The sequence below is a fragment of the Strix aluco genome, chromosome 15 (assembly GCF_031877795.1).
Source record: "Strix aluco isolate bStrAlu1 chromosome 15, bStrAlu1.hap1, whole genome shotgun sequence".
Taxonomy (NCBI): Eukaryota; Metazoa; Chordata; class Aves; order Strigiformes; family Strigidae; genus Strix; species Strix aluco.
Window position 1 is genome coordinate 4380362 of NC_133945.1, and position 127136 is coordinate 4507497.

Below are 127136 nucleotides of genomic sequence, written 5' to 3' on the forward strand. Positions count from 1 at the left end.
ACTACTGCCATTTTTAACAGCAAGGTAATAATTTGTTTCTTGTGTTTGTTCTCCTGTTTGCTCAAATTCTAAAGCGCAATCCCTGCTACAGCGGAGAGAAAAGGAGCCGGTCACAGAATAAGCTCAACTTGGAAGCAATTCTAGGTAGCCTGAAATGCTACTGCAGGTAGCCTAGTGCTGAGCCCACAGCTGGGTTCATGCTGCTGAGAATCTCCTGTGCTTTGCTCACTGCACTGAAGATGACAAGGTGTTTCAAAGGTAGGGCTCCCTGGTCCCAAGCTAAATGTTCCTCTAAAGACCACCATACTCTAAAATATTAAATTAATTTTACTCTGTTTAGTACCTGCTGTGACATGAACTGTACACCTGCCTGACCTCCTCTAATGTGAGCCATTCTCCTCTTTATGCTAAGACTATAACTAGCACTAAATAGAACCACAGCACATAATTTTTTCACCAAGCTTTCCAACCTCAACCTTCCTTCCTGAAGGGAAAATGGTGTGAAAGGACCCTTTTAAAAATGCTCCTTTCTCCACCTATAGCACCCTCTACCACTTCAAACTCTGTACCTTTCTTTTAGTTGATGCCTTTTAATCTCACTAGGTGCTTTTTATCTGCTTTATTCCCACCCAAAAAATCCCTAAGGAAAGCGTGAAGGTAAAAAGAAGTGACTTACTTAGAGGAAATTTTTACACAACTTCCCAAAGACAGTTTCTCCTGACTGATTTGTATTGGCTTAGACATATTTTCAGACAGGTACAGGTGTACGTTATAGAAATACTTTTTTTACTTCCACCCAGTTCTACAGATCTGGGCATAGAAGAGGGAGAAGGAAGGTGCTAAGTTAATCAGAAAGAGAAAAGCCAGTGTATATGGCTTACAAGATTCCCAGTAAGTTCCCATAGGCAAATTCAAATTACTAATTATTAGATATGTTTTTCTACAACTAAAAAGTTTCAAATTACAGGAAAAGGATCAAATACTTGTTAATTGTGTTCATGCTCTAATTTTCACAGCTGGGCTGAACTTCAGGATCAAGACAGAGGTGGAGCTAGTATTAGATCTAGACATCAGCATGCACGTTCCTTCCATGATATTCACTGTCATAACAGAAAAAAAAAAAAGAAAAAGCCAAGCTCAGCTGACCTCCACTGAGTGGAGAAGCCAGAGATATTCTGATTTAGAACCTGACTTAGACTAAAGCCTAAGTTAGGTTTGGAGCTGTGTCTTCGTACCAAAGCCCAGGACAGCTTAGCTTCTGAGACTCATTCAGTCATAAGTGGTGCTTTATGTCAGTGACACTTATCAGTGTGGTCATAAGGTGTTTTGCCAGCACCTGTACATACATATACTTTACAACCCGTATTTTGGGGAGGTGTGTTTGTGAGATGCTTGAAATTGAGACTGGTTATTTTTAACAACGGGAAGTTCTCTCCATTAATAGGGAAATCTCGTGTTGCTGGAAACACGGAAATTTTGACAATGTCCACCCTTCCCTCTTTGAAAAGCTATAGAAAAACAAGTTACCTACACTCCATGCATTACGTCATATTAGTGCAATAGGAGGGGCTGCTTTAGAGAGGAAAGTAAATTACAAAGTAAATGCCCTGTATTGAGAGAAAAGACTATTCAGTTTTCAAATACTGTTTTGTTTTGTTTTTCATTCCAGTTTGCATGAGGTTTCTGTTCCCTATGGATTTCCAAAGGCAGATTTTGACCTGTGGATTCTACACCCCATGCTGTGATCCTGGCCTTTCCTGTAAGCTACAGAACAGACAGGATGAGTTTGGGAATTGGGTGGGAGCCTTCTGATGAAGCCCTTAGGATGTCCCCTGTGAAAAGTTTAAGGTGTTTGAGCAAAAGACAAAGCACAATCCAACTCCCAGAGTACTCTACTCACTGCTTTATGTAGAGCTGAGTTTAGGCCATTAAAACCACGTCCTTAGTCCACCCTGAAGTTTCAGCTGGACAGACTTCTTTCCAGCCCAAAACACAAGTAGGACACATGCTGCTCTCCACTGCTGAATGAAAGTGGAGCCATAATAACCCCTTTGCTAAGATCTTTTAACACGCTGCTTTGTGCTAAGGGAGTTTTCCATTGCATTTCTGAAATAAAAGTATATTTTTTCACCTGCAAGGTGCCAAGCAGCACACTTACCTATACCAGGTACACTTATCCTGGGAGAGCTGAGGCACTACCTGCGTGCGCTTTAGCACTGGCCGTGGAAACACCAGCTTCTGCCACCTGCAACACAGCCTTGGGCATGCGGCTCTGCAGCCCCACTCCCCCCATTCACAGGGGTGATATCTTGTGTCATACCATTTACAGAAACAAATGTTTGAAAATAAGGAGACAACTGAGCTCATCGGCCTCACGCAGGCTGAACAGACATAAATGCACATCAGGCAAATACAATGAACCATTCTACAGTGACAACTTTCTCAATGCATCCTTGAATTCCTCTCTCCCTCACTCACCAAGTAGTTCAAGGAAATTGTGTGCAATGCAGCTCAGTAGGCTTGATTTTTTTGCAATAAAAATATGAAACTTCTCTATCAAGCTACATTTGCGCACAGTGAAAGAAAGGAAAAGTTTAATTGTACCCCCCATCCCAAGATGACAGGGGCATCTGCTGTCAGACAGCAGCAGCAGGCTGCCCTCTGCATTCACAGGTATCAAAGTCTGCCAGAGCCATGCCTCTGGGGGGAACAGAGGCTTGGATTTCAAGATTAGCCCCACCAGCCTGGGAGCAGACTGCACGCCTAAAAGTTGTATTTTGTTCCCAGTATAAATATTTTGAAATGTCATTTCCAATACAATAACATACTGGTAGTATTATCCTCAGTGATGGGTATGGCTCAGACCAGAGCAATGAAACACTGAAACAATGTCCTGACGTTAGCATTTATATCCCCCAAACAGCTAGCCCCCAAACACTGGCAAAAACCCCTCCAATTAATTTCTTCTGCTATTCAAACTGTTAGAATTTAGTAGGACGCTGAAGGGTGCCTGCTTTCAGTGTTGCTCTTTGCGTGGTTATGGCTTTCCAAACAGCCTCTTTTCTTTGGTCAGTGCTAGAGCTGAGACTTGGCTGGAGGTGCCAAAAGCAAGTTACCAAGGTCAAGAGAAAGAAATATGAAACTTAACAAGTGTTTGGAGCAGTCCGTACAGCTTGAGGAGGTGACAGGACTAAGCACTTGATATATAGATGAAACACAGTGAATAAAGTAGGTGCCCTTACCACTGTTAAGAAAATAGTTGTTTGATTCAAAACAGAACTATGGAGATTAGAAACATTTTTACTGAAAATGAGGGGTCTGGCATATACAGAATCACAGAATCACAGAATCGTTTAGGTTGGAAAAGACCTTGAAGATCATCCAGTCCAACCATGAACCTCACACTGACCATTCCCAACTCCACCAGATCCCTCAGCGCTGGGTCAACCCGACTCTTCAACCCCTCCAAGGATGGGGACTCCACCACCTCCCTGGGCAGCCCATTCCAACGCCCAACAGCCCCTTCTGCAAAGAAATACCTCGTAATATCTAGTCTAAACCTTCCCTGGTGCAACTTGAGGCCATTCCCTCTTGTCCTGGCGCTTGTTTCTTAGCTCAAGAGACTCATCCCCCCTCTCTGCACCCTCCTTTCAGGGAGTTGTAGAGGGCCATGAGGTCTCCCCTCAGCCTCCTCTTCTCCAGACTAAACCCCCCCAGTTCCCTCAGCCGCTCCCCATCAGACCTGTGCTCCAGACCCTGCACCAGCTCCGTTGCCCTTCTCTGGACACGCTCGAGTCATTCAATGGCCTTTTTTGGAGTGAGGGGCCCAAAACTGAACCCACTCATCGAGGGGCGGCCTCACCAGTGCCGAGTCCAGGGGTAAGATCCCTTCCCTGTCCCTGCTGGCCACACTATGGCTGATACAAGCCAGGATGCCATTGGCCTTCTTGGCCAATATAGTTCCTGGTTAGAAAAAAAAATTACGTTATAGGCATATACAGGAATGAAGGATTTGCTTTTTTAAACCATGTATTTGACCTGAATATTTTTTAAAAGAGAGAATTCCCAGATTTGTAAACTAAGGCTCTCTGAAGGTTTTTGTGCTAACTCTGTTAGCCAAGGTGTATCACAGAATCCAAGACGCTGAAGTTACAGTTGAGAAAACGTAGAGCTGACTGACTACATCGTCATCCCCCCCAGTTTAGTTATATTTCCTTTCTGGAAAATGGACAAAACCCTAATCCTCCAAATGAGGATGATGAAGTTGTAGCGGCTGTAAAGTTTTACTTTGTTGTCTGTGAGAATGTGTCAGAGGTGGTGATGAGAAAATGCCAGACCCTGAGGAACGGAGAGCGTGTCCTCCCCGGGTTAAAGCTAATTCAGACAACATCTACATCGACCGTACAGAGGCAGCCCACAGCTTCTTATGGAAACAACAGACTTTAAAATTATTTCTTTCCCTCTTTCTAGTCGTAAAAGTCCTCTCTGGTCAGGGTTCGGAGCACAGCCCCCATCAGGGCCCGCCCCGGCTGAGGGGAAGGGCGGGAAGCGGGCCCCGCGCGGGACGGCCGGCAGAGGGCGCGCGGCCAGCGCCCGCCTGAGCGCCCGCCAAGATGGCGGCCTCCGGGGCGGCGGGGGCCGCGGGCGGGGGCCGCGGGCGGCGGCGGCCGGTGCCGGCGGTGGTGGCCGCCGCGCTGGCGGTGCTGGGCTGGCTGCAGGCGGCGCGCGGCGCCGGGTGAGTGTGCGCGCGGGTGGCCGGGGCGGTGCCAGCCCTGCCGTCCCGGTACGGGCGGGCCCCGGGGGTCCCTTCCCGGCCGGTAGCGCCGCTTCTCGCCTTGGGGCTCTGCCCGGGCGCCGCCGAGCCGGTGCCCCGAGGTCGGCCTGGTGGTGCGGGTACTAAGCGGGACGGCCCGCCTTGAGCCGGGGTGGGTTACAGCGGTACCGGGGAGTGCCCGGGGGCAGGGGAGAAGCGGGGCCCGGGCTGTCGGTGGAGCCGTCCCGAGCCGAGCGGCTCCCGTCCCGCCGCGCAGGGCTGGCTGCTCTGCCGGGGCAGCCTTGGGGCAACCGGATCTTCTCATTGCAGGCCCCCCCCCAGCGACCCCCTGCTGCAGCCCTATTTCCCCTCCCGGCACGGCCCTCGCCACCACCACAGGCACGTCAGAGACTGTCAGCCCCTCAAGTACGGCAACGTAACGCATGAAGCTTGGCCCAGCGACAACAGGACAGGTGGCCCAGTGGCTACCACCAGAACGTTTGTTTCTTACATCCCCCCGGGGGGGAAGGACCACAAGGTGGTCTATGGCCACTTCACTTTTGTGAGGAACCCCCTGAGGACCTTCTCTGTGCTGGAGCCGGGCGGTGCGGGAGGCTGCCAGGCTCACCGCAGAGCCCCTGTGGAAGAGACCGCCAAGCTCGGGAAGTGTCTGGTGGCCCAGAATGGCGGGTACTTTGACATGGGAACTGGAGAGTGCCTTGGGAACGTTGTGAGCGATGGAAAGCTGGTGCGAAACTCTGGAGGCTTGCAAAACGCTCAGTTTGGCATCCGGAAGGATGGCACCATGGTGTTCGGGTAAGAACTTGCGGCTTGTTTGGAGAATGCTCTCTCCTCCCCAAAGACCAGTAGGCATGACTGAGGCGGGAAGCACTGCCCAGGCACTGCCTCCTTGGCCTCTCCCAGTTAGAGCAGGAGCAGGCTTTGAATGCTGAAATCAGGGATGTCCTACCTGTAGGCCATTGAGCTGTCCCTCTGGCCACTGCCTTTTTTTCCAGAGAAACTTATCCAGAGAAGCTGGATAAGTTACTCTGATCTCTAGCTGCTTAGATTCCTGTGTCTCTGCTCCTGACATGCAACAGGTACCCTTGATTATGGTAGAAGGAGGAGAGGTCTCTGTCCCCCCCACAGAGGAGAGGCAGAGCGGACTATGTAACTGTCCGGCTGCAGTACAGAAACACTGGGGTTGGAAGCGACCTCTGGAGCTGCCTCATTCAACCACATGCTCAGCACAGGGTTAGCTGGAGCAGGTTGCTCAAGGCCACGTCCAGTCAGGTTTTTAACATCTCCGAGGATGGAGACTCCACAACCTCTCCGGGCAAACCTGTTCCTGTGCTTGACAACCCTTTCAGTGAAGAACTTTTCCTAATCTAAACCTCCTGTGTTACTTGTTACTTGGGAAAAGAGTCTGACCCCCACCTCGCTACAACCTCCTCTCAGGTAGCTGTAGAGAGCCATAAGGTCTCCCCTCAGCCTCCTTTTCTCCAGACTAAACACCCCCAGTTCCCCCAGCAGCTCCTCACAAGACTTGTGCTCTAGACCCTTCATCAGCTTCGTTGCCCTTCTCTGGACACACCCCAGCACCTCAATGTCTTCTTGTAGTGAGGGGCCCAAAACTGAACACAGTAATCGAGGTGCAGCCTCACCAGTGCCGAGTACAGGGGTAAGACCCCTTCCCTGTCCCTGCTGGCCACACTACTCCTGATACAGGCCAGGATGCTGTTGGCCTTCTTGCCCACCCGGGCATGCTGCCACTGGCTGTCGACCAACGTCCCCAGATCCTTTTCCACTTTCCAGCCACTCATCCCCAAGCCTGTAGCGTTGCAGGGGGTTGTTGTGACCCAGGTGCAGGACCCGGCACTGAGCCTTGTTAAACCTCATACAACTGGCCTGGGCCCATCGCTCCAGCCTGCCCAGATCCCTCTGCAGAGCCTCCCTACCCTCCAGCAGATCAACACTCCCACCCAACTGGGTGTCATCTGCAAAGTTACTGAGGGTGCACTCGATCCCCTCATCCAGATCGTTGATAGAGATATTGAACAGAACTGGCCCCAGTACTGAGCCCTGGGGAACACCACTTGTGACCAGCTGCCAACTGGAGTTACCTCCATTCACCACCACTCTTTGGGCCCGGCCACCCAGCCAGTTTTTTACCCAGCGAAGCGTATGCCTGTGTAAGCCGTGAGCAGCCAGTTTCTCCAGGAGAATGCTGTGGGAAACGGTGTCAAAGTCTTTACTAAAGCCTAGGTAGACAACATGCACAGCCTTCCCCACATCCGCTAATGGGGTCACCTTGTCATAGGAGGAGATCGGGTTAGTCAGGCAGGACCTGCCTTTCATAAACCCATGGCTGACCGGGCCTGATCACCTGGTTGTCCTGTACGTGCCGTGTGGTGGCACTCGAGATGATCTGCTCCATAACCTTCCCCGGCACCGAGGTCAGACTGACAGGCCTGTAGTTCCCTGGATCCTCCTTCCAGCCCTTCTTGTAGATGTGCGTCACATTTTCTAACCTCCAGTCACCTGGGACCTCCCCAGTTAGCCAGGACTGCTGGTAAATGATGGAAAGTGCCGTGGTGAGCACTTCTGCCAGCTCCTGCAGTACCCGTGGGTGGATCCCAACTGACCCCATAGACTTGCGTGTGTCTCAGTGGTCATTAACCATTTCCCCTTGGATCATGGGGACTTCGTTCTGCTCCCCATCCCTGTCTTCCAGCTCAGGGGGCTGGGTACCCAGAGAACAACTGGTCTTACTATTAAAGACTGAGGCAAAGAAGGCATTAAGTACCTCAGCCTTTTCCTTGTCCTTTGTCACTATGTTTCCCCCCAGCATCCAATAAAGGATGGAGATCATCCTTAGCCCTCCTTTTGTTGCTAATGTATTTACAGAAACATTTTTATTGCCTTTTACAGCAGTAGCCAGATTAAGTTCTAGTTGGGCTTTGACTCTTCTAATTTTCTCCCTGCATACACTCATGACATCCTTGTAGTCCTCCTGAGTTGCCTGCCCCTTTTTCCAAAGGCCATAAACTCCTTTTTGTCCTGAGTTCCAGCCAAAGTTCTCTGTTCAGTCAGGTCGGTCTCCTTCCCCGCCGGCTCATCTTTTGGCACATGGGGATGACCTGCTCCTGCACCTTTAAAATTTCCTTCTTGAAGAATGTCCAGCCTTCCTGGACTCTTCTGCCCTTCAGGACTGCCTCCCAAGGGACTCTGGCAACCAGGGTCCTAAAAAGGCCAAAGTCTACCCTCCAGAAGTCCAAGGTAGCGGTTCTGCTGACCTCACTCCTTCTCCAAGAATTGAAAATTCTTATTCTGTGATCGCTGTGCCCAAGATGGCCTCCAGCCATCGCATCACCCGCAAGTCCTTCTCTGTTCACAAACAACAGGTCCAGCGGGCCGCCTTCCCTAGTTGGCTCCCTCACCAGCTGTGTCAGGAAATTCTCTTCCACACACTCCAGGAACCTCCTAGACTGTCTCCTCTCTGCTGTATTGTATTTCCAGCAGACATCGGGTAAGTTGAAGTCCCCCATGAGAACAATGGCTAGTGATTGTGAGACTTCTCCCAGCTGCTTATAGAATACTTTGTCTGTCTCTTCATCCTGGTTGGATGGTCTGTAACAGCTTCCCACCATGATACCTGCCTTGTTGGCCTTCCCCCTGATTCTTACCCATAAACACACAACCCTGTCATCACTATCATTAAGCTCTAGACAATCAAAACACTCCCTAACATACAGGGCTACCCCACTGCCTCTTCTCCAGGCATTCCTGCTGCTCTCATGTAAAGGGCAACTTCTCCCACCACCCTCCCTGGGTACAGGCTCTTCCTAAGAGCCCGTATCCATCCATTGCAGCATTCCAGTCACAGGCGCTGTCACACCACGTCTGCATGATCCCGGTGAGATTGTAGCCCTGCAGCTGCACAGACCTCTGATTCCTCCTGTCTGCTTGTGTTACTGTACAACTTCACATAGGCACCCACTCTGATTTTCCAGGAAGAGGATGAGAGCTTCCCCATAAGTCCTCTCACCATTTCCTTATTTGCATGCATATGGTTGAGATCCCCTTTTGTTTATACTTTGTTGTTTCAAGTTCTTATGCCCGTGTCACCCTGCAGCCTTCGCTTGTCAGCCTGCTCCACCACTTCCTCACTTGTCTGGGGCTGATCATCTCCCTTGTGTGCCATTCCTGGTCTAAAACATTCCTCAACAGATCACCTATTTACAGAGTTACTTTTGCCTCACTTGGTCAGGTCCTCGTTTCACAGAGAAGGTTCTGTCCTTGTAAAAGCCAAATCCCTGTTGTCAACACCAGCTGTACTACTGCACATTGACCCACAGAATCCATCCCCTGCTTCTCAAGCCCTTCCTCCTCCCCGGCAGGACTGAGGAGAGGAGCACCTGGGCCACCCTTGGCTGTCACCCCCAGAGCTGTGCAGTCGCTCTTGGTACGCTCCTGGTTTCCCCTGGCAGCACTGCTGTGCCCGTGTGGAAGAGCAGCAGGGGATGGCAGGCCAGGGGCTGGAGAAGCCTCAGTGGTCTCCCCACACCATCCCAGATCTGAGCCCCCAGCTTGACAGGTTGGCAGATGGGGCCTCTGCCCCCCACAGCAGGGAGCTTCCCCCTACACTCACCCACTGCCTGAGATGCTGCTGCAGGCTTCAGGTTCGGCTGGCACAGATGCTTTTGTTTCACAGAGCCCTCTGCCCCTTGCCTGCACCCGAGTGGAAGGAAGGACCCTCCTGGTGCCAGAGCTCAGAGTCTTCCAGCCTTCATCATCACAGGATTTACCACCCCACTGAGCAGATCCTGGCTGCTCCTTTTGGGCAGTGGGGGGTTCAGGGTTTTGTTTCTGCATGCTGTTAGGGAAGATCTGTCCACCTCTTTCTCATCATCCCTGCTACTGTGCAGACCTCCTCCCGTAGCCCCTTGTCCCAGCAGCGTCGCTCCCCAGCCAGCATGCACTAGGACACCATTTCCCCTGGCCCCAGCGAGAGGCACAGGTATCCCTGCAGCCTGAGAGCTGGAGCGCTGCCCTCTGCCTCCACAGCTTGAGCTGAATCAAGGTGTCTGCTGTGCTGGAGGCTGTGTCCTCTGCAGAAGCTCCAGCTCCTCACCACATGAGCTGCAGCATCTTTTGACTACTGTGGTCTCAGCGGTGGTTATACGGGCCTCTTCCTGGCACCAGCTGAAAGGGTGTGTGACACCCTGTCATCAGCTGGAGACAAAAGCTCAAAGCACCCTTTGATGAGCTGACAGAGGGACTGTTAGTGCTTGCTGGAAGTGAAGGCCCCCAGTAGCTCCCTTTCCCCAGCAGCAGCAGGCACCCTAAAGGTCCAAGAAGGGCTCCCTGAGGTTCTTCTGATGGTCTCAGAAGATTGAGAAGCAGTCTGGAAGCTGCTGCATTCTCCACCCTTCTGTTAGCCCACTCCCATGTGCCCTCAGGCCTCAGCAAGAGTCTCTGCAAAGCCAAACCAAGTGTACCAAGCTGGGGCTTTAGTGTGCAGCCATTCTCTGACAGCCTGGAGAACCACGGCCTTAATTTACATGTCAGAGCTGGTGACAGGTCCCCTCTAGTGAGGGGGCTTCTGCCGAGGGGACCAGCAGCAACTGCAAAGTCACCGTTGAGTGTTTAATCTCAGCTCTGCCCTGCTTCTCTCCTGCTCTGACAAGATTTCCCATGTTAATGGAGTTGTGGCACTGTGTGAGTTGTCTGCTTGGTGTCCTTGTGACTTCCAAAACATGACACTAGAAATAGTTTAGGTGTAAATAATTTAATCTGTGGGGAAAGTAATTTGCACTTGATTCTTTCACACTGTATCATGAGCAGCGGGACAGTGCACCGGGGCACATTGTTACCCCCCACCTAGCAAAGATGCTGCCTCTACCACCTGGACTGAGGATGGATAATTGCAGCTTTAAAAGCTGGCGGTTGATTAGTCCACGCTCAAGCTGTTTTGTAGTTTGGTCCATTTTCAGCTGTGTTCATTTTGTCTTTGTTTTTCCCTTCCCACGAGTAAAGGGGTTTCTTTTTGCATGTTTTCCATTCAGGTAATTTCAATTACACTTTTCTACAAAGCATGAAGCTTTGTTCAGCTGCAGTCATGGATACTAAAAAACTAAAAGTTGAGCATCCGGCTCTCACAAGACATGCCTGGAGCACGCAGAGCAATCAGTTGTAAACCAAACTGGCAGAGCTTCCAGCGAGAGCGCAGCTGTTCAGCCCGGCCTTTGCTGCTGTCCTCTCCCGGCAGTTGCAAACATCACCTAGGGTCAGGTTCCGATGAGGCAGATGGTACTCAGCACCCTAATTCTTGAGAGAAGAATATCCCTTGGGAAGCACCCCACAGTGACGCACAACGCCCCATCACGGAAATGGTCGCTGAACAGTCCTTTGTGCTGTCTGACTGTTCAGTGAAAGGTTTTGCTGTCTGGAAGAGTAGAGGAAGCTCTTTCCCAGCCAGAGGGGAGCAGGTAGGGTCCAGCAGTGTCTTCCCCTTAGTGCAGCTGTAGGCAGACTGGATGCTGTTGCTGAAAACCCTCTCAAAAGCTGTTTGGTGTCACTGTTTTGCAGAATAGAAGCTGACAGACAGCACGGTGTTACAGCTGCTTCCACAGATCACTGAGTATTTGGCAATGGCTTTGCCCTCATGTTCTGCCAGATGCTTTCTGCTCCTAATATCCTGGCTCAGGTCCGCTGGCCACGTTGTTGGCAGGAGTCGTTTCATGCACAGTGTCCTGGGACCGTCATTAACAGTGATTTTGTGCAGAAGAGTGGAGAACAGGGTCCACTCGGGCTGCTAAAGTGATGTTTTGCACTGCTTGGCCTCTAGTTTTGGATGTAGCTAGCCTTCATTCGGCCACTGCCTTCCCTTCTCCCTGCTCCTGGAGCCTGCTGGCAGCAGAAGAAGCTTTTACATGACACTGCTGTGACTGTGGGTAACCGCTCCTGCTCTCTCTTTCCTAGTTACCTGTCTGAGGAAGATGTCTTGGATCAAGCAAACCCTTTTGTGCAGCTTGTGAGTGGGGTAGTTTGGCTCCTAAGAGATGGAGAAGTGTACATCAGTCAGAGCCAAATGGCTGAGTGTGATGAAATTCAAACCACAGGTAAATATTGTAAAGCCTGGCTTCAGCCGGGGCATAGATTGTCCTTCTGATGGGGCTGTTGGAAGGAGGGGGTAGCAGTGGGAACTGTGTTGTCTAGTTGCAGTTTGCTACTCACTTAAGAGCTCTAAATTTCTTCTGTGCTACTTTATGCCGAGTCTGTGGCAAGTGCAGTACAAGGAATAGGCTGCCTGTAAGGTGAGGCTGCGCTCGCCTGTTCAGGGTTGTTGAACAGAATTTGCTGAGGACTGTAAATAATGGTGGCAGGATTAGTATTAGTATTTGTCTAGAGGAACTCAAACCAGATCCCTCTTACAGGGGTTTAAAACATCTGAATCCCCTTCTTTGTCCTTGCGCCAGACAAAAACTTAACAAGAGCGCTTCTGGAAATGTTATTCCTGGAGGGGCTTGGACAAACAAGAGGAACCTGGGCTCTGTTCTCACTGTGTTTCAGTTTAGATGAGCTCCTTGCTGGGAGCTGTTTTTCAAACAGATGCCAATGTCACCCAGCTGGTGCGTGAATTATTCCCTCTCCTGCACAGGAACCTTTGACAAGTTCATCAATGTGATATCAGCCAGGACTGCAGTTGGACACGACAGGCAGGGGCAGCTGGTCCTGGTTCATGTGGATGGACAGACAGAATCCAGAGGGTAAGGCCAGGGTTGTGGTAAGGTCTTGGGGCGGGTGCAAGATCGGTCTTTAAATTCTGTCACTGGAACTGGAGGGACACTGCAGCTGCCAGGGGTAATATTTTAAGGCAGAGGCTTGCAGAGCTCAAGAGGTGGGTTGAAGACACTGCTGTTTGGTGTCTTTCGGGCAGAGCCAGAAAAGGCCAAGGCAGCCTGCAAGGCAGTCAGCAGACCTGGGATGGGAGAGCTTCCCCCTTCCACTGAGGAGAGGGACCAAGCTTCCCATGTAGCAGTTCTGTTGAAGTCAAATAGCGTGAATGAACAAGGAACAACTGTTTGCTTTTGCAGGGTCAACCTCTGGGAAATGGCTGAATTTCTGAAGGAGCAGGGAGTCATCAATGCTATCAACCTGGATGGTGGAGGCTCTGCAACGCTGGTCTTAAATGGGACCCTGGCCAGCTACCCATCTGAGCACTGGTAGGTGCTGGTGGCACGTGCTCAGGGCTGTGCAGGTACCGTCCGGCTCCCGTCAGCGCGCAGAGCTCGGTCCTACCCCTCTGCTCTGTCAGGGAGTCCGTCTGCCTTGCTGGGAGATCGCAATGTGAAGTCAAGTGACAAGTTTTGGGAGAGAGAGGGACTCCAAAATTTAAAGCTGACTGATGTGGGAATCAGATAAGGAGACAGCTCCTGGACTGGGAGATTCAGAGCTGCACCTCCACAGGAATTAGCAGAGATCTGTCAACAGCTTTTTATTGAAGAGAAACACTGACTTAGAGACCGTGCCCTGCCTTATGTGAGGGAACCTAAAGAATATTTTACTAAAGTATTTAGTAATTTAGCTTTTTAGTCATTTCTGACTGTAGACATGAAGGGATTTAAAATTCAGTTTGCAGTCTGACAGGTGAAAGCCAAGCATTGCTATAACTGCAGTTATGTCACTTATATCAAAGCAAATAATATTCAAGACAAGGCACGTTGAACACCAGTTAGGAGAGCTGAGACTGCTTCAAGGGAAACTGCACATTGCTTCCTGTCATTCCGTGTTTGAAATGACAGCTATCCAAGAGGAGTTAACGCTTCGTTAAAACATTGACTCAAATCTAGTTTTATGTTTATATTTTCCTATTATTAATGTTCTTGTTTGCCAGTGTGAATCAGGATGAAAATCTGTGGGTTATATCAACTGGTTTCACATAGGGCTGGGAGCAGCACAGTGCTTGCATGCCTTATGGGACCCGTCTTCTCTCCCCAGCTCCTTTGACAACATGTGGCGTTGCCCTCGGAGCATCTCAACCATCATGTGTATCCACGAGCCCGCCTGCGAGCCGGCCGACTGCAGCGGCCATGGCGACTGCGTGGAAGGGGAGTGCCACTGCACTGGTGGCTTCTGGACAGGTCCAGCCTGTGACATCTTGGACTGCGGCCCTTCCAACTGCAGCCTGCACGGCCTCTGCACCGGCTGTGAGTCACTGTGGAGGCTTCTAATGGAGATGCCAGTGGGTGCCCCTGGGCAGCTCTAGGGGAAACACGGCCCCGAGCAGTACGTCCATGGGCAGTATCACTTGCCGGCCTTCGAGGCACCACCGTGGGCCCTCAGCGCCTCGCTGGGCTCAGGCCTGGCTGGTTCACAGCGTCCTTGCCCACTCTGGTGTGAAGGAGCATAGCTGCCATGAACCGGCACCAGCAGTAGCCGTTTCCTTCGCGGCAGAGAGCAGCACTCTTTGGAGAGGCTTCCCAGCCTCGTAGGGCTGCGGGTGCTGATTGTCTGGCCAGCCCATGCCCTGACTCCGGCAGCCAGCTGGTGCTGTGTGCCTCAGCCCTTGTCTTGTCTTCTGGGCACACAGAGCTGCTCTCCCCTTCCCTCCCCATAGAGGCGGTCAGAACACGTTGTCTTTAGGAGACGGCAGCAGGGCTAGGCTGGGGCTCAGAGCTGGAAGCCAGACCTGTAATAGGACTTGACTTTAAACTCTGTGTCCGTTTCCCTCGGCCCCCTGGGGTTGTTCTGGTTCGGTTGTAAAGCTGCTGATGGGAAGGGCAGTGTGTTGGGCTGTATAACAGAGCAGCTGAGTTCTGTCCCCTCCCCTTATTTTTCCTTCCTTACTTGACTCTCCCATTTTATGAGCTTTACAAGTGTGCAGGTGCTACTCTTCCATAAACTCATTTCAAATCTAGGAACTGCTGCAATGTGCACCCCGCAGCTTCTGCTCTTCCATGCCTGCTCCATCCTGTTCCTGTTCCTGTGCTACCACCCTAATTCAACTGACAGTCAAGTTTGCAGCAGTGAAGTGACTGGGCAGAGCTCAGTGGCTGCAGGAGTTGCTAATAGTTGACCCGGAGTTAATCTCTCGAAATGCCTCAGCAGGAGGTTCTGCTGTGTTTGCAGCTGTAGTGGGTTCAGAATTTGTAGTCTGTGGGTTCCCTGGCAGGGAGAGTTAAGAGAACCCCAAGAAGCAGAAGCTCCTAATTTTGAGTTCCTGCTGTTTCTGAGTCTTTCGCTATTGTTGTTAATGCCTGTTTGTGTGTGTTTGCGCAGCTGGATGCCTGTGTGACACTGGCTGGACTGGCAGGGACTGCAGTGAAGGTAATGCTGACTTCCACTCCGCTCCACTTCTTCACAGCAAGAGGAGAGTGTGAACCACTTCCTCAGGGCTGGCTGCTGGCAGCGGTGGGTGCCTCCCCAAGAGGGAGCAGTAAAGGGAAAGTCTGCATCGTATGCTTTTCTTTTTGTCAGTGTGAATTTAATTGCAGCCCGAGCATCTTAAGATGGGGCTTGGTGCAAAGCACTTTAAGCCCTTGCTCCTTGTTCAAGGCACAGACTCAGCCTCTGTTCTCTGAGCAGCCGTCAGCACCACGTGCTGTGAACGCTCTGGGGGTGCAAGCGTGGGGTGGGAGCGCTCGCCGTTGTCGTGAGGGCCCTGACGAGAGCTCTGCTTGTCTCCTGTAGCTTGTGCCAGCGGTTTCTACGGGGACGCTTGCACCCAGAAATGCCAGTGCCAGAACGGTGGCTCCTGTGAGCCGGTGCAGGGAGCCTGTTCCTGCCCGGCTGGGTACTACGGCACCAGCTGTGAGCACGGTAAGGGCTGCTCTGAGTAACAGCTGGGCTGGGGGGGAGGCTTCGGTGTCACATATGAGCCACCTCCTGTAGGCACAGCAAGCGTGAGGTCTGCCAGGCAGGCTCAGGCTGGAGCATAACCTGCCAGCTCCCAGCAGCTTGCCTGTCCTACCCAAACTGGCTAAAAAGAAAAGGAGGGAGCAGAGAGGAAATAGTTTTCTTCAGCATTAGAAAACTGTGGATGCCCATGTCGCCTCTGCCCACAGAACTGTGTTGCTTTCCCAAGCTTGTGAGTGTAGAATGTGAATACTCGACATGTCTTGTGAGGAGCAGCTGAGGGAACTGGGGTTGTTTAGTCTGGAGGAGGCTGAGGGGAGACCTCATTGCCCTCTGCAACTGCCTGAAAGGAGGGTGCAGAGAGGGGGGATGAGTCTCTTGAGCCAAGGAACCAGCACCAGGACAAGAGGGAATGGCCTCAAGCTGCGCCAGGGCAGGGTCAGACTGGCTCTTAGGAAGTATTTCTTTGCAGAAGGGGTTGTTGGGCGTTGGAATGGGCTGCCCAGGGCAGGGGGGGAGTCCCCATCCCTGGAGGGGTTGAAGAGTCGGGTTGACCCAGCGCTGAGGGATCTGGTGGAGTTGGGAACGGTCAGTGTGAGGTTCATGGTTGGACTGGAGCATCTTCAAGGGCTTTTCCAGCCGAGATGATTCTGTGATTCTGTGATCCTTCGCTTGAGGGTGTTGCAGCAGGCCCTGCCTGCACCCCCACCTCCAGGTGCCTCAAGTCAGTGAGTGTGAAATGCTCCAAAGGGCCGTTCTGGCGTACGACCTTCAGACTCCTGCTGTACCTGTGCTGGTAACTCGATTGTGTAACCACGCCAGCTTTTCTGAAGTGCTCGAGGCCCTGTGTATCTGAATGAACAGCCTGCTCTGATGACAGGACAAGTTAATTACAGCGTGGGTGTAAACTTCTACTCTGCATGGTTAGTGATGCTTTGTTCTCAGCCTAGGAACACTCAGCCAGCCCGATCCCTGTTTCACAAAATCTTCTCTGTGAAGAAAACAAAATAACAGCGGTTAACTCTCAGTTTGCTGCTTCCAGGCTGGAGGAAGCCAGGTGGGCAGGCAGAACAGCTTTGCCAGGCTGCAGGAAACCTGGGGACTTGACTGCTTCCCTTTAGGAATTGGCCACTGCTGCCCCCACCCCTGCCTTTGCTTAGGAGCCAAACAGCAGGTCTGTAAAACACGTGGAAAGCAGCGAGGCCAGAGACTGCTGTGGTAAAGCAACACAAACACCTCGGTGAGATGTAGGCGAGGTCTGAGCCTCTCCTAAAGCTCTGAGCATGCCCACCCTCCCTGGCCCTGAGCTGGGGCCCGCGGGGAAGCAGGTGGAGCTGAGCTGGGGGCAGGGGCGGCTGCAGTGACAGACTGGATGGTTTCAAAGCAGGTGGAGCTTTGATAATGAGCAATTTCTTTGTAATCAATTCCCTAGAGTGTCCCATGGGCTGGTATGGGCCAAACTGCCAGAACCAGTGTGCATGTGAACACACGTGTCCCTGCGACCGGGAGACAGGCAGCTGCAACGTCACCTATGACTGGGCAGTACAGAACCAGTTAAACAAAGGTACCTCTGATTACTGTGGTTGTGTTTAAAAAAAAAAAAAAAAAGTTGGAAGAGCAGCTTTAGTGCATAATGTTCTATTTGCTTAGTTATCAGCTCTCGCTGGCTGTCATCTTACCTAAGGTTGCTCTTTTTTAGTGGAACTTTACACCCTCCCCCTGACACTGCCTTTCTTCCCTGTTCTTTGTTTGCAGCCAGGCGCTGTTTGGCTTCCCAGAATAAGGGAAGAAGCAAGGAAAAATTCTCTCTGTCAGAGTAAGTGTGTAATACTCATCATACACGTGTATACATCCACACCGGGATGGAGTCGTTCACACCTCCCGCGTGCCAGGGCCGTGTGTCGGTGAAGGTTGGAGACCTGCTGCTGCCGCATGGCCCCAGCCCTCCCTGTTGTGATTTCACTGTGTCACCTGCAGCTCTCGTGGTGGGAAGGACGAGGGTAGGGAAGGCAAGGGGCTAAAATCATAATGGTAAGACAAGGGCTGAGCTGAAGCCGCCATCAGTGACAGTTCATGCTCTGAGCCTGGTGTGGTTAAACAAGAGCCACCTTCCCTCTCCCTGATGCAACAGCCAGACAAGGACAGTTCTGACCCCAGAGCCTGGCCTCTGCAGCACTGGTGAAGCTACAGTCGTGCTGCAGACAGAGCCGGTCACTTGTTAACTGTGGGGAAAACTAAAACCATCCCCCCTGCTCTGGCTGCCGGAGCAGCCTTTCACAGAGCGTGTTCTCACCTGCCTGAGAGCACAACCATCACTCTGATGACAGAGAGGGGAGTCCAAACCTTCAGAAAGCATCTGCACGCTGGGACCACGTGAAAGCAGGTCAAGAGATGTTGCTTATGTGGATTTTTCTTCCATCTGACAGGAAAACCTGCATCTCCCTGACCTCTGTCTTGGCTCTGCTTCTGGCGATCAGCGCCGTGGGAAACGTGGGCCTTTTTCTCAAGGCCAGGTCGGAGAGGCTCCATGAGAGCGGTGATTATCTCTACCACCCGCTGAGGGAGATGAACGGGGAAGCCACTCACACCTCCACATCGGCTGCCTGCGAGACAGAGGATACTCAGGACCAAAGCCAAGCGCTCCTTTAGCATCCCGGATGAGAAGAGATGAGGTATTTTCCTCTGCACCTTGTGCTGCCACACAGCACTGGCTGTTGCAGAGGCTGTGCAGGCCTGGTGTGACACTGCTGACCGACCCCAGAGCAGCAGCAAGATACCCCAGTCCCAGGACTCCCTTGCTCCTGGCCCTGCCCTGCTGAGAACACGGCCAGCATCCCTGCCTCCCTCTGCAGCCCCAGACTGTAATTAGTTGCCATGAGAGGAGGCCAGGCACAAGCCATGGGCCAGCTTCCACCCGTGGGTGGATGAGGGAACCCCACTGCTGCAGCAGGAAAGGAAATAGGCTGGTTCCCTCCAATACTTGAGGGAAGTGGGTAAGGAACGTAAGCCTGAGGCACTCCAAAGGTCCCATCTCCCCTGAGCAGTGGTGGGTATGTTTAAGATGCAAGATAAATTGCCTGTGACATAAAGCTAGGCTTAAGGAAACTGGCTTAAGGATGGGGTAGTGTCTGCCCTTCCTGGGTAAGCTCAGACTTTTATCACAGAACTGAAAAAAGTTGTCTTAAAATGTTGAAAGAGGTGGAGCACACACTGAACCCCAGCGTTCCTCCTCCTGGCCGCAGCGGTAGGCTCCAAGGCTGACACAGGCTCGGGGCTTTCTTGCACCTGACTTTCTTCACCTGGCTCTTGACTGCAGGGCCAGTGTTTTCTTACTGAATCCGTAGTCCTAGAAGCAGGCTAACAGGTGCTCCATGAGCACTGTGCTTCTGGTGGGTTCTTGCAGTACAGCAATAGGAAAAAGCCTTTTCAGCTCAAGAATTCCTGTGTTCTCTTGCAGCTGCCAGAAGCCAGCGTGCTCTGCCCAGGCTCTCGTGCCTGGGGAAGGGAAGAGGCAGCAGCAGCCTGGCAGGGCCGGGTGGCACTGACCGAGCCAGGGGTTGGGCTGGGCTGGCCCAGCCACAGGCTGCCCTCAGCCAGCGGGACAGGCCCACGGCCACGGCTGCTGGAACTGCCCTTCCCTCATCCGAGGGAACCGCTGCCCTGGAGCGACCCAAGATCCTGAACATCATGGCTGGAAGTCAGACATTTTACTAGAATTACTTGCACAATGCATTTTAAAAAAGATAATATTGGAGTTTGCTTCCATGGGAGGGAAAACTAGCCTTTAACGTGCTACTTTAATGCTGCAAAGGGGGTTTTAACGCCTGTCTGAGCCTGAATATTAACCTTTTTATGCACTCTATCTCTCCCTGTAAAGAATATAGAATTTTTATGCCGCTGTTGGTGTCAAATCAACCTGTAAACAGAAGATTCTATTTTTCTATTATTTACAGAAGACTCTCTGAAACTTGAATAAAGTCTATTAGTGATAACTGCCTGAAACTCCAATTCTTAATAGTCTGTTGCAGGAGGAAGACACAATCCTTTCCCAGTTAATCTCAGTTGGCCATTCAACCCTGTGAACCCTTTTTATTTTAAATAACTACCTACATTGCAGGATGAGGTGTTAAAAGGAGGGAGCTGGAGAGATCCAGGTGCCGTGGAGCTGTCCTGCAGTGTGCCAGTGGGGCTCACGTGGCTACCAGGATTTCCAGAGACCTTTCATCCTGAGGTCCAGCCACGGTCACTGACACGGCACGGTGGGACAGGGCACAGCAGCAGGCAACAGGAGGGCAACCCCATGGGCAGCTGCCCCTTCATCCTGGAGGCAGGAGTTGGGAGTTCCTCCCCCCCCAAAAATGCACAGAGTGTTGTATCAGCCTGCTCTGTGGTATGAAAATAATAAATGCTGATTCCACAGGAAAAAAAAAAGAACATTTTAGTTAAAAAGTAGGAATAACTGAATACAAGCAAGATTTACCTCCATTTCTGTGGGTAGAGAGCAGCACACACGCTTAAATTTTCAGAGTTTACTACCATTTGAACAGTTGCATCAAACAAACAATTAGACATGTTCTTTAGAGATGCTTTTTATTTCCAACATACAGAAATGTACAGCTCCTACCAGAACCTACAAATACTGTAACTAAGTACATTTGTTGTCATGTAACACGTTACAAAGCACTCTGCACCTTGCTAGTGTGCCCTTAAAGAAAGTTTGGGGTTTTTTGGCTGAGAAAAATCAGGATTTCAATATATAAAATGAAGATGGCTGCAAGGAAGAGAAAGTGCATGCTTGCTAAAAAAAGTAATGCCCGTTTAACTTGTTTATGTAACTAATAGCTTGGAAGGGGATGTTGATGTCATTAAAAGCCAATGCATGTCACATGATTCCAATTTAGCCTTCCAAGATATAAATAATCAGGTATAAGAATCATCACAAAGTCGGAAGAATATTAAAGCTCATAGCATGCAGGAATCTTTGACAAATGCTTGTCAGTTTTAGTCCTTAAGCATCTAAGACCAAGGTTTCTTGCATTATTTGGCTCACAGGATAAACATTTCTGATATTAAAGAAGCGTGAGCTAGTAAAATGCATTTTGAAATCAGGGGTTCCTCTGACTCCAGCACAGCTGGCCTTGGCTGCTGCACCAACCCGCAGCGGCTTCGCGCCCCAGCTGAGCGGACAGGGAGGCTCGTCGCTTCCCACCAGGAATTCTGAGCTGCAGTAAGTGTTCCAGATTTAAAATGACTGGATTATGGCATTTTCAAAATCTTTTGATGAAGAAACCAAATTGGGACTATAAATTCTTATTGAAAGTTGGTTTGTTTTTTTTTTTTTTTTCCTGTTAGTGAAAGGGAACTGATACAACCAAACTGACCAGCCGTAAGATGGAAGTGAACGAGGCTGCGTCACACTGCGGCGAACACGACTGCAGTCGCTCAGAATTCCCTCACCTCACTCAGGATTGCTCTGCCCCCAGCAGGGCTGGGAAGCCCAGAAACAACCCCCAGGACGAGCTCACGGAGCACCCAGAGCCGCTTAACCCTTGGAGCAGCCGGCACTGCTGCGCCTTCCCCGGCTAGAGCCTCCACAAGGCTGAGCTGCTCTGTCCACAGCAGTAGGAAAAAAAAAAAAAAAAAGCCCTTTTCAAACCCAAAAGGCAACAAAGTGTTTAGCCAAAATGACTCAGTTACTGCATTCCAGCTCTGTCCCCAGTCTAGTCTGACATCCATGCCCACTGCTGACGTGCTCCGCGTTTGCCCTTCCCAGCCCTGCTGGGACAGAAGCCAGTAGATGGTGGGATGGGGCAAACCTTTAGAAATTGCTAATAAAGGTTTCACATATGGCCATATTTAATTGTAAACAATGGCACAACACTTTGTACCTACAACACCACGTCCTTTCTCTTGAGGCCTCCTATCACACATTAAACATGGCAACAGCTCTTTGAGGTAGGTATTGTGTGTTTTGCATATCGAATATTTGAAACGGGGGAAGCCCCAATTTACCAAGGAGCTATTTTTTACGTACCCAGCTAGTTACCTGAACACAGCCTGAGCTCACCAACTTCACGGGACAGCAGCTACCGGGATGCTGTGAGGGAGCAGCGAGAGCCCTGCTGCATCACCACCTCAGCACCCAAAACTGGAATTTGTTTTTCAAGGTTCTGGCTTACGAGATTTTTGAGAGATGAGTAGCTCCCAGGGAGCCAGAATCCAGAACTTCTCCCAGTCTCAGCTCACAAGAGGTTGCTGTGAAGAAAACAGCGTGTTTGATTTTTCTAAAGCATGCTGATGTCGTCTTAGGGGGGAAAAGGTGTGTTAGAAAAATTCTGCTTCTCTTGTATCTGCAGTTCACAAAGTCACACACAAAAGCACAGCACAGTATCAGCTGCAACGTCCAGGCTGTTGCTCCCTTTCTCCTGTTATGTTAACATTCAGGAAAAAAGGGGGAAAAAAAAAAATCTATATTGGATTATTTAAATTGGTAGCAGTTTTGCTTAAAACTGGCAAGGGAGAGATCACAAGCTGCTTCCCAAAGAGCTGTGTGCAGCAACCTCTCGTGGGGCAGAGGAGCGGTGCCGCCGAGGAATGAACGAGAGGAAACGCTGCGACATCCCCAGGGCCAAGTTCCAGGTGTCTCGCTGACAAGAGCTAAACACCCAAAATTTACTGGTGAGAGGAGAACAACGGCACATGCCACATTTTAAAATTAAAGCAACAAAATCCAGTGCAATGGAAGAGAGTCTTAACCAGAGCAAACCAAGGGAAACACAGGAAACAGGAACGTTACCACTGTGGGACGTGACCAACCACGTAAGAATCGAGCCCCAAGAAGCTGAAATCCTGAAACAGCACGAGCAGGACAAGGCTGGGTTTGCTCCTGATGCTTTGGGAGTCAGGTTGAAACTCTATTTCTGTCTGTGGACCCTCTGTTGTGCCAACTGGAGGAGGAAGTGGGGACCAACACTACTCAACACATGTAACAGCTATGGCCTTTGCAGACGACCTGGTACTGTCAAGGTCCTGGGAAGGGCTGCGGAAGAACATCAAAGTTGTGGGGGTCTTTTGTGATCTAACAGGAGAAGTGCCATGGCTTTTACATCGAGCCTACGAAGGACTCATACAATCAATGACTGTCCCCCACAGACTATTAAAGGCACCCCCTCAATGTGGTTGAACCCGGTAGTTCTGAGAAATACCCGGGCCTACAGGTAGACCCATGGATTGGAATATTAAAATCAGAATTACGGGACAAAGTGAAAGGGTGGTGACATCAGATCAGGGGATCTTTGAAGCTGTTTCAGAAAGTCGATATCTTGAAGAGATATACTATGCCATGTCTGAACTACTTGGCAGACCAGGCTGATGTAAGAGCTCCATACCTGGAAACATTCGACTTGACAATAAGAGCAGCTGTCAAGGAATGGTTACACCTACCAGCAAGTACTTGTGATGTCTCCCTATATTCCAGCACTAAGGATGGAGGCTTAGGCCTTACCAGACTTTTGGGATTGATTCCCAGTGTGCAGGCCCAAAGACTGCACAGAATTGTGCAGTCTTCAGATGAAACAATAAAGACGGGAAGGTATTGAGAAGGAGTTTGAACAGTTGTGGATTGTAGCAAGAGGAGATAAAAGAAAATTCCATCTATTTGGGACCTGAAAGTGGTTCTGGTGATATCAGAACTAGGCAGAGGGGAACAAGTCTTGGAATGGGAAAATCCCACTCCAGAAGTCATATTTCCAAGAGCCTGTAACTGGTGAAAACAGGAATTTGTGAACCGGACCAAGCTGCTGTCCCAGGGCTGTGGACTTTCCAACGTTGAGAAGGATAAAATCAGTAACAACTGGATTAAATATTAGAGGCATTCCCCAACGAAAGCTCATCACTGTGTTACACCTAAGAGCTAATGTTTACCCCACGAGAGAATTCCTGGCTAGGAGAAGGCAGGAGACAAATTAAATCATGTCGACACTGTCAAGCGGAGAATGAGACCTGCTCACACATCACTGGATACTGCCCTACAGTACGAGATGCTGGAATCAAGAGACATAACCAACTATGTGAACTGTTGGTGGAAAAGGCCAAAAAGAAAGAATGGGAAGTATTTCAAGACAAACAAAAGACAAACAAAATTAATTATATAAGCTGGACTTGGACTTGGTGTTTGTCAAAGAGGAAAAAGCTCTGGTGGTAGATGTCCCAAGCAGGTATGAAAGTAAACCAACGTCATCGGTGGAAGCAGCAGCAGAGAAAGTAAATACCAACACCTCAAAGATCAAGTACACGACCTGACTAATGCTATTGTTATCAAATTTATGGGATTTCCTTTGGGTGCAGATGGCAAATGGTATCTGGGCAATTACAAATTGTTGGTGGAATTGGGACTCTCCAGCTCCCGACAGGACAAGGGTGAGCGTTGTCCATCATCCGCAGATATTGTACATATCTTTGTTAGTCAATTGATGCAGTTGTAAATCCTTAACTTGTATCTGTAGTTGTACTTCGTAATGAATTATTTCAATAAATTATTCTTCTGTCTATCCCTTATCAGTAGGGTGAAACTAACCAGTCTCAGGGTGAACCAGAGTGAGTTAGGCCCCAGGAAAAAGAGTAGGAGCATTGAAAAGAAACCATTGACAGTATGTAGGGATATAGGACTCAAAAATCATGATGTGTCACTTATTCTGGTAAAAGGATATAAATTGCTAATCTGGACAATCAATTACTGATTTGGACACAGGTGGATGGGCCACCTTTACTTAACTCAGAAACGAAACACGTATAGGTTATATACGTTTGATAAATAGCATCAGAATTATGGGTAAAGGATTTTACATGAGGGATACACATGTGCCCTTTTAATTCCAGAACTCTTGATTTTCATTCATCTGGGAGAAATGGTAAAGTCCACAGAACAACTGATTTCTCTGAAATCAGAACTTTCCTGGGGCCTGCATAACAAAGTTTCCTGTTCCACTCTTACAGTGAGAGATGCAAGGTGGGAGAGTAATTGCCTTGGCTCCAATCCTTTAAAGAAACAAGCAACTTAAACACATCAAGTTCTTAATCTCCCATTGTTCCAAATATTTGAGTTCTTCTCTCCTTTGTCAGTGCCTGGTGATTCAAAACCAGCAATTAAAAAAGCAGGGTTAGAAGGAACTACTTTACATGTATGTTGCTCTTAGCTGCACTGACTCCATCAACCTTAAAAACCTGGTGAGAGGGAAAGAAGCCCCAAATCTTTACTGAGAAATGTGGCCATAGATACATGGATTACTGTGATGGGGGAAGAAACCAACTTCCACCACCACCTGTGCTTCCCTGCACCCCCAGCCCAGAACTGTTTGTGCTGTTCCCCAGCTGGGGAACTGTAAACTCATTCATTTTAGACCACATTTGCCATATTACGTGACATGAGCCACTCGGCTGGGATAACCTGAGCAATTGCAGGGGCAGTACCCTCACGATCCTCCTGTAGGCAGCAGATCTGCGCAGAGGTAACCTCCAGCTGGTGGGGGTGAGGTCTTCATGCAGCACAGCTGGATCTGAACCCAGACATCTGTCCACATCACAAATCCTGCACATCTGCCAGCTGCAAATGCTGCCTAAGGGCAATTGAGTATTTGACACCTGTTCTCATTTTGTTGCCACCTAGACAAGAACACCTAAAACTTTGCTACCCAACCTGATAAATGGACCACTAGCACCTTCACTACACGTCTACTCCCTGGAATAATCTGTGGAGATTACGGACAAACATGGTGGTTTTGGTGTGTCATGAAGATGCACTGTCTTCTTACAACGCCTGAACTCAACCCTTGCCTCTAAAAAACATCCCTCTAAGGTCCAGAAGGCAGTGGACTCTAACCTTACCTTGCAGGAAAAGATGACGCACAGCCCTTACCCCAAATGCGATGTGTGATACAGCCCTTTATGCAAGAACATCCAGAGACCACAAAGATTAGAATTTAAGGAGAAAGATTTCTGGGGATTGAAGACAATCAGTTATTCCTTTCTAAAACAAAGTCTGTGCCATTAAAAAAGGTGACTGAATTTAATAAATAGTCGTTTCTGAAATTATAAATAAGTTAAAAATTAATTTAAAATAAGCTAGTATTTGAATAAATACATTTCAGTAAGTGCTTAAATACATACATGCTTTTTTTTTTTTTAAAGTTTTCTCTTCAAGTTAGCTCATGTTTTAAAGAAGCAAGTTCTATAATACTGCCATAAAATTTTGTGCCTTCAGGAAATAAAATATTGCTTTTCTTAGCCCTTTATAATTTGATTCAGTTCCCATCCACTTTGATGAGATGGGTCAGATCTACTCATTATTGCTTGTAAACCTGAGGAAAAAAGGAACAATATCTTTAAGAAAGATGCTGCTTACTGGAGGCAGGTTCTCCACCTGTACTTCCTAGAAAACCATTTTGACTTTTGTGTCTCAGAGGGTTAAAAAAATCCAACACATTTCCTAATAGCGTTCTGTCAGATCGGAAGAGGTTTTAGGTTTGACCTGGAATTGATTTCTGAAACATCCTATCTGTATAAAGGTATTTACAGTTTGCTTCAAGTCCCTGCACCTGAAATGCCCACTTTACTTTCCGATGTGTAATTGGTACCCTGGGCACTCAGAAAACTAGATTAGTTTTGCTACACATCAATAATCTAGTCCTACAGATCAAACAGATAAGGCAACATCAGTCGTCTCTACCACGTGTAGGAAAAGGACTGATTGGAAAGAGCCCTTTTAAGTTGAGTAATACACGGATTCATGCAAACTGGCATTCATCCAAACCCCACAATTTGTGAAAAACACTACTGAGAAGTAGGCATCTGATATAAAACTCCTAAATCTGCCATTTGAATTCTAAGTTTTCATGTCTAAAGTAGCTCCCAGAAGCCTCTCTGTGTCCAAATGGCTGCTACCTGTGGTCACACGAACAACTGCCTCAAGGCTCAGCCCCTGTAGGCTCTTTGGTTTGGTGCACAGAGCAGCTCCGGGAGGGCCAGGAAGCCCCGAGCGATTTTTCCTTGCCGCTGTAGCCTTGGCCCTGCTATCTAGAAATATGGGAGCTGCTCTGGGACTGGCTGGAAGATGTCGTGGCTCCACTCAGCTGGGAAAAGCCGCTGTTGCAAGATTCCAGACTCGACATAGATCCCCTGGGATGGGACAAAACAGACATATTTGTTAGGAAGGCAGCTATTAATGGATAACTTGATACATCTGACAGATCAACTTATACTCTAGGACACTTGCAAAAGTATTTTACTTTTTGTCCCATCATTTTCAACTTGGTCTCTAAGAATCTTTGTGTCATGATGAAAAATTCATTTGTTAGAGACATCTTTTTTCCAAGCAACAGAAATTACACCTTGTCTCTTGCAGTCAGGGAGTGGAACACAGCTGGAGCCTCTGTGGGGCTGCAAACACTGCTCCTGAGCGGAAAGGAAAACTCAAGAGCACTCTGAAGGCAGCACAGCTCAGTGAATGCAGCTGCCTCTGCTAACCCGAGAACTCCAGCCTGCTAAGCACGAGAGTCCCAATTCCAGCATGTCCAGCCATGGTCTTCAGCTCCTTCTGCCAAAAGCAGACTGGGTTCACCGTAGCCGCAACAGCCTACTGTTCCTGACACGTTTTACACAGGTAGAACAACAAGGAACAGGTCTGAATGACTGAAGTGAGGAATTACTGCTGCTCCGACTCCACAGGATCTGGCCAGGTCACATTCTCAAGGTCACCACCTGCCCATCTGCAAGTCTGTTCTACCTAACACTTCCTCCAGCTCCTAGTGAAAGGTCAAATACTTGCAAAGAATTCAAATTACTGGGTGATTTGAAGAGTACTTTTAACATTAAAGGAGGTTAGGCAAATCCTGCCAAGGTTGATGCACTCACCTATACAGAAAGCACTCACCAAGTCACAACTGACATCCTTCAAGTGCCAAACGAAATATGTATGAAACAGCCCAGCTGATATTTGTTAAGTTACTCCAAAAATAACTTCTCGGAATGTTCCTGACTAAGATCAAAAAACTCCTCAGTCAAAAACCTCCCCCTTTCCAGGTAGCTGTAAGCAAGAACTGAAGCAAAATTCCACTGCTGGACATACAGCCAAGGGGTCCTTTATTACCTACAGCACTAAACGAGATTCTTTGTGCAAAATGCCACCAGGTTTGTGTCCATCTAACTTATCAATGAAACACACGCCCTGTGGAGGTCACTGGTATCTGGATGTTTACCTCGCACCCAGTCCTCTCACTTGGTTTCTCTCTTGCAAATCGTACAGTAAATCTCCCCCAGTAAATCTCCTACCTGAAGTCCTTGGATGCAAGCACCTCATAGTAGTATATAAGCTTGCACTTATGACTGGAAACTTGCAGAGAGGCAAGAACATCATCCACCCGAGGGAGGCTAGTGCCAGAACAGGGCAGAGGGCCGTGCATTTTCCACTGGAGAATGTAAAAGCCAGGCCAACGAGTCACATGAGATCCCTGGGAGAGAAAGAGAGTGCCATCAAGTGACTACCAGGCATCTTAAATAAATGAATGACTTGGCAAAAGTCAAAAGAAAATACTGAGCTGGCTACTTTGGGGAGCATACACCATTCACTTATTTTACACACCTAAGCCACAGCGCTGTAATGTTATTTAAAAAAAAAAAAGGTTATTTTCAATTAGCTTTTTACAATGGATTAGTGAATCTCCTTCCAATGGCCCAGTCCAAATTAGGACTGCAAGAGCAGCCGCTTTCACAGGGAATCCAGAAAATGGTGAACACAGCAACTATTTCCAAACAATACATGGTTTCCCATGCCATCAATTCCTTCTCCTTGCCACCACCAGCCATTTTGGAGTTTGCTAGGACCGCAGGATTCATGCCAAGACTCAAACACATCTGACCTGGATGCTCTCCCCTTCCCGGCAAACCAGTGGAGATTCCATCCGGCTGTAATCCACCCCTAGGACCCACGTCTTGTCAATTAGCTGCACATTGTCCCCAGCAGCAGAGGTACTTGGTAATGTGGCTTCTTTATGATTTGCTTCAGGAGCTCGTTTGGAGTGAAAGAGGCTGAACACCACATCTCCCTTCAGGATGTCAAAGTCCCAGGTGATGACAGATTCCCCTTCCAGAATCTCCACAACTATCTAAGGAGGGAACAGAACAAGAGCACTGTAGAGTCAGGTCTTCAGGTGGCAGTCAGCATATTCCTCCCCACTCTGCAAACATGCTTTTCTCTACAATCCTTCAGTTAAGCTCTCTGTCTTGATTCCCAAGGAGGATATGGACTGATTCCCATTGCCAGTCTTCTGCCACAGTACATCTGCTCAGGTGTTTTTACCCCATCACTCCCCTGTATCAGAGCTGCTTGTAAATCATTTACTAGTTCTAGGAAAACCTCAATGGAACTGAAGCAAAGCATTCAGGACACAGCACCTTCCGAGTGGCTGTGCACACCAAAAGGCATTGCTACTTTTTAAGGAACGTAAGCAGGCCAATTCAGAGTTTCTAATCATCACTGAAGCTAGTTGACTGTTTTGACACTCAAGTGCTCCTTTTTTGGACATTCTGTTTTCTGATGACCTGTTCCCAGTACATACCTTCTTACATCACCACTACTGTCCTAGCTACGCCACTGAGTATAGAAGCTGTGCTGTCAGAAGGGAAACTGAGGGAAGCTTTATTCCCCCAAGAAGGAGGAAGAAGAGACTATCTTACAGAAGATCAGGCCATAGTAGAGATAAGAGATACTGCTTCTCAAATTGCTGTTCTGAACTTCCACACTTCTAGCTGTTAGCTAGCATTAGCCTTCCCAAGAAAGGCACACTGCTGCTGAACCATCTGTGCTCACACTTTGGGAGCCCTTCGTTGTTCTAGTCAGCCCTAACAAAAGGAACACATCACTGATACCAGCTCATCACCTCCTTCAGCCTTATGAAGTTCTGGTTTATACCTCATGTGGAGCTCCTCTGAGTACACTTGCAGAATGATAGATAGTTTCTGTCCATAATCGGATGTGATCCGAGTTCTCTGGCTCCTCTTCTGTTTGATAAAGTGACTTGGGAACAAGCCCACCTTCTGGGACAGTACACTGGAAGAGTCAGACAAACAAATACGAGAGTTCATACTAATCTAGTGGTAAAGTATCAAGTTATCTGTACCATGAACACTCGTCGGCTGTCAGACACAGAGGATGACACCCTCAGCTGGTATAAGATTTCATAGTGGGACTAAGTTTACTTGAACTATAATGGTTTATCTAAGCTCCATTTAGAGAGCTGACCTCTAAATCCATTCTCCAGGGCAGCATCAACACTTCAGGGTGAAGTCTCCTGTGCACAAATTAACTGCACGGTGCTCAGAGTAGGGGCATCCCAGCCAGAACAGAGGTTAACCACCTCTCAGAAGGGAGTGGAAGGCCGGGGTGTTGAGGAGGAGGGCATCGAGGGAACTTGCACACTGCAGACTCCACTTGCACAACAGGAAGGAAAACTCACCATGCAGTCTCCTCCCAGGAAGTCTGGGATCACATCTTTGTCCACGTAGTCTACCAGCCCTCCTGGACCCTGGTAGTTATTCCCACTGTAAATGAGGAACTTCTGCCTTGTGTTCTCATTGATAAAGGGACTGACCTGAAATGAAGAGACAGAAGACATCACTGTCACCGAGTGAAGTTAGAGACAGTGTTTATACCATCTTACATGGCTGCTTTAGGCTCTAGACTGGAAGGCCTCCTCAGCAGGACTGCAGACCAGCAGTAGTACAGAGCTTCACAACTCTGAACCGGTTACCCAAAGAAAGGGGTAGCAAATGAAAAGTGCACTATACCATCTCACAACATTTTCTACTTTGTGTAAAATAAGTTTGCAGTCACCACACCACATATAAACCTCACAAGAAATTTAACTTACATTGTCAGAACAGTCAACAGGCATCAGGCAGAACAATATTTATTACTCTTCTCTTCAGTGTCCCTCAGCATGAGATTAAAAAATACTTGTCTTTTCCCATCAACATGAAAACCCACCAAGTTGGGCTACCACTGCTACATGAGGATTTGCAGTTTCGGTCCAACATCCTGTCCTGCCCTGGTGGACAACAGCCACTCGAATCAAATGAGCTACAGGCCTCCTATGGCTTGTTCTGCAGCAATGCTGCAGCCTTTTCAGGAGTTCAGCACAAGATACCTGGAAGCTTCTCCCTCCCTAACTCTTTCAATAAGCAGAACTTACACTGACTGGATGATTTAGTTATTTTTACATGCACAAGTGCTTATGATACTGCAATCCAGAGTTCACCCACCAGAGTCCAGAGCACAGGAAAAACCCTGGGTGCTCGCACTATCAACAGTCTCCCCAGAGTTTCAGGGTAGTTGTCTTCTACAACCTCAATTATCCGAAGCAGGGCCTTAACTCCAGGCCGCCAGAGATGCCGCATATTTAGCCCTTCCAAGTCCACCAGACATGTCCAGGATCTAAAATAAGTCCACAGAAAAAGACCTGTCAATCTTCATTGCACAGTGGCTGCTCAGTTTATGATCCACAAAATATATCAGTAACACCATAGCCTGTACAGGATTGAGTGAAACCAGCAAGGGAGACCAGCAGTTCCAATAAAAAGTAGATCTCCACTCGGGCAGCAGACAGCCTGAATCCAGTGAGCTTTCAAGTAAACCAGACACCCAGCCACAAAGGCAAGAACATATGCTGTCAGTGTGGAAGAGGGTGAAGGTACGCAGGCCTATCGCTACAAATACTTCAAAAATACATTTTACATGAAAGTGGAATCTGGCAGATAGTTTCCTGTAAAAAAAAAAAAAAAGAATTTCATGGGTCTGGATTAAAATCAGCAAGATTAAGTTTATCGGGAAAGTGGAAAGGAAGGATCAATACTTGCTCTCATATGAAGCTGTAGAATTTATCTGCATTCAAGTCCACTATATATGGGTACCCCAAGCCCAGGAACAGCCCATAAGAGAGACACTGCTGTCTGCAGTTTAACCCTAAAGGACATCACCTAAATCCTTCACAGAAGCATTCTTCTCACCACGTCAGTTTAAACTCTGTAGGGACACAAGAAAACTAGCTATACTAACGTGATGGGACGGCCAAAGGTGTTGGTATTTTCCTCACATCTCTTTTGTCCTTCCTCATTAATTGACAGAACCTGAAATCAAAGACAGTACAGACTAAGATTAGCCTGAGCATGACTGAGAAACCAGGATAGCTCAGAGATCTTATTAAAAAAATTACAGAACGCAGAAGTATACCAGTCTGGGAACTTGCAGTGTGCAAAACAGAGTACACAAAAAAAACCCCGTCCTCTACTGAAAAGTTACACTGACCATACAAGGTACAGACACTGAAAATCTAAGATGAAATATAAGACTCTCGAGATCAAGTGTCATTAGCAGAGCTGCATGAAAGGGCCACAGAAGGCTTGCAGATAAACTGCAAATTATTGGAAAACACCCTTCTGGCCCATGGGTACCATTACAGAAGTTTCACTTCTGTCTCTGCAGGGAGACTGAGAAGCTATGCCATGCTAAAGTCACCAAGCCGACTGAGTTACCAGCCATGAAACACAGGAATTATTTGTGCCAGGCAGGTAGATCCCAGCTGCATTATACCGAGGCTTCTAAACACCCCAAGGGAAGTAATGTTCCTCAGGTGAGAAATGAAAGTACAACTTACATGTCGCAGCAGTGATTCCTCTCCCAGAGCTTTCACCAAACCTTTTGTGTCCATCTGGCCAAGACGAAGGATGTAGAGTGGTCGTCCATCTTCAAAACAAACATAAGGGTTAAAGAGGGAAGTACTCTAGTCTCCCAGGCTATCACTCTAGAACCTTTTATAAAATCCACATTAAATATTTGAAAAGGATAAAAATCATATCCAAAGACAACCTTATCAAAGAGATGCTGCTTTGCACTAGCTCTAGTCTGCCTGATCTGTGCAGAGAAATAACAAAACCACCAGCAGAACAGAATGGCTATTTACAGGTGTTGAACTACTTTGTTCACTTTTAAAGTGTCAATACAACTTTCTCCAGAGATCCCAGGTTACTTATGAGGTCCTTTAATGCAAACTGCACTGTAGTGTCAATGTAAGGGGCAGCTTCTAACCTTTGTCTTGATAATGCCATCCTCCGGTGTAGTATTCGTCTAAGAGGGCTGGGGGTCTCCATGACTGTAGGATGTAATCGACCTGGTACTGCTTTCGCCAAGACAGTGACTGACAGAGCATTTCTCGAGCTTTGTCAATGTTGAAGTCACGAGCCCGCAGAAATCTAAGGATATGTTCATCCTTGGGTATCTGTGAGAAGAGAAAGCCTGAGGATCAAGACTGGTATGTTACCTGTACCATGGTTCCATAAAGCCTGCAGAGCACGCACCATTTTTTAAATTCTTAAAACTAAGATAACAAATATTAAAGCTACATCCCTCTCCCTCTCTCCTTAACTAATCCAGCTGGATGCAGCAGATGGTGCTAGGAGCACAAAAGACGTGACCAATTCACAGCCCGTGAGAAGCCTTTCACTGATCCAGTTGCCAGAAGCCCCAGCAACTCTGGGCTGGCTAAAGTCTCCCTCAGCTTGCTATCCACAAGGACAAGCAACATAGTGTATGGAAGTAAGCAAGCTGCAAGCTTACCTCCCCACAGGGCAAATTAGCAAAGGATGGAAAGCATCCATATGTAACACATTAACCAAGTTAAGCACGCGCTGTCTGGAAGGGGATCACAACTGTCCAGTCATCAAATGATTACCCACCAGCACCAATTCCAGCTCTTGTGCAGGCCCCTCTTCTGCTTTGCTGCTGACCATGCTCCCCTGGTGTTATTTGAACAGGAAAGCTTTTGAGTTCTTCCAAAGGCCCATCACATCACACTGACACTTACCAAAACAAACAAATCAACCAAAACTATAATATGCCCTCTCTCTAACGCTCATCCCAACACTTTCTATCAGCAATTCTAGCATCACGGGCACAAAAGCTTTCCCAAACGAAGGCTGTAGAATGACTTATTCCAACCTCCTTCCAAATCCCCCATGTTGCCATAGCTGAAAAATCAAAGAAAATTTGCCAGGAATACTAAGTAGCAGGAATTAACCATAAACCAGACAGACTCCATAGAAGGGCCAAATTTGACTAAAAGCCTGTCAAGTCACCAAAACAACTGGATTACAGCTGCATATGCTGCTGATTTCTCTTCTCAGTCCCTTCACCCCAACTCCCCCCAAAGTCAAGTTTCCATCAAAAATTCAAGTTCTGTCAAGCAGGGATAGTCTCCTCTGGAGTATCTGTACTGCGCTTAGCACAGCACAAGCTATCTGAGCCCTGCTGTAATACAAAAAAGCGTGTGTTCAGGAGTCAAAGCTCTTTTGTTTGTTCCCTGACAAGCTCACGAAAACAGAAAGCAGGGAAGAAAGCAAAGCCGCCAGCGGTGTCAGGCTGGGAACAATCTCAGTTTCACAAGCTGGTATGAAGCTACAAGAGATATGAAGAATTGATTCTACCTAAAGAAAGGGGTAGAGTTCAGGCTGCTTAAAGCCAAGCCTAGAAGCACCTGAAGAGGCGATGGGAGATTAAAGCTGCTCAGCGTATTCTAACACTGCAAACACTGCATTTGTGTGTCACAGAAGGGAAAAGGGCAGCCTTCCCAAGTAGGATCTCAGATGTATTTAGAAGAATGCCATCAAAATTTTCTGCATTGTAGCAAGATTAAAGACAGCAGAATTTTCATCAGATGATTTACGTTTGCATTTCTGTTGCTCAGAGGAAGCTGTTATTCACAAGACAGCAGACAAAACCCACAAACATTTACAACAGTCCCTGGATCTCCTGTGAGACCCAGCAGAGGGGATGGCCGTTAGAAGGTTTTGTTGCTTTTCATGTTTCAAACCTAAGCTGTACATAGCTTCAGGTAAGAGGCAAAGTCAGTGCTTCTGTTTGGACCAAAGGCAGGAAGCTCTGAGGGGACTTAGTCCATAGTGGAATTAGTCTCTTACCTTTGTTCAACCAAAGCAGTAACTCCCATCACCAAGAAATGAAGTTTTAATTTCAGCCTCGCTTTCTATTTACTAGTGAAACTACGTGTACTCTTCTACATGGTGCAAAGCTGTTGATTACTAGCTTTAAGTATCTGCAATTTTAACACCATTTGAAGTTTGTTTCTTCAACTACTCAGATTTTTAAAGCAATAATAGATCTGATTCTAAAGGAAAATGTCTGCTTTGGAAGGAACAGAGAATGGATAGTGAAATAGGACAAAGAGGACAAAAATAAGAAGGGACATTTTCCAAGAAATGGAAGATCTACAAATGTTTTTTGACAGAGGAATAAGGACATCCCTGCTCTGAATTAAAAGAACAGATTGTCATCACAAGGTAACAGCCTCTCCTGAGAAAACTCAAGTCACATAGAATAAGTTCCTGACTTTGTGTTATTGTGACAGGCAATCAAGAGAAGCAAGCAGGTGAGTAGTTAAGGTGGTTTAGGATGAAGTTTCAATGGCCAGCACCATCCTTCTTACTTGTTCAAGGCTGCGTTGGGAACAGAGCTCACAAAGCCTACACAAAGGGTACAAGGCTGTCACTAAGAGCGCTCAGCAGTCAGCTTGTACCTTGCCAAGGTACTTAACACAGCAAGCAGCTGTCAGGAAGAACAAGGGCTTGCACACACTCACAGAGCTCCAAGCACCCCAAGAGGCCGTTGTTTCACTTTTTGCTCATGTGCTGTCACTCCTACCTTCTGCAGCTTCCACTCCCCAGCCTCTGACTAGGAGGGGGGAGAAAACTCACAACCTACAGAACAAAACAGGCAAATGTTTAGATTGTGCTTCTTCCACCTGAAACCAAGATCCTTGCAGATCACACGCATGGATAACGTCTCACTGTCTTACTCTCATCTAGGGCTCGTTTTCAGCTGGATACCCAATAGCTGAGATATCTCCTACCACACAGAAGCCCACATCATTTTACTGGACGGGTCACTGTAGACCTGAAAAGGCTCCATGTCCTATATTTCAGAGCATAACTATACCTGGGGATTGATCCCTGTCCTTTGTTTTGTGTCTGCTTGTTGTCAAGCACCTTTTATCTCATGGAAGGTTGAATCAGGGGAGACACAGATCACAACCAATATTTAATACAGCCCATTTCATTAGTTAAGATGTTGTTATTATTAGCAGGTAACTATTCAAAGTTCACTCACAATTACCTGGTTAGTTGGGAGGCCAGCCCCAGCTGTTTACTCAGAGGCAGAGCATCATAGCAACATGACAGCAGTTTGCAGGTGTTCAGACAGTCCTTCAAGGGTACCTTTGTTCCACTGGGTCTATATATATTCCTGTAGTCTCTACCTGCATCTAGCAGCCACTATGCTCTTGAACATGGTCAAAGTTATACAACCTGTTGTTGATGCTACTGTATACAGTGGCCTTGGACAGATTTGGAAGATGTTTGATGTTCTGAATTTATCAGCTCTTACAGATTCAACAGCGTTGTTTAGTCTCTGGAGCTTATCAGCTGTGGGAGACTTTCACACACTACCTCAACACATACTGTTCTTCTCTTCAGCCTGTGGTTTTCTGCTAACTGTTTCTCCATCTACATTCACTGGTACCAGCAAAACCCACACGCACACTCACACATAAGGGGACTTCTTCACAAGTTCAATAACAGAACTATAGCACTAAATCTTTATTACATTTTCTTTCTACATGGGTGATACACATTAGTTTTTCCAAGAAAAAAACAGGGCTTTATAAATCAAGCTTAAACTCCTTTTACTCAGATGAGACATGCGCTCTCTCAGCTCTGAAAAAGATACACCAAGGCATGTAGAAATTACTGGCAAAGCTCCTTGCAAACAGTAGCCTCTTTCAGAAAGGCCAGTTAAAAGCAGAAAAAAAAATTTAAATCTTCCAAAGCCCATGAGTGCAGAGTACCTCCTAACTCATTCTGTATGACCTTCTAAGTCAAAGCTATGACTACTGAAACCTTACCTAGCTGTACTCTGTTTTCAAGGGGGATCACTTGCTCCAACCATCTTTCTCCTGTTTTCCCCTCTTCCTAAGCACTCTATCTACTCAGCCCACCCAATTACTTTGCCCATTGCTATCCTTAGTCTGTCCTTCCTTCCCACCCAATCTCTCTCCACCAGGAAATCCTGAGTTAGATCCCTCTTGAGGCATTCAAGCTGCCCTAGATCTTTTCTTTTCTCAGCCACATACCACTTACCCTCTTGTCCTGATATAGAGACTCCCCTTCAGCCAGGAGGAGCCCAAGCAGCTGCTGAACATTACAGCAGAGCAGAAATTATATCTATCCCACAGTACCTGTGTTGCTTTTCAGGGAAAAATATTTCTATCTATACTAGCTGGCCAACTCCATCTGTACTCGCCCCAGTCTAGTGCCCTCAGCAACTCTATTTTAGAGGCTTACACAATGTACCTCACACCATAAGGCGAGACTGTCTCCACTTCCTGAATCCTGTGTGGTTCTGAAATAGTACATTTTGATAAAGGAGATTAAAACAAGAACAGAATGAATTCTCCTCAGAAGAATTCAGCCCTTGGCTGTACAAGCTTACACAACCTGCCTGATATAACACACAGAGCACACAGCTGACGTGCAGGAGCTGAGAGCTCAGTGCCACCAACTGCTTCTCTGCTGAGCAGCATTGCCCAGAGACAGGGGAAGCACCGCCAGCACTAACCCTTTCTCCCACCCCACCCTGCAGCTCTTGGGAAACACAACCCATCCAGACAGGCCAGTCTGGGCCACCGAGCCCCAGTCAATGCCTCCTCTAAACACACAGCAAAAGCTCTATCCCTGGGGACCACAGAGTGGTCTTTTCAATACTGCCAGCACTGAACTGCAGTGCCAGTGCAGTCTGATACTGCTGGATCCTGCTGCGAGGTCACACAGGCCGTTCTCCACACCTGGCCTTTTACCTAACCTTGCCAAAACAGTTCACAGAATCACAGAATCATTCAGGTTGGAAAAGACCCTTGGGATCAGCAAGTCCAACCCTCAGCCCTACTCTACGATGTTCTCCCCTACACCACATCCCCCAACAGCTCATCTAAACGACCCTTAAACACACCCAGGGATGGGGACTCCACCCCCTCCCTGGGCAGCCTATTCCACTCTCTGACCACTCTTTCTGGGAAAGATTTTTCCCTCCTGTCCAGTCTGAACCTCCCCTGTTGCAGTTTAAAGCCGTTCCCTCTTGTTCCGTCACTAATCACCTGTGAGAAGAGACCAGCACCAACCTCTCCACAACGTCCTTTCAGGGAGCTGTAGAGAGTGATGAGGTCTCCCCTCAGCCTCCTCTTCCTCACACTGAACAGTCCCAGCTCCTTCAATCTCTCCTCACAGGATTTATTCTCCAGGCCCTTCCCCAGCTCGTTGCCCTCCTCTGCCCTCGCTCCAGCACCTCGAGATCTCTCTCGTATTGAGGTGCCCAAAACTGGACACAACACTCCAGGTGTGGCCTCACCAGTGCAGAACACAGGGGGACTGTCACCTCCCTGCTTCTGCTGGTCACACTATTTCTAATACAAGCCAGGATGCCGTTGGCTTTCTTGGCCACCTGGGCACACTGCTGGCTCATGTTCAGCTGTTTGTCAATTAGAACCCCCAGATCCTTCTCTTCCAGACAGCTCCAGCCACACCTCCCCACAGTCTCAACACACAAATTGTCCGCGACCCTGAGCTCAACACACAAATTGTCCGTGACCCTGAGTTTTTTGGGAGGGTTGAAGGCACACAAGCTATGAGAACAACTGCATTCAGGCTTGCAAAGAGGGGCTCTCTGCCTCACCTACCCACCTTGCCTTTGTGTGTTTCTTGAAGCCACTGGCGAAGGCGGATCAAGCAACTCTCTTGCATTGGAGTCAGCTGGCCCAGATATCGCTCAATGTAATCAGCATCCAATTTGTCAGCTGGAGAAAAAAAAAAGAGCAATTCAGAGGAGACTTGGCAAAACCAGAAAGGAGATGGCAGTTATTTCTATAGGTAAAGTTACTTATGATTTATACTGGAAGGGTGGAGAAGCCCTCCTTTTAGCTGCCTGAGGAAGTGAGTGATATTCTTATGGTGATTAGGGCATGAAGACACAGACAGCACCTAAGGTATCAAAGCTAGATCACTCTGCCTGTCTCTTAGAACACTAGTATTTCATTCAACCCTAAACTGCTCCAGCAGGAGCTTTAAAAGAAATATGATGAGCTCTGGCACTCATCTCATTAACCACTCCAAGACCTGGGCACTTAAATCCCCTGGTGTCCTAAAGATCTCACACACAGCTCTGATGACAAGAAGCTAAAAAGCTGAAAATTGAAATGTTGTTCTGCTTACAGACACCAGAAAGGAAGGGAGAATAACACTACCATTTCTGACAGCAAGGGAGATTTTTGGCATGAGGAGAAGTCCTGTGCATACCAGCAGCTCAAGGCCCCTCCAGATCAGAGACAAAGGACAAGGGGTTTGAGACTGCCAACATTCACAGATAGAAGCAGATGCACCATCTGAGGCTTGTATGTGCAGATGCCAGCAAGGAGAATGTGGTACCCAAAGGGGAGCAGCACAGGCCAGTAGCTGTGCTGGAGGCATGCAGGCACACAGGAAGGAGGGCTGGGAGGACCACCTCTGAGCTAGCTCTTCATCAGGTAAGATTTTTTTTTCCAGCAGATACTATTAACTACAGAATAAAGCCTAGACACTCACAGGATACACTGTTGCTGACTGATAATATAGAAATTATATTTGCTAAGTGCTACACCCCCACTGCATCCACAGAGCTAGCAAGCTGGGGAGCAGTCCCAGGGAAGCTAATCACTTCCTAAACATGAATATAAGCAGAAAAACAAGAGCTACTCTCCTCTTCTACTAGATGGGGTCCGCCACTCTTCAATTAACTTCAAAGCACATGAACATTTCTTATAGTCAGCTCCTCTATGGATTTTAATCGTTTTTTCAGATGGATTCCAATACAGACAAGCTACTAGAGGAGGTCTGGTGATACCAGAACCACTGATAGTTCCAAATTCCAAGCTTTTTCCCTAGATACACTCAGCAAAACAAGTGCTGTCTGAGGAATGACAACTCCTGTTTCTAATACCACAGCTCTAAATTAAAAGGCCCCTCCTATTTCTTTTTGTCAGAGAAGAATTTTATTTAGTCTAGAAGTTATCATCAGATCAGCACACAGAAAGATAAGTCCAATTTGGGCATTTTGTGTGAAAAATGCATTAGGCAGCATTCTGCAAGTTTGTCTTGGCCTGATATAGGGGAAAAAAACATCCAACCAATCCCCAAGAACATTAATTTTGAAACAGCCAAAAAATTTCATTATAATTCAATTAGAGTGTACTCAAGATACCTTTAAGTTTCTCCAGTTTAAGGTATAAAATACCTTAAAGGTCTGATCAAAACCAAGTTTTTTTTCTGAGCTCAAACAAAAACATACTGCCTGCACAGTTTTTCTTGGCTTTTCAGTTTTGGGGAAAAAAGTTCCATTGTTTGTGTTTTTCTTGAAGAAAGAAAATAACTTTCCCTCCTCCCCACCCACAATCCAGAAGAAAAACCTCATGCCAAAAAAATAAAAATAAACTCATTAGTCAGTGCTACTCAAGGCATTTAGATTGCCAGCAGCTGCTACTGCCTGGACATCGCATACCATCAGGGCTGACAGCTTCTGCTGGAGGGCAGGAGCTGCCAGTTTGCTCTTTGGTAGTTCCAGGAGCCCCCGACTCCAGTGGTACGTCATCAGCATCGTGTCCACCAGCCGGGGTTCGCTCATCCTTCTGTCCACACACTGGGGGAGGTGTCCAACGGGGGATGAATGTGATCCCTTGGGAGATCAACTCCTTCAGATAGTGTTCAATCACTTCCTTGCCCTGAAGGGGAAGACTCTCATTAGGAAAAAAAAATAATCCTATATTCCCAGAACCAGCAAGGTACAGAAGAGTTTTCCTCAGGAGAGATGACTAATGCTGTCAGAGATAAACAGAAGAGAAATAGTTATCTCCTTCCATGTGCATGACCCTGTTGGAAAAATTTCAGTATGAATGCACCATACAAATGGTGAATTACAACACTGGCCAAGCAAATTTCAATGCTAAGGATGCTGCTACCCTTATAATACTTTTATCCCATTCTCCTGCTCCCAAACCATCAGTTAGCTGCCCTGTTCCTCTGTAGCCCAGGGGAAAAGGCCACCAAAAGAAAGTGCCTCTGCTCAAGCTACTAGAGAGGCAGGGTGCTCATTTTTACCCAGAACTTTCTCTTCCTGCATGAGAACAGTGTTCTCAGTGTCTGAGGAGCCTGGCACCCACAGCATCCACTGCTATCCTCCTCTGGCACAGCCTGCTCCCTCCCCTGCGCAGACACATTCCAGTGAGCAGACTGTTCTTCTGCTCATTGCACACTGGCTTTTTCTTCATTTGCCCTACTGAGTGATTTCAGAGACATAAGCAAGGGTATAAAACCATACTGGGTGTACTTTATAGAAAAATAGAGGCACACTGAGAGCAGGCATTTGATTTTGTTTTTTACGGCACAAAAGGAAGCCCATCTTACCCGCTTGATGTTTGATGTGTACTGCTTCATGGCAATTTTTTCCACTGTGCTTTCAAAGCCAAAAAATGACTTGATGTCGAGAGATGCAGACTGTTCAAAGCAAGTCCATTCTTCGTTCTCAGGGTGAACCTAAGCCCAAAGATACACACAGGTAGGGCTGGATGGTAGCAAACAGCTCACAATATGGCAGGGCCCTTGCCCCTGGTACCAAAGTGACTATTTAATCTCCAGAGCTACAGAATGAGGGAGCAGAAGAGCCTTCCCATGAGGCACTGACAGACCCATATTTAACAGTCAGATTAATGCTCCTAGAGTAGTAGAAACACATCATGAACTGGACATATGGACGTCTGTGGTTTATCCAGCATTCTTCACATGCACAAGGAAATCAAGATTAAAACCCATCTCTACCCAAGCAGACCTGAACGATAATATTCATAGCAAAAATTGCACTAAAATAGTAGTGAGGCTGCCCACTTGAAACCATCATGTCAAGATCTCCTTAAGGAAAGATAGGGATGGCCTCTAGGAACAGGAAATTAAAACCCTCTACATCTTCAAAGGAAGATAAATGCAAAGTGTTTCTAGTTTTGGATAGGAAACTCAGCCACTAATGTCAGTCTTCCCTCCAAAACACAGGAGACATGGCAGAGCGGGGAGTCTTCCCACTGTCAACTCAGCATACATCTTTCCTTTCCAGCCATTTCCCCTCCAGTTACTCTCTATATGGTAAAAACCTATATAATCTTTTAAATCTAACCCTCTGCCTTTTCTCTGTAGGTGCTGCTGTTCACAAACTGACATGAAAGAAAAAATTCCAGCCCACACACAAAGATACGAGCTCTATAAAGGACACAAATTGCCCCAGGGAGATATTGAGTTACTGCAAGAGCAGGATCATATTTCTCCAAGCTGCTTCAGAGAACACAGCAGAAAAGGAAAGATGAAAATAAACCCGTTTCCGGTGCACTCTGGCAGGGAAAAGGAAACTGGTAAAAATAGAGCAGGGAACCATCTTGAGGATGCAGACAGCTAGCTCCTGCCCTGTTCCAGGAAGAGTGCTCCCCGCAAAGCCCAGCTGCTGATGTTTCCTTCCGGAGGACAGCAGCCGAAGGCAACACAGCCAAAAGCAGCAAGTGCAACAATGTCTGAGCGATTCCCGAGTTGACCTGAGAATGTTTCAGAACTGTCAGCGCCTTTCCAATGATGGAAGTTTGATTTACTGTAGTTTTTAGGAAGCCCTATGTAGTCACCTAGTGATCTCTGGCACAGGAAACCCCCTCACCATCCAAAATGTTAATAGCTTTTCGACTGTCTTGCTTGAAACAGAAGCTACTTACAGTTTGCTTACTCCCAAGAAGCTGAGCTGTTGTCCAATTGCCAAAAGGGCAGGTAAGTAACAGGATCTGGACTTTTGTTTAGGGAACAAAAAGCACTATCTGATTGCTTCCAGAAACAGATGAAGCTATTTAATGGTGACTGAGCCCTAATAGCACAATTACAACAAAATAGCACACTGTTGCTGAAGATACTACCACAAAGACACCCCAGGCCACAAATAAGGCTTAAGACCTTTCTCCAAATATTTAGAGCATGAAGATTATGACAAGGTGCTAACACTTTCACTTATTTGTGGGCCAAATTAATCGCCAGACTTTCCTCTGGCCCTCATCATAAGAAATATTAAGCATTTCCTTTTAAATATCCAGATCTAAATATACACCCTAGCTCCAGATGCTTTTACCTTGAATTTTAACCAAAAAGAAACTCAGGTAACATCAGCAGCTGATGGAGCACCATCCATGTTTTCTATTCTCATCCTAGGGCCTAACACTCCAATCAGAGATCATAATCAACGTAAAAAAACTTTCTCAAACCCTACAAAAGCACTGGAAAAAGCCCGTACCCTAAGACCCAAGAGCATTTCCAGTCCAACAGTATCTAAGTACGCTACCATCCAGTGTTCAAATTCAATCAACTTCACCCCATACATTAGTGCATGACTTTCAACAATTTCTTCACAGACAAATAGAAACAAAGCACTTACTGAGTAGCTACACGTCTCAAGGACAACAACACGGTTGGCAAAAGTCTCATTGTGGGCTTCAATGCGGAGAGTTCGCTCTTTCCAGTTCACTGTGTTTTTCTGGATGAAGAAAACATACTCTACCCCTGCAATCTGAGAAGGATGAAGAACCAGGAGGGGGGGGAAAAAAAAAAGATAGTGAGAAAGAGTAACTTTAGGAGCCTTTATCTATCTGAACCAGCCAACAACACCCAGGACTCTTTGTCCCCTAGGTTCCACTTGCCTTCTTCAGCAGCCTAGGAGCATCCACATTCAGTTTGCAGCTCCGTTCAATGATATGTATAGCTCCATCATCACTCCTGGATTCATGCAGGATTTCACTCCCCAGGAAGACTGGAATCTCTGGACATGTAGGAAAGCGCTTCTCATATGCCTGGAAGTGAAAACAAAGCAAGTTTCAGCTTCTGGCTAGATCAACTTTAATTCATTCTGAGTTAATTAATTCCCTTACAGGAAGAGTCCAACAAAACAGAGGCCCTTCACCTCTGAGAGAAGGGGAGCCAATGCAGGGGTTGAAGCTAAAGCAAAATAGTTATGAACAAAGCCAGCATCCACTCATTTCAGTCATCAAGCTAAGCATGTCTTAAGATAACTTTTCTTTCACACGTGAATTAGAAGCAAAAGCCTGTTAAAGACTACTAGAAGAGTACTAGGATAACAACTTGAACGTCAGGAACCTAATCTTCAGCTAGCAAAAGCAAGCACAGCTCTGCTGAATTCTGTTAAAGACTTGATCTAGAGATAATAAAATTCAAGTCAGGCATATTGCCTGTATGAAGAAGCTATTTAAAAATATTTAATATTCCTGTGCCTTAAAATTTGATGTGTTAAACAGTTCTAGTTGCCCTAGTCTATCAAGGGTAAGACCACCAATTACTGGCTACTCACTTTGCCTTGATTTATCCATTTCTAAAACAATTCTGTGCTGGTTCTGAAATCTTCCTTGTTTTAATTAACCCACATCCCTCTGAAAAGCCTTTTATCCGAAGCTTCTTTATCAGCTCTAGCAAAAATCCAGCTTTCCATGGCACCTGCAGCAAACAAAGTTAACTTGCACAAAGGGTACCTTCTGTTGCTCCTCTTTCCCTAACTTCTTCATCTTTCATTAAATTGCAAGATCTTTGCAGAATGGAATGTTTTCCTTTGATTTCAGAAAAATACCTTGCATGTTGTGATGCTACTGTAAATATGTAATTGAAGCAACACGAGCACAAGCTGCACAAGCAGCCCAGGATTCAAACTACAGCTGTGAAAGGAAGAGAACCTGTGCTCTCATTCCACTGCACTCAGAGCTATATCATTGTGGTCGTAAGATTTTTTTGCTATCATTCCACAGCTGAGCCTAACCTCTATGAACTGCTGCCATCTTCCCGTTTTCTATAAGACACAACTAACAAAACCAGCACATAATTCTCTCATCAGTATTTCTATTTTTATCTACCACAAAAGAAAATATTAATGTGATAATGATCGAGATCAACTCAGTTGTCAGCATACACACAGCACCACGGGCACGCTCAGGGTGGCTGCATTCTGTTACCACAGCAGTTTGAAGGCTGGTTGCCCCGCACATGTTCATGTACCCTGGTGCTGTGAATAATACCTGATCTTAAAATAGCTCAGGCACTTAAGGACAAGTTCCATATCTCCTGCTCCTAGACCTCTGAACAGAATAGAAGTTACTTCAGAGTATCATATTGCTCTAGTATCAGGAGGAAAGTGCAAGCAGACTACCAGTTGGGAGTTCTGGCCATAAACAAAGTGCACAGGTCTTTAAATCATCCTCTCCAAGTCGCTGAGTAATGTTCTGCTTGCTTTGCCACATTTCTTTGAGAACTTTTCCCATATCTGTGACACCTCTACCTGTGCTTTTCGCTCCTGATCACAAGAAAAACTAAAACGGTTGAGATAAATATAAAACTTCCCATGGCAAGGCACTGTTTCCAACACCAATCCACCTGGCTCCATACAACAAAAGCACTCTCATGGTTTTAAGAAGCTTATTTTGTCATGATGGGAATTCATGGATGTATGTCAGGCACTGCTGCAGGATGCTTCCAGCTACCCACTCCTGGCATACTGCACTTTCCTCAAGGGTCACACAGAGCATAAGGGGTACATCACTTATTGCCTGCTCTCTGATATCTGCAGCTGCCAGCACATTAATCTTCTCAGGTAAAGTTAATACTTCCTACTTGTGTCTCCACCTGCCCTCTCCCAATCCTCCAGACTCCAAATCACCATCTAGTGCTATCTTGAGGTCAAAGCCTTATACCTTACTAATCTTTTCTATTCTAGCACATAGAAGAGTCTCTCCAGGCCACCTACACCACCCATTCCTAGTTACCAGAGTCCCAGCATTCAGACAGTGAAAGCTGTGAACACCTTTGTAGGCCAGCAAACTACCAGAATATTTAGCAACTATTTTTCAACTGTTTGTCCCGTGCCACTCCTTAGATGTGCCCTTAACACACTTGCAAAAAGTGTAACTGAAAACCCTACCCTGAAGAAGGTTGCCCCAGTTAATCCCATTTGGAAAACAGCAGCTAGTGCAGAGGCTAGACAACACCTTGAGTGCCAGAAGAATGGTCCTAGGATTGTCAGCAAATTACAAGTCCACCTAAGCACCCATAAAATCCTGCACCTCTGTTCCTGCAAGGAGTGTTGGGCCCTCCTCGCCCTCAGCTACGCAGCACCGTAGCCCTTGCTGCCTGAACTCAGGCACGCTCTCCACCGCCTCAGCTCACAGCTCCAGGCAAGCAGGTAACAGTCTGTGTTCCAGGGCTCCGTGTTCAATGAGCAAGGACTAACCGTAGGAAGCAAAGGCTGAGCCAACACCATCTATTTCTCTGGGTCAGGACTAGGGATGGCCAAGGATTGCATGACCCAAGTTACTCATGATTTCCCACAAATTTAAGAGGTGCAAAGCAGTTGGACTGGAAGGATGTTCCAAGTAGGTGATCTCAGCTTCTCCTCTACTCTTTCAGGAGTGCAGCTTGCCAGGAAGATTTGAGGGAGTTTGCAGAGAAAAGAGCTGTTCTACTAGGACAGTGAATGATCAAAGCACCAGATACCCTCCAAAGCCCTCACTTCAACAGCTTCACCAGGAGTACTGAGCTGTAAGTGCCTCCTCACCACTGAAAGAGCACAACAGCCAATGTGAAGCCCCACACACCACCACTGAATTCAGGTACCTCTGGCTCTAATTTGAAGATAAAGCAAAGCCACTGATCCCAACACAGCTGTTTCTCCCCACTAAGTATGCACTTGACTCAGCTCAAGACAAGCTTCTTAATAAACTATCATTAAAACTAACAAAACCAAGACCAGGACAACTACTAACAGAGTGCAGTCACTATTTTGGACAGTCAAACAACATCTGGAGAATGAAGAAAGGTCCGGGCAGAGAGGCACGTGTCTATGCAGAGCACTGGTGATATAACTAAGACAACAGCCTGAACCCATCATCTAAATAGGTGGAACATTTCCATATTTGAGAAAGAATCCCTTTTGCACAACAATATTAAGTCCTTTGCTAATCTTCTTTGCACAACAACTCTAAAAATACAGCAGCCGAAGATGCCTGAGATCGTATGAAGGACAGCTGAAGCACCACACTGCAGTCACAACAACGTTGTACTGCTAACATGCTTGATCTTTCATCACTGAAGAGTCTGAGCTATCAGGAGAGAAACTCATCTTCTGCACTCAGCATCCTCTTATCAAAATCAGTATCTATATGCAGCAGTACATTTCTGCTTCAACAGAGAAATTGAGGGAAGTTATGAAGACAGGAAAACATTCTAACTTTTTTTCAAGCCATTGCCAGAACTAGCTGTTATTTTCTTCTTCTCTATGTTTCTGCAGAGTGCAAGATGAACAGCAGAGTATCCCAACCCAATGAAAGGCACAGAGGTCTTAATATTAGCTTGTTTTAATACTTCAGCTGCATTTGCTTTCATCTCCTTGCTGCAGTAACTCTGCACTGACTAGTATATAGGAACTGTGATTTGTCTCTGCCTTCTGTGCCACTCACTCCCCAGCAGGAATAACAGCATTGTCCCACTACCTTAAGTGCATACCCACAATATTGCTTTAAGACAACCACCTTGTCTTGAACAGGATCAAATATACATATAAAATGAATAGCTCAATGAAGCTACTACTTCCCTTCTTCTAAACCCTTCCAACATTAACATCACCAGGCAGAACCAGCTAACACACCGCACACCTCCTGCAAATCCGCCAGCCCAAGCACGCCAGCAGGCCACGCTGAATCCCAGCATGGGCTCCTCTTCTAGCATAGTCAGTCTCTAGTATTGACTTCACACCAGATCCGACTGAAGAAAATCCCCAAGCTGCAGGAGGGCAAGCCAGAGCACTGCACACACCTGATTTACCAAGGAAACTCTCTCAACAACACAGTTTACAATAATTATTTTCTTAAAGGTTCAGATTAAGGTGCTCTCTTCATACCCAAAACAACTGTTTCACAAGAGATGGTGGTTCAGGCCCACCAGTGTCCTTCCTTAAATCAAGCTTTTTTCCCCCCTAGACTTCTTGCAAAAGAATTGTTGCAAAAAACAGTGCAATGTTGGGTGTTTTTGTATACATAGTGTGACCAACATACAAATGTCATTTAAATCTTTGCAGTCATCTCCCTCAGACAAATTACACGTTAGATTTCACAAGAGAGCTGGGTGAAGACAGAGGGATTTGGGATCTGTTTGAACACCAAGATATTTTACTTGGAAAGATAACCAATTGTTCTTGGGTGCATCTGAAGTGTTAAGAAAAAAATCATTTAGATACAGCTGACAGCCTGTTAGAATTAAATTTTAAAAAGTGTAAATTTTTTCATTTATTTTCTAAGTGAAACATAATTTTTAGCCAAGAAAACTCAAAACATGCAGGAAAGTTGTAACAGATACTCAAGTTTTCAGTAGTGTCAGATCCTCCTTTCACACTGAAAGGAAGATGAGGAAAATTTGTGCCAGGCTGCAGCACATGTGTTTGTATGAACATGCCACTGGCACTCTCTATCCCAAAGCATCTCAGCAAATGTGCTGCAGGAACACGCATGGCCAAGCAGCCACGGGGTCTGCCATGGCACAGGGTGCTGGGGAGAGGGGCTCTCCAGCCTCACCACATAACCCAGATTAGCAGTAGCGCAGACAAGACTATTTCAAACTGCTCACACAGTGACCTCTGCATCCCAGCCCAAGACCCCTTAGTGCCACAGAAGCTGACAAAAGATGACGCTCACCGAGTGATGATTAATCAGCAGTGATATGGCTGACTATGAAATCAGTGAAGAGTGCTTCGACCAAGGTTTTGCCCTGCAATCTCCTGGGCGATGCGGCTGAGTGATTTTACCTGTGTTGGCCAAACAGATTATGGGACCAACGCTGTGACAGATGAAAATCAGCTTGTGAAAAGGGTTGAGAACAACAAAAGGAAGCCATGCTTAAGTGTTCTTAACTGCTGGTCACATACACAATAACCAGTACAAAAAAACGTGTCTGTGAGAAGAGATCGGCCTGAAGGTCTGCCAGATGCCAAACAAGAATAAGTTAGACAAGAATACAAGTGTCAAAACAAAAAAGTTACATTCTAAAGCCTCACCACCACAGAGAAAAGGGGAAATTACCCTCCTCTACAATCCTGCTACTTCACCTGCTACTTCACCTGCTTAATCCCTTCCCCTCCAGAGCACAGAGGTCCTCTCCGAGTCCTTCACCTTGATAGTACCAAGGTGTTATATTGACAGGGCAAGCCTGTTCCTGCTCCCCACTTCAGTTTAATCTCCTGCAGACTGACAATAGCTGTATCACTGCTGTTTCCTGTAGGATCCAGCGAACATGGCCAGAGGGCAGGATCTTTTGTAACAGCTACTCTCCTTTCTCCTCTGTAGGTTTCAACACCCTTTTCCAGTAAGTGACCTTGAAATCAATTACATACCAGAGGCCTTAGGAATCCAAACCAACAGGGACATCCAAGCACTGAATTACTGCATGAAACAAAACACCTCAAAACCTAAACTCTCCTGCTCACATTGACGCTCCTGGCAGTTTCTTCCAGCTCAGTGTCTGCTGGGTCCTGAGCGGTTCCAGCATGCTCCAACAAGAGGCAGCTTTTGTTAAATGATCTTGTTTCATACCTTAATATCCTAGAGGGAATGTTATCATCTCAGTCTTAGGGCTGCAAACCAACTCCCAGGGCAGCAGTTCTGGCCTTCTCCCCACACCAGTCACCTAAGAGAGGTGATTCTTCAAGCTTCTCACTAATACACAGCAAACAGGCAAACTGGTTGGGATTCTCCCTATCAGCATGTAGATCCTTTAGCAAAGTAAATATACAGAGCTTGCGTGCTAAATGCCACTGTCCATGAAATCATGCAGAAACATACTGAGCTATTTTGGAACAGCAGTTGGCAGGAAAACATTAATCTTCTACTTGATAAGCAATGCTCTGAAGTGACTGCACGGCCATCATGTCTTTAGGGTTTGGTTGGCTGGTTGTTTTTTGCTTTGTTTTGGTTTTTATTTATACTGGTAGGGCTTCCTCAGTGATGGCATCATGGAGATCTGCTGTTTCAGATTCAAGCAAGAGCACAGGAATGGAAAAAAAACAACTATGGAATGACTCCTGTATGATGGCAAGATGAACTTGAGAGGGATCTACAAGAGTGTAAAAGCTCAGCTACTGGGGAAAAATTACACTGTGTAGAACACATGAAGGAGCTAAACTGTTATTCACCCAATGTAGACTGAAACTTTTATAGTCAATATTATACGAATATGTTTCAAGGACACTGAAAACTTTCATGATCAAACAGAGTTTAAATTTGTATCAATTAATGAGATTCCTCGAGGTCATGTTGCAGCCACATGCAGTTTGTCAGGATAAAGGAAGAAAATAGATATCTATGTTCAGGTGAATGGGAAATGAGGAGGAGATATGATATCAAGTTTTGAGCTAAAGATGTCCAGATCATCACCCCTTCAAAAAGATGATGAGAAGCAAGATAAGACCCCTCATCACTTATGTAGGAAGTGGATGCATTTGGACTAGCCTTTGAGCAGCTCTAACAGTACGTAAGTATCTCTCCAGATTCAGGTGTTTTCAGATTATGGCCTTCTAGGAAAAAGTAATCATTTCATCTTGCAGTCCCTCCTGCTACTTAGTCTAACTGCTGAGGGGAACCACAGAGTCTACATACATATTCACCAGACGCAATCCACTTGCTCTGTAATCACTAGAACCTGCTTCTTGCTAACCATAGCAGCGCAGAATAAAATATATGTGGAACAACTGGGAGCAGGGAGGGATCATATGGATATTTGGGGTGTGGAAATGCCCTGAAGTCAGGGAAAAGGGACCTTTGTTTTAAGGAGGTGCAGAGCATCTGCAGAATAGCAGAAAAAGTCTTTGGGGCCTGACAAAAAAAAAATTTTGCTGGAAAGAAAAAAAAAACAATTTGCCATTGAGAAGTCCACTGGACCACAGTATCCAGGCTGCAAAAATTGACCCAGTGTTATCTCTCCCTGGACTACGGCCATTAATTTGCCTCATTTCTTCAGATTTTGGTGAAAGAAACAATTCAGGGAGCAGCAGCTGTCTGTTACAATACCGGCACAACTGAGTGACACAGCAAACCTACTAAAAGCAGGACATGCACTGCAGCTGCACAAAGCTAACTCAGGAAACCACCAACATGCCTGACCATGTCTGAGAAGAAACAATATCCCATTCAAGTTATTCTGCTATAGCATTCTCCTCTGCTTACCAGAGAGAAGAAACTTGGTGGTGGAGCAGCTCAAGTCACAAACAGCACAACACACTGGCCTTTACAAATAGGTATGGAAGCAACACCTTATCCAGGAACCATTGCTAGCTGGTTGGACACAGTTGCCATAGCTCATTGTGGAAAGAGACGGATACACTGAAATAGGAAGGCAAGGAAGCAGACATCTCAGGTGACTAACACCTTAAAGAGCAAAACACAGCAATCGAGTGTTACATCACACACTCACTGCTCAGTGAGTCACCCCAAAATCAAAAAGGCTGGCTTACAAACTAATGCCTAGTTGGAAGGACAATCTGTCCTTGCCAGAAGCTTCTGTGAGAATTTATACAAATCGGCCATAATTCAAGGGTCAAACTTGGGCAGGTCACCCTGCTTAGCAGTTTAAAAAAAGCCATGCTGATTGAGATGTACAATTGATGATGGTTGTACATTTTCTCACCTCTTTTAGTCCCTGCTCAAGAGCTTATTGTCTTCTGCACCTACACATTCAGTAGAAGAGAGAAGGGTCTTTTAGTCACTACCAGAATATAAGATAAAGGCAATACCTCCAGGTATGTTGTGCCTCCTTGTGCTATGCTGCAGTGCCATTGAACTATAGCTTACTTTAGAGCTCATCCATTCCAGCACTAGACTGTATAAAGCTTGAGACACAACTCATCCTTCAAGGAAATAAGCCTCCATGTTGCAGCTGGAGATGGTGATTAAAGAAAACAAGGTCTATCCTGTACAGACTCTTTGAATTACTGTAAATTTCCTCTCCAATCCACACATGGTGCCAGCACCATCCGCTCCTAAACCATTCTTGCACACTAAATGGAGTCTTATGCAAAGGCAATGCAAAGCTAAAGAGACTTGTATGATCCCCGCAAGACACACTAAGCAGGCCAGATGTGCAGATGTTGCCAGCAGTTCTCCAGAACTCTGAGTAAGCAGTTCTTCCATCCACTTCCAACAGCTGTGGCAAACAGCACTCAAACATTTTCTTGTCGCTTGAGGGGAAATGTCCCACACCATAATCTCAAGAGAAATGTCAGCTCTTTGCTCGGCCTGACTATTGCTCACTCTCAACCTGCTTAATACCAGGAGGTGGGGGTGGCAGGGCACAGGGACTGAGCACATGAATACAGCTGTGAAGAATCATCCCAGCTGACACAGAGATCATTACTTTTAGACTTTTGTTGCCAAATTCTTCTCAGCAGTAAGATGATGGGATATTTATAGTGTATCTTGACAGCATGATTTCAAACCATCAAGTCGCACTGAAGCATGTCTTGAGTCAACACTAAATACTCTGTAAGTGCATAAAATGTTAACCCAGTAGCTTCTGACAGTCACAACAAGCTGGCAACAAGGGAAGCTGCCTTCTTTAAAATACCTGGCACAGGCCATGGCTGCAGACAGACCATCCACATCCAAAGATGATTTGTCTGCACTCAAGAGGCAAGTTCTATAGACCTAACAATCCTGCCAGAGAGAGCAGATTCTGTTTTGTAGGGGAGTATCTGTTTCTTAACTACTGCTCAGATTACTATCAGGACATTTCATGTCATACGTGACATGGATTGAACACCAAAGAATAGCTATTTTAAAACATTTTCCCCCTTGCACATAGATTCTCTCTCAATCTCAGGGTACTGCCAACCAGAAATACCATTTCAGACAGTATCTGAAAACTGTGTCATTATCTATGTCACAGCAGCTCTGAAGGAGCTTTTGAGCACTGGGCATACAGGCTACATGCTGCAAAGCTCTACCCAGTGTCATCTGCAGCTATCCAAGGACACAGTGGGTAGCAGGCCACTGCAGGAACCTCTTCTCCGGCACTCCTGCAGATGTTGCACTTAGAGCTCCACTCCAATCTCTTTGGCTCCTCTGCACAGCCCTCTGATCAGCTGCACCATCACCACTGCTTCAGAGGGATTCCAGCTGACAGAAACCGCTCCGCTCTCCCTGCAGCAAGGGCTCCTCTGGTTCCAGAGTTCACACCTGAAAGCCAAAGGCTATGTACCAGCATCCAATATTTTAGTTAAGATTCTGCTTTACTTTATTTAAAGCCAGCCTGTGATGATACTAGAATAATGACAACAACTTGGGAGCTCCAGATGGGGATATTCCAGTCTGTAATTACAATTTAGTATATAGGAACCCCCAAAAATGTATTCTGTGGTGCATCTGTGCTGTAGTCACTGTAAGATATTTCACTGCAGTTGACCTAGACAGCCAGTCTGCACATCTTACATAGCAAGACAGCAGCAGCCTTTCTGAGACCTGGATGGGCTGTGAACACACATATTGAACTTGTCACTCTAAACAAACCCACATAACTAAAGTGATCCTTGCTAGACATCAGTTTGCTTGTACATTACACTGCTTTCACGCTCCATTTTATCTGTTGCCAACGTGTACTACAAACTGTTTGGGTCACACTGTGGTGCCTACCCGGCTCAGAGGTTCTGTTGTAAAAGCATCAGTCAGTGAAATACTGAATCCTTTAAGACACCACAGAGGAGAGCATGCATGATATATCAGGATTTAAACAGTCTCTTTATACACTCAATATGCTAAACGCAACAGGAAGAAGTCATTAAATAAAGCCACTTAAAGATCTAACATCTCTAACACAATGCTTGTTGATGCTAAAAAGGCAGAAATAAAAATAATTTTGAAAAGGTGTATGGAAAGCAATACTGGCTGTCAGGACCTGAACCTCAGTGTTCAGAGTTTCTTCTCCTGCAGCTAAACTAGCAAGGAGCTGCTTTCAGTTAGACTGCATATACAAGCCTCCCAACACTGTTGGCACAAAAGCAAGATAGGAAGATTGTGAAATAAATGATGCATTTTGATTTCAGTCATACTAGATGTTTGACTCTTGCATGTAACTCTGGGCAAGATCCTCAAATGCTGTAAATGAGCAAAACTCAGTGGCTGCAAAGCAACTTTGCCAGTGTGCAGATAGCCAGTGTAATCAAGGCTGAACTGCTGGTGGATTATTTAGGGGCAAGAGTGAGGACCCCTGCCAAATCCAGTGACTACCATCAAGACTGCTTCAGCAGGGTCAGGCATGAGAGACAGACATCTCACCTCACACAGTGACCACAGATGTTTGCTTTTGATGAGCTATGACCCTGTGCTACAGGATGAGAGTAAAGACAATGGAGAAGTAATTTCTGACTCTAAATAAACCTGCAACATTTGTAGCCTGAACTAAATTTGCCACCCAGCTTGTTAGCACCCCCCAACACTCAAACCATACCAAGACGACACAGAGGTATACACCATTAGTTTCCTGCTTTACCTTACCTGAAAAATAAAGAACTCCAGACTAACTAAATGCAAAAAACCACTGAATTGCTGCTAATGCTACAAGAGAGTCAGAGCTGCTTAGAAGTATGGATTGCAGGCCAGGACTTCAGATGACCAAGTTTTCACTTGCAGACACAGGCAAGGGAATCATGAGCTGCCACCTAACAGATCTATTAGAGTCTGAGTGATGCTCAAGATAAGAAATGCCTGTATACCACACATGCACCCACAGAACAACCACCCCCCATCCCAAATCCATCTTGCACATAGCAGAAGCACCCTAGACAGAAGAGTACTACTCAACCAGTGCAGTGAGAAACACACACCACTGCTCTCCATGCGTGCATTTTCAAGAGATTGGGCTCTCAGCTGCTCATATATGTGTCAACACATGCCGTGGGCAGCACCAAGAAACGAGGTCAAGCAGAAAGAAGCACTGACTCACATTGTACACGTGTGGGGCTCAAGAGCAGTTTGGACTTGAGCATGGAGTACAACTGGTACACACAATGAGAGCTGATGCTACTGCAAACTTCCAAATGCCTGGTCTTTGTTCTGTCTTTTCAAAACCATGACATTTTTAGATAACAGTAGTAAACCTCTCAAATGCTGCAACTATAAAGCTGATATCCTGTATGCAGTAAGCTTAAACGTCAAGTTACATATATATATTTTCATATATACATACAGCTTTTTAGCTTTTAACGAAAACCAGACTTTAACCGACTAGTGTTGTGTTTTACAGAGCTTTCATTTCATATAAAAGATAGAATCTCACATAGTAGAGTGATAAAGGTTTCATTTGGTTCAAGATGTAAAATCTGCAAGCAGAACATTCCCCTTTTCAGGATCTGCATCCTTCACTATTCCCTTGGCACCAGGCTATGCAGAAAGACCCCTGGCTTGCAGCAGAAACCATAAATTGCTATTATTACCAATGAGAGCTGAACGTGAAGCACATTGTAAACGTGGCGAGAGGACCAAACAATTGTCAGAAGTGCTGTCAGTAAGTTTCTCGTTTACACCACTACTGCAGCAACTCAAACTATACATCAAGGATGGAAGACCAGGTAAGAGTCCCTGGGGGGTTATTTCAGCCCTGTAGCTTTAGGAACCTTCCTAAGCAAACTTAGTGTATACTATAAAGTATGTTAAAATGGCAGATGTCAGCTACAAGCGTGAAGGGCTTGAGTACACTACTAAAATTAATGGGAACAAAACTCCCTACTACTTTCAAAGCTAGAACTATCTCATCTAGCCTACATTAGCAACAAATAATATTAAATATGCAGTCCCTCTCTTAGCTCCGTTTCCTGTACAGCTATGCATTTTGGACTTGCTCACCCAAATCAAATTCTCATCTCCATACATCAGAGAAGGCTCACAACAATTTACAGAGTAAGTCAACATTCATGAGCTATGGGGCAGAATTAGCTCTCCTTCTGGATTCTTTCCTCATTATAACATTTCAGTAAAAAAGCAACTTTTAGCTTTAAAACCACAACCACCACACAAAGAAAACAAGAAGTATGTTTATACTTGGGGATTTTCTTGGCTGTAAAATAAAATCAAGAGACATCTGCAATCTCAAACCTGCTGATCTACTGAAGAGAAAACAGGATCAGGCCCAGAGAGGCAGGGACAACCCATTTGAGGGAACAGCTCCATTTAAAAGGAGACAAAAAAAAAAAAGAGATAGAATGGGAAGGAAGAACATGACAAGATCACAAAGCGTAACAAACATCAAGGTTCTTTTCAAGTGTAGGGGATAAAGATGTCAGGCACTGGTTATAATTTGAAGAGCATAACATTTCTGATCCTTTAATGTGAGTGCAGATTAGTAACAAAGCAGGTGAAAATGACTACTGTGAATATGGACAGGTGTGGAAAGATAGTCCTTTGTTTAAATCTTTATAGAAGAGAGGACTCCTCTAACAAGAAAAAGAAAAAATTCAGAACTCCTGAATGACCAGGAGAGACTTGGTAAACTGATTTCTTTTTACTTCCTCAGATGCACAGGACTGGCAAAGAGAGCAAGGAGAATGTGGATTTCCTTCCAAGGACTTGGAAGATGTGTCAAATCTACTGCCTGCAAATGCCAGAATGCAAGCTGCAAAAGAATTAGTAAGCAGCAGAGTGTAAATCCATAGACAATTATCCAGACACACACAATAACAAAGGTATTAACAGTAAAAGCACTGGCCCATCTGTCAAGCACACCCATGTGCTGTCTAGAGGATGAGCTGCACACACATGCACTCTGTACAAGTCCAAGAAAGATAAATTGTGTTCCTGATGGCAGGGCTCAACATAAGGCATGGGAAACACTGCGTGCTTGAACAAGGCCAGGAAGCAATGAATCGTTTGCCTCATTTGGCTATGACAACCCTATTTCTCAGATCCTCATATCTGAATGAAGCACACACACTGTTTTCTATAGTGGGGTCCAAACATCCGAGGTTCTGGGGGAAAGATGCTTTTCCTAACAAACATTACTTACCTCATGACATAGCCTGAACAGACCACAAAAGCATGACCCTCCCCACAGATGAGGAACGAAGCACAGGCTGAAGGGTGCATAGAGACCCGTAAAATAAGGAAGTGTCTTGAGGTCACCCATATGACCTCTGCTTTCCTACCATTTACCACAGTATGAGACCTTGGCACTCCAAAGGTTCACACAAAGCGTTTGAGGGGAAAAGATGAAAGCAGCTGAATATCAGGTTCCCAGTGCTGAGGAAGCTGCTGTCAGATTTATGTTGAAGCAGATTAACAGCAATGCCACGTGCTGAGGAGCAAAACAGCTTCACTGTACGCCCACTCTCCCTGCAAAACTTCCAGCAACTGACAGCTAGCACCTGACAGCTCTGTGAAATCTGCACTGCCTCCACATAAATTGAAGACTCCATCTGAACATATCAAATGCGATAACAAAGCCTGCATCCAACTCTGCCTGCACGGACTGCCACTAGATTGAAACACTACTTTATAATGCCAGTCTTCATAATAAAGCAGATCCTGCTGTGAACACATGATTTTCACAGGACAGAGTGGGACTAAGAGGTCTATATTCAGCTCCCTACTCCACTACACAGTCCTTTGAGTGACCCTGGGCAAGTAACTTGATCTTCATAAGAAAGAGGACTAATAACTTTGCTAAGGTAATGGGAACTGGAGTTTGCTGAACAACTAAAGGATGACATTTACAATCTCAGCACTGAAATCCCAGGGAATTTTAAGCTCTGTTGTGCTGAAAAACTGAAAGCAAATAAGACTAAACCACTTGAAAAATAAACCCATCAAACCCTGGCCTTTAGGCATTCTGCTAACAAGCTTACAAAGGATTTGTCTAGAGGCAGCCCTCCTATATTAGCAGCTGATCTACTGACAGGCATCTGGTGTTAGGTTTATCCTGCTAATATAGACAACAGGAATGTGGAGAGGTATGCATAGAGCAAAAACCACCAGTATCTTTATAACAAGTACTAGAATACTTGAACTACATAACAAGTATTAGAATAACTCATACAGAATGCACTGAGAGAACAAAGAACATGGCCAGAAAAGTTTCACTACCACAAACATCAGCACCAAACTGGTTGGGGCACTTCTACAGCATGTTACTGGCTTAGCTGTTAACAGACATGGCAGATCTGGATAAGACTAGAAAAAAACAAAAGCGAGGAGGGGGCAAATCTGGGAGGAAGCCCAACTGTCCGAAACCAATTGTTCATTTTGATGATCGGAGAGCGTCAAAGTGAACAGCAACCACTTTCAGCTGAGGAACTGCTGCTACCTTTGGGGTTCATTATTCACACTTAGGACCAAACAAAGAATCTCTCCCCGCAGTTTTAACTATTGAAATAGAAGACTGGAAGCAGTTTTGGATAAAACAAATCTTATGACACTTATTTCCCAGGAATCTAGAAGAGGCAACATTGTCAAGAGGAATGTAATGTATTACGTCAGGCTCTCCCTTCCACTCATGGGAACGATGTCAGCTACCTGAAATGGCTATAGCTTTCCATCTTCATTCTTGATCTTGAATAGACTAAAGAAAACTGGTGTCCTTGTTCAGCAGGAAAGAGAGACAACAGAGAAAGCAGCAGACTAAAAGTGGCAAATACTAGGTTTTGGGGATCCCTACAGTAGACTGAAATGCCCAACAGATTACAAAACAAAGCCTTGCAAGGGTCGATAAGCAAGCATCTCGGATAAACGCCCAAATGTTCGGTGCTGCCCTTGAAATGCAAACAGCAAACCTTTCAGGAAGATATTTGACTCACACCTTGAAGAGCCGTGACAAAGTCCAGAATGTCACAAATGTCTTTAAACTCTACTTAAAGAAACTGCCATGGTCCCATTAGCTTTCTGCATCACCAGCAAAACAACTTCAGTTACAGCCCTCAAGCCCCTTGTGAAAAATCACAAAGTTTGGAGAGAGATCTCCCAACATTTCAACCACAGAGTGAACAGGGAAGAATATGGAAGAATTTTTCCAAAGATTTTTAGCTTTTAACCAAATCAAAAAGCTCAGTATGATTTAGAATCAAGTTCTAGATACAGACATCCTACAATACTGATTGGGATCATATCTGGAGAGATTCTAAACTGAATGACATTTGGTGATAAGTCAAAGATGGTGTCTGGCCACAAACTGACCCTGCCTACCTGAATGTCACAATTTTTTTCCTTCCTTGTGAAGGAGTAATTACAAACGGTTGGGTTTTTCCCCCTCTAATGACTAATTAACTCTCTTAAAAATACTGAGATGTTGATTCTAATTTTTCACAGAAAATTGAAGAAAGGACAAAAAGATAATGAGCGCTAAACCTCTGTTCCTGCAACGTACTCATAAGGTTGCCACAAAGACATGCTAACCAAAACCGCAGTCCCCCACCTCCCACTGGCCTAAGGTTGCAGCCCTTAGCAGCTGGAGAAGTAAAAGTGCTGAGTATTACTCACTGCCATGACGAGCTCAAAAGGATATTTGTAGACTCGAACTGGGGACTGGTATTTCTGCACCATTTTTCCTACACACCTGTAATAGAAAGAAATTGGAACATTTTAGATCCCTTACACCAAACACCGCAATACATTCTAGCAATTTTCACAAACAGACCTTACTAAAGCCTTGACTCTTCTCACAAATAGAGAGCAGGAGACATATTAGGTAGAATATCTTGCCCAGCATCGCTTAGCAAGTCAGTGGCAGAGACAGAACAAAAGGCAGGTCTCTGCAGTCCAAGTCCAGTGCTGCATCCCACACACAGTAGTGTCCTTTGCTGCCTCCCAACACTACTGCAGTAAATTCAACTTATTGCTCCCACAAAACTCATGATAATTAAAGCACAAGACAGATGTAGAGCCAGAATCAATTGTACACTGGAGAAGTAGCCTTGCAAAACTTAAAAGGGTGATTCTGCCCTCTATCCCCCTTTTCTGCATTACATTTGTAATCATTATGCAAAATCCCCCTTGTTGAAAGCTTCCACAGCTTCCCATAGCTTGGTGTTTTAAATGCTTTTGTGCATGAAGTAGCACTCGGTCGTTTCAACCCACTAAAATAAAGGAAAAGGAAACAGCATGCTTAAAGAACATGCCTGACACTAAGCTAGCAATCACATCCCACTGACTGGATGCCCACTGCTTCCAGCTGAACTAAGGAAATAACTGCATGCAATGGGAACAATTCAGTTCTCAGCATTTCATTTCTCCTAGCCACCTCTCACTGTTCTCATCAGGATTCCTCCCTCAGACTCTTGCTGGGGTTTTAACCCTCAAATATGCATCAATAACCAGCATCTCAAGGAAGTACATAAACCATTAAAAAGCTTATTAGGCTGCTTTCTGCAATTCCTTTAGGTTCCTTTATATCGCTCCTATTAATACCATCGACGAACATCAGAAACACAAAAGACTGGACGGCTGGATTGAGACACTATGCTGATTCCACCCCACTCAAATTCCACTGCTAAGCAGACACAGCCCTCGGCAACATGACGCAGTGTAGCACTGAACTCAACAGTCAGAGCATTAAGACAACTTATCCCTGACATTTTAAGCCCAAAAATGGAAGTGAAACATGAATTAGAAGGCAAACGGCAATAGATTCTCCCTCAGAAAAACTGCTGCAAAATGTCATTACACAGTAAAATCTAAGCAAGGTAGAGAGGAAAAAGGCTTTTTAAAAGTTTGAGTACCTGAGAACAGGGAATGTTTGTAGAGGAAGGGTCTCGCAATTGCACAGTTACTCTGCAGAGGATCACGTTACCCAAGCAGCAATGTTCAAGACTTGCTGGACCTCTAGGAGTCTTACTGGTACTAAAAGCCAGTCCACGCAGAAAGAATGCATCAGCAGAGCATCCAACTCAAACTGAAGTGAGCAGAGTGGGGACAAGCAAACACCCAGGAAGCCCAGGCAGCTATCACATATCAGATACCCGAGCCAAGAGGCATGGGGCACCTTGTAACGCAACGCTGTAATATGATTATGCAAGTGTGATACCTAGGCTGTACAGGAACCTTCTGAGTAAGTGCAAATATAGCAAGAGAAGCCTCGTCAGATGTATTTAGCTGTGATCCTGCTCCCCGTCCTGACCCCGCCTGCTAAACCAGGAATTCCTGCACCTCTGGAGGAAGGGGTCAGGTACCTCCACAGGAGGACATCTCAGGACAGATCACTTGGTCTAGAATCACCCACAGCCCAGAAATGAAGTCACCAGCACCAGAACAACAGGATGGCACAAGCTGTAGTTCAACAGCCTTAACCATGCTGCTCGGACAGATCTGTTGCTCCCTAGCAGCTGCAATACGTGATTACCACAGGTGTACTGCCCTGTACTTGTCTAGTTGAGGGAAGTTCGAGAAAAAGAGCCAGTGACTATTATACCCATGGGAAGCTGTGGAAGACAGACAGCTGATAACTCATACCTGCCCTAGAAACCTTTCATACCTTGGGGAAAGTGCAGTGGCAGACCTTCTAGGCCCTCTCCTCAAAACAGAGCTGTGAGACAGACATTCTGCTTCTCAGAGCAAGAGGGACTCCAGCTATAATTCCTGAAAAGAAAACCAGAAAAGGCAGTGAAAGGTAGTTACTTATTGCACACAGATACAGATGGACAATTAGCACTGATAATGGCATAAGATTTCCAGGTGTTACCACTGGGCAGCTGGGCCATATTAGCTCAAGAGATGCATCCTCACAGGGCTTTAGAACCAAAAAATCAGACATGTTTTTAAAGTCATCTCATGTATTCCACTCAAATTATGAACAGATATGTTCAACCACCTCATAAAGAAAACCGGAAAGAAACCACACAACTACAGAATATGCCTGCTCCTTAAACATCCATCATACCACTCCAGCCTCTACAGTGGCCCAGGCTACCTGCTCTACTTTGTATTTGCATCTGGCTAAAAGCACATATTAGGAAACAGAGCTCAGCTGAAGACCAGTGACTCACTAAACCGCAGCTTGATCACTTCAAAACCCCAATCCACAGCAAGAGGCAGACCTGTAGCCATTCACTGGTTAATACCAGGGAAGAACATGATTTTCGCTGGCCAAGCCTAGTGCAGTTCCTAAAAATTGAGAGGCTGGAGCTGCCAATGCAATTAAGCAATATATCTAGCTAATAATCACTTTAGCCATCCCAATTACATATTAAAAGTGTTTCAATTATCGCACACCTGAATACAGGCTACCGCATTTCGCAAAACATCCCGTGACACACTGACAGCAGTGCCAACAGCACGGAGGCTCAACAGCCTGCAGCTCCCTGCAGAGTCCAGCTGGCCTGCGTACCCCCTTTTGCTGCAGCCCATACAGCAATTCACAGATGAACCCAAACCCTAGAAGGCAGAGAGTTAATTATAAACTTGAGATAGACCAGCTGGCACTGTACCAGCGGAAGGAGGGCATGGAAGGGAACATAAAATGGAAGGATATGAACCAGTGATGGCACGTGCATTTCCCTGCTGCAACTCTGGTAGCATTTCAGAGAAATGGTGACTTCCTAACAAGAAGTAGTGTACACAGAGCATGCAAAGCTACCACTACATATTAGCTGAGCTTGAATACTGTGAGGGCTCCCATGAGGAATACACATCACCACACACAGCGCGAAGGGAAGAGAGACAGTGATATTAACTATATGTTTCCATTTTATTTAGAATCATCCACTATATACCTGAGGGATTTTCCATATGCTTAACTTTTATTCTACTATTTGTAGCAGAGGCTTACTTGACAGAATACAGCCAGATGGTTGGAAATCAGAAATTGAGTTGATATATTAAATATACATAAAGCCCTGAACCAAAGCCTCCAACCCCTGCTTCTCATCCAGGCTAGTACAAACTCATCCAGCACTTTCCACATTAGAGCTGCCTGTTGGATGGTGAAACACGGCAGCAAGTGACTTTATTATCTTCTTCCACCCGTGGTGGCTTCTTTTCAGCCGGAAGAGAACAACTGAGCAATTTTTTTGTTTTGTTTTTGACAAAGAACTGATGAAAATAGCAGAATTCCAGACTTCCTCAAATACTATTACAAATGTGAAAGCCAGCTGCGGCACCCAGCTAAGTTGGTATTTCCAGTTAGAAAAAAGGGGACTCAGCGTGGCTATAGTCTTTCCTCCCCCCTTCTAGAGTAAGGTGCATGACATCTCCTCTGCCTGAAATGTCTTTCACTTAGGTAGACGTTGACACAGTAGCTGATGTTTTATACACATAATAAGATGGTACCAAGCTGTAGGATATTTAGTAGAGCTCCTTCACATAAGAACTTGAGAACAATTCTTTCGTAGCTTGGTAGAAGGAAGCCTCAAAGTGGAACGGTGCCAGCATAAGCCTTTACTATCTTTTAGAAGCAGACATCTTCTCAGGCAGGACTTCATCTTATCCCCTGAGAAACACCCATGGTGCAGGGGTGAAGCAGCACGGAGGGCTGCAAGCCAGCACACTGCTGTGGAGCCTGGCCACCCCTCTGTACACCTTGCAGAGGTGCCTGGCGTCCTGTTGCGGATTATAATCAAAGACAAACAACACAAACATTCAAACCACAACATTCACACATTCTTTACACCACAATAAGGAGCAGTATCTTTGGTTGAGAGGGGAAAAAGAAGGAACAGTGTACAGCATTCTGCTCTCAAAGCTTATAAAGCTAGCAGTTTCTTCTGTGTATGTATCAAAACATGCCTAATACTTCCACACCTTTGTCTCATAAATTCATTTGCTCACCAAAGAACCACCAGTGACCTTTAACACACAGCCACATACTAAATCCCTGGTATTTGCCAACCTGCAGCAGTAGCTAAGCTGTCTTGAAGGAAAGCACCTCATTCCTCGCCTTGCTACTCCGTAGGAAGTCATACTACACCATTTTATCCGTAGTTGGGATCTGTCAGTGCTAGGTTAACGGTTGGACTAGATGATCTTCAAGGTCCTTTCCAACCGAGATGATTCTGTGATCATAGTCCAATACTCAAGTTCAGCTTAAGAATGGAGACATGCTTCAGCTTAACACACAAGAGTAGGTCCAGTCAGCACATCACTTGACAGCGCAACAAAGCACCAGCACAAAATTGCTTCAGCTTGCCCCAAGTAAAGCTCGCAGTCATGTTTCCTCTGAACACAAACAGGTATGCTGTACGCAGGCACACCACCAGCACAATCAGACAGGCAGTGCTATCCACACAACCCCCTTCTCACTACCCGCTAGCCGATTTTACTACTTGGAGGAGTTAAACCAAGTGACCCAGAGAACAGCACATGCTTGGTTTAACCCTGCCCTAAAGCCAGTGGGGTTTTATATAGAAGCTGACCCAAATACACTGATACATTTAGTAGCAACTTACCAGAGTCAGCCTTTGAGTTTACAAATACTTCCGGGCCAGTTTTGGGGGGTTTTTGGTTTTTAAAACTTTAAGAGCAGGAGCTCGGCAGAGGCAGAGCCGCTCCCGGGAGCGCTGCCAGCCGCGGGGCTGGCGCTCGCACACAAAAGGAGCCGGGAACCCCTCGCTGCTCCCGCCACGCCGCGGGGGCGCCCGCTCCGAACCGAGCCCCCGCCAGCCAGAGGAGAGCCGGCGCTTACCCAACTTCCTCCCAGCCGGACAGAAACCAGCCAACTTTAAAACCGCTTATCTTAAGTAAGCCTGAAGCGGTCCTCGGCCAGCCGGAGCCCGCCGCTCACCGCCACTCGGGCTCTCACCCGCTCCCTCCCTAATCTCCGCAGGATTATGACCAAAATTGCCCCTCAGCTTCCCCTTCGCTGCACGGATAACGGCTCCCGGCACCCCCACGCACCGGTCCCCCCGCACCCCGCCACCGCCCGAAGGGCCCGGGCGCCCAGCGAGCCACGGCGGCCGCCCCTCAGCCCCCCGCGCCGCGGCCAGCCTCGCGCCCCCTCCCTCACACGGCCGCCCCTGAGGTACCCCCGGAGAACGGCGCCCAGGGCGGCCTCCTCCCTCCTTCCCGCTCTCGCGTCTCCTCACCGGAGCCCGGCCGGGCCCATCGCCGATCGCGGCGGACCCCGGCTACGCTGCGCTACGCCGCCGCCGCCGGCTCCACGCGCCGCTTCAACTGCCGCGCGCGCCGGCCCCGCCCCGCCCCGCCCCGGCCCGGCCCGGCCCGGCCCGCGCGGCGCCGCCGAGCGCTGTCCATTGTGCTGCGGAGGGGGCGGCGGGGGCAGGGGGCGGTGGGCGGCTGTGGCCCCGCCCCCGCGCACGTGCGCCGCCCGCCGCCATGTCGCGACGCTGAGGGCGCGGCCGGGCCCCCCGGTGGCCTCGGCGAAGCGGGGCGGGTCCCCGCGGGGCTGGGCCCGGCGGAGCGCGGCGAGGCCGCCGCAGGGGTTTTACCACAGGATTTACCACAGGGTTTCCCGCTCCGTGTCCGTTAGGCGGCTGCTGTGGGCCTGGCACTGCAGGCCAGACCCGGGTAACTCATAATGAGGAGAAAGCTTTAATTTCAGACTTACCTGCCGTAAAAGAGGGCGTGTGCGTGGAGATGAGCTCATGGCTGAGCTTCCCAGACCGGCACCAGCCCTTGAGGAGGAGGAACTGGCTCCGGGTCTGGGCTGGAGGAGGCAGAGCCACAGCTCCCAAACGACACGACCCCGCTCGTCATGGGCTGGACCAGGCCTTCACGAGCTGCCCCGCTGCGACGCCTGCTCACCTCAGTCCTTAAACTCCTATTGTCACATTGTGTGGAGGTTTGATTTATTATGTGACTTACTACACAGCTACAAACTCACACTTAAAGCAAATGTTCCTGTAATCACAGAATCACAGAATTGTCTAGGTTGGAAAAGACCTTGAAGATCATCCAGTCCAACCATCAACCCAACACTGACAGTTCCCAACTACACCATAGCCCTCAGCGCTAATTCAATTCTCCTGACAAGGTAAGAGGTGATCATCCAGCTAAGCTATGTTGAGGAGGACGCTGGGGTGCATTAACTCACCTCTCGGCCTTTTTCGCTCCTAGCATCTTTGAAAATTTGTATGCTGTTTCACAAACCTTGGGGGAGGTTCACCTGCCCAGAGCACATGGTGAGAATGGGCTCTGTTCATCAAACCATCAGGCTGTAGCAGATAGTTGTCACCATCCGGTGAGGGGCCTTGAGGACATGGCTCTCCTGGAGGAAAAGACGCCCATGCTGCAACCACTTTGGGGTGGAAGAGACAGCTGCTGAGCAGGCGCATGGTCCTGTGGCAGGAGGAGCATGTGGCACCAAGAAGTGGTGGAGGAGAGGGATGTGGGAGACCAGCCTGGGAATGTTTTGCACCTTCAAAGCTTCCTTTCAGGATCTCCCTAGGGACCAGCTGCCACTTTGCATGATGTTATTGAAAAACATCTCACTCGCGTTTACTGCTGCTTTTTCTTTTCCTGTCTCCTTATCACTTCTAGCATCCTTTTATCTGGGCAGGCATTTCAGGAAGCTGTGGTCCTATTTCTGATCAGCAATATTTCCTGAAATGTTTTGCTATCTCAAACCGAGGAGACCAGCCTGACACTGCTCTGTAAGCAACGAACCCAGAGAGCCATCAAATGTCAAAGCACTCAAGGCTGCAGCCTGCAGAGTCAGAGCAGGCAGCTTTTCCTAGAGACCTTCGCAGAACAGTCAGGCAGCGAAAGCCACAAAGTTATTCAAGACCTGCAACATCTATGTTCACTTTATAAATAAATGCTGTCTTTCCCATTCAGAAAGCAACTTGATTTTCAGAGAAATGGTATTTCTCTCCCATTCCTTGATCACTGTTAAATTTGCTCAGAGAAAACAGAAGAAAAAAGAAAGTACTGTTTCCATCCTCTTGCTGCAAAACTTACACTAGTCCATTACTACATTGTGGCCTAATAGCAGCAGTTCTAGTCATAAAAGCTGGTCAAGATTTGGGCAAGTAACATCCTATCCTTTCTCTGCCGGGCAGCCCTGACTAATTCCCATTTTCCAACATATATTTTCTCCTGCCACCAAAAGGTCACCTTGGCATTTTCCAGCGTTGGTAGGCTACCTTTTCCCCTGACACAGAGCCAGCTCTTCCCAGGCACTCCCAAGGGCCGTGAAGTCTCTTGCTATCCTTCCACCTACAAGGCCTGGGTGCTTGCCTCAAGGGCTGGCATTCAGCCCTCAGTATTTCTCGTGGGAGCTGCTCAGGAAGAAGTTCTCACCCCATAGCAGCCCAGCCCAGGAACTCCTGCCAGTCTCTGCAGTTAGAAAGGAGAACGTCTGCCAGGAAGGATGTCTGGTCTAGAGATACCATTCAGCCTCCACTTCTGCCATTACCAAGGGCTTTTCGCTGCAAACTCTCTCTTCCTCTCAACTTTCATGCCTCATCTGTGGGCATAAATTTGAAAAACTCAACAGAAATTCAAGTGAGCTGGTGCATCACGTGCAGAAAAGAACTTGTAGGGATTGTTCATGGTATTGTTATTCCTATTTACCTTATTATGAAAGCAGCTGACCTCTGAAGAAGCTGCGGAGGATGTTTGTGGCAACACTGTAGTCAGTGAGGCCAGAAAATTCTGTCGTCTCTCTTGGAGGTGCCGGGGTAGACTCAGCCCTGCACCGGAGAGAGATCATGGTGTAGCAGAAAGGCAGCATCACGCAGCCAGCCCAGCCCTTTCTGCATCGTCACACTAAGGTGCTTTCCAGCCCTCTTTCACACGTGTTCAACAACCCTTAGAAAATCAGCATTGTTTAAACATTAAAGAGTCTCTTTAAAAATTCAGCAGCAAAGTTCACCTGCTTTTTAGAGCTATATTTAAAGCAGTGTGGAAGTGTATTTCCACTGTCTAGAACTGGGCTTCAGTCCAGCCCGTGTCACTGAGTGGAGCTGGGAGAAAGAGGAGGCTCTGCAGCCTCCAGCGATGGAACAGGCATGTCAGTCTACTCCACAGCAGTGGTCAGGGCTAGCTTTCACCTCTTCTACCTCTACATCTCTGTAGAGAAACCTTTTAGCACTTAACCTAGCTCTGTTTCATTCAGGCCAAGCAAAAGTTGGATCTGTTGTTTTGCGAGCCAGCTAAAGTTAAAATATTGAAGCTTTCTTCACTGAAAACGCAGATCAGCAGTACCTCATACCACACCATTCACCAGATCCTTTTGTGCCAGAAGGTTGCACCCCATATCCTATGGGTCCCTAGGGCTTTGCCTTCCCCATGCCGCTCAGAGAAGCAGATACTGTCAGTCCCAGTTTTTCTGGTGCAAAACTGAGATGAAATGTGCTGCCCAAGGTCACACAGTGAGATGGCAGAGATCACTGGCAGAGACGAAACTGGAGATCTAATGAGCTCTAGTCCAGCACATTTACAGCAGATTCAGTTACCTTACCCATCAGACTGCAGATAAACAGTGTGCTAATGGCTCTCTGCTACATTCACCTTTCAAGATAATGCCTAGGTGGCTACTTGCCCAACCTTCCCTTTTTCTGAGGCAGTTAAAATAGTTAGATAGTCATATCTTGGTTTGTTTTATTTAGTTAGGGAGAGAGGTCTCCCAACCTCTGACCCACCAACAATTAAGAATTGAATTTCTGCTTTGCATAAGAAAAATACAAAATAAAACCATCACATCAGTGATATTTAACCCCCAAATCTTCCAGGTCAACAGCTGATCATGCTGATGCTCTTTAAATGCATCGTTATGATTTTATACACATGCAGGGTGTTGAACATGGTCTATTATGTCCATTTATGGGCACTGTTTGCATTTTCTCCGGTGCCTCGTAGAATACTTGCCATTTTCCATCTTATCCACTCGGGAAGATATGATACCACACAGGACTCATTTTTATCAGAAATACCTCTCCTTTTCCTCATTTCTGTTCAGTCATACTGGGACCTTCTTAGCAGCTACAGCATGTTGTGAGAGCAGTACATCTCCACCACCTTACTAGCAAGCTATAATATTGCAAATGAAGACAGACTCTCTGCAAGAGTGCTAGACAGGCCCTGCGTAAATAAAATGAATCCTGTTTAAATGACTTAATCTGTGACTTCTCTTTCTGTGCTGTTTGTAGCTCTGTGAGGAGACGTCAGCCTGTGACTTGCTGAGTTCTGCCTAGTTCTACTTGCCTGGGAGTAAAGCATGACACAGGTTTGTTATTCTGGGTCACCGAAATCAACATCACCTCCAGGAGCACAACTCTCATCGTATCTTAGCTTTCAACATTTCTCTGAAAAGGCAGCAGTTAGTAACAACGCTATTAATAGAGAACAGTAAGTTTTCTGTGCTTGAAGCAAAGGCAAAAGAACATGATAAATTCAAAGAAAATAAAGGAAACCAGCTAAGAAATAAGACTGCTTTGGAAAGCACACAGTGCTTGATCCTTGCTTGATGCAAGGATCTCCAGTGGCTGATAGGAACCTGGAGGATTTCTTTTCCAAAAAGGTTGCCAGTAAGCTGAGAGTACAAAACTGTCTGGGCTTTTTATAAGGTTAATATCTTCACAGCTCTTTTGCTAGCAGCCAGCTCAGGATACACAGAATACAGCAGCCCTGGGTCAGCATTTCGCTGTTTCCATCCTTTGCCATGAGTTGCCATGAACTGCACAATGTTTGTGCTTTGTCAGGCTTGTCTCATCCAAGCCCTCACCCGCTGTGATACTTTATACAAAATCTTCTTTCTTGGGACATTCAAATACAAATCACTTGACTATGGAAGCAGCATCAAGTATATTCTCTTTCAGAACACGTAACTGATCCCCGCTCGGACAGGACTGGTCTGTGTCCTTCCAGCACTCAGGGGGGTGGAGTTCAATACTCACATTTTGAGAAAATTCCATGATTCTTGGAGCTGGTACCAGAACTCCTGTTGACTTCCACAAGATTAAAGTTTCGTCTAAATAGTTTTGTTTTCCCCATAACTTGTCCCTTTTCTACTAGGTTTCTCAAGTGCCATTGGGTGTATGTAATGACACAGTACAGCTGAAGACCTGCTACTGCCCAATCTCTTGTGTGTGCTCTTCCCTGGCAAGTGTGGTGAGCAGTGGCTGGAGACACGTCCCTAGGATGCATCCTCCAGCCAAACGCTTTTGAATACACACTGCTATGCTAACCCCAGGGAAACTGGAGACGTTTTTCCAGAGACAGCGCAGACCGAACTGGTGAGACTGGATTTTGCTCAGTGCATCTCTTACCTGTCTTCTTGCAGCTTTGCCCTGTCTATATAACACACGAGATGAGAACAAAGCCATAGGGCTAAACCCACAAGTAACACCAGTATTTACTATTGTTCCATCGAAGCAGAGAGCACTGGGGAACAAGCTATTAACCATAGGGTATCCCAAGATTAATATTGTTTTAAAGTATCTCCTTCCTGGGAATATTCCTTGTGAGTGATCCAAAGAATTATGTTTCCTGTTAAAAGAACTCCTTTAATTTCTATTCTGAGGCATGCATTCAAAAGGTTTAATTTACCCTGAGCTATGAAATTAAGCTTAACCAAAATTTCAGACTGGTTATTTATATGACTGTGAAGTTCCACCACAGAGTTACTGTTTTAGCAGAGCAGTGATATCTTCAAGTACAGTAGATACTGGTGAGGGTCATGATTTTTCCTAAGCCTTTATTTTAGGCTATAAAGGATCCATGTGCTTTGAACCCCCACAAAGGAGATTGGAAGTAATTGTAACAATTCTGTGTAAAAGCCAGAATGCACCCCATTTTCCTGTGGCTTCTCAATGCATCTTGCAGGGTCTTTGTCTCAGAGATGCTGAACACAGCAACTGCAATCATAACCCAGAAAGCAGATGCCTTGTGAGCAGTGTTTCCATTTTATTTTCCAGACCTTGTGCTCGTCTTGGATCTCTAGCCCATTCATTGCTCTCCACATACCATCTTGCATCACGTGTATCTAATTTCCAAGTGACACCGCGGGCCTTTATTGAAATATGTTCATTATGTCCTCTCTTGCGTTCCAGGGAGTGCTTGGTGTTCAGCAATACATTGTCACCAGTCGCATACAACCTCTGCACTCTGTCCAACAACTACCTGAGATGGTGCTTTCCATTTCAAGCATTGCAGCTGGGATAAGCTATACAAAAAGAATAAAAAGAGAAGTACCTATCCCAAGACAGCTAGGACACTACAGATTAAGCTGCTTTCATTACAGTCACTAAACATACTTTGGTTTTTCAGATGAAATACCAAAAGGAACCTGTTGGAGACCCCTGAGTCCCTTGAGTACGTTCATGCTCCTCATACTACCCAGAATACAAGCTCTAAAAGGCTGCCAGTGAAATCCAGGCCCTTGTAGCCTCTTGAGAATATTTTTTCTGTAAAGCTACAAAACCATGAGCAAATAGCCTTGTATGATAACTCAGAGGTAGACGCGCAGGGGACGTTCCTGATAAAGTCTTGGGTAGTTCGGAAGAATTAGTCTCGTGTTAGAAAGCTTGTTTCTCAGTCTATTTTGCCTAGAAGCTGAAGCACCCGTGGTGTGTCCTTCCCATCTCCCAGCACAGCAGCAGCTGTGTTATGGACAGTTGCAGTCTGGAGCACGAGCAAGCCATGGGAGATTTAGGTAGGCTACTTAGGCAGTTCATTGGTTGGGCTTGGGGGCTGCAGCTGATCGCTCTTGGTCTGGCTTGCAGGAGGGGGCCATGTGGTCTTCTGATGAAGATGGCTGAAAATGAGAAATATGTTTTATATAGTTTAGGAGAAGGACATGAAGACAACACTGATTATTTAGGAAAAAAAAAGAGGAGGCCATGGATTGTACTGGCCATCTGTTTTGTCTGAAAATGCTTTTCATAACCTTGAAATCATGGTTTGCAAATGTCTGCTTTACCTAACTAAAAAATGGTCCTGGCAGATCTTAATGTTGAGTTAAGGTGATCAGCTAAGACAGTGGTAGTCTCAAAGTGCCCTCTCAGCAGATATCTTTAGGACACAGCTTTGTTAAATATAAGTAATTTAAGAGGTTTTAGGGAAGTTCTTAAGATACTGAAGGCCCAAACAAAGCTGTGTTGTCCTGCTCTCCTTGACTGGGACTTCACAGCATCTTGAGACCACAACATAAAAGATTAACCCATTCAGTGATGCTTTTGCCCTTACTCAGAACTCACAGTGGTCTATCAAAATGCCAGCTAGACAAGCCATGGAACCGTAAATTCCCATCTGGCCTGAAGGAAAAAGAACATTTTAGAAAACAAAAGAGAGATCCAGGAATTCACACCGTACTTCATGGTGCAGGGCAGGAAGTCTCTTGCTGTCTAGGAAGGGACATATTTCTCTGACATGGCCATCTGGAGGCCTCTACTAGATTATCTGGTTAAAAGTTGTCAAGCAAAAATTTTGATTAAAAAACCCAACAAAACAGACAGGAGTTTTTAGTATGCATATTGTCAAAATTACAGACCACAGCAGTTTTGACACCTACTCCTTGTAATTTGGAATTCCTTCAGCAGGCAGGCACTGGTCCCTGTCACATGGAAAAGCTGCAAATGTAAGCACACGGCCAAGTATAAGTGAAGGGTTAGAAAACATGCCCAATGCAAGTAGCACTGTTACATTATGATAATGCACATTTAAATGATGCAGGGACTCTGAAAATGCTGACACGCTCATATATCAGAGGTGCTCCTTAAAGGCTACAATTATTTTCCTTGTGTCTTGTGCTTTGAGACAAAGACAATGCTGGACCATGGCCATGTTTAGTTGGTGAAGAGCATCAAAGAGTGAAGACTGGCCACCTATTTGGGGCTGTGTGCTCACTTGATCTTGACACAGTGAGATCAGAAACTCTCCTTTTGCATGGAAGGAGACAAGCAGGGCCAAATAACTGCTGCCAAGAAATGTTTATGGCTCATGGATGAAGCTCAGAGTCTCAGACTGAGAAAGTTAATTCAGACTCTCATGGAGCTAGATGCCTTTTCTCTGATTTTCTCTCATCCACAGACATGCGAGGGGAAGGGAATCTAGGCTGATTTGGATGCCAAGGAAACAGGGAGATTACTATTCCCCTCTTCTCAGCATTGCTGTAGTCATACCTGGATGATGTAACAAAGGTTTGGATCCCTGGTTCAAAGCTATTGAGAAACTGGACAGGGTCCAGCAAAGGGAGGCCTAGGGCTCTTAACCTGCAAGGAGACGCTAGGGAGGGCTGAGGGAGCTGGGCTTGTTTAGCCTGGCAAAGAGGAGGCTGAGAGGCAATCTCGCAGCATCCACTCCTACTTCAAGGGCAATTAGAAAGGTGTTGGAGCCAAGCTCTTCTTGGCAGTGGCAGACAACATAACTGGGGGCAGTGGCCACATATTGCACCTGGGGGAGATCAGACTGGATGCTGGGAAAGTCAGCATCATCACAGAGCATAATGCAGCACGGGAACACATTATCCAGGGGGGGCTGTGGATCTCCATCCTGGGAGGCTGCAAGCACAGCAGATATGATCAAGTGTGATGGTCCTACCTGGAGCAGAAGATTTGACTCCTGACCTCCAGCAGACCCTTTCAGCCAGAATTTCTACAATTCCGTGAAACCATCCTCCTGCCTGTTAGTTTTTTTTCCCTGGATAAACGCCTTTCCTCTGGCCCTGGGCACAAGTCACACCCTTGGACTCCTTACACTTCGAGTCTGCATTTCAGATCCAAAGATGAGTCACATGGATACACGGAGGGCAATTACATCTCAGTTAGCATGAGAGAATCAGTATGGGAGGCTTAACTGGTATGGCAAAAAATATGGAAGGTGGTAGAAACTGTAAATTACACTAACAGATATCCTTGAGACTTGTTTGGATTCAGGTTCCTCCAGTTAATTTAGTCCTTACCATCCTTGTTGGAGAGGATTGGCGCTAACAGTTCTTTAGCTTCTGATAGCAAAAGGTCAACAACATCTGAAGATGGAAGAGATGAATCTGAGACCGCGTCTGTTTTATCCTCTTCTGTTTCACTGTTGACTCTTATAAATATGGAAAGTGCCATCAATACTTCTATCATAAGAATGGTCATTGAAAATCTCGGCCAGGCTCTTGTGAGGGATATTCTATATAAATTCTGTGTATTCAGGGAGGATTGTGTCTTGATCGCTCAGCAGCACAGGAGACTCTCTTTTAGACATGCATTGTTGTGTTACAGGCAGATATCAAAGTATTTTTTAGAATTTCTCAGAAACATTTTTCCTTCATTATACTACAAGTAACCATCTTGAAAACTTAAAAATTGTTTTCAATCATTCATAAAAAATGGCTTTTTTAAAGGGGCTGGTCATTACCAATGGGACAGTGACCTTTCAGCAATTTAATCAATTAAAAGCACACATAGAGTTGTGTTACATTTTTTTCCAAGTGATAGGAGATAGGTTCAGGTTGAAGGGAAGTCTGGCAGCCTGAACTCTATTTCTGCAGCCATTCATGCAGTTGAGAGTCATGCCAGCTCTTTGCTTACACTCTGTCAGTTACTGTAACTGCTAATAATAAAGCACATGGTCTTAAAGCAAAAAACTGGCTTATGTTAGGCAAAGCAGGTGTGTCAAAACTCTGCTTCTTTGAAACGACCTGCTTAGGGTCTCTGCTAACAAGAATAACTTAAGCAGAGGAGTATTTCACCTACTCACTCCCCAAAAAAGTCTGAATGGAGGCCAACCCCACCAAGTCCCAATCCACCAGCAGACTCCAGATCATCTTTCCCCAATAGTTTCACTTCCAAAGCGACAGTATGTTTAGAAACTCTGGGTAGGTTGCGTGTGAATCACCTTCCCCTGAGAAAGGTCAGAAATGGACATTTCACGTTCCTGTTCAAGATTCTCAGAAGCCATCTCCTACCTTTTCTCATCAGGTAAATGACTGGGTGTGCTCAGGACCTTGTGGACGTTCTGCCATGCAACACAAAAAAAAAAAAAAAAAAAGTTTCAAACTTGTAGGAATTAATAATTCCTGAGAACAAACCCCATGGGTTTTTCCTGGTGATCAGATTTATTATGACAGTAATCAGCTTCTGCTTATTCATTGCCCTTGAAGCGAATATCTCAAGGCCTTTTGCAACTCAAGCAACATTCACAGCCTATGCAAATATACAGCCACATCTAAATTACGCATTTTAATACCAACACTAAAATATATGAAATGCAACATAAAAATACTCTTCCAAAGAACATCACTACTAGCAATTCCTGGTTTCTGGACTGTACCTGCATGCGTAAGCTCTCATTACCATGCACAGTTAGTGAATTCTCAAACATTACTGAGGGATGCATAAAAAAGGAAGACAGTGGTCAAAATCCTGTGATGTTTGACTCTGGGGCCAAGTCAAATCCATTTCCAAAGTCCAGCTCCAAACCACAAAGGCACCAGCACGTAGTGCTGCAGGTCTAGAGGCATTTTAATTCTTCCTTCTCTGAAGCAGAGGATGCAGCATCTATGCCTCCTTGTGCTCCACTAGTGATTTCAGGAGCTCTTGGGACAGTCTACTAGTAGCTGGAGCAGATATACTGAGTACTAGTGATGCTGTGCTGGCCAGTTTACTAGTGACACAAGCTTGTACTCCCGATACAGGTAGTGAAGTGGAAGACCAGTCAATTAAAAGACTAAGACTGTGTGCAATTTTGGAGGAAATCTGGTGGAAAAAAGCACTGGAAGAGCAAAACCACTCTTTGAGTTCACATTTGTTGTGTAGAGAAGCAACCGTCCAGTTATACAAAGTTATACAAAGGGAAAGTTAAACCACAGGATTTCTACCATCATGTCCAACAGAGTTCCTGGAGCAGCCTCAGCCAGAGCATCACGGGGGGAGCAGTGAGCCAGGGATAGCAGAGCCACCAGGCAAACCTGCACCGCCGTGTTTACATGGCTCTTCAGTATGTGATTGTACACGGGTTCATTCCCTAGTTTCTCCTAACCAACAGACAGTGCCTTGTTAGGATGAGATAGATCAAACCCCAACAAACTCTTGCTTAAGGACCAGGAAGTTATTTGGACTTGCAAAATCACCCTTAAGGTAAGAGGCCACAGTGATGCCACCAGCACCAGGAGCGGTTCAGCACTTCACCTGCACAAACAGGAGCAGTTTCCTATTGCAGATCTCCAGGCGCTTCCGTGACACTTCTGATTTTCGTAACTGGCCATCAGCCAGGGACAACTGTCTTTTTAGTTCCAGGATGTCCTCCTGAGACAGGGCCAGAGGAAAGAAGAGAAAGGTGATGATGATGCTCCAGCCTGGGCTTTTGGAAACACCAATTTATGACATTTGCTACAAGCAGAAAGCCACTGTCCTTTTGGAATGGACAGTGGAAATTATATAGATTATAACAGAGACCCTGAGACCATGTGGTCATACACAACAAATGATGTATGTGCTATGTTCATTTTTCCTTTGTAAATAGAAGGAGGGAAACTCACAGCAGAAGGGTCAGGAGGGTTGTGGGTTTTTTCCCAGGCTGAGGGGTTGCATTACCTCTATTTCAGAGACATGTTTTGCTTTCTTCCCCGCCAGCTGCATCTTCAGTTCTGCAATTTCAGCTTCCAGCAAATGGATCACTTCCTCGTAGTCCTGCTCCGCACTGTGAGCCTGTCTCTGCACGACCTTTGCCATCTGCAGCTTGCTGTGCAGTGTCCGGTTCTCGGAGAGGAACCCCAGTGCTTTCTGGAAGCAATGAGAAGTTCTGGTGAATGCACCACGTCCCCCTCAGCCGCCAACCACCAAAACCACCCCAAGGCCCCCAGCAATCTTTTCACTAACCTGGTTCAGTCTCTGAAGCTCATCTTCCATTGACTTCTTGCTGTTCTCCACCTCTTTCAGGAGAGACTGTGGAAAGTATTTTCACCAGATTAGAGGCAACAAGCGATAGGGCATTCTCTAGAAGATGCCCTGGTCTGGTAGCCCCTACCCACCAGAATAATATTTTACAGAAGCAGTCGTGTGCACTCTCCATGTTCATGAGTGAGACACATTTTTGTATTTTTAAATACATTTACTCACTGCTAAAAAGTGACTGCATACTTTCAGTGCAAATAAGTTTGCATTTGAGGAGGAGAGAGAGAAAAAGGCAATTAAGGAGAGCCAAGGATGAGTCTCCTTTTTAACGAGGAACATGCAGAATGCAAACTGGTGACTTCTTAAGAGGGACAGGCTACGCTATTACCCTCGCGTACGACTACAGCGAGCTACAGCAGAAGACACCAGCCAAGAAAACCGCTCAGAGGAGAGGCTCCACCTTTAGCCTTCGGACTTCTTGCCGCAGATCCATCATTTCCAGTTGCAGCTGCTCCAGCTCCTCATTGCCATTACAGCTCAGAGAGTCGAAGGTCTGCAAGGCAGAGGGACAGACAGCATCATGCACTGCTTGGGCTTTACCAAAAGCACGGGGCTATATGGCAGGCATCTTGTTTTCCATACCCAGAATAGCGATGAGTCAAAATCACTTTGAAAAAGAGTCAGCATTTTTATGCAACAGATCAAAAGGCACATTAAATAATTCAACTGCAGGGTTTTTTTTCACCCCACAGCATTTCACTCTCTGATCCCTGACATAGCTGGAAGAGCTGTGCTACAGTGAATTTTCATTTCGTGAGCCAGGTGAAATTAGTTGGAATTGATTAATTATGGCTAATGTCACTTCTGCATCATTGCTAGGCTGCTTCCTTCATATCATCCTGTAGATATTGTTATTTCCTTTTTAAAAATGAGAAGTTTGAGGTCTTTTATAGAATTTCCTATAATTGAAATGATTAATGCATAGTTCTCTTCTCTTTATAACTGTAGAACAACCATAAAATGGTAATTTAGCTTTTCCCGTCTCAGAATTTCATGGATTTCACGTAGAAGATTAATGGATTCAATGTAGAAGAGCGTTGGACTGACTGACCGGAGAGTGAAAAGCCGATGTATCCAGCAAACTGGCCACTTCGTGCTGCGTGAAGAGCATGGAGTGGGAATCCAGACCAGCCTCATCCAGCTCCTCCTGCATCAGATCCCGGAGTGCTTGGAGAAGGTCTGCGAGAAAGAATTAGTTTTTAACAGGCTAAAAGAGGAAAGCACTGTGTGTTAGGAGAAAATGCCACCAATTTGGGGGACATCCACTGACTGCCAAGCAGAGCAGGTTTGGAGATGCCAGTCTTCTCTAACACTTCTGAGTTCTTTGGCAATCCCATCAAGCTTAAATAAGTTGTTGACAATCTACCAGACCCTTGCTTCTTATCCAGTTGAAAAAAGTTAAACTTCTAAAAACCAAAACACCCAGATATTTTCACAGCAGGGTAGTCATGATTGTGGTTCTCAGAATTTTAGAACTTTAAGCCAAAACCACATTTCTCTGACAAAAGGCACATGCCTGCCTGCTGGCATTTCTCATGATGCTGATTTAAACAAAAAACAACTCAATGACTTCAGCACTTAGAAAAGGTGTTAAATTGACAAGTCTGAAAATCCAGATTTGTTTTGCTTTTGGTTATGGCGGAAAGCACGGAGTGAGGGTCTGTGTGGGACAGATGGGAGCCCGCGCAGTGGAGGGGAGGTGACATCGGGGTCCCAGCCTCTCCTGTCCTCAGCCCAGGGCTGCAGCAGGAACTGGAGCCTTTACCGCAAGAGCAGCAATTTGCTGCCAGTACATTTACCAAATAAATACCCCTAATCATCCTTATTTCTATTGCCACAAACTATGAAGCCAGTTGCTTGTAGGAGAGGCACACAGTTCTGTATCCCATTGCTCGCTCTGCACAAAAAAATCTGTCCAAGAGGCGTTGTGCTTTGCAAGCCTGTTCTGTCTGGTGGGGACATTGCTGCTGGTGGGGACATTGCTGACGGCTTTGAATTTTTGCGAAAAAACTTCTGGGGAGCAGACCCTGTGGGCCAGATACACGCTGCCAGGTCACAGAAAGCAGAGCAGGCTTTTATTTTCTGCATGTCCTCTGGTCAGCTCTTGCATGGCAAGCTGGGGGCTAAGGAAAGTGAGCCCTTGCACCGACTTTCTTATATTTTCATTTACATATGCTTCTACCAAACACCTTCTTTTGTATTTGTGACTGTTCTTAGCTGTTTTGAGGCTACATCGACAGCCAGCCAGGTATCTTACCTGCCACCTTTCAGCAGATGCCTCACTCCTTTGTCAGCCTCCAGCAAAGCTACACAAAAATGGAAAACCCCATCACACACAGAGCTGCCCGCTCACCTCCATAGGCCACTGTCCCCTGTGAGTCTGTGGTCAAGCTTTGCCGTAACTGCCTCTTCTTCTCCTCGGTCACATCCAGACCAAGATACTGCAGAACCTTGAGCAGAAACAATGAGCCTTTGAAAAGAAAAATACTGGAAAAGCAACTCTTTGAAGTAGGTGCTGGGAAGACACTTGGTGCTGGGTTTTCTCCTGGAAGTGACTCTCCAGGCAGCATCTCCTAAAGGAGCAGGCTTGGGCTGGATTTCCAGTCTCCTTTCCTACACATGTACAGAAATGTCTGTTCCTGAAGACAGGGACATGTTCACGTCCCTTCAAGAACATTTTATACAGACTGCAAGCAGATTTGCAGCTATGACAAACTGTCAGGAGCTTTATCAAAAGCCGGTGGAGCTGTAGCAAGGCCCAGCTGCCAAGAGCTCAGCCTCTCCTCTTTCTCCTACTGCCCAGGAACTGCGTTTGGAACCGAGAAGATAAAAGCTATTCATAGAGTATTTCCTGTGGCAACAGGAGACATTCAAACATTTCGCTTCTTCATTGCGCCTTTTGCTCTCTCATTATGCCTGATGCCATGTCTTCTACTGATATTTATCAATTCAACCCCAGGGCACCACACAGAAGCAGATAAACCTGTGCAAGCCCCACTTCACTGCTGGCGGCAGCAAGTCAAAGCTTTTAAAAGACAAAGTTAAGCTCAGCAGACTCTGGGAAAGAGCCCAAGTTAAACACTCCCCTGTCCCAGGCTGCACCCACAGCTCCTGCTCCTGCATGAACAGCACCTCCCGCATGGTCCCCTGGAAAGGGGCTGGAGATGAGTCCTTGCTCACGTTTCTGATATCTGCAAGCCCATGGGACCCATCTGCTCTCACGGGCTGCATGCAAGACCCATTTGAGTCCCACCTCCCTCTCCTCTGCCTGTGCAAGGCAGTGCTGCCAGCTCCTGGGCTTCGGGATGCCCCGGTCTGCAGATGTTTGGCATCTGGTGAGGGCCACCCCAAAGCCACCTCCGCTGTGTGCTGGTTGGTGTGCATCTCCTGGCTGCACTGCTGCAGCTGCCTGCTCATACCACTGGCTTTTAAAAGGGAAAGCCAAGCGTCCCCACTCCTCTCACCAAAGAAGAGCTGCTTTTATACCCATGACGAACAGAGGTCTCTGCAAAAATGCAATCCTAAATCCTGCTTTAGGAGAATTAGGCAGGCTCGGAAGAAAAGTCCCTGTTTCCGTGCTGCCCTCCCGGGAGGCGGGAGGAGCCAGCGGGTGAGCGCTGCCTCTGCCGTCGGGTGGCAGCAGATGCTCGTTGCATCGGGGCGTCCTTGGCGTCCCCCCGGCCCTGCAGAAGAGGTGCATTCCCACGCTCCCCCCTCAACTGCCTGCAGTACCCGGGGGGGGGAGGACATGCACCCCAAAACCAACCACGGACCCCAGGGGCACTCAGCCCTTCACCGGGGTCTCGGCGAGCAAATGGGCAGCTCCACTCTCTGCCCTTTGATGGTGCCCTTGGAATTTATTATCCATAAAATGATGAAAGGAGCAGCGGTTCTGGCTGCATCCTCGGTGAGATAGCTCATATTTCAGCCTTCCCTCACCCACACCAGGTCACCCCAGCAGCGACAGCAGCACCAGAAAGTTTGGAGCGCAGCTGCCTGCACCTACCTGAGTCAAACGCATTATGTCCAAGGGAAGTGCAACTGCCGGGAGGAGACTTCTGGAGCTCCCCAGAGCATTGAGAAATAACCAAGATGAGTTTATTAAACACCAAGGTGTGTTTAAATGCCCCTTTGGAAACAATCAGGATGTTTCACTATGCCCTCTTCTGCCTTTTTACCTTCAGAGTCTGGACACAACCTCCAGCAAACTCAGCCGAAGAGTTGAGACCCTTTTTTGCTTTTCCAGACTTGACAATAAATACAGTTTGGTGGCAGACTCTGGTGCCTCTGTCTCAAAAATCAGATTAATTAACTGTAGCACGTGAGTGGTGTGATGCTAATAAGGCAACGTTCTGAGCACTGCAGCTGGCTCTGCGCTCCACATCGCCTGGGCTATTGCTATTCCCAACACAGCCTGATCGGTATCCTAGAGAGGTGAAGGGGAATTAGGCTGGAGCAGGCTGTTCAGTGGAGGATGGGGTACGTATAGATTAGAGCACTGATCAAGTGCTATAGCTCTATTCTGTGAAAACAGGCAGGCTGGTTCTCTTTGACTATATCTGTTCAGGTTTGCATTTTTTAATCCCTCCAAAAAACAAGTGACATAGTGACCCCCAGGCTAGTACCTGGCCTGGTCCTCACATGCCTGAGTGCTGAAAGGTCTCGATCAGTTCTTTCACAGAAAAGCAATAGAAGGAGACCATTCACATAACCTTACTGTCTTTGCCAATAATGTGGCAGCTGGAAGCAAGGAGTTATCACGCCAATTGACCTTTTTCTGCATAATGCACCCTGGGAGAGGGCTGAGAGGAGACCTCGCTTTCAGGAGAGGGACCCGTTCCACTTACCAATTCCAGTTTTCCATCCTTGAGCCGGATGTGGGGATCCAGCGCTACTTTTGGTTTGGTGCCGGAAGCTGCTTTATGATTAGATGCCAAATCAGGTGCTGAAAAAACAAAAATAAATGTTAATGGAGGAGCGCTTGGGTAGAGGAAAGAGGTGCCTGCAAAGCAAAATTCAGAACTCTCATTGCATGAAATATAGTGTGTGTGCAGCAGGCCAAAAATCAAAGACCAGGATTTATCCAGTTCTGGAAGGCTGAACTAGCCCACTGTTGAAAAGATTGGATACTGGGGAAAACCCTTAATGAAACTGGGCTCTGAACGGTTTAAAAGGGGACACTTCATCCAAGGACCTAGGACTGCAAATATAGCAATTTGGAAATTTCCAGTCACACATTTTTGTGGAGTCTTGGGGTCTGTAGGTGTGGTGATCTGTGGAAAAAAGTAAATAAAATCTGCCTGGCTCTTGTCTTCTCTAATTGATTAAGCAAAACTGAAACCCAACATTTTATAAAATGCAGCCTGGACTTTCACAACACCCATGGAAAAGAGAATTGACAGATTAAAAGTGATGTGGAAAAACACCAGTGCAAGGCTTTTTCCTTCCCCAAGACTGCAAAAAGCCTGGAACCCTTTTCCCTCAGTTGGGCAGGCAGGATTTTTTGGGTAGAAGGGGCCACACGCATTGCGAGGCAGACACAGAGGAAAAAAGGCAGAAACGGCAGCTGCTTTGCTGGTGAAAAGCTGTCAGAGATCAGAAGAGCCAGCTGCTGACAGCTGGCTCACCATGACCGGCACTGCCTTCGTGGTGGAAATGGTGCAGAGCACAAGCCCTGCTGCCATGCCCTGCCACCTGCGGTCCTCCGTCCCCCACCGTTTCCATTATGATTAACCCTTGTCCATAAGAAACCATGACATTCCCTGGGAACGGGGCCGCAGGAGGTGTTACGCGCTCAGGAGCTCCCCTGCCAGACTCCGGAAAGGTGCCAGACTGCTGTACCTGCAGCCCTGCTGCCTGCCCCTGCCCACCCTCAAGCCATCAGCCCAGGTCCGTGACAAAATTCCTTCTCATGCCAGTGGCACAGGTCTGCCCAGGGGGAAATTTCTTTTGCCTGCCTGTGATCTGATTAACATGATGGGAAGCCCTGTCTTGCTGAGGAACGCTGCTTCTCCTCAGCCTCTCAAGCACTTCTCACTCCACCCTCCTTGACTGTTGGGGCAGAGACCGAGCACAAGGAGAAGGCAGCGAGAAGCAGCAGAGGTGCTGCACAAGCACAATCCTCCTAATCCAGGTATTCATCCCCTCTGCTAACACCAGAAGCAGCAAGAGGTAATGAATGGGTTTGTTGGATCAGCCACCAACAGTTTACTCTCCAAGTTCAAGGGCAGAGCTGTTACCCTTCGACGCATGGCTAATCAGGATTAGCTCCACGTGGCTTTGCTGTCAGCTCTGGACACGGAGATATCCAAGGCATCTACCAGGCACCCAGAGAGATGCAGTCACTGGCCCAGGCTCCAAGTCTGGCTGCTGCTCTTTCAAAGCCAGTTGGCTGTTTTCATGGATGACAACACTGACACAAAGCCTCCTCAGCATTTCACATTAAAAAAACTGCGTGTAATAAAATCCCCTAGCTAAATCAGGAAGTGATGAGGTCATAGCTATTTGCTGGATTATCTACATGACCCAGGGCTTCGCTCCCCATCACTGGGAGCTCTGGCTGTCAGTGGTGGTCACCTAAGACCCTACGTGAAATCAAGGCTGCAGGATGCTCGGGGCGGAGAGGACAGACCAAGGGCTGTTCCTGTCCCAGGGTCTCTGCAGCACAGAGCATGGAAGGCAAAGGCTGAAGCCTGCTGAGCTCGCCCAAGGTGAGACAGGCATCCCTGGGAACAGAGCACTGACGCACACCCAGCCCGGCACCGTCTGCTCCCTGCCTCTCCCACTAATCCCAGGTGCAGACTAAACACAGTTTGCCTCCTAGCCTTCCAGATGGAAATTACAACACGGCACAGGGATTTGCAAGCAGGGCCAGTGCCTCAGCAGCACATGGGGAAGGAAGGGCCATCGGACATGCGGCCATGGGAATGATGGGCAGCACGTGCTATGACTTCCTAGGGAAAGCCCCTTTTCCTTGGGGCAGGAGTAGCCTTCATAACATAGGGATATGGGGTATCTTGCTGGAGCTCATCTCCCTGGGCACTGAATGATGGGGGCTATTGACGTTCCCCACAATTCCTAAGGGATCTGTGAAGCTGTAGGGTGATTTGAGTTCACCCCCCTGTTGCTGCCATTCTATCGGGTGGACAGAGTAGGTCTCTCCAACAAAAGGTAAGAGCTCAGTAGAGGACTCAGAACACGGAGAGAAAACACAGCATGGAAAGGTAAGCATAAAGTGAAGCTTCTATGTAGAGAGAAATCTGACTTAATCACATCTATAAGCAATTTCCCCATTTGACCAACTGAGGGCATCCTTAATGCCTGTATAATGCCCAAGGTTGCTGTGTACATTACAAGTATCATTAACTGAGTTTTTTTGTACTGTGTCTCCGAGGACTGCCTATTCCCATCAGAAGGGAATGTTGCCTGCAATGAATCTGCTGCATGCAAGTCTGACATGATCTTTGCATGTGGGCAAAGCCACTGCTGCAAAAGAACCACAGGCTGAGAATGGAAGAAGTTCTCTCCTATGAATACCTCAGCCCTCTGAATGCCTTAGTAAAGAGTTTTGCTACTATGAACAAACATGGACATAATTACTACCTGTTGAGTGAGCCAAGCTCCTACCTTCCCTCTCTCCTAGCAGGCTGAGTCTCATTATCACCCCATTAGATTCCACTACGGCAGTATAAACACTGATCAAAATTAATTTCATCATCCTCAGCACTGAGGAGCCAAGGCTGCATTTGTCACCCACACAAAAAAAAAAAAACAATTTAGCAGGACTCTTACCTGAGATGGTAAGTTCTGGTGGGCAAATGTCCGGTGACAAAGAAGGCACAGGAAAATTATTTTCATGCCTATTCTAGAAAAATAAGACAAAATGGCACAGACAGTCGCTAAGCAGAATCTGTTGGTGTAAATAAAGAGATAGAGGTGTTCAAGAGAGAACGACCGATCTGGCCCATAACGAGCAAAGACACCACATACAGCTCTTGTGCAGCTGGGCCAAAAGAGACTCCAGGGGTTTCTTTGGGAGCACTTGGCACAGGCACATTCCTGAGATGTCTCAAAATCTCTAGTCACACAGAAAAACGAGTTTGTCATTACTGTCACTGTGATTGAGAGCTGAGCATGAATTTGACCTTGTATGGTTTCTCCCGAGAGGTTCTCCCTAAAGCTCTGCATCCAACACACCAGTGAGGTCCTGAGTCTGACCACAGCCAGTTGTATTATTTACCCAAAACACATAATTATCACAGTGAGCATGACAGGAAGCCAAGGCCAGTACGCACCCTTTCTTAAGTGCTAGGTCATGGCTGAAAGCACAAGTAAGAGGGAAAAATAGTCACAGGGTAGATGCATTGAGCACCACCAAGACAGTGCTTCCACAGCTGGGAATTTAGATGTGGACAAAGGCACAGGACTGGTGCTGAGGACATGCAGGCAGGTAGCATGGGCACCTGAGCATGCTTTCCCTAGCGTGGAAGCTCAGACCTCATTAAAAGTTCCATCTTTTAGCAGCAAAGTGAGGAAAGGAGCGATTTAATTCTGGCCGGCAGTGTAATTTCATATAGGTGCACAACATTATAGAAGCACACCTTCTGCTGGATGCTGAAGGATTTAAGTATACATATATGGGCTAAGGCTGACTTTCATAAGCACGTCTCCAGCCTGGTACACCCAAAGGCAACATGTATATAACATTCCTGCAAGTCCGTGTCTCCACAGGGTTTGGAAAGAGATGTTTTGTGAATGATGCATGTACAAAAGGAACATCCAGCCAGCCTTTTCTAAAGGAAGTTTATGTGGAAGAGGGCAGAAGATACACCCAGTGTTGCACCAGTCCAGGAGAGGAGCAACAAATACACAGAATTCAGCCACAGACCTAAATTATCGTGAAGGTTGTGTGGTTAAACCCTGTCTCACCACGCACAGCTCAAGCACTTGTCTCTGCAAACACAACATGGAGCTAGGCTTCACAGGAAGAATGAGCCTGGCTTATCATTAGACTAGTGAAGAACAGAAATGGGCTGCTTAGGAATGCTGCGGATTCATCCTCATCAGAGGTCTTTAAGAATAAAGAGCTGTTCCTGCCTTTGGGTAGGAGACTAGATCAAACCGACTCCTGAGATCCCTTCCAGCTCTGTGACTGGTATTGAATGAGATGCAGGTTGCTATCCACAAAAGTGTTTTGTTTTTTTAAAACTGAGACTTCTGAAACAGGTCTGAATGTAGGCCCTGGAGATGAAACTCCTCTCATTACCTCCACAGATCCTTTGCCGTCTCAAACCCAAGACAGAAGAAACAATATTTCAGATTTAAAACACCTGGCTGTAAAACAGGGCTACATACATCAGCATTGCAGACTTTCCACCATCCAGAAGGACTGCCGTGGAGTCCCTAAAGAAGAGTTTTCTGATCAAAGAAAGAACACAGGATCAATGTTGGTGGTCTTAGATATGAACTTCAACCTACCTCTGGGGATCTCACATGGACCTTCAGTCTGCAGGAATTCAGGCCGTTTCCCACAGCCTTTGGAAGTGCTGCTGGGATGTTGGTATGAACTGACAGTCCAGGGTGTAACCGTCCCCTTCCAGGGATAAAGGCCACTTCTGTGTTTCCCTCATGTCTTAAACAAACAAACATAGAACATTTTATTAACAACAACAACAAAACCCCCCACAAACTTCCATATTTGTGATTCTTTCTCCAGGATAACCTCATTTAAGCCCATGTAGCCTGCCCCAGTGTAGCTGAATCTCCACCAGCTGTGTTGCTTGTTTGAACTTCAGTTCTGTTGCAGAACTCTGCTGGGCAGGGCTAGGGGATATTCATGAGGACCTGAACACTGGCAAGTTCTGGATTACACTTCAGGATGATCCATGCATTCAAGGTTTCCTTATATGATCACCTATCAGGACCATCTTGAAGCATCAAGACTAATAAGCCTCCTGCTTGAAGTCAAACATTGATATGACATGAAGGGTTTCTGCCTAAGACTCAACAGCACCATGATGATGACAGGAAATATGTTATATGCCTACCTGAATTTGGCTTTTGCAATTATTTTTCTGGCCTCTTCATGTGTGCTGCCCACCAAGGAATCTTTATCGATAGCAATTAGTTGGTCACCAGGTCGGAGCCGACCATCCTAAACAGAGAGGGAGAAAGTCACAGTGCTGGGAAGGAATGTCTCTCTGCCCAAAGCCTTCCCCTGCAACACAGAACCTCATTAGTCCATGCAATGTGATATTCACCTATTCTTAGAAAAGCTGCTTCAGAACAGCTACAGCCTCTAGGAGAGGTCCCCATTGCAAAGTCACTGAGGGTCTCCACACTGACTTACCTTGTAACAATCACCATCTGGCATAAGCTCTTGCACATAAATCATGGGGCCATCAGGCCTGTTAGATCCACCACTGATTGTCAGCCCTAAGCCGGAGGATTTTGCTATAGAAATGCTCTGGATTCCTGATTCAATGGAGTAGCTGCAAGGGAGAGATGTTAGCAGGTGACTCAAGGTGATCTGGTTTGTTTTCCCGTGTCGTTGAACAAACTGCCTGGTTTTCTTTCTGTGCATGATCCTTCTAACTTTCCCCAACCTTTTCTGCCTCTGCATCTTTTCTTCCACCCACCCTCGGAAAGAGGAGGTGAGGACTCCCGTTTCTCAGCAGATGTTGTTGAGCATTATGAAGGTGACTGGCTTGCCTAACACCAAATGCTGGGCAATACTCATTTGCATTTAGAAAATAAAGAGAGAAGAAACTAAAAGTTTAACCAGAATATATTTGGCACTCTTGGTTTTTATAGCCAAAAGCACACAAAGGATCGATGTCATTATTGTTTGAATCCAGCTAAATCACCAGACAGCAATTTACAGATTGGTCAACTATTAAGCAGCCCTTAGCAAACGTCACAGTGAAGCTCAGGATACGCAGCTGACTGTGTCTTAACCGAGGTTTGGACTCAAAATCTTGCAAGATACCCTAAAAAATGAGCCCTTAAACACCTTTACAGCAATACCCACCACCCTGTGATTTACTTCTGTGCCAGTGGTACAGCTGACTTGCCCAGCCAAGGGTGTCGGACAAACGGAACAGCACTGCTATAAGGTTGGACCCTAGCCTCAGAGAGCTGCCTGCTAGCGTCCTGCATAGAGTTACTTTTCACAAGAAGCTGGAGAGGATAAAGCCAGGACAGCTGACCTGAACTAGCCAAGGGCATACTCCATACCATATGTTGTCATGTTGTAATACTGGGGGAGCTGACCAGGGTGGTAGGAGGGATCACGGATCGGGAACAGGCTGGGCATCGGGTTCTGGGCGGTGAGCAATTGCATTGTGCATCACTCGCTTTATATATTCTATTATTACTGTAGTTATTATTATTTCTTCTGTCCTTGTGTTGCCCTATGAAACTGTTCTTATCTCAACCCACAAGGTTTTACCTTTTTCTTCCAATTCTTCTCCCAACCCCACTGGGGGGAAGGACTGAGCGAGCAGCCGCATGGTGCTTAGTTTCTGGTTGGGCTTAAGCCACAACAGCTAGACAGGACCCAACAGCCCACCAAGACCAGGCCACAGCAGGCAGCTCTGTGCTGAGAGGGAGGTTTAGCAATTGCAGAAGGTGTCTGTGGGAGCAGAAGATTCACTGATCACCCACGGGCCAGTGGGCAGCATTGCAACAGGGAGGTTTTGGGGAAGGATTCATTGGGATCTAAGGGTCAGCAAGACTTTTTCCTCCTAATGGGCTGGGTGCAGCTGGCTTTTCTCCTCTTCAGTTTATTTCCATAGCAGCCAGTCACCAAACGGTCTGCAGTTTCTGGTCCTCCTTGTGTTATCTGGTAGCTTAAGACACAACAACAGCTGTGCATCCCAGTGACACCAGCACGTAACTGCCCCATGCTCCCCAGCAATGCCATCCTCAGTGGTCAGACACCCCAGTGACAGGCCAGCGTGCTGCCAGCACCCCCCATACTGTCAGTGAGCCCCCAGGAGAGCCAGCTGGCTTTGCAGGGAAAAGGGACCGCATTCATGCAGCATGTGTCTTAGTCTTATGAAAAAATATTGCTCTAGGAAAACTATGTCACAAAATGTAGCATTAAACCCCTCCATTCAAATCAAAATATCAGACACCGTCTGTGGCGAGACTGAATCATATCTGTGTCCCATTGCTCAATGGGATGACACCTCAGATGACACCACGATGAGAGGCCACGGCCTGGGGACAACCTGTGGTGAGCAGAAGGGATGGCAGCCACACGCATGAAAAGACCAGTGGCCCAAATTACATCTGTGTGGCTGACCACCAGCACTCAGCTGCAATCAATGGTCCGTGATTTCAAACGGCTCATGCTGCTCCCAGGGGAAGACCACGGGGGCCTGGCACCAGTACAGGGACAAGCACAACATGGCACATCATGGAAGCACTGAGCCAGGAGGCCACCCAACCAGGTCCCTTCTAGCCTATACCACAGCCTGGAGCAGGTTAACAGCAGAGCAAGGAACAGAGCTTGTCCAAACCAGCTGCCAAGTAGATGAGCTGGCCTCTCCTCTGTAAGGGTCTCTCACTCCATGCATGCAGCTTAAACCTTTGGTGCCAAATATTTGTCCTCTGCAAATCCCTAATAAAGAGCTGGTATTTAGCAAGAGGATTTACAAGTTCTGCAGTGAGGTTTGATTCTCTTTACCAGCGACTTGGCTTGTTTATGCTGGCAAAGGAAGGGAAGCTGCAAGTCCCAGGGATGAATGGTCCCAATTCCACGACTATTAACACCCTTCAAGCTGTCCCTATTGAGAAGGGAAACCCCGAGCACCCTGGAGACGAGGCTCCTCAGAAAAACAAGCTCTGCCTGTCCAAACCTCTGACCCTGCGAAATATGAAAGGGACAGATGACCACATGAAAACACATGCTTCAGGAGATGCTCTGGAGACAAAAGGATGTGGTGTCTGTAGGCAACCGCTGTTGACACCAAAGCAAAGGGCGTCAGGAGCGTTTGCATCGAGAGAGCAGTGCTTGTGCTCTTTTTGCACAATGTCAACGTGCCGGAAGCAGGGCAATAGAAAACAAGCTCCTGAGACACCTTCCAAAAGCACCAGTGGCCTCACAGAAACACTCTGCTCATGACATGGTTTATAAAGGTGATGTGCAGGGTCTTCTCAGCTGGCTGTAAGCCACAGCTTCTCCCTGGGTTTCAGAGGGGATGAAGAGGAGCAGTTACATGGTTAACCATGTTTCAGACATATTGACTGTCTCAACAGGGAAACTTCAGCTCTTGGGCACAGGCCTCCCAGGAAGAGTCAAGATGCCACCACAACAAGGACTTCTAGAAGATGCTGTGGTCTCCTAGTCGTTGTGGTGATAACGAGAGTGTAGAGGACATAAGGATGAACAAATCAGTTCTTCAAACACTGGAATTATTTAATGCATCCACCCCTAAGACCGTGTTAGACATTCAGTGATATCTTCAGGACTGACCACGGGAGAGGCTTTGTGGGGCCGGCCCCATGCGACCCATACGTACTGTGCGTGAGTGGGGTGAGCTGGGTTCCCGATGAAGGGGCCAAGGGAATTGGCGGGGCTCAGCAGCAGCGGGCTCTGAGAGCGTGAGGAGGAGCCTGAGGATGTACTTTCCAGGTATCGACCTGAACAGCAAAGTCAGAGTCAGTCCAGGGAACACAAATACTCCAGTATCACCCTCCTCCCTGCTCTACCACTGAGAGCTGACACTGTTTTCCTAGTTTTGGGGGGAAAACCACATGGTAGTTAAAGACACCAGTGTATCACTCATGGGGAGGAAACATTCAGCCTCTTCGCCACAATTCCTGCATGGGACTGTCACCCCTCTGCCAGCCCCACATAACTCTGCCATAGGGGGAGGGTTGGCAGCCTTCTGGTGAGATGTCAAGCCAGAGGGACACCTTCATTCCCCATGCACGCATGATTTGATGTGCTGGCACCTCGCTTAGGTTAACCTTGTTGCATTTCATTCAACATTTCCCATTTGCAAATGAAAAATAATGATCATTGAAGGAATGACTGCCAAAATGCTTTGAATTCCATGGTAAAAGGTTCCACCTACAGAGATGGGTATTGCTGGGGTTACCTGCCCAGCATATCAGTTAAGCTGAGTCTGAGCGTCTGAGCATCTGGGAAAGAGTTATGACCCCAACTCAGTTCTCCCTAGTTCATCTGAGGAGGCTGGCTCGCTGCCTTGCTTTGTGCTTGCTGCCTCCCCTTGTGCTTGCTCTGTGCAGGCAGGACTGGCCATGCCTGCTGCTCTGCACCCGGGAACACACTAACTGCTTGCAATAAGGATGAACAGGACTTCTCTTCCTTCAAACCTCCACCCAAACACCTACACAAATCAAATCAAAACTCCTTAAAAATGACACTGGGATAAAGAAAACTTTCTCAGCAGGGAGAGGGGCTTTTGGTTTCCCCCCAAAGGCATGCTGAGCTACTCACTGCTGCTATGGAGGATCGGTGAGCTCCGCGCTGAGCCCGTGTTGCTCTGGGAGCCAAACTTTTCCAGCAGCTCAGAGAACTCTCTCCTGGAAAGAAAAACATGGTATAGTCAGCTGCTGCTCAAAACTATCCCCCACCTGATAATATGACAATAGTGCCTCTGATGGCAGTGACTTACTATGAAGTCTATAGGGCCAATTCCCTCCAGCAATGGGGAGCAGACAGAGCTTTCTCATGCATAAGGGTATAACCCCCATGATTTCAAGAGGTTGTGCAAGACTTAAGGCAAATAATCAATCTCATGGCAGTGCAGCTTTCTTGCGATGGGCTGGAACTTCTGCCCTGGAAAGTGTTCAGGATGAACATGGGCAAGAGGAGCTGGGAAGGGATATAAGGACAGGCACTGGTGGGGGGGAATGTCCTTCCTGAGAGAGGGCAGATGAATGCAGGAGCCCTGCCTTGCCCCCCTGCTTTGCACTCCACTGCATGGACCCTCAGGGGAATCAGCTGGAATAATTTCACCCCCAGCTATAAGACTCAGTTTTGCTAACACACCACACAAACTAAACAGAATGTCAGAAGGATCTGTAACTATGCAAACATAAACCAAAAATGCTTGGCTTATTTGTGATTACTTCCAGAATAATTAAATGTAGATTATTGTCTGGTTTTTCTCCTCCTTTCCTAGACAGAAAGCAGTTTCTGCTAGCTCTTGATGGGGTAAAGATGGGAGATGGCTTCTGGAGCACATGCGAAAGAAGCATCCCACTCTGAATCTATCCATGGTGATATCCTCCATGAACATCACAGAATAAACTCTTGGAACATAAGGCTTTAACGAAGACCTGCACGAATAAAGCGTGCTGGGAGAGCACAAGCTTCTGTACTCTTCCCAGCAGCTCCTGGCTGAAGATGCTGAACCAGCAGGCACATGCTAAATTTACAGATATCAAGATCAGAGGGGCTTGTTGGTGAATTCAAGAGCAGGGAGGAATGGCAGCCCACAAACGTTTAGCATGATCCCTCTGTCTTGAGGTAAACCCCCCTGCTTCCTCTGTTAGCTCCCTGCAAAACAATCCCATCCACAACATCCCCTGGAAAGCTGGCTCGGTGCCCAAGTGCCTTCATTAGTGCTTTCCTTCCAGGTTGAGTTTGACCACCATGTAACTACTCAAGTGTGATGAGCTGTAACTACTGCACACAACAGGTAAATTGCTTCATGACCTTCCTTTTGCCAAGCGTAACATGTTGAATTTTTAAATCCCATTAGGAACCACCATTAGCCTTGTTTACCAGCTCCTGCATCATTTCTGTAATCCTTCTTTGAGCTGACGTGAGCGTCTCATATCCTTTTGGATGAGGAGGCATGGAAAGGGGATACCATGGTCAGGCATCAGCCTCCTGTGCCCATCCCTGCCACATCGGCTCTTCGCTCCCAGGAGCATGCTGTCCCTCTGCGACTGCATGGTCCTCTCCCTTCATAACCCAACGCTACCCGATCAATCCAACCTTTTGGCAGAAAGAGGAGCCTCAAGGATGACTAATTTCTTACAGGTGTCATTAAATAAGCAGCCAGGCAATGGGGAGAAACCCTGAAAGTATTGTTTCTGTGGCCACGGTAACAAAATTAGATGTCCACTTTGAAGGCATGAGGGAATCCCCATGGGAAGGTGCCTTCTTGATGCTGTAGCCACAGGAAAAGCCTGGTTATGAGTGGCTAGCTCTCACGCTTAACAGTCAGACAAGCTCAAGACATAAATTGTAGGAAACCAGCCACAGCAAAGTTTCCTCAGTGAGGACACTCCTCATACACACAAGCAGACATTGTGTCATCTGCGTACTTGACTGGGACAGATGTTATGTATTATTGGCTAGATTAGAGTCAACTATATTAAATGATGAATGAATCACCAGTTCCTTAGGTTCCTGCTGGAAATGCTCTCAGTAATTTACATCTTCCCATTAACAACCAGCTCATTAACAAACTTCAAAGACCAGTGCCTGCCTTATCTAATATTGCCATCAAATGTATGCCTTATTCATTCCATCTAATGCTAATTTTGAATCCAAGTGTCACACAATACTTAGTGGAATGCCTTGGTGAATCCTAATACTTTACATCAACACTATCAACTAAATCCATGACTTTAAAAAAAGACAACTACTTTGTTCAGAAACCCCACCTTCCACAAAAGTGTTTTAACAGGCAGTTTCTTAGCGTTAGACACTGTAAAAGCACTGGGAAAGTGGAAGGACAACTTAGATCCTACAGCAGTAGGACAGCAGTTTGCTGTTCTGTGGTTCTCTGGGTTAAGCCTTAGGTGGATCTTACCTTAGCAGAATTTTTCCAACTTTATAGTAAAGTTTTTCTTAAAGTATTTCTATAGGTGATTCACACCCCCATTTCACTAGTAACTCATGCACTATGGCCTTACCCCTCCATGACCTATTGCAATGGCAGGTCTACCATGCTGGAAGCTAACGTATTATTTCCAGTGGTTACCAAGCCATCAGCAGCTGGGTTTTTGTTTTGGGCTGGGTGTTTCTGTGGTCATCTATTGTTACATTTTCCTCAGATAATAATCCATCAGAGCACAGAACAGGTTCTGAACTTAAAACAATGGCTTAAAAACTCTTAGTCAATGCAAATGCAACTAGTCTGGCAGCTCTTAAGCTCTTTAAACTCTGCAAAACAATGCAAACCCAATCACCAATCCATGCTGTCAAACTCTGTTATAAGCAAGGGCAGGTATGACTTGAGCATTCTTTGTTGTTGTTTATTTCATGTCGTTAAGTTCATCCACAAAGGAGTATTTATCATTATTTGCTCAGGAGCCTGAACAACGAGCTCCGAGCCCAGGGTTTCGTTGCAAGCCTGGGTCCAGCCCAGCCGTTTGCTGTAGGGACGATGTGACTAAATGCTACATCATGCGCCACTGTCCCAGCTCCTGCTTTGTTGGTCAGTACTGCAAGCCCCAGTTCCACCAAGGACACAAACACATGACTAACCTGAAGCACATGCTTATCCCAGCAGCAAGCAATACACTTTCAGGTGTCAGTCTCCCAAGGATTAATTTTGTGCTCAGTGCTGTAGTTGAAGGAATTTGCAAGCAGACAGTGCCCAAACATTGCCAATTAATGAACAAGTACGCTGAAGGAATGCCAACAGGTGTTGCTTTGTGCTTTCAGACACCAAGAGATTTCAGAATATGTCTTTATTATTTAAAATTTGACCCTTACTAAAACATTCTGAATTGTCAGGCAGGACTAAAATGCCCAGCTTTATTTAAAAAAAAATAAAACAATGGGTTTGTATTAGGTGGAAAGTTCATTTTAACAATCCCTTCTCCAGCTCTTTTTCATTAAGACACAGAGTTTTGAGGTCTGGAGGATCCCTGTAACAGAGCTTGCATCCCCACAGCCTTCAGCCAGCCCCACGGCGGGGAGTGGGATGATGGGTTTGCCAGCAGGAGCCAGCTGTAGGTCGACTTTCCTACAGATTAAGCAGTGGGGGGTCAATCTTCCTGCAGAATATTGTTGGTTTATCTCATAATACCTTTTTGTCCTGCCCTTTTGTTCTTGGGAGAACAAAGGGTGAATCCTATATCAAAGGTTATGTGAGAGCACAGCATCAGGAAACCTCAGCTCTGCATCACAGCTGGGGGAGAAAGAGGAGCCTATGACACCAGATAAATTAATAGCTTGTCTCAAAAAAACCAAAGCCTGCAGGTCAGTGAGAACTGTGAACCCGAAGCACTGCAAAGCAGCACAAAAGAAGATTTTTCTCTCACCCGGTTCACAGCAGCTGCAGCATTTCCACCACTGTCCGGGTGGGATGATGCTCTGGAGCAGCAGCTCCAGCCCAGAGCCCAAGTCCATCCCAGCACAGATCTGCTGGGGACAGGGCTGCACAGAGCCAGCACGTCTCGAGCTGTGAGCCCTCCTGCACCAACTGCACGGGGCAGCACGTCACGCCACTGCTGGGCTTCGCTTTGCCATTAGTGCCCGGGAAGCAGTGACGTGCACTGGTGCACCTCGGCTGCTGTGTAAAAGGGCGTGTGTCTTTCCCCAAAGAGCAGCCAATGGCCCTGGGACACCCCCGGCTCGCCGGAGTCAGGCCCAGCACTGCCTTCCAGTTTTGCACCACGTGCTCAGATGAACAAACCTGTGGGCTGAGCTGCCACTGCCACACGCAGGGCTCGCAGGAGAGAAGGGATTATGACCTTGCATTCCTACCAGGCTGGGCACGAGCTCCAGCAACAGCCTCTCTGCTGATTCCTGGATATTGGTTGTGCACTTACAGGAAAGCAGACTGCTCTCCTTACTGCTTGTTGTGCAAGCCCTATTAATACAACAACCCATTTTCACCAAGATGACTGTGCATATCATGCGGAGATGCAATGTATTTAGCATTTTATCATGTGAATACTAGGAGGTGCAGCACAAACTGGCTTTCTCACAGGGATAAACCTGAAAGACCAGGATGATATCTGTGCAACGCATAGAAGCAAGGAACTATTGTAACTTTGAGGCTGAGAATGAATAAACAATAATTATGCGTATGCAATAAAATTATCCTCATTAGCTAAAGATGAGCACAGACGAAAATCAGATCCAACCATCATCCAAACTCAGCGTGTCCAGCTCTAAATCTGAATTTTCTGCTTTAAGCCCTAGCATTACTGCTGCTCTCTGCAGCATGTCTGATGCGACAGGCTGAAAACATGCATCTTATACACGCCAGGACTGAGTTCCATTAAGAGCACAGGTAATTTGGGCCTATAATTAACTCCAGGGACAAATAATAGCATTTATGAGTCAAATTCACCCGAGGGCAACCACAACAAAATGCTACTCGGTTGAGTCATTGGGAAAATTGGCAGGTGGGTTGGATCGTCTTCCAAACCCAGAGCCAATACGTTTCCTCCTCCAGCGTGCCTTATGCGCTCAGGGTTTATGAAGACGACCTGCATGCGAGTATCTGCAAATACACTGAGTTACACTCCTCCCCGTGTCTTCCTTTGGCTTTCATGTCTCGTGAACCACTTTGCTGGGCAGTGGGAAGGTGCAAGGCTGCCCTCAACTCACGGGAGTTTACGGCGCAGCGTCTCCGTGGGTATCACCTCCAGAGCTGACAATCCCTGGGAAGTCAGAGAGCCCATTTCAAGCCAGACAGAGAGCTGTCTGCTCGCCCACGCTCAAGGACAGGCTTAAAGATAATAGGGCATCAATGAAATAAAGACAAAACTAAGGACAAAAAAAAAAGTAGAAAGCAGAAAAGTCCTTCCCCTGTTTCCACGGCCCTTAATCCTGGAGATATGTATTCATGTATTAAACAGTTTGTGAGATGATTATATAAGTGAAATCTCTGCAAATCTTTAACAAAAAAAAATAATAAACTGATTACTTCCCCACTCTCCCACCAGCTAACCTTTTGAAGATTTAACAGATCACCAACAGCAAACAGAGGCCAAATAAATTGCTTCAAGTCTTGTTGACTCTCTCAGTTGGTTTTCAAGCAGCTCCTTCACAGGGCTGCCAACAGATGCACAAAGGAGCTGAAGCTGCTGACAAAGCCATGCATGCATATGTTTTAAGAAACATCTGCTGCAATTTAAGATATTAGGAGGCACATTGAGATTCCTGAACAGCTTGGAACAGATCAACATGGGTGAAGGCAGAAAACCTGCTTTGGGGGCTCTGTCTGAGAAATAAAGTGTTTCCCTGAGCAAGTCCTGCTGCTGATGAGCACAGGGAGCTGCTCAGCTGTGAGAACCCATCCCTCCTGCTGGGGACCAGCCGGGGCAACAGCCACCCAGAGGGGACAGTGCCCACTGCCACTTTCCCCTCCAAGGCAAGCGCAGGGGAGTGCTGCAGCACTGAAGTGCATGCTGCGCATCCTTACTTGGACCAAAAGAATCTTGTTCTGGTGACCTGCTCGCTTCACCCAGTGCTTCCTCAGAAGCTGCTGAAGGATTGCAGTTAGTATAATAGTTTGAGACGTTATTTTCACCGGAAGATCATAGGTAAAAAGCAGTCAGTCATTAATAGCAAATAATTCTTCCACCAGTATATTACTGTGTCAAAATTAGTCTCATCCCTGTCATTACAGCACTCTCACTGTTCTGCTAAGGCAGTAACGCTCCACAGGTGCTGATGGATAAGGAATTAAACCATCATCTCCAACGCTAATGGGATGTGGGTACACTGAGCAAACAACTCTGTGATCTTCAGCCACCCACATGCAGTGCAAAGCCTCAGTGCCACCAGCCTACCTGCCCATGACCATGCTCTGCCTAAACCCACTCTCATTTTGGTGGTTCCTGGTGCACCTCAAGTTTCCAGACCTGTGTTTCTATTCATGGGAGAGGATGCTCCAGCCCATTGTGCCAGATCTCCCAGGGGATGCAAGCAAAGACTCCACTAACCCCATACCTTGGTTTCCACAACCCTGTCCTCTGTCATGACACCATCATTGTCCCACACAGCCAAGGCAAAACTGAACTCTTTCCTTCTTCTTTTGAATCCTCCAAGCCTCTCTAGAGAAAGAAAGCTTTTCCAGGGAGTGGTGAGGGGACAGTTTTCAGGGAGAAACTGCTCATCCTCCCTGAGAGGAGGAGTCCTCTATGGAAGGAGGACCTTAACTCAATGTATCTAACTGGAAAGAAAGGGAAGATCCTGCTGTCCCTGTACATCTTCATCCAAAGCTCTGTGCGGGATGTGATAAGCCATAGGCAGCTCAGCACCACACAGAAGACCTGAAGGAGCCTGTGCCACCCTACAGTGGAGGCTGGAGCTGCCCTGGTCCTCACTGGGGAGGCACCTGCAGAAATCTGCTCGATGCCAGGATGTCCCACAGACCCAGAACAGTCTGGGCTGGAGCCAATTCTGCAGCTGGGAGCCACCAGCTTTGCTTCCCTTCCCATTACAGCTCCAGCATGTTCCCACCGGTGTACAGTTACCAAAGATCCTTGACCACCTCCATCTTCAGCATGGGCTTTGAGCCTGGTTAGCTCAAAGGAAGTCCAGTTACAGCGCTGATGAGTGCCACCATCCCCCTTCCTGGCGTGAGATCACACCCCTTACCTGGCATCATCATCGCGGGCTATAAGTAGGTGCATGTGGCTGGTGGCCGATGCCGTCCTCAGGATGTCCACGGCCCTGCGAGACAAGGACCACAACATGTCAATGCTGGCTCGTGGTGGTGCTCCACTGAGCTTACTCAGCCATGTACCAAAGCTCACAGCAAGATGCACAGAGACCCTGGCCTGTGCAAACCCCGTCAGCAACGAAGTGACCTTGTTTGGCTGGATGCCTGTGGAACACCCCTGTTCCCTGCTCTGGCAGTGGGGCCGGAGGGCAGCCCAGTCACAGCCTGATTTTCCCACTTCTGCAATAAATTAGAAGTCCCCACTAACAAACCAGACCCAGAAGATGCATGTGGTGGTGAGCAAATACCTCCCAGCACATCTCCTCCCTTGGGAAGTTTCCATCTCAGGGATGGCTGCTTTCTGGTTCAAAATACATGTGTCCCCACGGGAGTCAGGGCAGGGTGCTGGGGGCCAGACGCAGCCTCCCTGCAGCTACAGAGGTGTCCTTGGGGACCTCCTTCATCAAACCCAGCTGCTCTGGGTGTTTGGGAGTGGGAGAAACTCCTTGTGCTGCTTCCCAAGCATCCACCCAGCCTAAGCATGCCATGCAGAAGTGCAAGGCAGCAGCAGGCTAGCACTATGTTTAATGGAACAGGGGTGCCCCAAAAGTGTGGTACTCCTCTGGATCAGTTAATTATTTTCTTGGCAGGGAGCTGAGGGGCTGGATTGCAGCTCTGGAGGGAATCCCCCGCACAGAGCAGCACTGTCAAGCTTAGGCACTGGCTAATCTCCGGCACTGGGAGCAGTGGGGCTTGCTGGGAAGCTGCAGCAGATGGAGTGGGGGTGCCAGGAGCATTTCTGGGAAATGTCTGAATATCTCACAAATACAGTTTGGGTTCACTGGTCTATTTTTATACAGAAACTTTTCATCTGATAATTCCCAAGCTGGCCCTCGGGAACAGTGCTGGCTACGTCAGAGTGCAGACAAAGCGATGCCCTGGTGTCCTCCATGCAACCCACAGCCTAAACCACTTCACAGAATTATACAAAAGCAACAGGAATGCAAAATTTCCATTTGGATATGGTACCTCTCACTTGTAACCCCAATTAGGGAATCTCCATTGGCCTCTAGGATCTGGTCTCCTGGCTGCAGGCGCCCTAGAAAAGAAAACTAATGGATAGAAACTGCAGAAAATACAGCTTGAAGGGACTAGGAGAGGTTGGGCAGTTCCTCCCTTTGCCCAGAGACAGGATGAAATATGCATAGGTTGTTCCTGAGATGCTCATCCGACCTGTTTTTCAAGAGGTCCATAGATGAAGTTTCTGCAACCTCCCCGAACACCCTTTGCCAGTGTTGCAGCACTTCCTCTGCTGTAGGAAGTTACAAAAGTAAATGCCAAAAAATGCAATAAAGCTTTTACTTAATTCAGTTTGAGGTCAGGTAGAAAACCACGAGTGGCACTTCCACCTGTTCTGGATTTATTTTTCTTTATTAGATGGAAAAATTATGTTGTAACATTAAAAAAAAAAAAATCTTTCTGGCTTAAGTTATGAAAGGTGAACTCTGCAGAGGCCTGCCTAATACCTCCTTATTTGAAGACACTCACAATGAAATCAGTGGCCTAGAGCAGAGCTGAATTTGCAAAAGGATCTCCAGCCACTTTGGGGCTACAGGCAGTCAGTGGCATGTGGGAAAGGACAGGCAGCAAAGTGAAGTTCTTTGTGTGGCAGAGATGGGTCTTGCTTTAAAGACACAAAACAATCCTCTATATGCTGTAGAAAGCAAGCCATGGCTGCCATTGGGTGTTACAGCGATTGCCACAGTAAGAAAGATCCCACACTGCTGGAAAATCTGGGCAGAAGCACCTGAAATGTCTAACAAAGCAACGTATAAAATAAATACACTGGATTTTGGCTTTTCTCGGCCTTTGTGGTACACTGCGCCACGTTTAACTCACCGTCCACATAAGCAACACCCCCTGGAAGGATCCTCTTGACATAAACTCCGTATTCTTCTCCAGTGAGTTCCTTGATGCCACCAATTACCTTAATACCTGGAGGAAGAAGTGCCCATGACACAAAGGCAGAAGAACCGCAGTTTCCACAGGTCGTGTTGGAGGGCAGCCTTGGGTACCACCCCCAGGCATGCTGGCATTGCCTGGGACCCCTTTTAAAAACCATTTCAGGAAAGCCCCGTGTATCCCCTGAGCTACAGCAGCAGCAGCAGAGAAACAGAATGGGACTGCTGACACCACACAAAGGCTAAAGGCGTCTGATAGCACCTGCTTGGACCAACAGCTACAGAGACAAAGCTCCCAAAAAAGGCATAGGCAAGGAGCAACCACCTTCCCCAAACTCAGGTTCATAGAATCACAGAATAGTTTGGGTTGGAGGGGACCTTTAAAGGTCAACTAGTCCCACCCCCCTGCAGTGAGCAGGGACATCTTCAACTGGATCAGGTTGCTCAGAGCCCCGTCCAACCTCACCTTGAACGTTTCCAGGGATGGGGCATCTACCACCTCTCTGGGCAACCTCTGCCAGTGTTTCACCACCCTCATCGTAAAAAATTTCTTCCTTATATCTACCCTCTTTTAGGACAATGGTTTTAAACTACCACAACAGGCCTGCTAAAAAAGTCTGTCCCCATCTTTCTTATTAGTACTGGAAGGCTGCTAGAAGGTCTCCCCAGAGCCTTCTCTCCTCCAGTCTGAACAACCCCAACTCTCTTAGCCTGTTCTCATAGGAGAAGTGTTCCATCCCTCTGATCATTTTTGTGGCCTCCTCTGGACCCACTCAAGCAGGTCCAAGTTCATCGCTGATGGGAAAGGATCTGTTTCTGCTGTGGATGCCTCAGCCTGTGCTGTCTCTGATGAGACATGTCATAGGAAACATTACTGGGGACAAGCGTTTCCCGCAGGAGACCCCCTTTGAGGTGCAACACCTGGACAAGCCCCAGGTTCAGTACAGTTCAGTACAACCCCACTGCAAGCTCGCCTGCCTGCCAGGTTCCAGCAGCATCGCCACTGCAGCCTTTGAAGCTGCCACCAGTGGCAGAGATACACATCAGGAGCAGCCACTTTTTGTCACTGTTTGGACCCGGGAGGAGCAGCCCAGAGTCAGGAGACAGGGTGCAAAGATGACATTTGGTGTGGCCCTGAAACCTCCTATTGTGGAAGCGTGGCTTGGATGCCCTGTAACACCTTGGCTTGTGCTCTGCACGGCCACCTCTCCAGCCACAGGACCTGTCCCTGCCAGCATGCGTAAGTTGGCTGGCAAGAAAAGGCCCGAGAGACTCATTTGTCTGGGACTCATTAAGTCCTGCTTCAAAGATCCAGGCTATAGACAGAAGGATTAAAAAGCCTGGCTTTAATTAACAAATCTCTCCTGAGAGCCACCGGTCAGGCATTTTGCTGCTCTGGACAGGAGGGCATGCTGAGGACAGGCAGCACTGCAGAGAGGGCCACTGCCAGCATCAAGCCAGCTTCATCCTCTGACTGCTGCACTGGGGTGATGAGCTGCTCGAGCTTTGGTGAGGTCCTGGGATGCAAGAAATGCCTCCCTCCAGGTGAGCAGAGCACAGCTTCTTCCCCAAAACACAAGACCCATTTCTAAAGCAAGCAGGGAGGAAGAGGAGTGGACCCTGGTTTGGGATTACCCAGGACAAGTAATTATAACCCAAGCTCTGCTCTAAGGACTCTTGCACTTCTCAGCTACCTCTAGGGAAAGACCTTGTCTCTCAAGTCACTTTACACTAAAATTGTGATTAAAACCAGATTATGACAGTTTTTTATTTCTTTCCTATATGCACCAATTGCTGCTTCTCCCAAGCACAAAACTCTGGTCCCATCTGGGTGATGGAGTTTATTCCCTGGGTTTGACAAATTAACCATACAACCCCCCAGTGTCTGTGAGGAGCTGTTTTACCGATGGCACTGGGAACTCAGAGCAGAACACCCCAGGAACAGGCACCAATGTTGTCCCTCATTGCATTTTTAAAGAAATTCACTAAAATTGGAAATATTGCCCAAATGAGGTATTTCTGAGCAACATGCGCCTCACCAAGGCATCGGGACAGGTCAGGCACCTGTGGTCCAAAGCAGGGAAGAGATGCTGTAGCCCAAAAGCCTGCTGACAGAAGGTAAAACCCATTCATCACTGAGGATGCTCATCTGGAGAGCTTCTCGGCTCCCCACTGGGCTGGGGTGGCTGCTGGTGGGCTGGGGAGAAGGCTTGCACTTGGGCTGGGTTTGGGAAACCCCTGGCATGGGAGTGGTCCTGCAGAGGCAGAGCCCCATCAGTTCCCCTGGATGGGGAGGGCACTGGAAGTCTGGTTTAAGCCAAGGTGGTAACTCAAGAAGTCATTGTATGTCTTTCTTCACACCAGAACATGAAGTGATAAGGAATTATAAAATGCATTAGAGAAACCATGTAAAAATTTGCATCTCAGACGAGGCACAGCTGTAGCATGACCCAGCAGCCCAACGGGACCTGCTTGTGACAAGCTCCTCTGCTGAGGTATCAAATCAATAATGACTCATTTCCCTTTTGTGTCCGCAAATCAATTGTAATAACGGCTGAAGTTTATCCTCCTTTATCCTCAACGATGCCAGGAGAAAATCCGATCTTGTTATTAAAATCAGTGATTACTCACAGTATTGCTCCCAGACACACTCAAACTTTGACAGGGGGAAGGAAAAAAACCTGACTTTTAACTCCCCTGTTAGCAAACCAGATGGGTGCTGCCAGGTTCTGCCCATGCTGCCCTCCCACCCATCAACTCGCCGTGGAGGCACTGTGGATGCCAGTCCTGCTGCCTGAGAGGTGCACCAGGGAGTCCCCACCAGGGTGGGGAGCAGGAGGAGGAGGAGGAGGAGGAGGAGGAGGAGGAGGAGAAGGAGGAGGACAAAGAGTTCACCCCTGCCAGGGCTCCGACTGAGCCGTGGGACAGCCCAGGACTGATTGCAACAAACCCAAATCATCAAAGATTGTGCTGGTAGCATTTCTGGGAGTCTTACTCTTACTGCAATCAAATTTATATTTGGGGCCCAGTGTCGGTAAATAACGGCTCTTTAATTATCACAGCATCAAAGTCTGGTATAATGCTTATTAAGTCATACTTAGGGCCAGATAATCTAGCCTATTTTGGATCCATCTATTTAATCTTTCTTTTCTGACAAAGGTCCTGGAGCTGATGCCCACATCCCCAGTATTTTATCTTTTGCAGAATAAATGTTTACGGGGAAACTCCAGGTGGGCATACAGGTTAGACTGAGATGGCATGTTCTTTAGATTCTTAGCGATCCTAGCAATTTCTTCAAGACCCTCATGCTTCTCTCATGCATCTAATCCCACCCCACTAATGCCAGTGTCACAGTTCTCAACTTCTCAGGCTATCATCTCACCTGCTCCCAGCTCTGCAAACCACAGGTCAAGGCACGTTCTGGCTAATCGGGTTGTTTAGCCCAACTGTAATCATCTCCAGCTCATCCCAACCCCACTGGCCACCATGCCACACTCCAAGTGGTCCGCACAGAGAGAGGCCACCTGCTTTGCACCTAAGCTAGCAATGTTCAATTACATTTCCCTTAATCCCTCTGTTGATCTTGCAGCCCCAGCCAGGTTTTTCTGTCTGGAGGAAGGGACAGATTGGAGGTGAATCACTTGCTGTCCTGTCCTAAGAAGATGAAGGCCAAGATAATGGGATCTCAGTGTTTCTGAGAAATGCTTCTTAATCAGCACTTCCCTTTGATGGCTATACTTTAATTCAAAGTTCAGGTTTTAGGAGCCACCAGGAAACCCCTTTGAACTTCTGCTGAGGTTCACATGTGGGTTTCCACCTAAAGCCACAGAGCAACAGACCCGGGGCCAAACGCTGACCTGCCACGCTGGCACCGAGCGGGCTGATGCTGCTCTAAAGAAACTCTGCTGGAATAACACCCGCATCTGAACATAAGAAACTCAAGGAGGTACCTTTTTTTCCCCAAAAACCATATTCTGATCAGCTACACCTATGACAGACATGGGGCTCCTGCAAGCACCACTGGTCCTCAGCGGAGAGGGGTGATTGCTGGAGGATGATCACTTGTCTTGGGTGTTTCAAGCCTCACAAGAGAAGATGAAGAAAGATAATGGTGGCATTAGAAAATCTACATTTTTGTATCTTCCTGTAGCACATCACTCTGTAGAGGATCTGTGAGTCCCTGCAAAGACCAGCCAGCCACAGACTGGGAGAAAGGAGGAGTATTGGTACCCAGCAAAGTGACTCACAGGGGGCTGCAACATCTGTGCACTTCTTCCAGAGGTCAGCAACAGCCCCATCAGGCTTTTCTGGATCTCCTCCTTTAACAAGCTAATCTAACCCAACAGCTAAAATCCCATCAACTCAACCAAATCCACTTCTGGAGATTAAAATACCATATTCACTGAGCAAAGACATTTCTCTGAGCTCTGAGCTACCATGAACAGAAGACTGGGGGAAGAGTCAGCAAAGCCATTCCCCCACAACAGAAAGCCCCATTACCCAAGGGCTGGAAACATCCAATAATGAATCTGTAATTAATCTCAGGTCTCAGAAAACCTGAACTTGTTTCTCTGGTGAGTTTGACTTCTCAGGAGGGATCCCCAGATGGTCACCACAGGACCTCACCAAGGGTCCCACAGCTGCTCTGCGGGACGATGGACTGCACTTGCAATTAAAAATTATGGAGGAGACTGCGTGGTGGACCCCGAGAAATCCTGATGCAGGATTGCAGGTTTTTATAAAGTCCATGGAAGAGTGCCAGTTATTTATGCTGCCGGATACACAGAGGTCAGATGAGATGCTATGCTATATCCTTTTGGGCTGAGTTTCATGAACCCGTGGCTCTTTCTCACGTTCTGATGGCTATGACCATCTCTTTTCCCTTCTCTTCCCTGCTTTGATGTTCAGAGCACTGTGAAAGGGCATATGACTCGCTCAGTGCTCATACACTTATCCGTGGGCCAAACTTTCCAAAAACAACTCATACAGGCCATTCCCAAGGAGAGCTGCAACACCCTGCATCGCCCGTCAGGGTGGCTTCCCGGGGGGGCCTGCCTTCAGCAGGGCAGGGGCAGGCAGCTGGGAAGTGCTTGGGATTTTATTTAATTTTTATTATTACAATTTTTTAATTTTAAAACTTTTCTAAATTTTAATTTAATTATTTCAGAAAATTCTGAAAAGCCTTTCCCCCGCCCCTATCCTGCTCAGGGGAGGGGCTCTGGCCTCAGGCTCCTGCACAGCTCTCAGCACTGCAGCTGCTCACCATCAATGGATTTAGTTGGGATGTTGACCTTATTTTAACCTCCCAGATGCAAAAGCTGCTGTCAGATGCTCAACACAGGCAGGCACAAGAAACAATATTTCTGTGGGATATCAGACTTCACAGAGGGAGGCATATCATGACACAGGTGCTGGGGATCCAGCCCACCCCAATGTCCCTTGCAGAGGGTCAGTACTCACCCAGCCCATTTGCACAGTTGTAGAAATCAAAGCAATGCACCATTCGATCCATCCCATATGGTCCCATGAGTGTCCTGGGAGAGAAAACAGAAGCATCTTTCTTTCATGGGCTGAAATAAACAGATGCACAGGTGCCCGACCAACATGCACACAAGCACATCCTTCCCACCACCCTGGACATTGCCCACAAAATGATGTAGACACACAGGTTAAGGGACACAGCCCTGCATATTAAGCCCACACTGGCAAAATCAACTCCCTCCCCGTGAAGTTTATACAGATAAATGAAAGAATATGTGCAAGGCTGGACATCATCTTCCCCACCCCGGAAATCTGATGGACCTGTCTGTGATTCATTACCCCAGATTAACGGGGCTGGACAGCTGTCCAGCTCCTGGAAAATGAGATCAGAGCTCAGACCAATGTTCTGGGAATAAACCACTTTCACAAATACAGCCAGCCTGTAATGAAGACAGCCAGGCACAATCCGCTCCTGAGGTTTTGTAATGCTGTCAGTCTCCATCCCTCTGGCAGGGGGTCTGAAATAGGGGGATGGAAGATCTGCCAAGCTGTTTCAAGTCCCTGCCTCTCCAGGTCGAGGGTGGGAGCTTATCGTTGCAACCCAAAGCAGGTGGAAGAGCATCGTGCCCCTGAATTTCCCCCTGTGACAAGTAACTCTCCCAACTGCGCCACAGTCTCCCCCTAAACACCCTCTGGCAAGGTGGGCGTCCCAAATAAATGACACCAAAAGCATCCAGTTCCACTCTGCTCTAGCTGGGGACCCCGGACTCCAAACTCGGGACCACCGGCACTTCTCTTCCTTGGGTGGCCGTGGTGGTCACCCCCGTGAGGATGAGTGGACATGAGGATGGGTGGACACGAGGATGGGTGGACCTTGATCTGAGAGACCCAGAGCCAGGCGTGCCAGGTAGGAAACCAGGAGTGAGGGGCTCCCAAAATACTCCACTTCCCAGGATTTAAGTTGCAAGAGAAAAGGAGTTTCTGAATCAATATCGGATCCCAAATCTGGGTGCAGCTGAGGAGGACCAACACCATGAGTCACAACAGGCTCCTCCGAGTCCAGCAGAACACAGGAGAGGAATAAATCTCTGCAACTCTCTTTTCAGGCATCCAAAATGCCTCTCAAAATATCAAGCCATTCTGCAAAGCTAGTAACACCCACCTCTAAGATTCAGACTGAAAGGTTTTTCTCCTCATTAAAAATAACCCCATTGATATTCTTGCAATGTCTCACATATTCAAGACACCGGACAAACTGGCCACATCTGGCTGTCAGAAAACAGAGCTTGAAGGCATCCCAGGAAGCCAGAGCAGCCCTGGGTCCAGACTGGTTCAATTTACCATCCAGGATTTTCAGAGTATTTTGAGAAAGCCGCTGAGGCAACTCCACCATGAGTAAAAGAAATAGCTCAAACCAGGCTGAAACACAACATAAGGACAGAGGTTTCGGTAAAGCAGATGTCTCGTCAATACGATCAATTTTTTTCCCTGATGCGATGCACAAACGGCAGAGCAGAAGCGAGCTTCACTAATGCTAGAGATACAAGAAACCCAACAACTGGCGCTAGTGATCATGTCTTCAGCTCTTTCTGCTGTGCACAAGCCACCTCTGCCACCAAACCCTGGTCCTGGAGAAGCCGCAGCAGATCACCCTCGGCTCTCTAGATGGAGGTGGCCACTGCGATCCCCAGGGCCGCCCCGTGCCCCCTCCCTGATTCCTGCCCCAGCTGCGGGGGTATTACCTGCTGATGATGATGGCTCCCTTGTAAAGGACAGAGACGGCAGGCATCTTGCTGGCGGCTGCAGCCCAGCCCTGCTGGGCACCAGCCACTCTGATTTGGCAGGAATCCGTTAAAATGATGGAAAGAAAAAAAAAGGGGGGGGGAGTTCGGAGGGGGTCACATGGTGTCCCCGTATGCATGTTAATTCCACCCAACATTAACACAGATCAGCTAAAAACATCTCCAACTTTAGATTAAAGCTTATGCAAGCCAAAGCCAACACGGCCCATCGCAAGCGCCTTCCCAAACAAGCCGGGAGGGAGCTCTGCCAGCCCCCCCAGCAGGGCTGTCTCACTCATCATTAACACAACAGGATGATTATTTGGAGGCATCTTTACGTCTTCAGGAACAGCCCCTCCAGGGATGAAGGGCAGCATTTGGTGCAAGACGTGTGTGCTCACCATCCCTAAAGGCTTAAAATCCATAGCAAAGCTTTGGAAGTAATAACAGACTGTAGCACTTAGGGGTTTAGGGTTGTTTGGTTTTTTTTTTCTTTTAGCATCTTTTCCAGCCCTCAGAATTTCCTCATTAATACAAGGCAAGTTCAGCTGTTCCACTATCCATTGGAAGATCAGAAATATGATTTGCCTTTAAACAGCATCTTCCACCCCCATCTTGAGCCACATCACCCAGCTGCAGAAGCAGTGTACCCTCTGTTTTGTGGGATGTGGGGATGGAGGCATGAGATGAGATTATCCAAGGTTGACCAGTGAGCAGGGACAGAGTGGAACAAGCCACCTCGGGGCTTGGCAGGAGCTGGGCTGTGATCTTCATAGAATCACAGAATCATCTCGGTTGGAAAAGCCCTTGAAGATCCTCCAGTCCAACCATGAACCTCACACTGACCGTTCCCAACTCCACCAGATCCCTCAGTGCTGGGTCAACCCGACTCTTCAACCCCTCCAGGGATGGGGACTCCCCCCCTGCCCTGGGCAGCCCATTCCAACACCCAACAACCCCTTCTGGACAGAAATCCTTCCTAAGAGCCAGTCTGACCCTGCCCTGGCGCAGCTTGAGGCCATTCCCTCTTGGCCTGGCGCTTGTTCCTTGGCTCAAGAGACTCATCCCCCCTCTCTGCACCCTCCTTTCAGGGAGTTGTAGAGGGCCAGGAGGTCTCCCCTCAGCCTCCTCTTCTCCAGACTGAACGCCCCCAGTTCCCTCAGCCGCTCCCCATCAGACCTGTGCTCCAGACCCTGCACCAGCTCCGTTGCCCTTCTCTGGACACGCTCGAGTCATTCAATGGCCTTTTTGGAGTGGTGGGCACGGTATGAAATGATGAGAAATCCCAGGAAACATGCTCCCCTGGAGCTGCAGGCAGTGGGAGGACACAGGTCCTGCATCCCTGCCACCTCTGGGGGACAGCTAAGGTCACAAGTAAGCTCTTGGCCCTGACTCCATCAATGGTGTCTTCCTCCTGCTATTTCCACAGCATCTCTGCAGGCTCCTGGCCAGACCCCAGGAGTGGTACCAGACCTCAGCATACATCAGTCCAGCTCAGCTGGGGATCAGATATGGATGTGTTTGCTTGGAACTGCAAACTCTTTGCCAAATATTTCCTTGAATCTGATGCTGTTGGATATTACTTTTCAATGTGTGAACAATGGATTTTATTAGCAAGATCTTCTGCGATGCTCATGTGAAGCCTTGCTGGGCAAGTGCAAAGTACTTTAAAACACTGACAAATGTGAAAATTTTCCCTGTATTTTAATTGTTTTTTATTAAAATGACTTCCATTTGAGATCATTCAGATGAAATATTAAAAACCCGAGCAGACTAGACCTTTAGGAGGCCAAAACTCCTCTAAAAAAAATGAATTGATTTAACTGCAACATCAAAATTTGGATAAATAATGCTAAGTAGACAACAAACATAGATGCATCTGGTGATATAGAAGAGCACTCCACCAGAGCAAGGCATGCCCGGCACCTAGTCCATGTCTGCATAAAGGCTTTGGCCAAATTGGGCTAAGCCCAAGGGATTGTATGTGGCACCGTGTCCGAGTCTGCTGGACGGCTGCAGCCTTTCTGCACCGAGCGCCTCACAAAGCTACTTATCTGCACAGCAACCCAACTTGGGGGAGATGCTCTTTCTTCTGCCATTCCACAGACAATGTCCAGGGCACAGAGAGCTGAACATCATGCTCCATTAATGCTGGAGGGTCCAAGCACCCAGTGACCCCCAGCTCTGGCCCTAAGTGACACAGTCAAGGGTAGCCAGGAAGTTTTTAGGCAGAACAGACACACGAATTCAACTCCAGTGGGGTGCAGTAACCCATCACCCGTGCCTCTTCTACGATGGGGTACACACCAGGGCACAGGTCCTCAAGGAGCAGAAGCACCCCAGCACCATGCCCACCTTGGGGTGGCCTTTTTGGGCAGCTCAGCTGTGAACAGATAATCATACTCCAAGTCCTCTAATGCACTAATAATTGTCCCAGTCACAGTAAGAGACAATTTCCATCCCACCACCAAAATTCAATGCACAACCTTCTGATGTTGTTTGAGACTCTGGTAATTCACAGAATTACCCCTCTAAGTCACGGGCCAGAGCCCTGACTGGAATAGATTAGCGCTGCTGAAGGGAAGGGATAGCACAAGTCCTGGAGGCAATGTCGACAGGACAAGGTGACCTCTCTGGCCAGTTTCAGAAGGGCTGCAGGAGAGCTTGCTGGAACCAGACCAGCCCGATGCAAAACATGCGGGCAAACAGGAGAATTTCCCTGCCTGGCAATTCAGTAATTCATCCGCCCTGGTTTCTGCATCTTATGGAACAATTTCCACACTCAACATTAAGCAGACACATGTGTGTTTGGGGCTTGGGTGCTCAGAACCTTCAAAACCGAATCCTTCAGCAGCCCAACCATGGTCTCTCCAGCTGCACCCAGAGAGATGCTTGCCCTTCCCACATGCCGATGCTTCATACCAGCTGGGTGGGATGTTGCAATAAACCACATGTTTGTCTGTGAGGTGGTGGAGTAAATGAAAATTGAATCAAAGAGGCCCTCGGGGAAGAGGAGCAGGGCTCAGCTTCCAAGTTTATCTCCAAATCCTCAGATCCTCGTCTCCGTCCTCTGAAACACAGACTTAGCCTGGCAAAAGCATCAGATGCTGATGCTGCTCCTGCTGATTAACATCTGTCTTATTTAGACGAAGTTTCAGCAAAATAGTTTTGGAAGTTTTTCAGTGTTTTAGAACTTGGGCTCACACTCAGGAAGGATTTATAAGCCCCATATAACCTGCCTGAGAGTTCCAGTCTTACTCTGTATAACCGATGTTGAAGGCAAACATCCCACTGGCAAAGGGGATGTGCCATACGCTCAAGTTCTTTACTGAGCTGGGACCTCACAGAGCAACTCAGAGTAAATCCAGCTGGAAACCCCAGGCTTCTTAACCTAGGGGACCACCAACAAGACTTTACATGTTTTAAAAAATGAGTGAATGGAAGGAGCATGAATTAAGTACAAACTAACACCACAGGGCTGGACAGCGTATAAACATGTGCTTAACTTGCATGTCCACCTTTTTGTTGACTGTTAGAAAAATTAGTTTGAAAACTCATTGAACTAATTGAAAAATTTTATTTTCTATGTAAAAAGTTATTTTTGCTTGAAAAAATAATATTTTAAATATAAAAAGTTGAGGAAAACTATATTAGCTTTATTTAACACTAGCATGTATAAGCAGGGGTGGGTGAAGCTATGAGTGGAATCAAAATAAGTCTTAGAGCTGGACAATAAAGTAAAAAGTTGTCGACAGCAAAATATAGCACAAGTCAGGCACATTTCCAATACATTTTTCTCAGAGGTCATGAAGGGGAAAGTAGGGGAGAGGAAAACTGGAAGTGCTGGGGAGAGGCTCAGAAAGGGACTGGGTTACGTACCAGTGACCGCGTCTGCTGCAGCAGTCGCTGCCCCATCCCACAGCAACTGGCTGAGCTGCTGCTTCCTGCCCAGGAGCAAGGAGGCAAAGCAGCCTGTTACTGGGGCTGGCTGTGCCCTACACACCATCCTGCCTCCTCCTCCAGGGCATCACACCTTCTCTAAACCATCAAATTTTGACCACCGCCAAGAGGAAACAGGTAAATAAGATGGTGGCAATATATTTGTCTGGGTTTCAGAAAGAAAAGAGGGGAAGAGGATGGCTGAAACAAGCACAATAAACAGTTATTTTTTCTAATTATTCAAGTTTCCCTTTGCCCTTCCTACCCAGACTACAAGCAAACAGTGCTGGGAACAGCTGGCCCACAATAGGTGGAGGGTTTAATGTCATTGGGAGTGTTGGCATCACATGGTCAATACAGAAGCAGAGAGATGTCCAGCAGAAAATGCAAAATCGCATGGTAAGACCTTGCTCAAGTCTTGTCTCTTGTGAAACACACTTTCATTTCTACGATGGGGTCACAGTGTTGGTGGACAAGGGAAGAGTACCTGACATTATCTATCTGGACATGTGCAAAGCATTTGACACTGTTCTGCATGACATCATCTCTAAATTGGAGAGACGTGGATCTGATGGATGGACCACTCAGTGGGTAAGGGATTGGCTGGGTGGTTGCACTCAAAGAGTTGTGATCTGCAGCTCAATGTCCAAGTGGAGAGCAGTGATGAGTGGCATTCCTCAGGGGTCAGTGTTGGGACATCCTTGTTGGTGACACGGACAGTGGGATCGAGGCACCCTCAGCAAGTTCACCAGTGACACCGAGCTGTGTGGTGCAGTCAACATGTTGGAGGGAAGGGATGTGCCATCCAGAGGGACCTGGACAGGCTGGAGAGGTGGGACATGCAAACATCATGGAGTTCAACAAGGCCAAGGGCAAGGTCCTGCCCACGGGTCGGGGCAATCCCAAGCACAAATCCAGGCTGGGCGAGGAGGGGATTGAGAGCAGCCCCAAGGAGAAGGACTTGGGGGTGTTAGTGGATGGAAAACTGACTGTGAGCCAGCAATGTGTGCTCACACCCCAGAAAGCCAACTGCGTCCTGGGCTGCATCCAGAGCAGTGTGGCCAGCAGGGTGAGGGAGGGGATTCTCCCCCTCTGCTCCGCTCTCCTGAGACCCCCCTGCAGTGCTGTGTCCAGCTCTGGGGGCACCAACATCAGAAGGACATGGACCTGCTCGAGCAGGTCCAGAGGAGTCCACAAAGATGCTTGGGGGGCTAGAGCACCTCCCGTGTGAGGACAGGCTGAGAGAGTTGGGGGGGTTCAGCCTGAAGAAAAGACTCCGGGGAGACCTTAGAGCAGCCTCCCAGTACTTAAAGGGGCTACAGGAAAGGTGGGGAGGGACTTTCTATCAGGGGGTGTAGGGATAGGATGAGGGTTAACCATTTTAAACTGAAAGAGGCTAGATTCAGATTAGATAGAAGGATGAAATTCTTGACTGTGAGGGTGGTAAGACACTGGCAGGGGTTGCCCAGAGAGGTTGTAGCTACCCCCTTCCCAGAAGGGTTCAAGGCCAGGTTGGACAGGGCTTTGAGCGGCCTGGTCTAGTGGAAGGTGTCCCTGCCCATGGCAGGGGGGTTGGACTAGATGAGCTTTAAGATCCCTTCCAGCCCAAACCATTCTATGATGGTCTGATTTGAAATTGAGGGGTCCAGTGAGTGCTCTCCCCAGCCAAACAGTTCTTTGCAGCCTCTCCACTCAGGTAGGGTCATCTCCAAGTCATGTTAAGGCCATACAAGCAAAGAAATAGAGCCATTGGTCTCCTCAATTATTCCAGCCCCAACATTGAGGCTAAAACCCAGGAACCAATCTTTTCATGCAAGTTAGCCTTCAGCACTGACTGACAGAAAGAGATCTGGAAGGCTTGTGCAGCCCAAGCCACAGGCCATGGAGCTCCTTTGGCAAGTGGAAAAGCCATCTTGTCTGAAACTAGGACTAAACAAATGTCTCCAGCACGTCAAAGAAGATGTCTGTCTGCTGGTGGGACAGCCAAGAAGACAGCTCCACTGCTTCCCCTATTGAAGAGGACCCACATATATCACTGCGCTAGAGCAGGGCTGTTTGTCCCAGCACCTCTGGACTTCCAGGCTTTGAAGTGAGCAGCTCCTGGAATTTTAAGGTGTTAGTTTTCAATCCTTGTCATGGTTTAACCCCAGCTGGCAAGTAAGCCCCACACAGCCACTCACTCACTCCCCCACGGTGGGATAGGGGAGAGGATCGGAAGAATAAAAGTGAGAAAACTCATGGGTTGAGGTAAAACCAGTTTAATAGGTAAAGCAAAAGCCACGTGCACAAGCAAAGCAAAACAAGGAGTTCATTCACCACTTCCCATCAGCAGGCAGGGGTTCAGCCATCCCCAGGGAAGCAGGGCTCCATCACGCATAACAGTGACTTGGGAAGACAAATGCCATCACTCCAAACATCCCCCCCTTCCTTCTTCTTCCCCCAGCTTTATATGCTGAGCGTGATATTATATGGTCTGGGATGTCCCTTTGGTCAGTTGGGGTCATCTGTCTTGGCTGTGTCCCCTCCCAGCTTCTTGTGCCCCTCAGCCCACTCGCTGGTGGGGTGAGGTGAGGAGCAGAGAAGGCCTTGACTCTGTGTGAGCCCTGCTCAGCAATAACGAAAACATCCCTGTATTATCAACGCTGTTTTCAGCACAAATGCAAAACATAGCTTTGTACTAGCTACTACGAACAAAACTAACTCTATCCCAGCCAAAACCAACACATTCTCCACCCCTTATTCCATACCATTTACGTCATGTTCAGGTCCTACACTATCCAATGCATTCTCATTACTCACCACCCTGCTTCCCATCCTTTGATACAATCCACAGATATCCTTCCCTTAGTCTATAGACCACCCCTGTAAAATGTCTGTAAAATGCCCACAAGTGTCCTCTGAGTCCATCTAGTCCATGACTTTGGGCTCCATCTGTTATGGTGGTCACTCAGGACAGTCAGAGCCAAAACCAGCACAACTGCTTTGCGAAGGTCTGCAGACTCCATGGGAAGGATGCTCTCTCCTGCTTCTCTCCCCCCTGAGTTTTCCTAGCAGCATGTTTTAAATTTGTATTTAGGAGAAAATCCAGTGGCGCAGTCCTCCCTGCCTCCAGCCAAGCCGTGTGCTGCCTGAGGGGAGAGCTGCCTCGAGGCTCCCTCCTCTTCAGTACCTAGGGCAGGAGATTTCAGTCTTCTTGCTTTAGGAAGCACCATTAGGACCAGAGATACAAAGTGATGGTTTAAGTAGGGATGCAACGAAATTGATGAGAGTTTCTTTTCTATCCAACAGAAAATCACAACCAGATGCAATTCACTGCTACCTTATTATCCACCTCTCCTCTACATGTTGGTCAAAAGACCTTCTGGGAAAGCAGCCTTTAGCCTGTCTGTGGATAAAAGACTCTTCTACATTTCTTCCCTGGTCTGTCTTCTGTCTCCTTCCTTCCCTGTTTCTTGGGAAAGACCAACACAAGCACCAAAGCAGGTGAGCGGTGGCCACCGAATCGCACTTGCAGCTGGAAGAGCCACGCGTGGTTGTCCCCACAAACCAGGGCTGGCTCCTCGCAGACAGGCACTCACTAAGGTCGATGCTGACTGCAGGATGGGGAATTGGGAGATTTATGATGAAAAATAGTTACAGAAGGAGAGAAGATCCAACCACAGGGACAGGCATGTTGGTGAGCATGAGCAGAGAAGCGAAGAGGTGCACCCCTGGCAGAAACACGGGGCAAAATCAGAAAATCAAGGGAAAGGGCCAGGTACAAGGACATGTCAGCGAGCGGGGAGGGGTTTGCCCTACACCCGCCACGCAGTCAGGCAGCCAGGCTTGGCTGACCTTGGTGCGGGGAGCAGCCAAGCCCGGGTATGGCCAGACACCATAGGGATGCCCAGCCTGGCCAGGTCCCGCAGTGAGCACCCCTGGCTGAATTAGGTGATTCGGCCAGGACTAAATCACCCCAAAGAGGTCGTGGCTCCAGGCAGGATCCTGAGTTTGTCAAAGCAGTGGCACAAGGATGCCCGAGGTGGGGACAGGAGGGTTGTGCTGGCAGCAGCATCACTGAGCCCGCAGGGAGGCTCTGTGCATGGCTTAGCAGAGGAACAGGGTCCGAGCAGGTTTGCATGGGTGGGATTTAGAGGTGCAAAGACATCCTGCAGTGGCAGTGAGGTCTGTCTGAGGGCTTTCAGCTCTGGAAAGTGGCAGTAAGAAGTTTTGAGGTGGGAGGGTGCAGCCCTCAGCAGGGCACTGTGTTATGGTCTCTGCCCGCATCCCACCGACGCCGGGAGCTGCCGTGGGAGCAAAGGGCTGCCCAGGCAGCATCTGGCACTTGCTTAATAATGACCCAACATTTGTTTCATGACAAAACAAAATTAGCGTAGGTTGAAGAGGCATTTACATCTGATTAGGAAACAGAAAAACGCAATTGTGCTGCTTACAGGATCAGCTACAAAGCGTTGATAATAAATCAAACAAAATAAATTGGCTGCTATGGAGCTGGGCTGGGAAGCGACTACCCGCTGTTCACAGTCATGGTGCAGCCCACATTACTTTCATAAATATTACCCATGGAGTCCCTTCAGATGAGCTCATAAGGTCAGGGACATTCACAGACAAGTCTGAACAGAAGAGGAAACAAACAATCATAGAATAGCAGGTTGGAAGGGACCTCAAGGATCATCTAGTCCAACCTTTCTTGGCAAAATCACAGTCTAGACAAGATGGCCCAGCCCCCTGTCCAGATGAATATTGAAAGTGTCCAATGCTGGGCAATCCACCACTTTCTCGGGAAGATTATTCCAATGGCTGATTGTTCTCATTGTGAAAAATTTTCCTCTTGTGTCCAATGGGAATCTCCCCAGAAGTAACGTGTACCCAAACAAAACCATGCTGCTGAAAATCCTGGTGAAGAAAGCAGGCAGGTACTATGGGGAGCACCTGGGGACAGGCAGCTCTGTGCACCTGTCCCCAGCCCTGGGCCCCAGCAGCTCCCCAGCCACCCGCCTGCAGGCAGGCAGAGGGGTGGCAGCAGATGAAGCGGTGACGCCACTACCCCGAGCCCAGGGTCCTGCCTCTTCCTGGTGACACCACTCGGAGTGAAACCTCATCCCCACAAGCAGGGCTGCCGGGCTGGCAGCAGTCACACATCGCTGTCTCCACACCCTATGGGCACTTTCCCAATGGCCACGCAGACCTCAGTGGTCCTCAGTCCCTTTCCTCTGGGGCACTGAGGGGGATCCCAGGGGACCAGAGAGGCTGCTCAGGGGTGGCTACTGCTTCCCACTGCTATGTGAATGGTTGCACACCCATCCCCTTCTCCCTGAGGTGGCTGGCCAGCCCTGGTCATTGTCACACACCTCATCTCTGCAGTGTCCTTCCTTGCAAAGGGGCTCGGTCCTCCAGGATAGGAGGGAAAGACATTCCTGCAAGGAAAGCCAGAGGCCGTAGCACCCCTATCGCATCCTAACAACCCCCCTTGCCGACCCAGCTCCACTCACTGCAGCTGAGCATGGGTGTCCTCCAGCTGCGGAGGTCAAAGGGTGGTTCCTGGGGAGCGTTTCCTCCTCCCCACTCCTTGTGGTGGTGGGTCACCCTTCACTCCTGCCTGAACCAAAGCCTGCTCATTAGTCTAAAGATGGAGGGGTGAGGAGTTTTGAAAGCTGAGGCAGTTTTCCAATGCTTATTCCCTCCTTCTGTTGACAGAAGATGTCTCCACCCCGGGCTGGATGCATCTCCTCACGTTCCATGGAGGAAAACCCTTTCTCCCAGAGCATCTGCCCCATGAACCAGCACCACCGGACCACCAAGATCACAGGCAGATGGAGATGCCATCTCTCACTGCTGGCCAAGATTTTTCATTCTTCAATCCCTCTTATCACCCCCCTCTAAACTTCATCCCCATTTTCCAATATCCTTCTCAGCCAGTGGATTTCTTCAGCATGAGGGATTCATCCCGATGAAACTTTGCTATCTAGAAGTTAGGTCTCTGCTGCCCATCACCTACACCCTGGTGGGGACAGGGGCTTCTAGGAGGAAGTTGATCCTGCCTGAAAAGTATCCATCAAGTCAACTAAGGTGGACCATTTTGTGGAGGTGCTTCTTGCCCAGCAAGAAGCAGCTCAGCCTGCAGACACCTGCCTGGCAGAGCTGGTCTCAGAGACCGCTGGGGCTTGGAGAGGGGTTAAAAGTGTTTTCCCAAGGACAGACCCCTCTATCGACATGCAGCTCATCCTGTGCTGCTCTGAAAGGCTTTGGTTGAGGAAAAGACAAAAGGGCCTCTGTAATTAGCCTGCCACACAGTAATTAGGAAAAGAGGCTGTTTCAGGTGGAAGCGAGGTTAAGCTTGGTCTGCCAGAGGTTTTTGGGAAAGGTGGTTATGCCAGAGCCCTGTACCCAGCCAGGATGACTGTCACCCAACATCTGTTCTAGCTCAGACCTCGGATGTATTCACTTGAGATGGGGATTAATGCAATTTAAATACAATCATGTGGAAAATCTTGAATGAGCTCACTTCATTTTCACCCCAGCAGGACTGAGGCACAGTGGAATCTCACAGGGGGGGAAGCCTTCCTCCCTCCTTCTCCTCCTCCTCACCCTCCCATGAGGTAGGTGATCTGCTGCTCTGCCTGGGGACTCATGCTGCAGCCCTGGTTTGGGTGTCAGCTCCTGTGAAGGGTTAACAGGATTATAAACCTCCCTGCCTTTCTAAATCCCCTGGGCCGTGGGATTGGACTGGTTATAAACTTATTAACAGAGGACGGTCGCTGGTGGGGGCTGTGGACCCTGCTCTGCCGGCCAAGCCACCAGTCTGTCCTCCCCAAATTAACTGGGGAAAATGTGAGAACGATGGCAGGAAACTCACCCAAGTGAGAAAGAAAGAAGATGGAAAGAAGGAGGGGAGGGAAATGGCAGGGTATGAAAAGACGGGAAAACAACATATTTTGGGGAAAGATTTCAGAATGTGCTGCCGAGCTGGGAGTGCAGCAGAGGCTTGGGAAGAGCTTTGACCCATCCTTGAGGTGTGAACATTGCCATGCTCAAACCCAGTCCCCAGCACAAGCCATAAACACAGCAGCAATAATAATGCAAAGAGGATTGGGGGAAGCACTGGACCAGTCTTGCACCCCGGCCGTGCCTGGTGAGGAGCCGGCAGCGGGTTTGCACCCACGCGGAGCACGCACAGCATGGTCCAGCCACCAGCCACGAGACCCGCCCGGCATCGATGGGCACCTTCAGGGCTGTTTTATTTCCCACTGGGTCTGGCAACGCTCCTGCACAAAAGCCACCATTGCAAAACCTGCTTACAGCCTCCAGCAGCCGCTCTCTGGAGGAGTTAAGCCGTCTGGGAGAGCCCTGTGGGGGCACACCGGCATCACTGCCGGGAGAAACCAGTGCTGAGGGATAAGCCGCTGGTCCGGCCATGGTAATCACCACCCTGTGCCCTGATGATGCCGGGCAAGATCCCGCTGGTGGCTCACATTTATTTATTCATTTCCTATTTCAAACTCTAAAATTAATCTTTTAATCAGTGGCAGAGCAGAGCCATACTTATCGGAGCGCCAGGGAGGTGTTATCTCCCCGCCATCTGCTCGCCACCCTCCGCCACGTCCTGGTGGAGCCTCCAGACAGCCGAACACTGGCCAGTGCATCTGGCACCCGTCACATGCAGGGACCAGTCCCCCAGTACAGAGCCGGCTGCCCTTCAGCTGAGGGTCTCTGTCCATACAAAGCACATCCCAGTGGACAAAGCTGGGGGAGGTTTCAACCCAAACCACCAGCATATGAGCAGATTTCTGAGGTCGAAAATGTTTTTTGAGCCTTTTTGCCTTGCAGGGAAGCAGGGGTTAGCAGCGAGGGGACCCCAGTGAGGCTGCTGATGCTGCCAGGCAGGGGTGTAGCTCTGCCTGCCCCCCTACACACACCACAGCCCCATAACATCAGCACCCATCAGTGGCACCAGTCCGGCAGTGCTCCCCAAAACCACCTCCTTCTGACTGACAACTGATTCTGCCTTTTCTGCGCCCAAAAGCAGCAGGGAAGCAGTGACCAACCTCTTGGGTGAAGGTAACTGTCGCCCCAGGGTGCTGCCCTCACTAGCCTGCCTGCACCCCCGTGGGGTGCTGCTGCCCTGCAGCACCCCTACCCCTTGCTCCAATGACCTACTTCAGCATGAGATGGACTGTGCCCCAGCAGCATCCACGGTCGCCGGTGACTGCAGGGTGCCCTGGGCTCTCAGTCCCAGGCTCAGCCAGCCCAGGAAAGCCTCTGCCAAACCTCAGGGCAGACCTAAGAGCCCGCCAGAGCCCCCGCCGGCTCTGGATCCGGCCCACTGACCCTCAGTTAATCGGCTAAAACCACACATCTGAACCCTGGCCCCGGCCACAGCCTTCCTCCCGCCAGCTTTCCCTGCCCTACATAGACATCTGCAGCCGCCCAGCACCCGCCTTCACCTCCCGTTCCCCCTGCCATGCCCGCTGCCTTCCCCACACCCACAGGGGTGTCCCCGCTCCGCACCCACCTGCTCCCTGGACACCGGCACGGGGTGGACACAGTCCCTTTGGGGAGGCTGGTTTTGCCGGATGGGAGAGCCCAGCACTGGGGCTGCAACAGGAGAAAGAGCACCCACAACTGCTTGCAGAGGCTGTGGGTGCTTCCCCATCTACTGCCTGCAAAATAAATCCCCTTCCCCACCCCTGGCTCATACCGGCCTCACCTATGTGCTGCCCCTCCCAGGGGACTTCAGATGTGGGGGACCCCCGGGAGACCCTGCCCTCTGGAGAGGGGCCACCAAAATGAATTGAATTAAACCCTACAAAAAATCACAGGCTCACTGACCGCACCCTCCCTAACACCGCTACTGGAGATGGGTCTGAGACGCTGAGCGATGCCCCCCCGTTCCCAGCGCGGCAGCATCCTGCCCTGCTTACCAGTAAATGAGAGAAAGCCCACGAAAGCGCTCCAGATCGTAGCCACGGGGCTGGAGGTAGGACATCATCCAGGGCCACCCGTCCCCAGTGAGCCCTTAGGGCTGCTGTGTCCAGCTCCCACTGCCCAGAGCCATGAGCTCAGAGTGCCAGCGACCAGCACGGCTCCCCAGCACAGCTCCCAGCCACAGCCGGCTACATCTAATCCTGGGCGGGCAAGCATGTGATCGCCCCTTTCCCGGCTCCCCCCAGCTAAACCCCGCCGATGTCTCCAGTTCTGCAGAGCCAGCCGAGCACGGAATGTCTGTGCCACTGCCCGGGGATGCCGTGGTATGGCTAATGCCAGCCACCAGGCACGCGTCCCGTTCGCCCTGAGCAGCACGGCCCCTGGTTCAACAAACTGAGCATTTATTTTAGAAGCACAACCCCTTCACTGCTCTACCAGTGAGGTCCCCTCCTTGCCTTGCACTTGCAGTGGCTGTTAATGAGGGTTATAATCATTAACGCCAGTTATAATCGATGGTTAACCTGCCACCACAAACTATTTAAAGCCAATTGCGGGCGTCACCGACCTGTGCTAAGCCCGGGCTGCGGCAGCACGCACTGACCCCCTCCTCCCCAGCAGCTGCCAGCCAGCTTCAGCATTTCTAATTATTTATATCATTTGGGGCACAACTTTTGCATGGGTTTTTTTCCCCCCCTCCTGTTTAAAGTTGTCTTGTCACACCCCAGCATACGAATGATCCTTTGGACTATTAGGAAAGCCCTGGGAGCGAGCACCAGTGGGCAGATGGAAACTGAAGCTGGGTGGGGGGGCTCATCCCTGTAAATTATTGATGAGTGGTGAGGTCACAGCTGGCCCCATCGTGCTTCCCTGTATCCAGCTGTGGGTGGGATGGACAGACAGCAGGACGGGCAGACAGCAGGACAGGCAGACAGGTCACTGATTCAGGATGATGGAAACGCACAAATGAGCAGCAACCCGCTGCATGATGTGTATTTTATTTCTTATTCTCCCCATCAGTCATGACCCCACGGCACCAGCCCAGAGCAGCCAGGACCTGGGGATGAGGTGAGTCCCAGGGATTACAAAATGCATCCATCTGTCCCCATCCCTCATGGCCCGGGAAAGCCGCCAGCCCCACCCAGGTCCTGTGCCCACCGCTCCCCCCCAGCACCAGGTAATGTTGGGACATGTGGGGACTAACTGGGGAATGCACTGAGTGGTAGAGACAGTGGCTGCTGCCCAGCCCCAAGCCAAGGCGTCCCGTGGGCACTGGGCATGGCAGGTCTCTGGAGACTCGGTGGTGGCCGGTGGCACCTCCAGATGGGGCATGAGCACCCGCAGGAGATGAGTCGGGAGACCTCAGTCCTTGGGGTCAATGCTGCCGCCCCAGCCTACACCGCCCATGCTGTGACGAAGAGGAGGGAGGAGGCCGGTGGGTGGACTCAGGACAGGCAGGTGAGGGGCCCCGCAGCACCCAGCAGTCACCCAGAAGGATGTGCCCGTGCCCGGGGTGACAGCCCGCAGGCACTGCTCGCCGGGTGTTAATGAAGCTGCCTGAAAGAAGAGGGTGAATTAACCCTGATCGCGCTCAGCATCCTTTCTGAGTGACTGTGCAGGATGTGCCGCTGCCAAAATCCTTTTCACCTGCCACCTCCCAGCACAGTGACAGGTCCCCTGATGAGGCACAGTCCCCTGCCTGGGACAGCCACGACCACCAGGGCTTTGTCCCTACGCACCTTTAGGGATGCAGCTCTGCTTGACACCCTGCCCCGGGCCAGCCCTCTGCAACACATCCCTGGCCAGGACCCCTGTCCATAGGGGCACCCCACGGTGCATTTGGGCTTCAGGACCTTCCCCAGCCCAGCAAACCCTCCTGCTGAGGGGTGCCGGTACCCCACGCTGGTGCGGGGAGAGCTGCCTGCTCCCAGGGCTGTCGCAACCCGGGGCTGGGTGGTGCCGGGCGTGAGCCCCGGGACCGGTTTCTGCTGCTGGGAGATGAAGGACAGCAGGGTTTGCCGAAACCGCTGGGGTGCCGGGGTGCCGTGGCCAGCTCGGGGCTGGGCCAGCCTCTCCCAGTCTCACCGGATTGGGATTGTCAAAGGCGGTGTCACCCTGCTCCGGGGCAGGACAGCAGCCAGGGGCTGTGGGGATGGCGAAGCCACCCTGATCCTGCCCTGGTGCCAGTGGTCCAGCTCCGCTGGGGTGCCCGGTGCCCTGGAGCATCATTTCCACCTCCCTCCTTGTAGCTGCTGGGAACCCGCAGGGATGCCCCACGGGTGCATCAGCCCTTGCCCACAGCCCTGGGGGGTCACAGCATCCACTGAGCCAGGCTTGTCGGGAGAACCATGGAGACCTGCTGGGGAGAGAGGCACTGCCTTGCCCTTTCCTCCAAGAGTTTCTGTGCTGGCGGAAATAGAGAATTATCTTCCTCGCCCATCAGAGGCAGCTCCCCGTGGGTGCGCTCCATCTGCATATTTATACAGATGCAAACATTACACCCTGGAAATTCCCAACCTTTACATCATGGGCCAAAGCCTGCCATGGACCCTTGACCTATTTCTCCCTCTTGATGGGTTCTAGGGAGCCTGTGCCAGGGCAGACCTTGCCTTGGGATATCCCGGCCAGGACCTCAGCTGCAGGTGATGGTCCCCTGCAGGCAGTGGGACCCCCTTCAGCATCAGGACCACTGTGATGGTTTGGGGCTCCAGGGGTGCATGGCTGACCTCCAAGCTCCCACAAAACCAGTGCTCCTGCACGGGTGTCCAGGGCTGCAGCACTGTGCCACACAGGAGGCAGAAGGGACACCTGCGAGCCCTGCCCGGGGGGAGCTGGGACCCCCCCCACCCTCTCTATCCCTTCATGAGACAGGAGAATAAGGACCAAGAGCAGCTGCCACCACCTTGGATGCAACAAGCACATCGTGATCTTAAGATCCTGATGCCACCAGCCCCGTTGTATGGTGCTCGGTGTCTTTCTGAAAGCCGTGGCTGGGGACACAGGATCCTGCCAAGGTGGAGGTGTCCCCCCATCCCTCGCCCCCAGTTTTCTGCAGATGCCCCCCCTCCCTCCTCGACACCCTCTGTATGTGCCACCACTTGCTACCTCCAGCCTGACACCCCCAGCACCCCAAAGCCACCACACCAGCACATTCAGCTACACTGCCAGTGACAACGGGGCTCCTCTGCTCCGTACCACACCGGGAGGATGAGGAAGAGCTGAATTTAATTTATTCCATGCTGCATTTTCATGCCAAATGAGTCAGAGCGCCGGCCTCACTCAGTCTTTGTTTTCCTTGGCTGCTAGCACCAGCTTTTGCTTAGTGTTTGTTCAATATTTAACTCCCTTGATGGCACTTAGGTTCAAACCAGAAAGTGCAGAAGAAAAAGCCACTTCCCTGCTGGGACAGGAGCTTTCCCGTCCTTCAGCTCTGCTTGGGAGCGATGCACTTGTTTTATGCTATTTATTTCTCACAGCTTGATGAAGCCCTGAGCTTGGTCCTTCAAGCCACTGCATCCCACAAGACTCATTTAAAGCTATTGAGGCTCACGGGCTGCGGGATGAAGCCAGAGCAGCCAGGCTGGCTGCTGATTTCAGAGCAAAACCAGCCTTAGACAGAGCTGAAGGAGGTTTCACCCGGCACAGGACTAGTTAGGAACGAGCACGGCTGCATTCCAGTGCACGTGGGAGCCGGCGAGAAGGAAGCAGCAGCACCAAGGTGTTTCGGTGCCCTGCTTTCCTGCACCACACCGGCTGTAAGCGGGAACTCCCTTCCCACCCCAACAGCCAGCAAACCCCCGACATGAGAGTAAGCGGTTCAGCTGGCCCCTCCAAGGGCTGTCAAAAAGTCCCACCCAGAAAATAAATGAGGTTTTGGCTGATCCATTGTTGGTTTGTGTTCCACCGAGTGTCTCAGCTTCTGGAAGAAATTTCCAAATTTTTTTGCCCCTACTCCCCCATCCAAAGCTAAATTGTAAAATTCTTCACTGGGAAATGGTGCTGAAAAGCCCTCAGGGCTGAGCATCCCCATGCCCAGCTCCTCTGCTGCAACAGGTCCCCAAAACCCCTCAATAACACAGGATGTGCCAGGGCCGCGGTGCCTTTTGGGGTGCTTGGGGAGGGGGATGCTACTGCCACGATGCTGACGTGACCCATCGAGCTCTGATGCCTCCCTGAGTTGGGATGGGCTGGCGTGGGGCACAGCGGGATGGCCAAGCCCATCGTGAAGACATCAGCAGGGAGCAAGACCCCAGCAGCTGATGCCCATCCTGCACCTCTGGGCAGCGGGGTCGGCTTGGCCAGTGGCGATGGGGCCGGTGCAGGGTGGAGCAGGACGAGCTCGGCAGGGTGTGGGATCCACGCCAGCAAAGGGCTTGCCAGGAAAATGCAATCTCGTTGCATAAAACGTGCTCCTCTCCCGCTCCCCTCCCGCGGCAGCGGCTCAAGAGCTTCTTACTCAGGTTAAGTCAATATTGCCACATTGCTGCCTCTGTCGAGGTGCTCACTCCCACGGCAGGAGATTGATGGGTGCTTTAAGGGCTGGAGAGGAGTCATGGGAGCACGGCTGGGGGGGGGGGTCCCGGTGGGCTCCAGCCCTGAGCGCGGCTTCCCAGGGTCCCCAGGAGCAGCATCCCTGGGTCTCAGCATCCCCCCATGAGCTCCTGTCTGCCCCGCAGTGGGGCCTGGCCATGCTTAGCAGCACCCCAGGCACAATGGGGTCAAAATCCTCTTCCCAGTATGGGCTCCTGGCTGGCAGCACACTCCTACTTCTTGATGCTCAAGAGACTTCAGAGGAACTGGTGGCACCGGGTCCAGGTACCGGCACAGGGTGCACCGGGTCTGGCAGCAGCAGGAGCTGGCGGGGGGGGGGGGGGGGGGGGGGGGGGGGGGCACAAAGCACAGCGGGGACCAGCTGCATCAGTAAAGTTGCCAAAAGGCCTATTTGCAAAATAAACGCTGCAAAAAAACCCCTACAACTCCCATCTCAGGTCTGAGTTGTGGCTCCAACAGACCCCAGGTAGGGAGGAAACCTCAGCACGGTGTGTGTGGTGCTTCGGGCAGGCACCAGAGCTGCCAGCACCCCCAAATCACAGGCCCCCAGGTTCCCAAAAGCACTCTGTGCAATATGGCTTTGCACAACGCCTCTGATCCCAAGCCAATGTAAAGGCAAAATACCTGGGCAGTTTACATAAGACATAGTTTTCCACTACGACGGAGTTTCTCTCCGCCCGGTGTTTCACCCAGCAGCTGCAATTTTGCGGCTCTCAAGGGCATTCGCACACAAAAATGAGCCACGCCAGAGATGCGGGGAGATTAGGAGGATTAAGGCTGCAGAGCTGGCACAGGAAAAGATGTAATGCAAAAACCCTCCGGTAGGCAAAGGCATTTCATCCCTAAACCCCGCCTCTGCTCACCTCCGCAAAGGGTTTAAGAATGAGGGGCGCTCTGGGATGTGTACAGGTCATGGGGGGAAGCTGGAAGAGGAGCAACTGCTCCCCTGAGCACCCGGGAATGTGTTGCCGCTGGATATCGGGGGGGATACAAAAGCACAAAAACCAGAAAGTGTTTCTAGAGCAAATAAAGACAGGCAGAACTTCACGTGGTAAAATATAAGTAGGTGGGTTGGGATTCTCCCTCCTCGTCCCCCCTTGTTTCGGGGTCGGAGCCAGCACACGCTGCCCGGGGCAGGGAGGATGGGGGATGTGGGTGCTGCCTGGCCGGGCAGGGCTGCCTCTGCAGCATGGGGATGCTCACAGCCTCCCAACGACCCGCAGCACTGGGAAAATCCTCCTCCCTCCCAAAAATAAGGAAAGCCTGGTCTGCTCCTCGGCCAGGGTGAGAACCTGGCACGGATGCGTAGCTGTGGTGGGGAGCGTGCCAGCCCCCCGGCACTGCCAGCCCAGCCAGCCCGCAGGGATTAGCTGGTACCCAGGGGTTCGGATGAATGGTCCTTACCAATGGGATTCTCACAAACTGAATCTATTTGGAAGCAAAAATTGAAGCTGGGCACCCTGAAGACAAAGCTGTAACCTCCGTTATAGTTAGAACAGCGTCATCATGGCTGGTAACTGATAAAGCCCAGAAACTCAGCCCCAGCCAGTGTGGGGTCAGCCAGCAGTCCCTGTTTCAGGGCTGTTTCAGGGTTGGTGCGGGAGGGCGGCTGCTGTCGGGCTGCTCCAGCCTCACCCTGTCACCCCCCAGCAGTGGACGGGGTATGAGTTTCATTGCATGGTTACACCCCATGAGAAGCTTGATCCCGGCAGGACTCTGCCACCCCTGCCAGGACACGGCACTGCCAGATCGGGCTTCGGCACAGCCTTGAGCACCTGCGAGTGTGTTAAATACATCTCTGCTTGATGATGCTTGGCTGGATGAGGCCATGAAAACCCAAAGCATTGCTATTTTTTTAGGGTGGTAGCCCGGCTCTGAGCAGGTCGCAGGCTCTGTGGGGCATCAGCTGCAGGTTTCAGCCTCACAGCCTCGCTGGCTTCTGGTGAGTAATTCACCACTGAGAAGCAGTTGGCAAAGCTGAGGAGCACGGTCAGACCACCCCAGTGCCACGGAGCCTCCGGCAGCCTCCCCGCTGCGTGCCGGTGTGCCTAGCCCCTGCAAAGAAACTACCTCTTGCCGCGCAAAAGCAGCCAGAAGGACAACCCATGCCGAACGGGGATGGAGGAAACGCTCCTACAAACACACACACACACTTGCCTTGCGCTGTCGCCGCCGGGACCCACAGCCTCCCAGCACCCCGGGCAGGTGAAGCTG

At 48.2% G+C, this 127136-nt stretch overlaps 3 protein-coding genes across 12 annotated transcripts; 1 reads left to right on the forward strand and 2 right to left on the reverse strand.

Moving 5' to 3' along the window:
- The first annotated feature begins 4613 nt into the window (after positions 1-4613).
- NAGPA (N-acetylglucosamine-1-phosphodiester alpha-N-acetylglucosaminidase) lies at positions 4614-19605 on the forward strand. The gene is made up of 12 exons (XM_074840367.1): positions 4614-4735; positions 5084-5569; positions 11738-11877; positions 12417-12525; positions 12853-12981; positions 13757-13965; positions 15038-15085; positions 15449-15577; positions 17046-17177; positions 17369-17429; positions 18040-18285; positions 19071-19605. Exons 1-11 carry the CDS (start codon positions 4614-4616, stop codon positions 18260-18262), a joined length of 1788 nt encoding a protein of 595 aa, XP_074696468.1. The 3' UTR covers positions 18263-18285; positions 19071-19605.
- A 581-nt stretch (positions 19606-20186) lies between these two features.
- SEC14L5 (SEC14 like lipid binding 5) lies at positions 20187-66321 on the reverse strand. Of its 9 annotated transcripts, none has more exons than XM_074841407.1 (17): positions 64911-65017; positions 61367-61470; positions 59377-59452; positions 43522-43671; positions 43260-43391; positions 41213-41341; positions 40311-40530; positions 38462-38574; positions 32748-32937; positions 32317-32405; positions 31719-31789; positions 30926-31097; positions 30121-30255; positions 29577-29714; positions 28525-28770; positions 27938-28116; positions 20187-26785 (listed from the first exon to the last, which is right to left on the reverse strand). In XM_074841407.1, the coding sequence occupies exons 3-17, from the start codon at positions 59437-59439 to the stop codon at positions 26680-26682; spliced, it is 2133 nt and encodes a 710-aa protein (XP_074697508.1). In that variant the 5' UTR covers positions 59440-59452; positions 61367-61470; positions 64911-65017; the 3' UTR covers positions 20187-26679. The 9 variants fall into 9 exon arrangements, with proteins under 9 accessions (XP_074697508.1, XP_074697510.1, XP_074697509.1 ...); XM_074841409.1 differs by lacking the exon at positions 64911-65017 and adding an exon at positions 64851-64872; XM_074841408.1 differs by lacking the exon at positions 64911-65017 and adding an exon at positions 64275-64441.
- Positions 66322-70670: 4349 nt separating this feature from the next.
- On the reverse strand, positions 70671-120563 carry LOC141930492 (syntaxin-binding protein 4-like). Of its 2 annotated transcripts, none has more exons than XM_074841413.1 (22): positions 120371-120563; positions 105709-105782; positions 100187-100282; positions 99317-99386; positions 98224-98298; positions 91138-91223; positions 90194-90314; positions 87016-87157; positions 86714-86820; positions 86145-86298; positions 84459-84531; positions 81515-81612; positions 79021-79117; positions 77719-77846; positions 77068-77160; positions 76593-76658; positions 76308-76496; positions 75903-76019; positions 74681-74730; positions 73688-73818; positions 72299-72356; positions 70671-71542 (listed from the first exon to the last, which is right to left on the reverse strand). In XM_074841413.1, the coding sequence occupies exons 1-22, from the start codon at positions 120436-120438 to the stop codon at positions 71446-71448; spliced, it is 2190 nt and encodes a 729-aa protein (XP_074697514.1). In that variant the 5' UTR covers positions 120439-120563; the 3' UTR covers positions 70671-71445. The 2 variants fall into 2 exon arrangements, with proteins under 2 accessions (XP_074697514.1, XP_074697515.1); XM_074841414.1 differs by lacking the exon at positions 120371-120563 and adding an exon at positions 107472-107552.
- Between the last annotated feature and the right edge of the window lie 6573 nt (positions 120564-127136).

Coding starts and splice junctions, on each gene's coding strand:
- NAGPA (XM_074840367.1), top strand. CDS start 4,614: ATGGCGGCCTCCGGGGCGGCGGGGGCCGCGGGCGGGGGCCGCGGGCGG. Junction 15,578..17,045: donor CGGCACCAGCTGTGAGCACG/GTAAGGGCTGCT, acceptor TCAATTCCCTAG/AGTGTCCCATGGGCTGGTAT. Junction 17,430..18,039: donor GAAAAATTCTCTCTGTCAGA/GTAAGTGTGTAA, acceptor TCCATCTGACAG/GAAAACCTGCATCTCCCTGA.
- SEC14L5 (XM_074841403.1), bottom strand. CDS start 66,119: ATGCGCCTGCTCAGCAGCTGTCTCTTCCACCCCAAAGTGGTTGCAGCA. Junction 43,672..59,376: donor CTTTTGAGCTCGTCATGGCA/GTGAGTAATACT, acceptor TTTCACTTCCAG/GCATATGAGAAGCGCTTTCC. Junction 29,715..30,120: donor TCCTGGGAGGAGACTGCATG/GTGAGTTTTCCT, acceptor TGACTCTTCCAG/TGTACTGTCCCAGAAGGTGG.
- LOC141930492 (XM_074841413.1), bottom strand. CDS start 120,438: ATGATGTCCTACCTCCAGCCCCGTGGCTACGATCTGGAGCGCTTTCGT. Junction 91,224..98,223: donor GCCCGCGATGATGATGCCAG/GTAAGGGGTGTG, acceptor TTTTCTTTCCAG/GAGAGAGTTCTCTGAGCTGC. Junction 77,847..79,020: donor GGGGACAGTGGCCTATGGAG/GTGAGCGGGCAG, acceptor TCTTTCTCGCAG/ACCTTCTCCAAGCACTCCGG.